Raw genomic sequence first — 130,705 nt, forward strand, 5'->3', positions numbered from 1 at the left:
ATTAGTAAAAGCAGATCCACTTATAGAAAATCCACCTTCATTATTTTTCCAGACTTCTGTGGTAACTGATCCACGTGTTATTGTGCTCCCTTGTTACCACACCTTTCTAATAACATTATGTAACAGTGAACATTGCACGTGACAGTTCACCATTATGATGATGGATTAGCATATTTAAAGAGGTGCATACTGACTTAACAGAGATGAGCACTTTAAATACAAAACACGGCATGAAATATATGTTTTATAAGGCTTTTCTTATTCTCTCCACGTACATTTCTATCTCACATCGTGAAATAATCTACAAGTATGACTGCAGAGCATGAAAACTAATACTTTCTCATCACTGAATTCACAATTTAAACTGGTTTTATGAATCTGTCTCTTGAAATTTATGCAATTTTAAATACTTGAAACATAAGGACAAGTGAGATGAGTCTGACTACTTTTTTGGGGGGGTCAGTTTTGTTGAGCTAGCTGGATACTTAAAGTATGCAGCCATGCACACAGTGTATTTAATGTATTGTGGTTGTTTTTATCTACCTGCCCAGGGACAACTAAATTAGCAAATGGCTAACTCTGGTGAACTTACTTTTAATTGTGTGCTCCTCCTGCAAAAATAAACGATTAAATAAATAAATGCAACTACTTTGGATTTTAGGGACAACAGCATTGTTATTCAAAGTCAGAAAAAAAAAATCCTGCTGCACTCAGCCCACATACTCATGTATAACAACACATAGAGATCTGCTAATTAGAGAACCTGCTGATTCTTAAATGGGCCACTGAATGAAAGGAGCTCAAGGAGCATTTCTATTCAAGCCAAGGCAATGACCTGGTGCATTAGGTGACCACTGAAAAGTCTCTGTGGCTAAAGGCCACAGTTTACCAGCTGTGAAGGAGTGAGCATAGTATATGCCCCTTTTCACTGAACCTCGTCTGTATAAGGGACATTAGTAGCATCACACTCAAAGGAATTAATTTCTACTTCTTGCTCTCTACTTTCTCACATATGCACATCACTGTTACATCAGTCTACAGCAGCCCTGTAAGCCATTCATGTATTGTATAGCAGTAGGGAAGCAAGGAAGCTGTAGTCCTTTAATAAGCAGCCTATGTAAGAGGAAGTCTTTCTGCAGGATTCTTTCTAACAACCTGCTGTTCACATCCAAATGACCAATTATAGTCCATCGGAACTGTTCTTACATTCTATGACACAAGGAGGGTCAGGCTGGTCATAATGCATGTCTTTTTTTAAAGAGAACTGCAGGCTGAAAAGTATATTGTAGAAGAGAACCTGTAGGAATTCTACTGTATACAAGAGCATTCATTCAAAAAGGTCACAAAGAGCTATACATGGCTCAGTAGTCCATATTGGGATATTATGTGAACCTGTTTTTCATTCCAAGAGGCCAGCATCAATCAATAAAATTCCCATCAACTCTGAGGGTGATGGGAGGAATTCTCCAAGGTGCTGAAAAGTGTCCCCGAGCGCATCCGGGAGAGGAAATAACAGGACACACCCGCCGGAGCCCATTGGTACAACGTCACGCGCAGAAACTACCCGAGCGAGTAAGGTAAATGAATTACAGATGAGAGGAGGAGGAAAAGGAGAGATAGAAAGCTGATGATGCAGGTTTGGTCTACAACACACAACCTCCCCACTCGCACCACACAGCAGCAGCGGCTACACCTCGGTCAAATAAATCCAACTTCCAGTGGTCTCATCAGCTGACGACGAGGAGATGCGTCCGCAAAAGCTTTGATTCGACCCCTTTATATCCTCCTCCTCTTCCTTCTCCTCCTCCTCCCATCTTTAGTGAGGAGCATCCCACACAGTGACTTCACTCCGACGGGCAGGCAGTCAGACGGATTGACACAAGCCAGACACGATGCGTGGAACTCCCCGACATGGGACAGCTGTGGGATTTATAGTGCTGCTGAACGCGCTGCTGCTTGCGACGCAGGCTGCTGAAGGAGTCTTAACGGACCATCTTCTGGTTCAGTTGCACGAGGACGCAAAGGATGAGGCGCACCAACTTGCAACACAACATGGGTTCCAGAGTGCCCGAAAGGTAGGGATGCTCGGCATTGCAGGCACTAAAGGTTTATTTCTTTCTCTCTCTCTCTTCAGGAAGAAACTTTAATAGACTAAATGTTTTTGTTTTATACCAATTCAAACAATCAGATTAACTGCTGCAATGAAATAACCTGTCTGGCAACGTTTCTATTCATTCTCACCATCAGAAATAGTCAAACACTGTATTTAGCAACACAAGCAGTCCAGCGGAGAAACTACCGAGAGGGTTTTATTTTGGTTTGACTTCATTACACTTTTGCTTAATTTGATGACGTCATTCCTACTCAAATGCAGGCACTGGTTTGTAGGTGGCCCAGTGGCCTATGGCCCTGAAGACTCAAAGCTGCCCAGTCCTAATTCATTTATATTTCCAAACACATCCAATGTCAGTGTCCTATAAAGAAAGATGCCCCTTTTTTTGTTACATTACATCTCTCAACATGAAGTTGAGGTTTGATCTAATCCTTAAAAATGTGATAGGCTACGTTCCAATCTTTGTACGTTAATGCATTCAATTCAGGATGAGAATCTTGTTCCTTTACATTGAATTACTTTGAGTACTTGGTATGTTAAATAGAGTTACCATTTTAACATGAAATTGTGCATCATTTATAAAAAGAAAATCTCACATACACAGGTCATATGTATTTATATTGCATATTGTGACATACATGGCCTTCCGTCCAGACATAGCATTTAACACACCTAAGAAATATGTCTTCTTAAATAGCTTGACAAATGCAGCTTGCATAACCAATGGAAATAATTCCCTGACTGTGTGTGGGGCTTGTCAGATGTCAAAATAAATGTGTGGGTGAAATTGGCCGGAGCCTTAGCCAGTGAGGCGTAGCAGTGAACAGAGTGATGTCTGCGTTGCTCTGAATGGGGATTTTCTTTTCTTTTCTTTTCTGTTTTTTTTTTTTTTTTTTACCTCCACAATAAAAAAACAACAACCTTGTTTCAATCTGATACCTGTGTGGTGGTTGTGCAGCATCACCAGTCCTGTTTGCTAGTTCCTTTCCTTGTACTAGATCACCTCCCCACACACACACACCATCTACTACCTCCCTGCCTCCCAGATTATGTAATCTGCAGCTATATTTGTCCTAATGGGACATGCATCATTAAACAATGTCTATGTCATTTGAATTATCTTCTATTGTTGCTTAATTAACCAGACAGGGACAAAGAACGAGACACATATGTGAGCACAAAGAGAGGAAAAAAGAGGAAGAGATCTGCCGTCAGCCAATATAAAAAAACTTAATTACTAAAAAGAGCATTCAATGGATGTGCAACGTTTGTAATTGCAGTTTGCTTAACATGCATGATCTTGAGGATCTATTTTGAAGGCAACAATAGCAGAATTAAAGAGTGGTGGAAGATAAGAATAATCCTTGTCCTTCCATGAGAATTTCATTTTCACGTTAGATCTGACAGGCGCATCTGAAAGCATTTATTTTGAGGATTGACCCGTACTCTGGCTGTTACAAAAGCATAAGGGGGTCTTTAATCTGTGCACAGTGCCGGAGGGAAAGCTCTGGATGATGCATCTCATTTCCCTGCCCTTGTGATTTATTATGGTTCATTCCTGCACTGTTCTCCAGTGTCTTAAAATAGACACTAGATGAAAGCCAGGGAGTCAGCGCTCTTGTTCCCACCTGGAAGATGACCTGCTTTCCTTCTCCTCCATTTATAATCTATTGTATACTTTGTATTTGCAATTCACACACTTTGTGATGGCTGCTTCTGTGTTGCCTCTCATCTCTGCTTCTGCTCCTTATCCATCTACCGCTCTTGTTTTTTTTTTACCCAGCTTCCCTTTGGAGAGGGGCTCTTTCACTTCTACCCTCAGGACACTACAAAGAGGCGGAGCAAACGCAGCGCCCGTAGCAGACAGCGTCTCCAAAAAGACCGCAGGGTAAGCATACACACACTCACACGCAGATGCACACTGAGGAAAGCACACTGTGTGTTTACTGTACGTATGTGCCTAGAAGAGCATAGCTCGCCATTCACTTTGCATGACAATGGTTATTTTGATGCTGTAGTGTCCATGTACGAAATTTGTGTTTCAACAGTACAGTACCGCTTCTGATATGCAGAAAACACCAAAGGTACACAGAGCAAACAGAGCTCCCCGGGGACAGACCATGTCATCAAAAGCCACTAGATAAATACAGCACTGACTGTAATGAGAAGCCAACATAATGAGGATAGACATATTATTCAATATAGCCAGTGAGATGAAATAAGAACATAGTATGCCCAGGGACTACAGGTGGAAATTAGCAATTGTTACTATAATCTGGCCCAAGACATATTCTCTTGTTTAACAAGTTTAATGTTTATTTGTGCATTGTCCCTGTTTCAAATAAATCAATTTCCAATTCCAATTCCAATTCCAAAAGTATGACGGTGATATAATTAAAATTCAAAAGCAGGGAGATTCTGTAATGAAGAGATTATTTACTTATCATGCTGATGTTGATGCACATTAATGACATTTCGTGTATAGAGTGTGAACTGTGTGAGTATTTTCTGTGTTTTGAAAATGTTGTGGTGTACAGATGATGATGATGTCAGGAGCACTTGTCCCCAGTCAGTGTCGTCCTGTCTTCAGAATGATCATAAAGGACTCTTTTCATTCACCAACCAAACAATTCAAAATAAATATTTGGAATTTGTGAATTTTAATAAATTGTGATTGATGTGTGGAAATCAAGGACAGAAGAACACAATTTGTCATTGTAGATAAACAGATACATACGGTCTGGTACCTATAACTACACTGTGGACATACTGTAATACTATCATAGCTGCAAGATCTTTGGTGCTTTCTGACTTTCTTTCTGTCTGGTCTCAAGAAAACAAAGTGACAGTGTTTTTGCCATCAGGGCAACTCAAAACTCTGTGGAATGGCCCTAATTCAATATCCAACTCTAAATCACTTACATCAACTCCCTTTGACGTGCCTTTTGGTGATAGTTTTGGATTTTCTTTTTGTATTGCTTTCAATGTGTTTTCTTGTTATGCTCCATTTTTGTATTTTACGATTTGTGTTAATATGCCGTCCTGTGAAGCCTTTTGAAAACTGTCTTAAATCAATTATCAAAATACTGTAGTTGTATTTTAACTTTCTGCCGATGGACTCATTAATAAATTGACAAATCTACATAATATAAAACACAGATACATGCCGTGTCTCTCTTAAAACAGTTCAGCTGCGTGCTGAGCTCGGTGTGTTTGCTCTGTCCACCGTTGGAGGCATGAAAGTGGAGGTCCTGCTGCAGACAATCAACTAACCTCTTTAATTGCGGTTATGAGAGGTGCTAATGAAAATAAATGTGAGCCACTCCAACAAGCTAATACAGTTAATAAAAGTGAGACAGCATGGACATGGGCAGGTCGACGTTCCAGATGCTGGGTTTTAATCAGATGCTTGACATGCCCATATGCATATAACAATGCAGTTATTGATTTCTGTACATCTCTGGAATGAATGAGGTCAGCTTGTTTGATTTAATGTTGCCTGTTTATCATTCTGAAGTGTCTTCCTCCCATGTTTCAAGGCAAACGTATCCCAGTTTACACCTGCAGTTTTGTCGAAAAGAAAAGACCTAGTTTGTTGCATCTGAACATTTATGCACATTTATGCATTACACACTCATTTACTATACTTGAAACATGTCTAATTGAGCAGCAGTCCTGAATGTATTGTAGAGTGTATTGGATCGATTTCATAGTGTCTAAAGAGCCCTGTTCTTTGTTGGACTCTGATAATGTAGCATGTTGACCCACTTCTGACTGACCCACTAGCTTGTCCTTGTATTCCTCTGCATGTGTCTCTATGCTTCCTTGTCCTCTCTTGTCCTTTTACATCTCATGTCCCACATGGATTTTAAATGATCATCCCCTCATCCGTACCTTCACCCTATACATCCATCCATCCATGGTTCCTTATTCTCATATTTCTTTTTACATGAGACAAATACATTCAGAATCTATTTAAGGCATACTGGGTAGTAGGTTTGTATTAAATAAAGGTGGGCATATAATACATCTTTATGAATGAGCAGAATCCAGTGACTCTAAAAGACACATTCCTGGGAAAGCCTGGAGGAAAATGAGGACAATGAGAAAGGGGAGCGGTGAAGCGTGATACTGGGGCATGGGCTTTATTTGATGTTGTGAGTGGGTAGTACGACATGCTGTCTCAAGGGAAATACCAGCTCTCCTGCCAAGTGATGGAATAAATTGATGATGGATGGAAAAAGAATGTGAATGATATTATGTGACGAAAAATGTAACATGAGGCCACTTTGAAAAGAAAAACACTGGTGAAATTATTTTCACCATTTAATCTTCCATGACAGAAAATAAATATGCAATTATAGTGATTTTATCTTTTCCCAGAACTTAGTTGTCATTTAAAAGACTTACGATTTACAGTGTGTATGCCTCCTGATTGCTTAGAGTATGCCATAAAAGAAGGATCTGGATAAATAGGCATAGGCCATTTTAAAAGGCCATCTTAAGTGCTGCTCTGCTCTCTTATCTGTGTCGGTAAATACACCAGACAATGCCTGTTTCTCTAAGTCACACTAGAGTGTATTTGCTAAGGGTACGCACAAGAGAAACGTTTAGCCACAGTTTTCAAAATGTAGCATTGACACTGTGGAAAATACGTTTAGTTTTTTTTATTGTTAGCATCACTATTTTAGGTATGAAAATAGGATTAAAGGATTTTTGTTACTGACATGTTTAAGATATATATTTATTTGTAGTGTTATTTTCTGAAAAGAAAGTCCAGTTTTTAGTCTTTCCAGTGGACATGCACACATAAAGAGACAAAAAGGACCTAAACCTTGAAATGAAATCATTGTCCGTGAGACCTTGGTGACAAACAGATGTTAGTAATGCATTTCAAATTGAGAGCTTCGCTTCATGCGTGGTTTAGGTATTGCCAGACTCTAATAGATTCCTTAACTTCTCCTTAACCTCTTCAGTTTTTCCAAATGTGTGAAGGTGCCTATTTGATGAAACCTCACAGGAAATGGGATGCAATTTCAAATGAGAACGTCTGAATTGATTGGCTATACCGTTGATTGCCGTCATCCTCACAACTACTGAAGGAGATGAAGACAGTGAAATACTGGGAATGTATTGTTGGCTTGATTTCTAGCAGAAATGAAAACACAACATCATCGTCAAAGAGACCCAATCATTTTGATGCCAGCTGCCAGCCAATCAAGCACCTACATTTCAAGACATTTATCCCCATCATGTATGTCCTCTGTTATTTTCTACTGCTTGATAAATGGCATTGTGGTTGCTTTCAGTGAGCATTTGTATTTCAAAACACAGCTGTTCATCTGCCTGGGTCTTTGATGATTTAGAGACACACAAGCGTATTTGTGTAATTACGGTGGCTTTTTGTTGAAAATGTACTTGGGGGAGGGGGGGGGGACTGCATCTCTTGTGTGGCAGATGAGTTTGGGAGCCTTGGCTACAGCTGCAGCCCCTCTGATTAGGAGGAAAAGAATAACCCCTTTGATTTACATGATGTTCTGCCTTCATGGTACAGTAGAGCACAGCTGGGTCTGCTGATTTCCTGTGAGGAGCACACGCTGACATCTCACCCATCACAACAAATCCTATTTCTAGTTTTACGTGTGTGTTCCAGGACAGGCACTGTTGTGCACCTGGATTTCATTTTGCTCTCTATATGATCCTTTTAGAAGATGGTTTTGTGAGATATTTTTACCCTGACCCTGACTTTGCATTTACTTTGCTTTCTTCCCCAGGTAAAGAATGTCTTTGAGCAAGAGGGTTTTAGTCGTCAGAAGCGAGGCTACAGAGATATCAACGATATTGAAGTCAACATGAGTGACCCTCTATTCACCAAACAGTGGTATCTGGTGAGTAATAAGTCAAGCAACTGTCTGCATGCCGCCTGACCTTCAGCACCAACCCACATTCTTGAACTTTAATTACTTAGAGGCCAGGCATATTCCCCACTACTTTCTGAATCAACGTTGTTATCCATTCATTAATTAGCCTTGCCAATTCTGTCCATACCATCTGATTGCTGCATTCATGCAACCCAGTTTCCTCCCCTCTTGTTTGGCAAGCGTGACTTTTAAGCTTGCCGTCACTCGCCTGGCGTGTTGTATCGCTGACATTTACTTCCCCTTCTTCTCACCTTCACTCTCCCGCCCTCAAGCAGTCCTTATCCATATCCTCCCCTTCCTACACACACACATCCTCCACATTGACAATTTTTCTAATGGCGGCACACCAGGGTGCCATGAGTCATAGATGTTCTCCATATTGTCTGAGTGATTAGATAAACACAGGCCAGGCAGACGGGACCCCTGGGCTGGATCTTAATGTGGCTGAAGCTTGGCAACTGGGCTACACAGGCAAAGGAGTTACCATCGCAATCATGGACGATGGTGAGTGTGTGCTGTTGTTTCTTATCCTTGAGCAGTGTCTGATAACAATCAATTATATTATATTCATCGCTCTGATTTAATTAATTACTTTGTTCACATCTGTTTAATTTACAATACAATGAATAGTAAGAAAAGGTCGCTCTGTGTGTGTTTTACACACCATTAGAGTCATATTAATGTTTGTTGTATTGTATTTGCATCATGTTGTATATGTTGTTTGCCCATGACAAATTTCCCACCTTGTGGGACAATAAAGTTAATCTTGATCTTGAGCTTTCCAGAATATGTATGGTTTTGAATTTGTTTTGAAGAATATGTAATTGTTAGGATTGACTTGTCATTCTCTGTTAAGGGTGATTCACTACTGTACATCAAATTGGTATGCAATATAAGACATAGGACCAAGTTTTCTGAAAGCTTCATGCCACTGTGCAATGAAAACCTTGTATCTACAGAATGCCAAAACCTTCCAACATTTCCGTATTTAAGCCTATATAATGGAGTGGAATTTTCTCAATGCCTAATGAAGCATTTGATCCTTTCTCACCTTATTGCCTACTTCCTGTATGCTCTCTTGAGGTCACACTATCCTCTGTAAAGCACTCCCTCTCATGCTTAATCCTATCACTAATTAATGTCGAAAATCACATTTACAGGCATCGACTATCTGCATCCAGACCTGGCATCAAATTATGTGAGTACCCCAATGTTATTGAAATTCATACTTTTCTTCATTACTTTGAAGTGTTATTAATAAGTGAAGCAGGGTTCAGGTGGTGGATTTCATGGGCTTTGTGTGGTGTGCCATTGGCAGTGACAGGTGATTTCCACGTTGCCTTCATGGCTGCCGAGTCTCCTTGTATTCCTGGAGGACGCAGAGACAGGCAGACGGCCAGCCAAGCTGTTTAATGTTAATGCACACTGCACTGTGGCAGGCACAATGGCAGGCCGATCTGTCACAAGCAGAGATAATGCCAGGGTAGTTGGCACTGCATAATGTGATGCTATATCTCCAGAATACTGATAAAACCTTAAAGGACAAGATGAATTGCTAAATGGAACAAGAAAATGCAGAAGGCTTAGTTTGATTTGACTATAACATTTGCAGATCCATCAGTGTGAGTGCATTGTGCTGTAGTCTTGAATCCAGGATGTTCAAATGCAAACCTTCCACAGAAACTACGATGTTGTGAAGGAGTGAGTGCTGTCATGGTGCTTCATTGGGCTCAAAACACCCCCTTTAGAAAATGATGTCCACATTTTCTTTATTAAGAAATGCCAAGAGTTTGCATACTTATCTCACCTATTGGTTAACATATTGAAGAGGTATTAACGATGACACCAGTGTACAGTGTGCCCTCTGTTTGGCTTTTCCACCACATGTGCACACTGTGTGATACTTTTAAATGTGGCTTGCATAAGTGTTTTTATCCGGTGTGCATGTGTTTGTACACTTAACCACTATGTTTGCCTGCCTGTTTCTTGCCTGTGAACACTGATGAGCCTTGGCCCAAAAATAACACTCAGCCTTAGCTGGGGTGATGCAGGAGCACGCTCTACTGGATTGATGGATCACGCTGTGCATAGATCTATAGTGTGTGTATGTGTGAGCGTGTGCAAGAGAGAGACAGACAATGTGTATGTAATACTGTTTTGTTAACCCACCCACAAAGACCTCCTACTATCAGCTGACTATAAACAAACAAAAACAGAATAAAATGTAATTTTAGTTATACCGTCTTTCGGACTGATTGATTGTGTGGTTGTGGATATCTGTGTGTGTATATGCGTATCTGCTTTGGACAGGCAAATGCTAGTTCAGACAAGGGCGTTTTTATTTTTCCAGATTTCCCATTTGGTGTGATGATCATACTCTAATAGCTCATTAGATTTATTTTGATATGGATAGTTAATTCTGCGATTGTGTGTGTCCTGAGATGAGACATTTTTTACGTGGTAGTTCAATTCCATGGCACATTTACCTGCAAATGCCAGTAGTTATAGTACTTTAAATGACTTTTGCATAAATACATACAGATTCTAGTATTATGCTGCTAAGTGATATAATAAATAAAAAAAGTGATGTTTATTTCCAACCTTTAACAGTATTTAATATTAGATAGGAGTAGTGGTGAACATCACTGATGTAGATAAAAAGGAGAGAAACAGTCTGTTTATAATACAAATATGATGTCGAGTTTGACCTAATTCCTGCAACGAAGCTTATGCAGTCACTCTTTTTACCTTTAAGATTGCCAGCACCTGATCAATGCTGGTATTGTGTTTGGCTTCGGCAGTATTTGGAGGAATTCTAGGTAACGGCAGCATCGATCAGTAGATGACAGGGTTTTTTTTGTCTCAAAGAGAATTGTGCTTAAAGAGCTGAGGTGTGCTATTGGGTTTTGTGTCCCTTCTGTGGAATATGTTGTTGCAAGTGTTTCTACACCCTGCTGGGAAGTTACCATGACAACATGTTATGATGTCACATTACCATGAAGTTGATCTCATATGTTGCCTTTGTTTGAATGTGTATGATAGATGGAGAGTAAAGAGAGAAAAAGCAAGAGTGTCTCTAAAATTACCTTGAGAAGATGAGTGACGCTGTGAAACGGCAATAAGTGATGTTCACGACTATTTTTTTCAAGAATAGATAGACGGAGGGTATCCGTCTTCCCTTTAAGCTTGGACCTCGTGAAATAGTTTATTTCGTCTTTGACTTTAAAGCATCTTGCTAAAGGACTTCCAAGAACGGTCCCATTATACAGCAATCCTGCACCCGCTCTCCTAGATTATAGATTAGGTTATCAGCACCAAATGGACTATTGAAATCAACCATGGTAACATGATAAATGGCCCTAAAAAAGATACATAAGGATGTTTTGTTTGTGCCTTGTCCTCTTCATTATATGCATTACATGTAGTAATAAATCAGGAATAAAACACATCCAAAACAAAATGATTTTGGATTAAAAACATTTGCCTTTTTACTGGTGGAAGAAGTACTCAGATCCTTTACTCAAGTAAAAGTATCAGTACAACAATGTAAACATACTCAATTTCACGTAAAAATCCTAAATTCAAAATCCTACTTAAAGGAATACGCCGACTTATTGGGACTTTAGCTTATTCACTGTAACCCCCAGAGTTAGATAAGTCCATACATACCCTTCTCATCTCTGTGCGTGTTGTAACTCTTTCCGACGGCCCCACCGGTAGCTTAGCCTAGCACAGATCCTGGAGGTAACAGGTTCCAACTAGCCTACTGCTCCGAATAAGTGACAAAATAACGCCAACATGTTCCCATTTACATGTTGTGATTTGTTTAGTCACAGGGTGTACAAATAACAAGGTCACATGAGACACAGCCATCTTCTAACCGTACATAAACTGGGAACTATATTCTCAGAAAGGCGAAGCACTGCTACTTCTGCTACTTGGGCGGAATGATTTGCTAGCAGCACCTGAGAAACTCAGAGCAGAGAGCAGCAATGTTTCACCAGTAAAATGCTACTTGCTTCAATACAATCTGTATACAGATTGTATTGAAGCAAGTAGCATTTTACTGTTGTAGCTGGAGCTAGTTTGAACTACTTTATATAGACAGACTCATAGACATCAAGTTACTTCTTTTACATAAGGGTCACAAGCCAAAAGGTTTTGGAACCACCAGTAAAATCTATACATTTTTATGTATGTTTTATGTAAAACCTAAATCTGAAAATGAACCAGTAACTCCAAAATTCAGTAAATGTAGTGGAGTAAAATGAAAAATAGTGTGGACAAAAAAAGTGGCAGAAACTGGAAATATTTAAGTAAAGTACAATCATTCAAAATTACAGTATACTTAAATAAGGCACTTAGTTAATTCCCATAGATTCCATTCCAAAACTTTTTCTATGTCTAGAAATACAGGGCATACTGGCTTCCACAACTGCAGCTTAGAGTCATTGCCTTCCGCTATCATTCGCTCCGAAGACGGTGAACAGACGTGGGTTGCCGGGGAAAGGTGAGGTGGCTGAGACTTGGTACAATCCATTATTCTGACCCTGGTTGCTCACAGGACACCAGAGGAAGACCAGAGTCTGATTGATAGCAGAAGATATGAGCTTGAGAAGCACAGAAAGTGATTCATGGACATGCCCCTGTGTTATTGATTACCAGGGCTCAGCACTTTTTCGCTCCATTTAATGAAAAAAAAATAACACTCCTGACATGAGTGAGCACAAAGCCTGTTTGGGAGCAACATGTTCTTCCTTCACAAATGTTCTCACTGTGAATAATAACATTGTCAAGCCAATTCTTAAACCTTACCCATTTCTAACCAGCTTCACCGCTGGTGTTGTGCCACCTGTTAAAAATATACTAGTTTTTTTATTGTACCTTTGACATCTACATATCTAACATAAAGAAAAAAGACAAAAGAAAAGAAGAAGTAATCACAAATGAGATACATTAAGATGACATTTACCCTTGTATTTATCATCACATCTCCTTAAACAATCACAAAGGTATGAATCTCTCTGGACCGTAAGTATTGCTACTTTCCTCTAGTCACCTGCTCCACATTGTGATAATTACGGCATTTCTCCATTGGGTCAGTAAGCTTTTGCCGTTTTGCTTCCTCTTTCTCGCTGACTGAGTCATCTCCTCTAAATGTCAGCCAGCAGAGCTGTCAGGCCAGAGTGTGGAAACAGCCCCAAAGATTGATCTGATCTGTTCAGTTCTATGGCTCATGAACACGACTGTGACTTCCCCATACTCATGACCACACAAAGCACCTGTTACTGGGTTACAGAGCAAAACAGATACCACTCCAAGTGACATGACATGCAATAGCTTGAATGAGCTTTGGAAGAGTGTTAAAATAAAGAGCAATATGTGTGAGACTTTCCCTCGGATCTTGAATCCAACTCTGTGTGTGTTTGTGTTTGATCTTCAGACATGGATAATCTGGTAATTATGTTGACTACATTAATGTCTCTCTGGCAGATGTGTCTCCTGCGTCTTGTTTCTCCTGCTTTTCCGATTCTGTTCGCTCTGATCCTATTACTTTTGGCCATGTGGAATTAAATGCTGGCAGTGATTGGGCGATTATTTTCTCAGTTTGAAATCCCCGCTGTGACCACACATTATTCTGGTATCGCCAGTCAACTTCTCTAACAGTTTGAACAAAACACTTAACATTGCAACCTTCATTTATTACAGGTCCGTTGTATAAAAGAAAAAATTTGACATTTTGTGAAATATGCTTAGTCACTTTCTATCTCAGAGTTATAGGAGGAGACTGATACCACTCTTATGTCTGTACGGTAAATTATGAAGCAACCATAGCAGCCAGTTAACTTAGCTTAGCATAAAAACTGGAAACAGGGGGACCACCACCTCTAAAACTCACTAATTCCTATGTTATATCTTATTTGTTTTTCTTGGAAGAAATAGTAACTGCAACATTTTTTCACTTTTCACACACAGTTTTTGTACAGCTCTGAGGTCTAAGGGCATTTTCACATATAACTGATCCCCATGTGTGTGTCAAAACATCAAAATGTTCAAAACAAACTCAGCTTTCCGTATAGTGAAACCCAAATCTGTCCCAAAGCCATGTGTAAAGAGATCATTTGGCGCTAAAGCTGAAACGTTGATGTTGGCTTTTTGAAATTCCTCAAATCTCTTTTGAAAACAATTTTATTGTAAAAATTATAAATTAAATTATAATTATAAAATTAATTTATGATGTGTTGTACGAATTGTTTCTGTGCTTGAAATGAGTTTACTGAAGTCTTTAGGATATATAAGATTCAAATAGTAAATACATGTCTGAAGTGAAATTTCGTAATATATCGCTTTTTGAGCGGGAGTTTTGTCAAACACCGTTTGGATGTGCCGGTGCGTCCCGGTGCGGGTTTTAAACAAACATGTTGGTAGGAGCCTTTGGCAGAGCCCGGCTAGCTGCTCCCCCTGTTTCCCGCCTTCATGCTAAGCTAAGCTAGGCTAAGCTAAGAAATGGGAAACAGGGCTCGCTATAGCTTCATATTTACTGTACATAAATGAGAGTATTATTGATCTTCCCATCTAACTCTTGGCAAGAAAGTGAATAGCCTAAGTGAATTTCACAAAATGTCAAACTATTCCATTAAATTGTGTTAGTTATTAGCCTGACTTTACCAAACCAAATTGCAAATGCAAATTTAGAAAACTATAAACAGACTAAAGCCTACAGAGATGTGTCTGTTTCCCAAGCAAATTTTTTATAGGTAGGTGCACTTAATAAAGTATAGATATCAGTATTTCACAATAGGAAGCCATGTTTTGGGAAAACCATCCAGATGACAAAGCAGGCAGTGATAAGGTCAGCACTTCACCATGAAATGCTTCTCTCTGCTTTCTCTCGATGTTGTTGTTTTTGTAAATGCATCCATTTGGTCCTTTCAGAATGCCGATGCCAGCTATGACTTCAGCAGCAATGACCCGTTCCCATTTCCACGCTACACAGACGACTGGTTCAACAGGTAAAGCTCATCCAGGCGACCACTGTTTATATACACATACTGAGTCATACTGTTTTGTGCATGTGTGTGCTCTCCCTGTAATCAGGCAGCCCTCCTCTATTGATTTTATCTTCACATAGTTCCATTAGGACATAATGGTGCAGTATAAACAGAGCTGTTGTTCAACACAACACAAAAGAAAACATAATACCTTTTTTTACCCATTCACTTGGAGGTGATAAGGTAGATAAAGGAGGACGAGCACAAGTCTAGTCTCCTCTCAGGGCTGTAGTGTTCACAGACCTTCTGTCTGATAGCCTTATCTGCCTCCCATCTCCCAATCACACCAGGTGATCCACTGCCACTGCAACACATGTCCAAGAGAGGAACAAAGAGGAATATATTCTTTCTCCGCCTCTACTCCTCCACCGTGCCTCTATCTGCTCAGATGTATCAGTTTCGGTTTGCCAGTGTAGCAGTTGCTGACTGTCGGGCACAACTCGCTGGCTAATCAGCTGGTTGTTATAAATAGCTGCCTGTCTGTAGCAAAGCATGCTGGGTGAGAGGGGTTGACTCTCTGCAGTGTCCCTTTGGGAAGCAGAGGGAGGGAGGGAGGGAGGGATGGATATATATACACACATCACGTGCAAAATCAGTCGGACTCAGATAAATGATGGCTAAATGGATGGATAAATCTCATTGCCTCTCCATGAGCTAATGATCTACAGGTCAGAGTGTTCATGCTAATTTAAAATAATAATTTATGGCAAAGGAAATGAAAATGCTAAACCTCTTTTATTAACAATTTCCTCCTTCTAGTCTGGCCCAAAGCCACCAAAGGAAGAAATGTTATATAATCTGGGAAATCTTATCTCAAACTTAACCCATAACATATCCTTAATAAATTCATCAAATTCATGCAAATCCACTTAAGTACATTCTCTGCTTTTTGCTATCACCAGTCACGGCACTCGATGTGCTGGAGAGGTGTCTGCGGCAGCCAACAACAACATCTGTGGTGTGGGAGTCGCCTACAACTCCAAAGTGGCAGGTGTGTGTCATATTTAAGATGCATTTTTGACAGCAAGACAATGAGCAGTCAGCAATGTTTGCAAATAACATTTCTGATAATGGTATGATAGAATGATCAAAAGATATTATGAGGGTGATTCACTCTGTATGCATGATGTATAAAATATAGGTTTTTGTGGAAAAACGTTGCATTGTTTTTTTATTGGAGCATGTATGAAGGGTATACCTCTACTTATTGAATTACTGCAAATGACCCACAGAGGTCAGTTAGAGTCCACATAGCAACAGAACACCATTATCCAGCTCCATGTTTCAATTTTATATAGATTTTTATGGAAATTTACTTACTTGAGTAAATATGAAAATTAATATTGACTGCTTAATTTGTGTGCTGCTATGAAGCTGACATTACTTTCTAGCTGTTGTTATGGTTTCAATGCTTTACTTGTATTGCTGTCTTGACATTCTAGATATTGTAAACTTAACCAGCTGAAAATGAATTCATAAATCACCCATTTATAGCTACTTACCTCCACTGTGTTCTAGCAGCAGTACGGTAAACCGTAAAATAAGCTGCCAGAATTTTAATGATAGAGTCATATGGAGATGCTGCTCTTTCAGGTATAAGGATGCTGGACCAGCCCTTTATGACTGACATCATTGAGGCATCATCCATCAGCCACATGCCCCAGGTTATTGACATCTACAGCGCCAGCTGGGGACCAACCGATGACGGAAAGACGGTAGATGGACCACGTGAGCTCACGCTGCAGGCTATGGCCGATGGTGTCAACAAGGTAGGGCAACGTTATACCTGCTGTGCAGAGGGTTTCAGATTAATATGCCAAAAAGTGCTGTAAAGTGTAATGATCTTTGCTACATGTATCAAGCCACCCTTTACAAAGTCTGTTTAATTTGCTTACGTAGATTCTTAGCCTTGTTTATTCTTTTTGTTTGACTGATTTCTGTAAACCAAATTGGCCCGTGGGGACAGTAGAGCTGTACTCGACTGTACACTACAAATATAAAGATGAAAAGGTTGGGGCGGCCTCTAGCTCACCCAGTAAGAGCATTCGCCCCATGTTGGCTGAGTCCTGCAGCGGTGCGGGTTTGAATCCGACCTGCTGCCCTTTGCTGCGTGTCATCCCCCATCTCTCTCCCCCTTTCCTGTCTATCCACTGTCACTGTACAATAAAGGGAAAAGCCCCAAAAAATAATCTAAAAAAGATGAAAAGGTTTTCACACCGAGGTTGCTCTGTGCTCTGTGTTGATACTGATCTTACAAACAGCCATCTTAAAGGCAAAGGATGCAATTGGGCAGTTATCATAGCATCCCTAATGTATGATACTACTTAAAGCTCCACAAGAATACTTTTCTTATTAATAACCCATTGCCACCAAAAACATTACATTACATTACATGTTAGCTGACGCTTTTATCCAAAGCTACTTACAATTAAGTGCGTTCAACCTTGAAGGTGCAAACTCCAGACAACAAGTAGTAAGTGCAAGTACTATTTAAAATAGGTAGTTTCAGGGCATATTGAGCTGATTAGGCATTCTGTTCTCGCTCAAGGACACAAATCTCACCAAGGCCTGCCAATGGGGGCTTAAACGTAGGCCTTCTGGTTAACGAGCAGTCTTCTTTCACACACACACACACACACACACACACACACACACACACACACACACACACACACACACACACACACACAGAGGTGCCATGCTAACAATGCCACTACCAATTACTTGCTTGATTAATCATCATGCACTGTGTGCAGGTGTGGGTTGCTCTGAAATGACCCGTCTCAGGCAGGGTAGCTGAGTAGGAGCAAAGCTGACTGTAATCTCTGATCATGTCAACACATCTAGTCTAGCAGAAACTCTGTGATCTCGATCTGCCTCTTAGATTCTAACGATCAACTATATAAGCTACTGTGTAGGCTGAACACGATGTTCTGAGTTCTAATGTACAGAAGGTATTATATATGCTCCATTGCAAAAAGGAGATACAGGAAGGACACAATATGCTTCAATCTTTTCATGCCTTGACTACTGTAACTAAAAATACATATAATAACTCTGATATGTTAAGAATGCTGCAGCAAGCAAGGCTTTTAGTAAAACTAAGAGATAGGACCATATATGCTTGTGTGTCTCTATTTGTTGACTGTTCTTGTAAATTCAATTTCAAGATTTCATTGACTATGTTTGGGGTATGCATAACTACAAACATGTCAATTATATTTCCCAATTCAGAATTTTTTCCAATGGGGTGATCCTGTATCCTGGTTAAAAATTAAAGATGGTCAGGTTTTTGCCATCAGCTGATCTGAGAAACTCTGGAAATAGGTTTACTTAAATACTCAGTATTTGAGTGTTCTGTATAATGCTTGAATTCTACGTTTTGTGTGAATACTTGATTGATTTTATTGTATGGAGCAGTTTTCCGTTCTTCTTCCTTTCTGGTCCACCAATTTTTCCCAGATCTTTCACTCTTCCACACGAATGAAACCACCCTCCAAAAAAACAATAAACCCTACAAACCACCCAACATACACATATAAACACAGTAGCTTCAACTCACTATATTGATCTTATGTACATCCACCACCTGATGACCTGAGAGGTCTGATTGGATTGTAGTCAGTGAGCATGTCAGAGATGTACTGGGAAACCCAATTATTAAGCGCTTTAAATATTATAAGTAATTGAAGCACAGGAATAATATGTTCAGCTTTGCATGTATGGGTAAGGATTTGATTGATTGATTGTTTTCGAAATTACATGTCTTTGAGACCTCAATCTATTTGCTACAAATTCCCCTCTGATCATTTTGACATGTTTTCAGTTGCTTTATCTGTAGCTATATCATTCTTATTTGTTCATATGGATTATGTACATAATTAGTAAACTGGCACACACTGACACATACTGCATAGTCAGGTAAAATACCTAAATTCCCAATTCTCATTTCACACCTGTAAGTCCCACTTTAAGTAAGCATACCTATAAGCATAACTGTGATGACAATATTGTTTAAGGGGCGCGGAGGAAAAGGCAGCATCTACGTGTGGGCATCAGGAGATGGTGGTAGCTATGACGACTGCAACTGCGACGGTTATGCCTCGAGCATGTGGACAATCTCCATCAACTCAGCCATCAATGATGGACGCACCGCCCTGTACGATGAGAGCTGCTCTTCCACCCTGGCATCCACGTTCAGCAATGGACGCAAGAGGAACCCAGAGGCTGGCGTTGTGAGTGTGTTTAAGGACATATATCTTTCATAGGAGTGAAAAAAGAAATCATCTTCAATGTTTGTTGTTAAGTTTATCAAATGTTTTTTTAACATTCCATGGTGCGTGCACTTTTAGCATTCAAAGATGACTCAATGCTTGTTCATTCCACTTATGCCTTATTCATAGACTGAACTGTGAATAGCTTTTTTTCAGGCAATGTATCCTAGGCCTGTCAGGAGATTGGATGAGACCAGGGGTAAAGCCTAAGAAGCTGTTGTGCTCTAATTGCTTGCTGGTTGTGAAAAATGGAGGTTGAGATGGAGGAATAGCTCTTATGTGATTACTCTCCTGTACATCCAGATCATCATTTTCCTGTAGATGCTCAGAGCAGTAAGCACGTGGATGTTGTATTAAAAGAAATAGGACAATGTTTTTATGGACTCCTCTTTTATTAGTTCTTATTGAGGGCAACCATCAGCAAAGAGTTCATTTCCACCAAGGTGCCTTAGTGCAATTGTTTTTCTTTGTCTCTAGAAGTAGAAAGAAAAATAACAAAGCAAACAAGTGAGACACCAAAGGGAATCCAGTGACAGACCTTAGCATCCACACAAATGGACTATAACTGGATCATTGCTGTTTGAGCATTTACGTAGAGAATTGTGTCACCTGTGGGTGATTGTTGAAATAATGAATGGATGAGTCACTAGAATCAGAGAAACACAGAGAGCATGCTATCTTTGAAAAGAGAGACAGCTGAAGCATGACAGGTGCTGCTTACTTCCTTTAATTGATGAGAATTTCCCGACCTTGACGGCTAGTGTTAGAAAAAGGTGTGCTCTTATATCTTAGCGTACAGCGAGAATATAGAGCGACACTCTATACCATGCATGTGTCTATAAAAATATTTCCCAGTGTACAAAGGCTGCTGCCTTTGTACATGCAAAGTATTTGTGTTTGTAATTATGCAAATCACCTTTGGCTGTTGACAGAGCCATGGATTTCCCCTAGGGTTTCCCCTCTAATTTCAGTCAATCTCGTATCATTTCTAATTAAGCACCAAATGAAATAATTTAATGCTTATTCAGTAAATATAAACACAACTTGTCTACTGATGTGTGTATGTAACAGCTCAGCCAATGTACACTCTGAACTCTTATTTATTATTTTCTATATTTGTTCTGTAACATACAGTATATATAAAGCAAATGATTTTATTGATTGTGCAAATGTCTTTAGACTCTACAAACATTTATATTTTTTTATTTTTTGTTGAATAAAGGGTAGTATAAATCTTTGGGGCGGGAAGGGAAGAGTCTTTAGTGACAGAACGATCCTGTGATTTGCTTATTTCAGGCCACGACAGACCTGTATGGGAACTGCACGCTGCGTCACTCCGGAACATCAGCAGCAGCTCCAGAGGCAGCTGGTGTCTTTGCTCTGGCGATTGAGGCGAAGTATGTACTCTACTTCACCTTTCACACACCTGCAATATATGTCAAGTTTATTTAACAACCAAAGTTGACCAAAGTACGTACAAATTTAAATGCACAGCACAACAATTAAAATCAAAACAAAAGGAGTCATAAAATAACACAAATACAAATAACAATAACAATAAAAGCAAGAAAATACAGTACAATATGTTGTTAAAATGCATAAACCTCTAAGAGCAACCAAAGGCCATTGAGAACAAATATGTTTTGAGATGTGTTTTAAAACTATCAATGGAGGGGGAACATCTGAGACAAATCGGGAGATTATTCCAAAGCTTTGGAGCTGCCACAGAAAAGGCACGATCTCCCTTAACCACTAACCTTGATCGAGGAACAGTTAAAAACAATTGATATTGAGGATCTAAGAGGCCTGGAATTGGAGTAGGGGCTGAGGAGTTCTGGAATATACTGGGGAGCCTGACCATGAATGGCTTTAAAAACAAATAAAATAATTTTAAAATCAGTCCTGTATTTAATAGGTAGCCAATGCAGGGATGCTAGAATCGTTGTGATGCTTTCTCTTTTCCTTGTGCCAGTCAGAAGTCTCGCTGCAGCATTTTGCACCAGCTGCAAGCGAGACAAAGAGGAATGGCCAACACCCAGGTACAGTGAGTTGCAATAATCAAGCCTGGAGGAGATTAATGCAATGGTGACAGTCTTCATATCATCAGAAGACAGGATGGTCTTCAGTTTAGCAATATTCCTGAGTTGAAAAACTCAAGAAGAATCACCTCTGTTTTGGAGTCATTCAGTTGTAGGTAGTTTTTTGCTATCCAGCATTTCACATCCTGGAGGCAGTTAAGAATGGATGTAACGGGGCGACCTCTAGCTCACCCAGTAAGAACGTGCGCCCCATGTAGGCAGAGTCATTTGCAGCGGCCCAGGTTCAAGTCCGACCTGCGGCCCTTTGCTGCGTGTCCCAAAAAAAAAATAAGAATGGATGTAACAGAGTTGGAATCCCACCGGATTTAATTTAATTAATAAAATGGGTCCTAAAATGGATCCTTGGGGTACTCCTCAAGAAATAGGGACTGTGGAGGAGTAAAGGCTGCCAATATTAACAGAGAAAGTCAGCTAAATAGGAGGCAAACCACTTGAGGGCAGTGCCCTGAATGCCAAATGTGATTAATGATTTAGATGGACTGTCTGTACACATTGTTAAGTCTGCTGGTCAGAAGGTATAATTTCACAATAACGAGCTTTCAGCCCTTTCAATTTGGATATGTCATTTGAAAGAACACTGTTTTTATGCTATTTAGTTATGAGCAGATCAATTTTTCCAAGTACAACCTTGAGCTTTTATGTTGCATTGATGTCTTTGACTTCTTCTGTCAATCTCCATTCTCAGATCCTTTATTCTAATTTTCCCTCTGTGTGTCTGAACTCCTTAAATGCACAAATCATGTCTCCACTTTTGATAGAGCTGCCTATTTAACACAACCGTGAGCTGAATGAAAAGCAAAACAGTACTTAGTGTGCCACCCACAAAGTTCAGACTCTGTAGGCCTGTGCCAAGGACATAAATGATATTTGGATCAGTGCTCTTTATATCTCAGGACAAGTTTTGAAAAACACAGTTTATATACCGTAAAGAGTGGCTCACCTCTATGTTTTAGTTATTATTTCCTATATGTATGTAGCAGAGAGCCTGGGATGTTAAAAAGCACTGCAGCACATGGTTATCTCAACCTGAATATTGTATGTAGGCTAATTGTGATAATAAAGCTTCTATTATTGATGTTTACAGGAAAGTGTTAATCATGTCATATTAACACTGTGGTATGAGTTGGAGTTTATTTTATAATCCTTTCAGAGCAGGTTGTTCCTTGTGGATCAGAAAATAATTAAAAACATATGCCACTTAAGTAAACCCACCCCCACATAATTAAACGAATATGACAAATCTAAAACCTGGAGAATTACTGCTTCTTAAATCCCAGAGGAGAGCCTTTTCCTTCTCTCAGACGCTTCATTTCTCACACTAAAGGCTGACAAGATTCTGATGCCATTAACTGACACCAGTTAGTGGAGTTGAGTAAAGAACACTGTTTGCTCTGTACACACAATAATGATGTTGCTGTTTGTAGGAGCGGATGCTCACCTTGTCCGGCAGCAAATAACCCACGAGGCTGTTGGCACAACTGCACAGCCATTTTACTGCCCAAACACACTTGAACCAACGGCAGGAGTCAGCCAGAACAAAGCTGTGACACACAGCCGAGATAATAAAGGGAGAGACAGACAAAGGCAACCATCTGCCTCACAGAACAGACACTATGATGTTTAGATAATTGAAAGCAAGTCATTAATGCAAAACCATGAATCTGAAATGTTTTAATATTTGATACTCAACATTATTTTATTTTGCTAGAATGCCTACTTTTAACTTACAATATTGTGTCTCCTCCATCACTCTGTTCTTCCTTTATCCCCCTCCCTCTGTCCTATGCACACTGGTGACTCTTTGTCCACCCCAGCCCTAACCTGACATGGAGAGACATGCAGCACCTGTCTGTCCTGACCTCCAAGAGGAACCAGCTCCATGATGAGGTCCACCAGTGGAGAAGGAATGGCGTGGGTCTCGAGTTCAACCACCTATTTGGTTACGGTGTTCTGGATGCTGGGGGCATGGTGAAAATGGCCAAGGAATGGAAAACTGTGCCTGAGCGTTTTCACTGTGTAGCCGGATCCATTCAGGAGGCCCAGTGAGTCACATTACTAATTTTAGTCTCTTTTATGCTATACATGCTGCATGCTTTTATGCCATACATGCCTCATGCTACATGTGCACACTACTGTACATGTTCAAACTGTGCTCACCAAGATTCAAGGAACACACTGCTGAGCACAAGAGACACACTCATCTAATTACTGAGTAATCCCAATAAGGCTTAATTCAATAAAACATCTGCAGTGGGAGTGTCCACTTCATAACCCTGTAATATTTAGATTAGCTGCTCAGTCTGTCTGATGGTCCTATAGATTTATAAGGACATATACTTATGTCCTGACAGTTAATTAATCTGAATTGGATTTCTGTATCGTAGATTATGGTAAGCATCCTTAACAAAATTGTTGAAAAGATGTTGAAAAGACATCTAGTGTTGTGTTGTTTCAGTTTGATAATAATGAATATAAAATCCCCCTTCACTCAAAAATTGTTTCACTTGGATGTTTCACCTTCACTGCAGAATGATGTATGTGCAAAGGTCTTACCTTAAAGAAAGCCAATGGAACTTTTCTATTACACATGCATGAAAACTTTACTTTAGAGCAATACAACACACTTGGTCTTGTGTGACCTGTAGCTTATGGTGGGTACTCTTAGCTAATGTTACCAAACTTTAGGTAGCTATTGCTGTTTGATGGACATTACTGAGTTAATGCGCTTACTGTGAAATTCCTCTTCAATACTGTTACAGTAGTTTAACATTTTAGCCAAATGTTAAACTGTAGGTTAGCATTCAGCTTTATATATATTGGATTCTTTTACAATTTACAATTACTAGATATTAAACATTTGATATTGATCACATGCTTTAATGTTTGCTCCTGCTGTCAGGCCTCTAGGTAGAGTGGTGTTTTGATAACGTTCCATCTGGCCTCTGCTTTGGAGAAGATCCTCAGGCTCTGCCCCCATCTTTCTTTCTTTTTTTCTTTCTTTCTTTCTTTCTTTCTTTCTTTCTTTCTTTCTTTCTTTCTTTCTTTCTTTCTTCCAGTCACATTAAGTATTATCTCCCCTTGGATCACCCATCTTCCTTCCTGCATTCCACTTTCTCCTCTGTGCCCTGTCATCCTTTTCTTTCCACTGTCACCTCCTATTCCTCTCTTTCCCTTGTCCCCTTCTGGTTGCTGCACAAGGGTTCTGCTATCCATCCATTTATCACATCCTGGGCTTTGAGCTCCTGCGTGTGATGCCTGGTGGTTTCCTGTGGCTAGCCCTGTTATTCACTCTAATTAGAGCACCACAAATGTCCCAGCATGGCATGTCCTGGAAACACTGTCAATTAGACTGACTGACAGCCAGGAAGGGATTCCAGGTGGAGGTGTTCATGTGTATAGATGTGTGACTGAACACTGAGCTTTCACATGCATTGTGAAAATGTCAATGTGTGGGTGAAGATAAAAAAGCAGACCCAGTATGGTACGTCTGTGTATTTTTTGCCTCCATCAACACCTCCAATTCCTTATTTTAGTCTCTAATCAGTGCTCTACAGACGATGCAGTCACGACAACATTGTATGAAAATGTGCCTGGGTGTGTGTGTGCCTCCCTTGAGTGCAGTGCCAGATAGAAAGGGAGCATCCCATAAGATTCATATTGGTTTTATTGCATCACTGAAGCAGAAAGTGGCATCAGCTCTTTGCTCAGACATGGACACACCTTAAATATCTGAAATAATAACTGTTTGTAAAGGCAGTATAGGGTAGGGAGAAATACTGTCTCCCTTTTTCAACAGTTTCCACAGCAGCACACAACGGGGCTTTTGTTGCCTCTATTGTGGTAGAGATGTAATTACAACATGGCCACCTCTGATGATAGTGTATCACCAGAGAAAAGCAATAAACACAAACATAGCCATGCTTGCAAACTGCTCAGCATTCAGCTGATAGCTGCTTTGGCGGGCTACGGCTACTTAGCTGGAGGAGAACTTCTCATTATCAGTGGAGCTGTACACAGTGCCACACTGTGGGGTGAGGTTGTTTTAAATCTACACTGGTCCTGCCCATTAGTGGCATCCCTCTCCCTGCTTTAAGGCCGACTGCTGTAATTACTCTCACACATTATCTGATGGGGACTGTGCACCTGCTGCGCACAAAATTGTTTTGGTGTCAAAAGTGAGATCTGAACATGTTTATGACCAGATTTGGTTATACGCACAGCCATACAATCTAATAAACTAATAATAGTAATTTAAAAAACAAACAGTAATGATTTTTTTTAATGATATTGAAGATGGAGAAACAATGAAAGTTGTGGTAAATTGTACCTCTTTTTATACTTTTTTTTTACAAAAAAAACCCCCACATATAGAGTCATATGGTTAGAACATCTGTTTGATATTTGGTTATTTCAAATTTTCTCATCATGCATTGTAGGGTGTAACTTATTGTGAAACACCCCACTGTGAATTGTTCTGTTTTTCTGGGAATAGTAATTTGCTTCATCAGCCCTTAGCAGATCACTGCTGCACTCACCTCTCTGTGCTCAGCATGGTGTTCTGTTAATCATTTTTCAAAGTGAAACTCCACACATCTCTCTCACTCAGTTTCTGTGTCTTGTCTCCATTGCCTTCTCTCCACCCCCATTTCCCACCGCCTGCGATGCGGCCCCGGCCTCTAATAATGTTATTAAGTCTTCTCGTAGCCTTGGGCCACCACCCCTGTCCTGCTGTGTTCTCACTCTTTATTTCCATCACCCAACAAGATGGGAACAGCAGTGTCCTCCCTACCACAAAGCAACAACAATACCAAAACCTGCCTGCTTTTACACTCTGCTCTGGACACATACATGGTGACAAAAAGAAAAGGATCTCTGCATGCACAGAAAAGGAGCTACAATTCAGAGGTGGTCCAGTACATGCCATACTACAAATATAGGGCCTCAGATTTACAGTTGGCTATATTATAAACACTATTCTTTTAATTGTATAAATCTACCTAATAGGCAGTGAGGTAATCGTGGACATTGTTCAAACTTTTACTTATGGTAAAAGATGGTTAAATTCTATTTGACAATATATGAAATAGAGGTGTCAAACATTTTCAGTTTCCAGCTACTCACGTGTCACAATATAATATTTGTTTTGAACTGATATTTTATAGTTTGACTATTTGATCCTTTATTGAAAATATTAATTACATATTTAGATAAATTAATCATACAAATATTCATCAGTTGATTGGCTAATGATGGACAAAATGTATAGTGATTTAATTAAATAAGAAAATATAAATATATAGATTTAAATATATAATATACATTTTGAATGAAACTAGAGTTTAAGACTTTTGGACAGCAAGCATTAAAAATCACTTTAACTGGAAGAAGCTAAAACATTATGTGACAAACATGTGGCACCAAGTATAAAAGATGGTTGTGTATTGCAGACCAAATAGTAGAGTATTTTATTCCCCCCACTAAGATAAATTATGTAAGCAGACATGACATCATCTCTGCGAGCAGGTTTAAAAAGAGGCTTGATTCTCCGTCATCGTCGGATGATTCTATAGGAAAACTTAAATCAAGTACATTCCAAGGCGAGCAGGATGGGGGTGTAAGTAGATAAAGTTAATTATTTCGCCTGCTCTCTCATTCTGAGCTACAGGGCTGCAAAGCCATCTAATCATGGTGATATTCTGCTCATGTTCTTATTTCATTTTATCCTTTTTACTTGACCTTTGCTCATTTTTAACACTGATATTTGACTTTTCTCTATCTCTTTGTCACGCAGTATTAACTTCCTCAACCTATTTTTCCTTCCCCAGTAAAATCCAGTCTGGCAACAAACTGGTGCTGGCCATCACCGCTGAAGCCTGTCAAGGGAAGGACAACTTTGTCCGCTACCTGGAGCATGTTCAGGCGGTGGTCACTGTCAATGCCAGCCGCCGCGGCGACCTCAACATCAACATGACCTCACCCATGGGCACAAAGTCAATCCTGCTGAGCAGAAGGCCCCGTGATGATGACTCCAAGGTGGGCTTTGACAAATGGCCCTTCATGACCACCCACACCTGGGGCGAGGACCCCCGCGGGACCTGGGTCCTGGAGGTGGGCTTTCAGGGCGAGGAGCCACAGCGTGGAGCCCTGAAGGAGTGGACCCTCATGCTGCATGGAACACAAAGTGCCCCTTATATAGACCAGATAGTACGTGATTATCAGTCCAAACTTGCTATGTCCAAAAAGGAGGAGCTGGAGGAGGAGCTGGATGAGGCTGTAGAGAGAAGTCTGAAGAGTTTGCTGAGTAAAAACCACTAAATTCCCATCTGCATGTTGCCAAATCTTTCACTTTCTCTTATCTTTCTCCCTCTCTGCAATCCTGCTCTATCCTTCTCTAAATCTCCTCAGTTCTTCTCACTCTCTTGTCATCCTCCCTTCTGTCTACCTCTCTTCCTCTCTTCACTCTGCTTTTTGTTATTAAATGTTTCAATTAGCACCCAACCTTAAATGAATGTTTCTTGTAATCCAATCATGATAAAAAAAACAGTGTAAACATTATTAATATGTTCGACATAGAGAAAGCAAACTATATGACTTTTTACACTCTACAGAATTGTACATAAATCAAATAGAATCCACTCTTTCATGCTCTTGCTTTAACTGGCCTGCTCCTCTCTTCTGCCAACTGTTGTACAGTTTGTGACTGTAAATGATTTTCTGTGTCATTCTACTTAAAGTTTAATATCTTGCAAACAGTGACACTTCTTTCTGTTCATATTTTTATGTGACATGCACTGTTTATATAAACAAGGAAAGAAATGTGTGATTCATTTTGCAGCCTGTGGTCCTCAGTTCCTATTTCATAATCTCTGACGTATGCTATAATAAATCTATTCAGCTGTTTATTAAAGCACTTGAGTGATTTGCAACACACTACTGGACCGGACATACTGAGTAAAAGTAGCATTCTCTGTCATTTCAATGGCCAAACTTTGATAAGGTAAAACAAACAATTTGATAGACTGGGAATGTGGAGTAAACTTTTTCCGTCTGAAAAATAGTCTAAAAGTGAAGCACAATTGGGTGCTACATTACCATACCGTACCTAGTTTAAATCTTTTCCAATGTTTATTTCATTCTGTCCTGTGCTTTCTAATAAAGGGAAAAAGCCTCCTGAAAAGTGAAACCTGAGCTACATATGCCAAGGTACTCTTCCCTTTATAGACACAAAAGTGTTACATGGAGCATCAATAAATCACTGCCATAACATTTTTCACTAATGTATGGATTATACATCTGTAAAACATGTAGAGGAGACTAAGTCTCACTGCATTTAAATAATGTCTGCTGCTGTCTGGCTGGATTTGTAATAGCAGAGAACGAAAAGAATTAATTGACAAAAAGTATTCTCTGTGAAACACAAGGCAACATGTTTTAAAAGAAATTTCACAAATGTTGTTGCAATATCATAGGCATGTGATTCTACTAATAATCCCAACCCTGATCTGATTTGTTTAAAGCGGCTATGATCAATAATGCTCAAAGATGGATCACATAATTACATGTAATGTGAACCGTGTTGCTTGGAGTGATGAACCCACAGAGAATTATCACCCAATTCTGCAGTTCCCCTCATCTCTTTGGGGTGTTTTAGTAGCTTCCAGCTCATTTCTTTGGTTTTACAGCCCGCAACTTTAGTGGTTTGATTCACTCACATCGGCATAATTTCCAGAGGCAGCAGGCAACTCTTTGCAGCAAAAAGCTAAAAAAATCCAATACAAAATTAGCAAATAGCTGCTAAAGAAAACATTTTTTATATTCAACATACATTCCTCATCCAAATGAATACTTATGTTGCTTTGATGTGAGTGGATGTGTAAATAAGCAACCATAGAAGTTCCATTTCTATTGACGGCCCTTTGTAGCCTGTGCCTCAAACTAATTATCTGCATAGCCTTACTAGAATTAACCAGAAATGAGGACAAAGCTCAGACAATTAAACAAAAATGATGGACAATAAATAAAAACAGCTATGGACACTGTGGTGAGAGCAAGCAATTTTAAGCCACGTGTATTAAATATAATAATCCTTCTTATAGAATGAAGAAGAATAAAACATCACTAAGGCAAACAGCACATAACAATATAAACCCCACAGCATATGCAGGCCACAATCACACATATCTAAGCAAAGGAGAAACTGCAGTTTATACACACTGCGTAGCACACACACACACACACACACACACACACACACACACACACACACACACAAAACGCTATGTTGCAAGACAACGCAGTGGTTGCTGACACCCTAATCTGTACAGGGAGTTATGTTAATGACAGTACTGACCTGTCTGAACATCAGTCTCACTCAAAGTCCATTTGCTCTAGATTCAACTAAGTTAATTCTTACTTAGAGCTGAAAGATGCTCTGCAGTCACATCAGGGATCAGTGTCACAGAGAGCAGAAAGGCCTCACACACCCCGCTGGATGTGAAACTTCCTCAGTGAAAGCAGAATCACCATGGAGGATCCACCATGAGCATTTAGCATGTTTGTTAGTTAGACCCAGAATGCACCTGTTGGTGACGCAATATCACAGATGTGTTTGATTTGGGTAACTTATAGTAACATGCTCACCATAGACTTTAAAATAGTGGACGTAGCATCCATGACATCACCCATTGGTTTGTGTACTGCCGTTTTGAAGCCTCGAGTTTTACACAGGGCCATGGAAAAGCATTGCCAAGCCTCAGTCATGATTTACAGGTTGGCGGGTAGCCACACCCTAAAGCATCCCCTGCTATATCATCAATTTAAAAATAAATGGGAACATTGTTTACAAAATGAACATCATGCTATATTGAAGAAGACTTGAAAGTAGCTTTTGAGGCCATAAACTCATTATGAAAATGTCCATCGGGGTAATAAATCAAGTGAGAAGTAGGGTCATTTTCCCACAGACTTCTTTTTGCAACCAGCAGAGTCGCCCTATACTGGAAATTAGATAGAATGCAGGTTTAAGGCACTTCCGCATTGGCTTCACTTTTCAGACCTGGATGCTTCGTCCATGGTGGGTGGTGCATTAATACAGTGATTCATTAAGGTATATCCAACCTTTTTAACTATGCTGAGGTAAAATAATGTTAACAATAACCATAACCCATTATGGCATAGCATAATACTTAATTTTATTGCAATGTTACACATTCTTGTTCTGTTCGCTAAGTGCAAGCCCGGATGCGACCTGTTCCACAATGTTTTTTCCAGCCAGTGAAAAAACACATTCAACATGCATCTTTTCCAGTGTGAGTGTCAGCTGAGTGCAGAATGTCACTTCTGCAATCCTGCGGCCTCAGACACACCAGCAGCTTCTGCTGATTTGGGTCTTTTTTTATCATGACTTTTTCATGTAACTTCATGTGACTTCAAATGTAGCGAAGGAAATGTAAACGTAAAATTACTGTGTGAGTACACAGAACTACTTAATTACAGTAAGGAGAGTAACCACCCCTTTTCTTTTCATTCGCCATTTCAATTCTCTGTGGACATTCAAACATATTTTGTTTTAAGTAGCTTAGCTTATTCAGGTGAAATATTTCTAATTTTTCTCACAAATCATCTCTGACGCCTTTTGCTCATTCCATCTTCAATATCTGAGCTCATCTTTGTGTTTTCTTCTTTCCTATTACTATTCTATCCTTTCTGGAGACGGATTGGGTCGTACTAAATGTTAAGGACATTGTGAACTACTCAAAGTCATATAAAAAATTTATGACTTTCCTGTGGATGCTGCAGCACTTAAAATAGGCCTTAACCCTTAAGGGAGGGCATGTAGGATGCTGTGACCACCATCTGTAAAGTGTTATGTACACCAAAGTATAGGGGCATTTTTAAAAGCCAAGGATTAATTATTATACTATGACATAACATGTCTTAGTATTTTTGTGCAGTGCTTGGTGCAAATAGTCTAAGAACAGGAGGATACTAATACTAAAAATACATTTAAGTATCTAAAAGCAGAACAAGGAATCAACTGATGTTTGAATCGTTTTTATTATTCAATATATCAAAGCAAATTAATACACAGCAAAATTGTGCTGAGGGCAGGCAGTGGTATCCAATTGAACAAATGAGCTCAAAGGGGAAAGTTGGATTCCTAAGACAGAATTCAGAAGGGTGGCGCAACTTTTCTCAGTTTTTTATTTCTTTTCTTATAAAATTTTTATTGGTGGCGTAGAGCTTCATTTTTTATTGTCCCAAGTTTTCAGACAGTAAAGGACTCATAGCATGAGCATGGGTGTTAAGTCGAACAACAACAGCAGTACTTATGGAACCAGCAAAACATATTCTGGACGCAAGACCAGAGACTGCAAGCAAATGGAAGAGCATTTAGTATCAGAGCAGGAATGTGTAGTTGGTCTTTTAAGCATGGTTGGTTTTCCTCAGAGACAAAAATATTGGTGTTATTACAGCAGTTTGAGGAACAGTGGTGTTTATCAGTATTGTCTTCTTGTCAGAGGACCTGAACCATGTAGGACCCTGGTGGAGTTGACTGACTCTTCATGTCAGGAGACGTGGTTTCAATTTTTCTTCTTGCTGGACTTCTCAATCATGGTTTCCACCACCATGGAAGTCTCCTCATAACCTTTAACCCTGCGGCCATCGGAGAACTTCTCCACAGACTCCACCACCTCCAACTTCTCGTAACTCATTGCGTCTGGGGTATAGCTGCCAGAGCTGGTGCTTGTGCTGGTGTTGGCGCTGGAACTGGAGCTGGAGCTGGTGCTGGCACCACGAGGTGCAGGCTTTGGAGTGGGCCCACTCTGCCTGTGGTCATCCCCGCTTTTCTTGTGTTGATCATCATCTGGGGTAGGGTCTTTGGGGTCAAAGGGGGGAGGGACTGGAGTCGGATTTTTAGAGTGAGGGTGAGGCTCTCTGCCCTTATGCTTACCTTTCCCTCCATTGTCCTTACCTTTTCCACCCTTATCGTCCTTTTCTCCTCCTCCATTAGAGGGCAGAGTGGGATCGAGAGGCCTGGGGTCTACTATGGGCGGAGGAGTTGGAGGAGAGGGTATGGCGGGTCTGTAAGGCTCATAGGGAGGCATCATATCATCTCTGATAGTGACGAAGATGTGGCCGGCTGATGGTGTGGAGGTGTAGAAGCATGGATCCGGGTAGCTGCCATCGCCGGTGACAAGGACATAACGACCCTTGGTGTAGAAGTCAGCGATTGGCTCAGGCTTCTTGTACTTCCTCATTCTGTCTCTGACAATGTTACAAAGAGTGTCAAAGGCCTTGCTGATCTGAGCTCCATCTGGGACATCCTGTGGAGACACTCCAGTGAGAACAGGCCTCTGCTCTTTTCTCTTCGCCTTCTTTTCCTGCACTTCCACAGATGGGATCCCCTTCGTTTCGTCATCTGGACCCTCTCCAGCTGCTCCCCCATTTCTTTCCTCCTGGCCACTCTCCATCGCATCTTTCGGTGTCAGTTCTTTCTTCTTCAGGACCTTCTTGGCCAGGATTTTCTGGCGGGGCTTGATGCTAGTGATATCTTGGATAGCCTGGGTGATATCTGGACACAAATGAGGTCATAAGTCAATTAGCTGGAATTGGTGTACTAAGAAAAGACCAAAATTGTGTATGCACCAACCCACCCATATGTTCTGGGATGCTAAAGATAATAAAGGCATTGCTTTGTACAACTGAATCTCTAATATAATGTATAGTTGTCTCTCCCAATGACAACTGATTGTGTGTGCATTGTGATTCTCAATGTAAACCAGCTGGGATGTGCTCATGTCGCCCTTACCTCTCCCCCTGCTTGATGCAGTGGGTGTGTGAGTGTAGCGGTAATTAGTAGTGAACAGGGTAATGGGAGTGCCAATTATCGCTGAATTCAACCTGCAGGGGAAAAGAAAGCAGTGAAATGTCAGCCATGCAACAGCCATGCACTCAACAGCTTTACTATGTAGGGGAACCTAGTAAGGAAAACTGTAATTTAAATAAAAAAGAGGAAACAACAGGTACCTTTAAATAACACCAATATAGCTAATCTGACACTAAAAAAAAACAATCTGCTTGTTGTGATAGTGCAGTAGAGGAAAACATAATGTTGTCACTCAGTGCCATCTGCTGGCTGATTCTGTACTTTACACTAGTTACAACATCATGTGAATAAACAAACCGAGGAGTTTAAATTCTACAATTACACTCATGTAACCCATGTTTTTTTTTTTCAACTCATGATATTCTTTAGAGTCTATAGCTTTAAACGATACTGTTTTTTCATAAATAAAGTGCTTGTCGAGAGGTACAAAATGATCCTCTTGTACCTCTTGGATGATTGGGAAGGTCATAGAACAGCATTTAGACCTTCATGTAGGGAGATTTACATACATTTCATTTCATTCACATTTACATAACTGTACTTGAAATGAATGTTTTTGGTGGCTAGTCAAACATTTGCACTTGGGTTGCGTTGTCAAACATAAAGTTTTGTCTATAGCCCTGTGTTCATTTAAACCCATGTACCTGGTCATTATTTGGCCATCTAAAAGCATTATGTATTGCCTTCACATTTACATTTAGACATTGGATTGACTTGGGGTCAAAATGCCTAGAAATATTTTCAGCGTTCAGTGAAGAGCTCCATTCCTCCAACTGCTTTTTATTTTTCTAACCTGACTGAAGTGACGTCTTCAGTCAGGCCTTGCATGCCTTTGTAAGTGCGTTTCTGTGCGTTTCAGCAAGATGGAGGCAGTCTACCTGTTATCTTCGTTCTCGATTATCCTCTTGTACCTCTCCAGCTCATTCTCAAGTGATGTCTGGTACATGGCCAGGTGGCGACATTCACTGGTGAACTTCTCAAGGGACCTCTCAGCTTCCTCAATCTCCTTCCGCAGTGATTCGATTTGCTCGTTGTACATCTGGATCTCATTGTCATAACTCTCCTGTGTGTTTTTAATGCTTTGCTCCAACACTGCAGTCTGAAAGAAGAGACAGAGGCAAGGATTAATTAAAGGTTCCATGACATGGTGTTCTTTGGATGCTTTTATATAGACTTTAGTGGTCTCTTAATACTGTATCTGACGTCTCTTTCCCGAAATTCAGCCTTGGTGCAGAATTACAGCCACTAGAGCCAGTCCTACAATGAGCTTTCCTTAGTATGTGCCATTTCTGTGTCTATAGCTATTGAGGAGGAGAGAGGGGGGGGGGGGAAAGGTGGAGGGGGGGGGGGGTGTGGCCTTGACCAACTGCCACTTTGCTCGAAAGCCATGATGTCTCTCTCTCATGGGTGGGCCAAATTCTTTGGGTGGGCAAAGCAGAGAAAGGGGAGGTAACTTTGCTCTTTATGACCTCATAAGGAGCAAGATTCCAGATTGGCCCATCTGAGCTTTCATTTTCTCAAAAGCAGAGCAGGATACCCAGGGCTCGGTTTATACATATCACCATTTCTAGCCACTGGGGGACCATAGGCAGGCTGGGGGAACGCATATTAATGTTAAAAAAACCTCATGAAGTGAAATATTCATGCCATGGGACCTTTAAGAAATTACGATTTAAAAACATTACAAAGCCCCTTGAAATGTAACGTTATTAATAGTAACACTAGTTTAGTATGTGTTGCTGATGAAAAGTGAGAAAAATTATGAACAAATAAAAGCAGAATTTAATTTGTGTCCAACACAGGGGTTAATTCTGCAGTATTTCATACAACATTGTGCAAAGGAAACCAGTTTTCAGACAAATAAAACAAAAATGTATTGATGTAAAACAATGTGACCACCCTATAGAGGCTTACAATGTGATCATTGAAGGCTTCTATAGGGTCCAAAGAGATATATGATGCATAATATAAGCAGAGTGAAGAGCATCATTTGTGCAGATAACAAAGGTACAGTATGTCGTTAGTCAAAACCTGTAGGAACATAGCAGCCAAGCAAAGAAACACTCAAGTTGAAGATCAATGCAGGCACTTAATTTGATTGTGTGATATTTCATTTTATTGCACTAAAGGAGTCCTGTGTTTTTAATTTCCTATAGGAAACACTGTCTTCACCTATAACTACACTGCAAAGTACAGTGATAAGATGGCTATGGCTGACATCTAGAGGTACTTCTGCAGCATTTATTAGCACGTGTTTTCATGTTTCAATCAATAAATCCCTAATAGTTATCTTCTTAACAGTTTTTCAATAATAAGGCACACCACAGCCTATGTGTTAGCCTCCAAAGTTTAGAGCTGCAATGATTAGTTGATTAATCTATTAGTCGATTGACAGAAAATTAATTTACAATTTTAATAATTGCTTAATTGTTTAAGTAATTTTGAAAGCAAAAATGTCAAAGATCCACCGGTTCCAGCTGCTCAAATTTAAATATATTCAGTTTTTTTCTGGTTAATTGGTGGTAAAGGTCAAAATATAAAGTGGAAAACATGTAATGTATTCAAGTGAAACCTCCTGTTGTCATGGTGAGTGTGTGACCCACCTCAGCCTGTAGACGTTGTTTCTGGCCCTGCAGCTGACAGAGGGCGCTCTTATATTCCTCCAGCTGACTTTGCAGCCCTGGCACTTTCCTTTGGGCCAGCAGCTTCTCCTGTTCCTTTACACATTGAGGAAAAATCAATGAAAACATGCAGACAAGCACAGTGTGTCTCCAAACTCTAAGCCTGCCATGTTAGGAAATAAATGATTAAACTAACCTTACGCCATTTATTTGATTAACAATTATAACAATTATAAATAATTAGTTTGTAACATTCTCTCAAAATGGGCAACCTGTTGATATCATACTAACCCGCTCATGAGAATGTGTTGAAATGGGCCAATATACCAAAATCTCTGTATAAATAAGTGACAAAATAAAGAAAAAGACCACATAAATTGACTTAGTTGGGTGTTGCCAGAACAGCTTCTTTGAAACGTTAAAGTTAACAACAATTTATCCAAAATAATACCATCATCAGGTGTTATAATTACGATATTGGAGGGCATTGCCTAACAACATCTCCGATATGTGTTTAAAGCGCCCATATTATGCTCATTTTCAGGTTCATAATTGTATTTTAAGGTTGTACCAGAATAGGTTTACATGGTTTTATTTTCAAAAAACACCATATTTTTGTTGTACTGCACAGCCCTCTCTCACTGCTGCAGCTCCTCTTTTCACCTTGTCTCTGTTTTAGCTACAGAGTGAAACCTCTTTTCTTCTTCTTCTTCTGTACTATCTTTGATTGCACTCACACATGCACAGTAGCTCAGATGTAGATCCAAGGGGGTAAGCTTCGCTTCAGAACTCGAACCTTCTATGGCACCATTTTGACGCTACAAAGAGATCACCTCCCGTTAGCATTTCACTGACTAGCATACATTTTGGCGCCACTTGGACAGCGAATAACTTTACATCTTAAGTGTTTAAAGACTCTATTTGTCCATTGTTTATTTCTAAAGAAACACGACAATGTATAAAAGGCTCCATTACCTTGTACCTCACGTTATGGCTCCGTAGCAGACGTTTTTGTAAAAATAGGCTAACGATTGTGTCATAACCAAGTGACTTACTGTCGCATAGTAGAGGAATTAACGTATAGTACAGGAGAAGCTCGCAGGCAGTTTCAACTTACATTAGCTGTTTAGGTTTAATTACTAATGTTAACTAGCATGTTAGTTAGCAATAATTAGCCTGTGCTTATGTTATCGCCTTACATATACCTACACTCTCTGTCTCTGTAAGATTGGGAATGATTGAGATTCCTCTTGGCACAGCTACCAGAACACTTACAACTTTCAGACATGTTGCTCACGTCACATTTACGTAGTCAGTTGGAGGCTGCGCAGTAAAGCAAGAGATCACCGGAAAAATGCTTCTAATAGCCTTCACTGGTCTCCGTCCAGAGCAACGGGATCTATTGGTCCATTATATATATGTCAATGTGTAGATCATGTCAGCTAGCTACATAGACAGTAAAAGAAAGCTTGTTTCTCCAACTTCGGTCAGTTACAAAGCAGGATTAGCTAGGAGACTTCTAAACGAGGGCGCACATGTAAGTAGTTCTTTTGTAGATTATGGTGAACTTGTGTGTGTTATAGCAGTGCTTTGCTATTGAGAACGAGGTAGCATAACGCTAGCACGCTAACGCTAGCACACTAACGCTAGCACGCTAACGCTAGCACGCTAACGCTAATCGTTTCGGCTTGTGACGTAGAAAGCCGTGCCAATTTTGACCAACTCACACGGAGACTGAAGGCAGGACACATTCAGAAACCGTATCTCACTCAAAACAGCATGGATGGATTTTTTTCAAAGTTTGTATGGGTGTGGAAGCACCAGAGACACAAAATAACACCCCAAATCCCAGAAAAAGTGATTTTTTTCATAATATGGGCACTTTAAATGTGTTGTTATCTGGTGACTAACAAGGCATTACTATAGGATTAAGATTATTTCCATACTCATTGTTATGTTTCTGTTATGTTTTCATCTCCACCCAGATTTAACTAATTTCTGCAGCCAGAGCAGCTCTACCTCTGAGAAATATTTGTATAAATAAATAAAACTTCAATCTGCTACACAAATGCCAGTCACTGTGGCATAGTTCCCTTAAAAAATTAGCATGCACAGTCGTTCTTCCTGGCATTTGCTTTCTTATGTGTCCTGACACAATCAAAGCGCTGGCCTGTCCATTTGTCAGGTGGACTGTTTGACTGTCTGTGCTTTTTGCACATGCACACACTCACGTATACACAGTAAAAAACAGGCACAGGCGACCAACTGGACTGAGAAGCCAGTAACCTCATCAACCCCAGACACGTAGCCAGAGCTGACACACATGCAAACACCATCTTCCACACCCCCCCACCTCCCCCGCCCCTCCCCTCGCCCCCCCAGGGACTGCAGCACACACAGTGACAAAATTAATGACCTCACCTCAGAGATGCCTGCTGACACATTGGGAGCAAGGGGAAGTGTCTGGTTGATTTGCTGTAAAATGTTTACATAGGTCTGGATCTCTGCAAGGTTCTAGAGAAAGGTAATATGAAAGGAAAACACAAGATATATAACTCAGCAAAAGGAAGAACATCCTAAGCTATACCATTTTGGAAACCAACCTTTTCTGCTCTGCTCACAAACCTCTTGCTTAGGGACTGTTCATTATTTATTTCAAGGGCCACCGGAGGAGTTTTGTGACCTTTAGTCAAAATAGACATGACCCTCCCCCCTCGCCAGTAATAATTTTTCTATGACCCCCCCAAAACAATTTCAAAAAAAGGAATGACCCTCCCCCAACAATTTATCGATACCTTCTGCACTGGTTTGCTATTGGCAAAAATATACAGATTAATCTTGTATGTCAAAAGCAATGACATACATGATTAAACCTCTGCATTCTCATCTGATGCATCACACTCCTCTGTTATGGTGTGGGGCCATTTTAGTAGATTTACTCACTAACGTTGTTGTTGAAACACAATAAGCATGGAAACTAAATGCACACTTCCTGCATTACTGCATTACTTCAAATGCTAAGTTACTCCTCTAACTAGTATTCACATGAAATAAAACAATACAACACTAAGACCATTCAGCAAAGCACTCTGGGTAACATTCAACACACAAACTGGTTGCTATGGACTCATCACTAGGCTTCCTCCACTTTGTCGTTTAAACAAAGTGGAATAAACGTAAGTCCAAATCTACACAAAACCTGCAATCAATTAGTAAGCTGACATTAAATGTGGCATTTAGGAAACCTTTATCGTAACCTTGGCACGGTAAGATGTCCAGACTAGCAACATTCATTCAGCAGTATATGAAATCAGATGTATTACCTACCACCATTTAGTTGTTTTGTGTTATTTAGCTAAGATATTTATAAAATATCTGGTCATGCCAGACGTACAGTGGGGGAAATAAGTATTTGACCCCTTGCTGATTTTGCAGGTTTGCCCACTTACAAAGAATGCAAAAATCTACAATTTTAATCATATGTACATTCTAACAGTGAAAGACAGAATCCCAAAGAAAATTCCAGAAAATCACATCATATGAATTTATTAAAATTGATAACCATCTGATGAGGAAAAACAAGTATTTGACCCCCTGGACAAACAGCAAGTATTCTGGCTCCTACAAGCCAGTTAGTCTTTCTTTAAGACACAGCCCCAATCCGAACCAATTATCTACATCAAATACACCTGCCTCACCTCGTTACCTGTATAAAAGACACCTGTCAACACCCAAACAACCAGCATCCAACATCACCACCATGGGCAAGACCAAAGAGCTTTCACGGACATCAGGGACAAGATTGTTGATCTGCACAAGGCTGGGATGGGCTACAAGAGAATCGGAAAGCAACTTTGAGAGAAAAGATCAACTGTCGGTGCAGTTATCAGGAAATGGAAGAAGCACCACACCACCGCCAACCTCCCTCGGTCTGGGCCTCTACACAAGATCTTGCCTCGTGGGGTGTCCCTGATCATGCGAATGGTGAGGAATCATCCCAAAACTACAAGGGGGAACTGATGAATCAACTGAAGGCAGCTGGGACCACAGTTACAAAAAAAGCGGTTGGTAACACACTACGCCGTCATGGATTGAAATCCTGCAGCGCACGCAAGGTCCCCTGCTCAAGAAGAAACATGTACAGGCCCGCATGAAGTTCGCCATTCACCACCTGGGACGACTCAGAAGAGGCCTGGAAGAAGGTGATGTGGTCAGATGAGACCAAAATAGAACTTTTTGGCCTCAACTCAACTCGTCGTGTTTGGAGGGCAAAGAACACAGACTACAACCCAAAGAACACCATCCCCACCGTCAAGCATGGTGGTGGCAACATCATGCTTTGGGGGTGCTTTTCAGCCAAGGGGATGGGACAACTCCATCGTATTGAGGGGAGGATGGACGGGGCCATGTATCGTGGAATTCTGGACCGACGTCTCCTTCCCTCAGTGAGAGAGCTGAAGATGGGTCGAGGATGGGTGTTTCAGCACGACAACGACCCTAAGCACACCGCCAAAGCAACAAAAGAGTGGCTGAAAAAGAAGCACATCAAGGTTCTGGAGTGGCCTAGCCAGTCTCCAGACCTGAATCCGATTGAAAATCTTTGGAGGGAGCTTAAAATTCGAGTTGCCAGGCGACAACCTCGGAACCTGAATGATTTGGAGGCTGTCTGCAGGGAGGAGTGGGCCAACATCCCTGCCGAAATGTGCACAAACCTTGTCACCAACTATAAAAACCGTTTGACATCTGTGCTGGCCAATAATGGCTTTTCTACAAAATATTAACATGCTGTTTGTCCAGGGGGTCAAATACTTGTTTTTCCTCATCAGATGGTTACCAATTTTAATAAATTCATATGATGTGATTTTCTGGAATTTTCTTTGGGATTCTGTCTTTCACTGTTAGAATGTACATATGATTAAAATTGTAGATTTTTGCATTCTTTGTAAGTGGGCAAACCTGCAAAATCAGCAAGGGGTCAAATACTTATTTCCCCCACTGTAATTATTACACTCATTTTTTAAACAAAGCAATTATTTGTTTCAGCCACCAGGGGGGCAGTGCTCGCCGTGCCCCATAGCCAAATCATGGGTCAGACCCATCTGGTAGCGAAGGAGGGCCGAGACTAAGAGCTACGTAGAAAAATATGCACCAAACAAGCCACTTTGAAATTTTGCTGTTTCTATGAATACAAAAGTTTGTATTCCCCTCTGGACTAAAAAATGTTGGATGACCCTCCCCTCAACAAAGAATAAAAAGACATGACCCTCCCCTATTTTCCTCCGGTGGTCCATTCCATAAATACCGAACGGTCCCTTATTTACTTTGCACTCGGGTTTAGTATCCAACAAAAGGCTTTCATTTAGCTGAAATATATTTATAAATGGTGCTTGCATTTTGTTATACAGCAAAGGGAGTTTCTTTTTAAAAAGTGTGAACTTCGACTCAGTAATAAAGAAGATATATATTTCCTCTTTTCATGGGGTTACTTCATATCTCAGGACCAAAAGTCCAATATTCATGAGAGACGGATCCCTATTCTTTCCCACATAATATACCAACAGTAGTGCCCTTTGATATCTCAATATTGCAGAGTCACGGATTAATTCATCACCAAAAGCAGTATTGGGTGAAAATAAAAGAAGGGAGAAATTGCTCAGGCAAGAACGTCTATGGAAAGTACGTCTGATGCATTATGTAACAGTTTTCTTTTGTCTCAGTATTTGTGGCTGCTGTGTTGCACCTTCAAGCCATTTCTGCTGCACAGTCTGTAATATTTCAGTTTTTGTCTATCCTCTGTGCTGTACTGCCATTATGTCAATGCCTGTCAAGAGCGGAGTTACATTTTCCTCTGTAATCGTTTCCTCACTCACATCACAGAAGGTAAATTGTTGCTAGAGCCCCAAGTACATCATAACACATCCTTTGGCGCCCATGCAAGGTTTTGTGCCTTGTCATTTGAGGAGTAGTGGCCTGAGGTCAGGAGTGTTCAAAAGCAACAAAAAGAAAAATGCACACTGACTCACATACTGTGGATTAGGTTTATCGGCTGACTGTGAGTTATCCATACAAAATGTACCACCCTGAGATCAAAGATGCTGTCAAAAAGAACAATACGGGCGCAATTTCAAAATGTGGTCATCCTTTGAACAATGTGTCAGAGATATAAACTGCTTTGAAGGAATTATTAAAGCTATTTCTCAGTAATTAGCTTTTACGGGCCAAGTCTCTGAAAGCCATCGATAAGGATAGCTATAATGTGATTTATATACACTTATAAAGCCCACAACACTCTCCCCTTGGCAGTACACTAAATGTGTTTCTGTAAACATTTGAGCAATACTGTAGCAGAATCTGGATTAGTTTGACAGTTGGATCTGAGTTTTTGTGAGCCTGGTGCGTTGCACTAGAAGGACTGACCTACAAGACGGTGAAGTTAATCTGTCAATCATCGTCTCAAACCCGCCACATATTAGATAAATACTTGTGATTGGTCCACTCAGGGACTGGTTGGCTGAAAATCTCTCTAAACGGGAGGGGAGCCAGACGTATCTGTCAGAGTAAATGAAACATGAGCTGGCAGATTCATCTGGTTTCCAGGCTACACAATATCCACTCTTGCAATAAAGTATCCGCTCAGAGTTAAACCTACGTTTTTTGGGCACTCTAAGCATTTGATTAAGGTTAGGGAAATACTGTGGTCTGGTTGGTCTAGCCTGTGGTCTGGTTGGTCTATTTCAAAACTCAAAAGTGACTTGAATCATGAGATAAGACATGTTTGCTTTACTAAAACTTAACTTAAACCTTAAACCAAAGTGCTTTTTGTAACCTAGTGGGACCCAGGAGGTGAAGGCCAATGTCCAGTGTCCAGTGTTATGCAACTGAACAAAACCCCCCTTTTTTTTTTAAATGTGTTTACCAAAACAATTAGTGATATATAAGCATACTTTCTAGGACGCAGGGTTTCTTTGTGGGCTTTTATATTATATTATAATATTTATTAAAATACATATACTTTACTGTGCAATAGAAATGCATAAGCACTTGTGAAAAAAACAAACAGAAAATACAAGCTACGTGCCATAAATCCTAAGGAAAGGCACACAACCATCCATAAACACATGTCTAATAACTCTTAAGGAACTAATTCTCCTTGGATGTATTGAACAGAGACTACTCTCTGTTTGAAGGAGGTTTTATTAAAAGACTTTTTTTTTAAATGTAGGGAGACATTTACAGGTGGTTAGTTTTGTTGATGCTACTGTATCAAACAATTCTTTTGAACTAGCAGTGAGATCTCATTGAGATCTTACGGTAATGGCTTCCTATCAAAAAATATGTATTGTATTTTAGAAGTTGTTTGAGACTATAGAGTTGCACAGTAATTCAGTTTCCATTTTTGGTTTCGCTAATCTTGATCATTTACCATTAGTGCCACTGACCTTCTTGTGTCTATCTCTGGTGGAGTTGATGTCATCCTGCAGGAACTGTGATTGGATCTGGTACTCCAGGTTTCTCAACAGAGAACTGTCAGCCTCCTGCAGGAAAAGAGAAGAACAAGCAACAATAGGGGACCCAAGGGGGAAAACTGGGGAAGGTTCAGTGTGAAGTGTACTGAGTTCATCAAGAGTCAAAGAACACTGAAGCGATGTACTGCAGTCATACAAAACTCTTCACCACTCTACTGTATGTTTAATCCTAATTAATTCTGTTAGGTTTTTTACATTAAGCGATCATAAACCCCTTTTCACAATTAAATTGCAAATTAAATCTCTGTATTTCTTCAATTAATGTCAAAAATATAACAAAACCAATATAGTAAAATCTCATTTGATTAAGTCATTACTTTTTTTAAAGTACCATGATTTGTACATCATTTTATGCAGTCTCTTGTTTTACATGCACACATTATTCCATGTTCAAATTTAAATATAATCCATACAGTACCTTGTTTAATTGTTCCAGTGTGCCCCGTAGCTGTTCTTGATAATCACATTCATTTCTATATCTGGAACATAAAACATCTTGATTATGTGTTAATATAAAGCAGGAGGAGATAAGTTACTTTATCATAATAAGCTGCAGAATTCTGTAGGAATACTTACCTTACATAACCTGTGTGTGTTACTTAAGTCTTGTTGCATGTTTGTGATGTGTGCTCACAGTGAGACAAGACAGATGAACAAACTCATCTCTTTCTCCATTATATTTAGTGGAGCCATGGATAGTGGTGAGTGAGAAAATGTTGGTTTTTTTATCAATGATTTTGGTGAACTAAACCTTTAATTTACCACAATTTAAATTTGATGTTTATTCACTGTCTTGTTGACCACTATTCAGAATAAAATGAGTTTTCAGCAATATTCAGTATGATTACCTGATTTTAAGACAGTTAACTGATGAATTTGACTTTGCATCCATTCTGACATGATGATTATCTATTAATGTCCAGTTTCCCTGCTGATTTGCCTAGTTGTATCAATTATCTGCTTTTTGGTTTTTGGGGAACCAGCAACTTCGATTTTTACGTTTACGATTAAGATTCTTTATCACACCCCCTTAATTATGAGAACATTTCTATACATTTCCAATCACTCCATCTCTAAAGAAGATAAGATCAATTCACCACTCTCTTACTTGCTGGTGAATTCATCCATCATGCGGCACGCATCCTTCAGCTCTCGCTGCAGCTTGGCATGGTCAGAAGACAGCTCCCGGATGCGCTGCCTGTTGACTTCAGTCTGCTCTGTGAAGGCCTCCTCTAGGCCGCTGGCCTCTTCCATCCGCTGCAGTGTCTCCAGTTGCTTGCGGAACACGGCGTTGCGCTGCTCCAGGACTCGTGCCCTGTTGATGTACCGGGCAAAGCGGCTGTTGAGCTCCTGAAGGCTCTCCCAGCCCTGGATGGCTGAGATGCCTGCAGAGGATTCAGAGTCCACAGGTTCCTCATCAAAGACATCTGAACGCTCATACTTTTCCTTGCGCACTTCGTGCACGTAGCTGGTCTTGTACATGGTGGTACAGTACGCTTCCCTCCCGTGGGTTGGTGGTATCCCAGGAGTGCTTGTCCCCTTCAGCACCTTTATTGTGTGAAAACTCGGGTGCTCACCCTTGGCTGTCTCATGCTATACTAAACGCTGCACAGCACTGGTTGGTGGCGAAATAGCCCCCGAAACCTCCCCCTAGCTGTGGCCGCGCATGCTACGAGCCTGGGGCCTTCCAGAGTTTTTTGTTTCCTTTGTGGCAGAGATTAGAAAAGCCATGCTGTTGATGACAAAGCAGAAGCAAAAAAACAAACAATTGGCTGGCCCGCGAAAGCACTGGGTTGTCACACACCATTATTTTGGTTCTTAGTCAGCTGCTTTCTAGATCCCTGTTTGATATGGCAGATTGGATGGTAGCCCACCACAGGACAGAGGCGAAATTTTGTGCAGTGCAATTTGTGTGGACTGTTAATAACTATTCCTGCCAGAAGTGTTGACACAACAAACAGTTATTTTTTTGTTTACAAGTGGCTACTTGTTTACATTGTGTTTGGGGTTCATGATCTCTCATTGTGGCTCATTGTAGTAGTTCTGTCTATAGCCAATAAACCCAGAAAAAAAAAACCACTAAAACAAGTAGAAATATAAAATTGAACTGAGGAACTAAGGGTGCAGTCCTGAATATGTAATGAAAGTTTCAATCTGTACTACTGTTCTGTTTTAGTGGAAACAATCAGATAGAAGAGCTCAAACTCAAATGCAAAGTATGGGTTGTAATATTTGGGTTTTGCCGGGAAGATGGCTCTGAAGCCGAAATATGTCAGCACTTTATTTTTTTAATAACAAGAAAGATTGTTGTTTTTCCTCATAGTGCTTTTAGCCAACATATCTATATTGCTTTATTTCCCATTTGTATTTCCATTCTGTCTTAGCCTATACTTACAATAACATTTAGCCAAGATGAGAGTAAGGGAGAGTGATACAAAAATGAGGAAGAGAAAGAAGAGCTTCTGCTTTAGCTCGATCTCTGCAGGCTGTGCTACAAGGTCAGTCAAAATGTCCCTCTCGACAGATCTGGTAAGCTGTCTGTAAAACAGCTGAATGAAACACATGTCAAATGGCGTTACATCAGCATTTTAGTGTATTTTGGCACCAGCAAAGCCCACGGCTCAAGAGCAGACTGTGATAGCTAAGCTGCAGTATGAAAAATAAGCTACTAAACAAAAATGTTATGGACATAATGGATTTAAACTATGCTAATGTCTAACTGAATACAAAATATGTATGCTTTCCTTTTCAGTTATTTGATCAAATACATATAACCAGAGATAATGTAACTTTTACCTGCTGTACTTTTACCTAGTACGCACAAAAAACTTGGTAAATGAGCTAATTTGTCAAGTGCACAAAGAAATGTAGAAGAATAAGTAGAATCTAATTCTGTGGGAAACGCTGATTATGGTAATGTTATAACGTTACAACAACGTTCAACGCGCTCATAAAGTTAGCTACAGTAGCTACTCGACTCAAATGCTTTAAGTTAGCAAGTGAAGGTTGCGTTAGCTAACATTGCTTGCGGCTATTTCATTCGAATGAAATTACATAACATGAACAAAAATGTTAATAAAAGTGACTTAATGTGAATAAAACTTCAATGCATTAACTCATCCGTGAACATTATTTCTGCCTGAGTCACGTCAGGCTGATTTCAATGGAAATGGTGGTTGTTTAACAAGGAAGACAACAAGTCCCATGAGGCTACTTCACAATGTCATCAAAGTTCATCTTTTGTATATATATATATATATATATATATATATATATATATATACAGTATATATATAATAGCCTGCTTTTATTATCAGAATTATTTAAAATATTGCAAAACAGTCAACTAAATTACAACCAGCAGGAGCACACTATTTTATTTTCAGACTACATATTCACACAAAGCACAATAATTCAGAAAAGATAGTTGAAAGGTGCACACAGACCACCCTGGCATGTGGCTCAGGTAGCTGGTAGGTTGGTTATTCAATCATGGATGATAGACTCTTGCTGTCCATTTGGTTGCCCTTTAGGTCACAAGCCTGACCCACACAAAAACAATGTTTTCATAGTACGTACTATATATACATGCCCATCTAAAAAAGAAATGGTAAAACACAATCTGCTTGTTTACATACAGTGTTTTGTTTACATACAATGGGAGTTGTGAAAATTTCCTGATTTCATATTCACAAAATTCAGAAATAGCAAATGTTAGCATTTGGAGTGTGCTACTGTTTTATGCCACAACATGCATATGCATACAGATACTGACTTTCTAATGCAGGAGAGAAATGGAGAACTGAGCAAAACCTAAGTTGTCAGGAGGCGGTGCAGCAATGCACTCTGGTCTGTCATAACATCACTGTACAAGCCCATCATTCCTCTCAGTTGTCATCAGCATAAAGGCTCTCACATGGTCCTGAGACACGGAGCTTAGCAAACTGAGACCTGATGTCTTTTGCCACTCTGTCCAGAATAAAACTTTGGACTTTTACCTCATACTCACAGAAATGGTCAGATGGACTCTCATCCAATGCCAATTCACCTGCTATAGCTTTCTTCTTTCTCACACTGTTTTCTGGCAGACCACCCTGGACCTCGGCCCCTAGTGTGGCTCTGCAGCTTCTCATGTGCCCACAATACCAAGTGGTCTGCTGCCTTCTGAACATATTTGAAGTCCCTGGCATACTTCTTTAGGCTTTCTTGAGTCCCCTTAACCAGCTGTTGAACTTTGGCCCACCATCACGTTTCCCCTATTGAAGATAGTCGCCCATAGCGTTGACCTTTACTTCTCTTTACTTTCTCTCAGGTGCTCATCCGATTCCTGTATGAACACTGTAATGTCATTCAACACAGAAAGAAGTGTTGCAGGTTGCGTGACAAACTGTGTAGAGTCTGCCAACACCAGATTAAGGATGTGTCTATAACATCAGTTCAGTCAGACAACTCACGTTTTAATTGTTTATTATAACAGCAGAACATAAGCCCTATCTTATAGGTACATGCTTAATATGTGTTTAACATATATTTTAAAATCTGTTATCTTTATTAATGTTTATATATTTATAATAAAAAAAATTATGTGCTTGGAAAAAAGTATTTCCGGTTCAGTGGAGATCAGGCTCGTATGTTAGCAGCAGCAATAGGCTAGCAGCTTTTTGATATGCTTTCATGGACAGCAACGTGCAAAAAAAAAAAGATAAATCAACAGGAAGAAAGAAAACAACAAAGATGTGTTTTATACAAGTAAGCAAGCAAGCCTCAATTACCAGCTGCAACTGCAAGACCCTCCAAGACAAAATTAAAACGTAAACACCAGTTAGAATGGTTGAATACTGGCAGAGTTTGGCCGACAGCTCCTCCAGCAGAACTGACATTTAGCCAAAACCGACTGCCTGTGTTCAGATTTAAACCCCATATAGGGTATATGTCAACATTGTCACCAATAAACTACGTCATATCTGTCCAACCTCAAGCAGAGACAATAGATTATAGGTCTTGTGCATATTCTCCATGGCTAAGGAGAGAACCTCAAGATCACACTGCCATCTTTTTTTCCATCTATATTCATTGGTTACGAGTGGCAGTAAATCCGAGGCCCGTTTGAGATTAGAGGCTGTCCAGAGTTGGAAATGAAAGCCTAGTGTTTATCCTGCTGGTCAGGCCTCTTGGGCTTCAGTGACAGACACTAGCAACGCCGAGCAAGTAGCCTATAATATTTAGAGGGTAATAAAAAATAATAGGAGCATGCAAAGGCAGTTCTCTCATCTCTTATGAGCTGAGGGTGGATATGTTAAAGTTCTAGAAAGGAAACAAGTGTTTGGATATTCCTGTGCCAATTGTAGATGACAGAAGGAGTTGTCTGCTGGTTCACTAGTGTCTCTTGTTATCCGTTATTATGTTTAAACTGCGCTGACTATATGTGCCAGCACGCTGCACTCAATCTGAGAGGACACAAAAAGCCATCCGCCACTACTGACAGATGATTTTCAGAGGAAATACAAAACCTAGCAGTGATAGCTTTCCAACACAATAAGGAATTGATCCTAAAAAGTCATCAGTGCTGGTGCCTGTGCCTTTTCATCTGCTGTTCAGGATGGTTAACCACAGAGATATGGTGGTGGCAGCTTTATAGCTCTGTTTATACATTGACCCCCAACCAGCAAGAAAAAAATGAAAACATACAAAAAAAGATCACATTAAATTCACAGTCTTGCCAATCATTCTCATTGATTCAAGGAATAGCATTTTTAAGGAATACTGCAATGCATTATCAACACACTCAACCTGATGAATGGCTGATTACAATTTTTTATTGAATTTCTAAAATAGAGCACTTTTTTCACAGCAGAAGATGGTTTCTTATGAGCAAAGATATTCCTGAACATCTCATACATTGATGACCTTCACCAAACAGTACTTTTTTTTTAATCTGAGTCCAGCAGAGAGGAGAGCACTTGCGACACAAAGAAACCCTTAGATGACATCCTGTTCACAAGTGATTGTGATTCACTGCCTGGCTCGAAAAATAATGATGAGCTTTAAAATTCTGTATGTACATTTTAATATCTGCATTAGGCAACTTGAGAACTAAAGACATTTAAATTGAAGGAAAATCTAACCACAGGTACTCATACACTGTGTCATCAATCATTTGAGATATTCAGCCTCTTAATGGAACATTAAGAAAAAGAAGAAAGAAAAAGGTATACTTTTTAAATACCGCAATTCACAGTAAGATACATTGAGCATGGCACAACGCAACGTTCGCCCCCATTCATTTTCAATGGGACACAAGCAAATCGCTTCGTTGTGGGATTCCGGAAGATGCTATGAAACTATGAAATTCGCCTGACAGCTAAACTTAAAGCAATGCAGTGGTGAGCCAGTGATTTTAGTCATTGTCTGCTGTGGATACATGTCTGTGAAGGGGATTGTACTTTCTGTAATCCCTCTATCCTATGTCTCTGGCTGCTAGGATCACAGATACAAACAAAAACAAAATGCTACTTTGCACAATATCATTGAAATTGTTGGAGAAAGCATTGACATGCACCCAGTGACAAAACCACTAGGTCTTTACCGTCATAATGGAATGCCCCTGAGTGCACGTCTTAGAGGTCAGCACATCTAGGGTCAAAATTCAATTTGGTTGAACTTTGAAAACCAGTAGCCGTCCAGGATAGCACATCTACTCTCTCCGTTAAAAATAATGACCATGCCCCCCAAAATGTTGCCCATCAGGCAGCTGTTTTCAGCCAAAAAGCTCTGATAAACCTACGGTACTGTAAGTTACCCAGCTCCAAACAAAAGAATATAGTGGAGCATTTATCAGCTAAAGAGCCAGATATTTCCTTAACAAGAGCTAAAAGAAGAGTTATTATACTTACATTCACCAGATAGCCATTTGAATGCTGTTGCTCCATACTGTATATCTGCTGGAAGTGTAAGTAGGCCACACCTGAAAGTTCCCCATATCAACTCAAAGGGCCCTATTTTAACGATCTGAAACGCAAGTATCAAACGCAAAACGCAAGTAGCTTTGTGGGCGGATCTCTGGCGCTATTGCTATTATACCGGCAGGACGCAAATCTAAAATGGGTTGGTCTGAAGTAGCTAGGTGTGGTTTGGGCTTAACGTGCAATAAACCAATCAGAGTGTCATCTCACATTCCCTTTAAGAGCAGGCGCGCTTGTTCCATAGCGGATTGCTATTATGACGGATTTGCCTGGCGCACGCCAACGGGAGTTGTCCGGGATGCGGCAAAGTAATAAATGCCCGTCTTGACTGGGTGGCGATGTTGCTGCGGCCTCTCGGGCACATCTCCACAGTCTGGAGAGGAATGCTGCAGCCATGGAGCGTGGGCCTCCAAATGCACCCCCTGCTTATGTTGTGTCCCTTCCTCCTCCCCCCACTCCATCTCCATCCACCCGCTCCACCAGGAGCACAACGCGTATTGCCACTCCTGGACTCTCAAGTGTCCAATCCTGCCATAGTTCAACATCACGTCTCCTTAAGTCCTCTAATATTTCCTAATTTTTGTCATCAACACATCCATGATTCATGGAAATGTTATGTAAAACACAACAAGCCACAAAGAATGCTGCGACTTTTTGAGGACTGTACTGTAAAGTGCCTCCTGACCTATCCAAACACCTGAAGCGCATTTTCAGTAATATTTTTCCTTATGTATGGTTTGCAAAAATGGGAACTGCTGCATCCGTGTAGATGAGAGAAGAAAAGTGTATGCGCGTTGTGCACACGCTACATAATGGCCAAGCATGTGCCCCTAAAATAGCATCTGAATAACGCATAACGCGCCACTGACTTTAGACTAGCGCCACTGACTTTAGATTAGGTTTTTCCTGGTGTGTGGCGGAATTGTTTTCTGAAACTGCAAAATAGCACCAGGGAATGTTTGTGCCTGAACACGCCTTCTCTTTTCGCTGAACCGCCCCCGGGAGCGCAAATTCATTCCTTAATTTACCGACGTGCGTCCGTGGAGGGAAAAGTCCGCTGTGCGTCGGGTGCAAAATAAGAATGACACATGCGTCGGTGTACAAAGGCAATTGCGCTGGGTGAAAGATTGGGCCCAAAAGGTGAAAATATGTTGTGTGATGTTTCTGCTGCCCCCAAGTGGCCAAAACAATCACTTATTGCAGGTTTAATGTAACTAGTGCAGTGCCCGTTTGGAACGGGCGATTGCTTGGCCTGTGGTATTGCTGCTTGTAGAATTCATCAAAACCAAATTGTTCCCCAAAATGACTTACAGAAGGACCCCAAACCACTTAATATGCAACTCCACTGTATAGCCTACTACTGACTTACAGTGTAGGCTACTTCTACATCAGAGGAAGACGTTGTACTACTGTATTTACCTGACAGAGAACACTGCAGATTCAGAATGTAATCAAAAAATATCAGACAGTAATCAGACATTAGCGTATTAGCAACGGTGTTGTCGTGTGTCGGATCGTTAACGAATTTAACATTTCAGCAGAGGTGTTCATTTTCATACAGGTTTAGTGGCTTGACGGTTAACGGGGAAGTAAAGGATTTAATTCGCAGAGTTATTTTGGCGACTTAATTAACCCGACCCAGGGTGAGTCTGATGAAAACTGATGTATCTGCCTGGTTCAACTCTGAGATTTTCTCGCTTTGCACCGCTATGTGAAGGAATAATCTCCAAGATTAGACTACGTTATGTTCTTTCAGCTCACAGCAATTTAATACAATAGCAAGAAAAGAGTCCTTCCGCTGTTCTAAAGCGTTCTGCATGTGGTGTCTGCTGATGTGCAGGTTACCTTCTCCCCAAACATGGACACATATATACAGATACGTCTCGCTTTATAAGATAAATAGCCTGCCTATAAGTGGGATCACGCTCTGTCTGCACTTGTTGCGTGGTTGTGCCTTGCATGTGTGGGATTCTGATACATCCATTCGGGAATTGCCGTTTCAAAGACAGTCCAAAGTGCAACTTTGGACATTTTTGTGGGTCTGAGGTGTATGCCACATTTTAGCTGCCAAAGCTCTGCTGCTCTCTGTCTCTGGTCCTCAGTGTGAGAGGGGGACTGGCCACCGGCTAGAGCGGCAAAAGCCAATGTGTGCTTCTTTTACCTATATATTTAACGATATCTTTTGCATTTCTAATCCATACAACGTCAATTGCAATTGGCACTGCACTTACTCGTGCCCTTAGCAAGACACCCATCGGACTAATGGTTCAAGAGATATGTGCTTAACAAGCACACACACAGACAGAAAGACGTTCCTGCAATTTATAGATATATGTAATGTTTTTTTAAAGCAACTGTTTAAAACTGTTTTGTTTTCTAAGCTCAGTTTTAACATATATACAGTACAATTAAAAGAGAGAATTAATCACCTATAAGAGGCATATGAGTTTGTTTGTCTGTGAATGTCCTATTATGTTTGAAATCTCTTCTTCCCTCATCCGTCACTCTTGTGAGAAAAGGTTAACGTAGCCTTTAATGTAAAGAACATAGACACTGTGGACGTCCATTTAACTGGTGAACTTACACCTACCCGTGCGCATCTCCTGAAACACTCCTCGGATTTCTCACTTGAGGCAGAAGCGAAACATATGCACCCCCCCCCCCTTCCTCATTTCTTCCAAGCTCCTTTCTTCCGAGCGGAGAGGACTGGCAGCAGAGAGAATCGCTGTGCGTGGAGGCTGATAGAGGGACCTTGTCTCCGCACTGGTGGGATTGTGCAATAATACAGCACTTTGGCTCGTTTCTCGCCTGACACAGCGCGGGCAATTAGATACTTTTTAATTATTCAGCTGAGATAAGTCGTGGGACAACGTTTGCTGGTAAGTGTATTTTAAAAAGACTTGTTTTAATCCACTGGGTTTTATCCCTGGTAAGTTATTAGAGATTTATATTTATTTTAACAAAGAAAGAGAAAGCGTCTCTCTAGTGTTTTTTTTTTTACTCTATTTAAATTCAAAGACTGTGATCCCCCTCCAGGATGTGATGATCTGGAACAGCTTAATACTCTATATTGAGACCCCCTGCAGCTTAATAGAGCCATCTTTTGTTTTATAAACTACTTCAGAGCCCTTTACAATGTACATTTTCCTTCTAGTTCTGTAGTTTTTTAATTTATTTTGCATGGCATTGCTTTAAAAATAGACCTTTACTGATATCCTTAAGCAATAACTTCTTTCATGTATTTTAATGAAGAAGAAGATCCCATTAAATCACCAAGCTATTTGAAAACATCATCATAATCGTTGTCTCTCTTACATTAAACTAGTGCTACTGTATCAATATGAATCCGGTAAAAAAAAAAATGTCTTCTTCTAAATGGTTTTATATTACACTTTTGCTTTACCTCATATGCTTGCAGGGGGATTTAAGTGACCACTTTTGCAGAAAATCAAATGCCACGCCATCCCATTGAGCTTAGTTGGCTTAGTTTGCTTGCTGTTAAGTCACACCGTTCTAATAAATTACATTAAGGCCTTTGCAAGATATAATTACTTCACCAACTAACAGTTTTCATTAGATTAATTGTAATTTGTTTTGATCATATTGATGCCATGAATCCTGACCCTGCATGAGTAATGCTGAGATGGGAACTTTCTTTTTCAGGTGAAGATGTGCTGTTTCCAAAGAAGATTAATCCTGTTCAAATTCACGCAAACAACTTAATAATTAAGCTGCTTTCAAGGCACTATTTACCAAAAAGCATAATCATTTTTCACCTAATTCGTTGGATCAAATTGTTCTCAAATAAAAAGTATTGTCTTTGCAAAGACATGGGGGACTCCAACATTAGCCATGTGGTAGCAGCTTATACAGAGATGCAGGAGAGTCTTCCAGCAGGCAAGTTGGATCATTACATGGACAGCTATGATTTGGACTACGGCATCCCTCCTGATGAGATCCCAGACACGACGCAGGGCCAGGCTTTCTTTGTGGCCACCATTGTTATTGGTGTGGTGCTTGTCTGCATCATGCTTGTCTGTGGGTTTGGAAACTTGATATTCATTGCCACGCTGACACGCTACAAAAAGCTCCGCAACCTCACCAACCTGCTAATTGCCAATCTGGCCATCTCAGATTTCATTGTGGCAGTGGTGTGCTGCCCGTTCCTGGTAGACTACTATGTGGTGAAACAGCTTTCGTGGAATCATGGATTAGTGTTGTGTGCCTCTGTCAACTATCTCCGTACAGTGTCCCTCTACGTGTCCACAAATGCATTGCTTGCCATTGCGGTTGACAGGTGAGTGTGTTATTTCTTTCATATTTCAGTGTGGGTGTATGTGTTCAATTTAATAAGCCACTGCTTCTTTCAAAAACCTTTCAGCATTGTCTACAGAGATTTGAATCAACAAAGCTTTCATGTTTTTTGGCAATATAATCTCCTCTGCTGAATTACATTCATTGCCTGCGAGAGATATAGGGACACTTATGTTGTTGTTTCCTGATTTTTATTGGCTGATTTTTAGATTTATCCAAGCAACAAATATAATCATTCTTGCTCTTTTGAACAAAAATGTCTGTATTGTAAAATAAATTTTAAACATGTTAACTTTATTGGAAAATGGCACTGTACTGCAACAATTGAGATTTGCCTTGATACAACTTATAAAAAAAATAAGATTTGTCTTTCTGCAATCTATCACTAGTGCTTCAAAGGGTGCGTACAACATACGTTGATTAATGCTTGATTAATCTGTAAGTCTAAAAACAGTTCCCTTGCTATTCTGTTCAGCATGCAACAGGTAGATATCCTCTTATGATAAATCTGTATAGCCTTTCTGCTACATTATCTATTTAGTCCCCTTCTAGCACAGGCTGAAATATACTTAAAACATGTGTCAACAACCGACAGGTTGAGCAGGAAACCATGCTGTTTACATACCAATAAATCCTGTATTCAGCAGTACTCAAGACATAAAAGACCTCATGACTAAAGGACAAAATATGAGGTTTTCAGATTCACAAACATATACATTATTACCTCCAATAGGCTTTTTATAACAGAAGACATGTTGACATGTAAGCGTAGAAAAAGCACAGCCAGTTGTATAGGAATAGAACAGAGCCATCATTAATGTTATTAGTAACACCTGTGCGTTTCCTACCGTACACGGACAGTCTGCTGTGAAAACACGTCCAAGGCTATATTCACATAAACTGAAAAGGCCCCTGGGAGTAACAAAACTCAATAACCAATGCTTAAGACAGTGATTGCTTCGGGTGAAGGACAGATCATTAGAACTATATTGCTGACTAAGTTAACCACATAGTGACAAAATATAGCATTTCCTCTCTCTAATTGATTGAACTGAGTGGTTCATTGCCTGCACCTGTGTCTTGGATACTTAAATCTCTACATTCAAGATTATGTAAGAATTGATTAACGTTTTAGTGACTCAAATGGTTGCTATTGATTTTTGCCTTCCTTGTGGCATACTTGAGTTACTTTTGCACAATGCAATAAAATGTATGGCTGTTTATCTACTGTTCTTCTGTTTTGTTGGTAAAAAGTTCAGTTTTCTAAACTTCACAAATGGAAACACTGACTTGACTAATGTGAAGGCTGGATAATGAGCATTTAGTGTGCCAAAGTAAAGGTATCAGTCAATAATCCACCTGTGACCTTATGTGTTAACAACAGTTTACTGAGCCGGCCTGTTATGCAGAATGCACAGGCCTTCTGCTCAGCTAATGGGTCATCATTTACTTCTTTGTGGGTGGTATAATACAATAATTTGATTAAATTGCTAATTTAGACAGATTAATTAAATTGAACAACTAACTGACACATTTTAACAACTTTTAATTGTCCACTGTCAATACTGTACTAGTATATATCAATGAGACTCTAATTAAGAGTATGCTGTGTAATGCTGTTGCTGATCAACTTAAGTGAAGAGTCTGTGAACAAGTGGTGGAGTAACACGATCAGTACACAGAAACATTGGACAGTGAGAACTGAATAGTTTTTACATTTAAGTGGTTTTGTAAACAAACCAGATACAGCGTGTAAATACAACAGTTTTACACGTAATTTTATACACATTTCCCAAAATTTTGCCTCGTGTTAAAAGACTTTGTAAATTTTGTTTTTGACTGTATGAAATACCTAAGATATGAAGTGTATATCCACATTGATAATGTTGACCCATTGATATGAAAATTGGGTATTTTTTTCTTTACTATATAAACATGCAGTGATTGAAAATATAGGACCATTTTAAAAATATAAATATACAGTATATAAAGATTGTGGCAAGCTCAGGGGTGTGGGTGTCCACGTCACCAGTTCAAGAAGATAAGCCGGCACCAGGAGTACAGTTGGAAAACAGTTGAAAAGTTTATTGCAGACAATGAGGGGAATTTCCACAACACTTCATCATAAACTGCTGCAATGTCCATAATCCATTCACGTTGTCTTTAATCCACAGGTCATCCACAAACAGGTCCTCGTCCAGAACAGTTTGGTACACAGGGGGGTAGTCAGCCAGTCCAGGTCACAGCTCTTAATCACACAGTTTTAGTTCAGTTCACTCCTCAGTAATTTCCACTCTGTCTCACTCAGCTCTCCTCCTTTCTTCTCTCTACTCCTTTTGTTCCCAGTTCAAACCTGCTTTCCTCTTTTCCCTCCAAAACCCCAATCACCTAATTAATCCCAGCCTCTCCTTGTTGGAAGAGGAAGTCCATAAAAGGCTCGGGGGTGGAGCCAACGGGCCGCAATATACCTCCCTTCGATTACCACTCCCCTCACCTCGACCTGCAATCTACCACAAGATATACATATTTATATAGTCAACATTTCTAACAGATTTGAATAACTCACATTTTTAGTCAGTTCATGCATTTGCCAAGACTTCAATAGCAAAATATATTTTTTAACTCCATAAAAGACCTACTGACCTATTACCAATATGAAAAATTCAGTTTGCTGAATAATGGAGCACTGTGTGTTAAACTTTAATCTTCCATGAGTGACAGAGTGCCTTTTGAATCTCTGGATTTCTCACAGCATTTAAACTACTAAAAAGGGCAGTTTGATTGCATTGTATTACATGCTTATTTTCCACCTCTTCACTGCAACAATATGTCTGTGTTCTTCCAGGTACATGGCTATAGTCCATCCTCTGAGGCCACGTATGAAGTTCCAAACTGCCTACTGCCTTATTACAGGAGTCTGGATTGTTCCCATTCTGATATCAATTCCCTCTGCCTACTTTGCCTCTGAGACCATGTACCCTCATGGCAGCACCACCCCAACCACACACAAAGTGTTCTGTGCCCAGATATGGCCTGTGGACCAGCAGGCCTACTACCGGTCCTACTTCCTGTTTGTTTTTGCTGTGGAGTTTGTTGGGCCCGTGATTGTCATGGCAATGTGTTACACCCAAATTTCCCGCGAGCTCTGGTTCAAGAATGTCCCAGGCTTTCAGACGGAGCAGATTAGGAAGAGGTTGCGTTGTCGGCGCAAGACAGTGATGGTCCTGATCGCGATTTTGACAGCGTACATAATGTGCTGGGCGCCGTACTATGGCTTCACCATCCTACGAGATTTCCACCCAACGCTCATCTCCCGCCAGAAGAACTCCTTGGTGGCCTTCTACATCATTGAGTGCATTGCCATGAGCAACAGCATGATTAATACCTTATGTTTTGTCAGCGTTAAGAACAACACAGTTAAGTACTTAAGGAAGATGGTACTGCTGCGCTGGAGGTCAACATATGCACCCAGTAAGACTGTGGATGAGATGGATATTAGGGACTCATCCATGCCTGGAACAGAGGAGATTGAATGCATTCACTTGAGGTGAAGAGAAGAAGCCTTTAATATAACAGTCATTTAGATTTAGGCTGTTGATATACAGAAACTACGTTGTTGAGACAAACATTTCTGTCATGTTTAAATCACATTTTGGAAAGATATTGAGCATAATGAAGCACAAGGAAAGCTCAAACCCTAACAGTACATTGATAAATGGGGCAATATATCTCTAACATTGTCAGTCAGCAGCAGTACATATGGAATGTAATTGTTGTGCACACTGTGACTATTCACTGTGTTATTGTGAAGTGTTGTATCATGTGAAGATGATATATTACATCTAAGACTTGTAAATTCAGCTGCTTCTGCCCTCAATGATCTATTATGTTGACTACAGGTTAATCTTTGTATCGCCTGTACCTGTTTTGTTTTAAATCATTTTAGTAAGGTCAATTAACTCTAGATACTAAAGAAATCCTTTCATTGACCATTGCTTTTCTATTTTAAATTTTGACTTTTCTGTTTTTCTTTTTTGTAAATATTCAGGATTAGTGGAGATGTCATTTTGTGGAATGTAAAGAATTGAGAAGTTTCATTTAAAGAAGTGATAAACCAACAAAGACATCTTGAATATTTGTCCTTGAAAATTAATCAATACATTGCATGCTTTCCTTGTAGATGAATGGACTTCATGTGTGCTTATTATAATAAAGAATGAAACACTGAAGAAAAGTTCCTTTTATGTATTGAGCTGTACTGTTATTTGCTTATTTCGTAAACTTCATTATGTATAGACATGCACATAGAAATGAGAGGCTAAAGAACAGTCCATTCATTGGCTTTTCTCAAACATGTTGCACATACTGTTTTTGTGCCATTTTTTGTTTTTAATAATTAAGAGAATCAGGAGTTGTGGGATCTGTTAGTCATGTTTGCAAAACATTGGATACTGTAACACAAGTACAGACTCAGTAAGATTCATGTACACATGTGCTGTTCCTGCACCATTGGGACATACCTGGGTCCTTAAATAAATAGTGTATATGAATGTTTATATCTTTCCTGTGGATACATTAGAAATGCACAGTGGATGATAAGAAGTTTTGAAAGGTTTCACCTTTTTAAACACCAAGAGAAAGCTTCAGGTTTTGGTGTAATTTTCACAGAATCAACATGCAAATGTTTCTTTATAGGTTTACTCTGTGCACTGAACCTTTACTCTTTTTTATTTGAAATCCTGAAACCCATTGTTGAACAGGTTAACGACCTACCAGCTCATGAATGTTACATTTCAGTATGCATCTGCTGCTGAATTATACTAGTAAATTCATGCCAGCTTACTTTTGTTATAGGACACTGGGAATATCTTATGAGTCACTGCCAAAATGCAATGAAAGTCCCAAATAGGTTGTATGTCAATGTCTTAAAGTATCACAAGCAATTATTTAGAATAACTTGTCACATCTGAAAACATGACCATATTTTACCTTCTGAATATATTCTAGAGTCAATTGGATTCCTACATTTAAAGGCAGGGTTGGTGATGTTAAAAAGCTAGCAAGATTTGAAAGTCTAACCCCTCCCCCTGCCCTCAGGGCTCCGACCCACACACAGACATGCAGGAGCAGCGCTGCTTTGCTGCTTCAGAGCAGATCGGAGAAAGGACCGCATTTTTACTTTATGTCTCATTCACCAGTAAGCAAACACCTAATATTATCATACCGAATGTTTAGAACAAATGTCACAAATTAGACATTTACAGTAGGTCCTTTAAATCCCCAGTTGTTGAACACAGGATTAAATATCGACAGCCAAGCAGCAGCTAGCACAGCTAATACAGTACACAGGCCCCAAGTATGATGTGGCCATGTTATATGAGGGCTCCCTTGGCCCAAAATCTGACAGTAAAAATGTAATGCAATATGTTGATTGGTAAAATAGGATGAAAGCCCTTCTCAGGTCTCTAAGATTTGCAGAAGAGAAAAAAATGATTTTCTATTTACTGTTATAGAGGGACAACAAAGAGATACTGCTGAGAAAATATTTGACTTTACTCATGGTTTATATGGAGGCCAGACCACAACTGTTGATGTCAGAGTGACATTTTTTAATCTTTAACAAGGTGTGGGGGACACACGAGAATAGCCTCTGGTAAAGAGAGGCCTTCCAGAAATGGGGGGTGCCTAATGGTTCAGCTCAACTGCAACACACACTAAAGGGCCAGATGATACTCGACCTGCAGGCTGGGGGAAGGAGCTCCAGAGGCAGGTGAGTAGAAACTCTAACTTGACATTTTCCAGGTTCCAGGGGCGGAGACTCAAAGAGGAAGTGGCAGAAATTTTGGGGCCCTGCACAACTAGGTCAGATCAATGTTGACCTGCCTCGTCAACAAGAGAGAATTTAAACCAGATTGTTACAGATAGTGAGATGGTTGTCGGGACGACATCCAAAGGTGAGAGGAGTGTCACAAAGTGTGGCCAGGCAGCTAGTGTTTTTGCATATGCTTATTGTAAATAATCTTGATTGTGGAGGTTTTCTTTGGGTTGTTGTGTTTTCTTTGCTTGCCGGGCACAGACACTGAGATCACTTCCAACCACACCTGAAGCGCATCTCCCAATCAGGGGAGAGAGGTAAGATGGGAGCTACTAATATGTGTTCTGCTGTATGAGAGGAGGAGAGATTCTGATGTGGAAGAGACCAGCGGTGGTGCAGGGCTAGACGGCGGTCAGGAACTGCTGAGACACCCTTTGGGTGTGCAAGACGACGTGCAGTGGGACTGGCGTGGACGGTGCAGCTAGACCCAGCTCTTCCGCATCTGAATCTGAACACACAGTTCAGTCACACAGTGACACATAGTATGACCAAATTATAGATAGATTGTAGAAGAAATATGAAGAATGCATATGCAAGGAGCAACTTCGGAAAGGACCTAAAGTCTCACGACCTTCTCTCCACCATGGAGACCTGGAAAGAGGACAGACTACACAGACTCACAAGAGACAAAGCTCAAGTGCCTACCATTCACACAAGTAGGAGAAAGAAACACAGAGAGAGAGAGAGAGAGAGAGAGAGAGAGAGAGAGAGAGAGAGAGAGAGAGAGAGAGAGAGAGAGAACAACATGCACACAAGGCAGAGAGAGAGAGACAGTAGGAGAGGCTGAAGGACCAGATCCAAAATATCTGGAATGAAGCACCGACAGCCAGGGGGGGGGAGAGAGAGAGGTCCCAGGACGGACAATGGTCCAGCACAGAGAAGCCTGAGTGAAAAGAAAGAACAAGGAGGAGCAACTGGGGGAAGAGAGAGAGATATGCACCCAGCTGTGCTTGTGGGACACAAACAAGGTTAGAGAGAGAGAGAGAGAGAGAGAGAGAGAGAGAGATAGATAGATAGATAGATAGAAAAAAAAAATCGGCATGTTTGCAAATATTGATTTGTGTTTTTGTACTCCACTATACAAGCTGTGAACATTGGATGTGAACCACATGTAATCAGGATTATTTGTTTTGAGATACTGTCAAGTGTATCTTCAACATTATGGCTTCCCACACTCGAAAAGGGAAGGAATTGACCAGACTCAGGATTTCACTCGTTCTTCAATTTATTTTGACCAGTAACGAGAAAGGTAAAAAACCTTTAAAGGTGCAATATGTAATATTGTATGTAATACTGGCAGCTAGTGGTTAAAATAGTTACTGCACTACCAATTCAAAATACTGGAGAGTCGTCTCCCCCGCCCCCTCCTGCCCAGACTCGAAGTTCACGGAGGTTGCCAGGCCGCAGCATTCACAACAATGTTGCTAGACGCTTTTCTCACATAGCCAGACATTACTTCACAGCACAGCGGAGTAGCTAACGGTAGATGCTAGTCTCACATAGCCAGACATTACTCCACAGCACAGCCGAGTAGCTAACGGTAGATGCTGGCTATACTGACAGTCATACAAGCCCGTGCTCACACGGAGCTCCAACTGACAGACACACTTTTTCGGCTTAAAATTTCAGTATGAACCGCTAAAAACACAACAACCTCACTGTCCTCTCCACACGCCAGTCAGGCACACTTCCTCGGCTTAGAATTACAATATAAAACATTAAAAATACCACTACCTTGCCGACGGAACACACTTCATTGGCTTAGAATTACGGCAACAATCGTTAAACACACTGCAAACTCACAGTCCTCTCTTTCCGATTTACAGCCCCCCTCTCGTGGTTTAAAATAACTCACTGTGAACTACACGTTGTAAACGGCCATGGGCTGCTTGCCTGGTCCTCCCGGTAACGTTAGCAGGGTTAGCATGGCGGCGTTAGCCAGGACCAGTCGGGATCACTTTACTGGCTATGTCTCAATTGTTTTTGCGAGTAACCAACTCGGGTACTCTAGCTATATAATTCAATGTGAGTACACAAATGTTGAAATGACAAAAAATGCCCATCCCTAGTAGCTGTGATAAATTAGCCTGAAGCTAATGCTTACCTGTTCAGGAGAAAATAAGCCAACTCTGCGTCCTTTTGGGATCTAAGCTGTCTCCATCTTTCAAATACATCTCCAATATTTACCAGGGGGTTGTTACGTCTCTGGTCACGCAACTGTTAGAAACATGCCGTTTTCTTTTTTTTATGTCATGTAGAATCTATCTCCGTTGATCCTGTTCGTTTGTTTGCTGCTTTCATGGCTGTACTACCGTTACAGCTGTAGCGCGCTGGGTTTACGTTTTTACAGGTATATCTGGCAACCCGGCCTGGCTGTCAAACTGGGCCGTTGATAACAACACACAGATCAAAACATAAACATAAATTCCGTCACGGAACGTAAATTTCAAAAAGAAAAAATACTGGCGTTAGCATTGTTGTCAGAAAAGATAGTATTTCAGTTTAACATGTTTCCTTAATATCTGTTGAGGCATTGGTGTCATTTTGGGATTTATTACAGTTTTTTTATTCTTGAATGTAAAGTAATTAAATGCGTCACAAATGTAGTGGAGTACTTTAAAGCGATAACATTTCCCTCTGTAAAGCACTGTACGTAAAAGTACAGTAACACAATTACTCTAAGCAGCTCTTAAAGCAAGAGGTGGAAAATGTACTTTAGTTACTTTCCACCTGCAGGTGTGGTTGTGAAAGGAGGGTGCATCATTAGATTACTGTTATGTAAGGCATGGTGACTCACTGACTGCCTATACCAGCTTTATGTTAACTCACAGCAGTGGTTTAAAAAGGTAATTCACATTGTAATTCGCATACACACTTTAACAAGCTCCTAATCATTCACCATCTGTAAAGTAGGAACAGTAGCGATTAGATAATTGTCTCTGGAAGACATTTGCTTTAAATTGCTTAAGCTGACTTTTAAACTTATCAACCTCATTGTACAGTGTGCATCACTCTTGTGCTTCTCCTGATTTGGCCATTAGGTTCTTGAATGTAATGTCACCGGCTTGTAAATATGGTTGCCACTTATGCTAATTTTCTTAAAAGGCTGATGTTTGAAGCCAGGAAATGTTTATTTTGCCATTATCAGGGTCCTTGCTTATTGTCTACATTAGTCTCTGTGCTCTGCCCCCTGTGGGTGAAGTGTCAATTAGTGCAGGTGTGTTTTTCTCTTTCCCTGTTCCTTATTTTTCTGGAGAACCTACAATAAAAGGTTGCACAAATAAACAACATTTTGAAAGAGGCAGCTCATATTTTCATTGTCTGGCTCCAATGGGCTCATTTCTCAGTAAGTGTTTACTCACCACCGTTACTCATCAAGAAGTCACATATTTTCTTATTCTTTACAGACATTTGCAATGACATTGAACATGTTGAGCATGAACATACACTTATTATATTTTTTGTCGTGTTGTTTAAACATTTTAAAAAGTGGACATCATTAGACTTTTCTAGTATTTCTCTTACCTGAAGAGGCTGCAGTAATAGCAAATTCTATTGATGTGTAAACTATGTAGTATAGAATAGAATATACAGTCCCTTCAAATAAAAGACCACTTATGTCACAGCTCAATGCAAACAAAATGTGGTTTCTGTAACAAAGTTTCTTCAACAATATTGAAATAGGTTTCTTAGCAAAACCCGAAAATAAAAAAAAAACAATGTCAGGATAGACTTTTTATCCACTGCATGATGCAAGCATGAACTCACAGGGTTCCCTCCATTCTACTGTATACTTTCCATCAGTGTAAACAGCAGGAATCTGGTCTGAATTCCACGGACCATAAAATGGTTTTATCGTCTGACAGTGTCCAGGATATTTCTTCCTGAGTCCAATGTAAAAGTGTCTCCATGTTTACCTCTTCCTTACAGAGCGATCAGGCTGTTTATTGTTATCCAAAGCAGATCCAGCAGGATGACTCTATCCAGGAAGCCATATTTGACATTAACAAGATATTGCATCTTTCTTTCTTTCTTTTTATCTTTCTTCTCATCCTTGCTGAATCCGCATGTATCGTACTGCATAGGACTTCATGTTGAGATCTTTCTTTTCCCTAAATGGCAATTAAATTTCACCTGTCATAAAAAATGGCAAAATTTAATTTGCATTTAGTATTGCTCTCAGCATTTATCTGTAGCTAGTTTCACATTGCCAGACCTATCTCCACAGCGCTGTGGAGAAAGGTCTGGCAAGTCTACACAACCCTGGACTCCTCCTGGATAGGAGAGAAACGTGCTCTGGTTTATTAGCATTTCTTTAAACCAATCACAATCGTCTAGGTGCTGGGTGCAGCAACGGTGCCTCTGAAAAATAGCCTCGGGAAGGAACGTGGTGGTGGAACGTGTACATACACTAGGGAGGCAAGCTCTGGAATTAAAATGGCTGTTGAGTATGTGATGAGAATTTTACTCAAAAAAGATAAATATAATTTGATTGTCCGTTCTAGCTCGGAGGATGTTTCCCAATACAACCCAGAGTTTAGAATGCCAACACAAAGAAAGCGGAAGGTGAGGGACATTCTGCCAAAAATGAGGGACATCTGGCGGAACCTCCTGTGGCAACGGAACTATCCCGTAAATGAACGTTGTTGATATAGACTAATCGGTACCCAAATCTTTATATGTATTTGGAAGAAAACTCACCTGTCAATGTGATTCAACCAAGATAGAGCCCAATGATAGCAATTACTGTGATATGGTAAACATTTCTACTGTAAACTATTCCAAAGAAAAAATCCAATTAAAATGTATCTTTTGAGTATCAAATACATACGGCTCTAGACTTGAAAGGTGGCTCTAGTGACAGGCTGCTTGTTCATTTGTGGATGACAACAGCTTGGATTTGCACCAATAGTGACCCAGATTCATGGCAACAGACCCTGTCAAAACATATATCAAAACATTCGTACGGACGTCTCAAACCACACCTGCAGCATAGTCCACTTAATCAAAGCTCAGTGAAACACATCCAAATGACAAACTTTTATTTCTATATTCTACTTTTGTCTAAATTTAGGATTAAATGGAGAATTTGACTCCTTAAACCTTTACAAATGCATTCACATGTGTGCATCATTCCTGCACCATTGCCTTAAAAAGTCTAGACAGAAAATGCTTATGTGTAGGTAGATTTTGTGCAATACATTCTTGAAGAAACAGAGGCAAGTATCTCCTCTTTAGATCAACAGGTGTGTAGGTCTTGCCAGGAGCTAGCATGTCCAGCAGACTAATGAATTTTAGTATCTCTCCAGGGCCGTTTAGCAGTTTAATGTGATGTTTGTGCACTTCCCTATCCTTACATGGCCCGCAGCTTTGCAGGAAAGAGACATCCTGTGACAGCAAATCATTGGCTGGTCATGAATAATGATGCACTAGAGAAGAATTTGATCAATATTGTTCATTTAACAGCTTAAATGTCTGTTTGTCTGCTGTTCTTTGTTATACAGTGTTGCAGGCGTCTCTAAACAGCAGTGTGTGAACTGAGAGGATGTTGAGTTTTTTCATGTTTTTATTAAAGAACAATCCTCATAAAATGAATTGACTGTAACCTCAATTGAACTTCAATGGATTCCTTTTTTTTAGTTTGAGTTTGTATTAGTATTTGTATATACACAAACTTGTATCTTTTTTTTAAATATTACATGTACATGCTTTAAAACTCAACTAATTAAGTAATGGCTGTTTTCTAAATGGCTGCTCAGCTTGGATACCTTGAACCTTTGACACAACTGGTGTAAAGCAATTGCAGTTGCAATTCAAAAACATTTATAATGAAATATAGGGAACCTTATGGCATGGCTCTACTTAACAAGCAGAGCAGTACACAAGCTGCTTTGCTATAAATGCTTCAGTAATATGGTTCTTTGGGTGCAATGCAACAAAGTAGCCTGTTATCTACATGGGGAATTTGAGCATGATAATATTACAGTATATACATAATAAAGTATAATGCATTTAAATATTTAAGGTTAAGGAAATATCTGAGAGAGGATAATCAATATTGCAAGAGGTTGCTTGTCAAAACCATTTATCTAAGTAGTGCAGTCTCCGTCTGCAGTAATCCACTTTTTTTGCTGTCATGTTTCATTGTATGACAAACCAGAAGGTGGACGAAAGGTCAGAAGATGTTTGAAATGATTCACACAATTTGTCATTTCGAAGGTCATGCTGGGAGGCATTTCAGTCTGGAGTATTTACTTTCCATACAGGATGAAATCACCCCATTTCATGTCAGTTTGAGTTTATTTCAACAAAACATGATACTGTGTAGCAGAAATTATAGTGTCTCTGATATACAATCTTTGATTCTGATTATAGTATTGACTAAGCATTTCATCCATACAGTAGTGACAAATCAAAATTGGACAATCAATATCAGACAACTGGATTAAGGCAACCATGTAGGATTTTGAATGGAAACAAAGACACAGTGCCTCGGTATAAATTTCATAGGAACATTGTGTCTGTAAACTGGTTTCTGTTCCTCAAAGAAAGTAAATGTACATCACTTGTTTTATATCTCAACAATATGGCTGCTGTGCCAAAGTCTAGATTCAGACACAGATTGATAACCTATTACTGTAAAATGTACCACTAACGCATGTGTATGTTTATGGCAATGTTTCTAACTAGTAGTACTGATTTAAGTTATATGGTTATTTAAACCGCTTTGGTGCCTTCTCACCAAAGCACAGAGTGTAACAAAAAACAGGTTAGGACCTTTCTCCTTATTTTCTTGTCATCCCTGGGGTGAAGGAGAAGCCATTTCTAAAGCCAGCAAACCAGAACACTTAATTGTCTTTACTCTCCTCTCCATGGCACTGGAGAGGCTCATTGGATTTGGACAGGTCACAATAAACGACCAGTGCAATACAACGTAAAGAAACAAGGTTTGCGAGAGAGACAGGCATGAGAGAGTACTAGTTAAATAATTTAAAATGTCATGAAATTACTATTTAATAGTTAATATGTCTTAAAGAAACCTATTGTTTTATATAATAATGAATGTGTTCCATTTGTATTTATATAGCTGTCTAAATGGTCAAAGGTAAGTTTGAAGTAGAATATCATTTTCATGCCATAATACCGAAGTAAAATGTTGTCTCTGTTGTACAGATAACTTTTTTTGTCAAATGAATGCCATACATTTGGTCTGTTGTTTGGGCTTTGATTACTCTCTCCCCCACACTGCCCAAAGTAATCCATCTCCTGTATCATCACAGGGCCTTCATGTTTGACATGAGCCTTCTGGCCCATGCAGACAGTAACTGAAAGATGTGATTGACAAAGGTCTCAAGCCTGCTGGTACTTGAGCTGGTGAGTGTGTTATTGATGGAAGGTCTTGGCGGGGAGTTGATAGATGATGGGAACTTGTACACATGACCAGCTTTGTTTACTTGTTCTCCTCCTCTAACTCTCTGATGTTCCAGAGTGAGTAAAATCTGGACCTTGACAGCCTGCTGTCATCACTACGCCATCCCCATGATGAGAGGGTTGAGCCACTCTAACAACTAATGACACAGTTGCATGGATTGTTTCCTGTTTGATTTCATGCCCGGTGGGGATGAAGTCAAAAAGAATATATGATATAGGATGTGATGCTGCCTTAACCCAGTAGTTTACCTAAACCTATAGAGCTGGCAGATCATAAAACACTGATGAATAATTTTAGATTTATTGTCTTGAAATGGTGAATAGTATTATTATTATTATTATATTAATTATTATATTAAAAGGCAAAGTCCATAAAGTAGATTCCAAATGATGATTATTTAGAAGAAGGCACAGAACATGCATTCAATTATCGGCTTATACTGCATAAGAAAGCGATAGAGTGAATTATGTAGAGTATCATACTTAGTATCAAACATGCAGTGAGCTTTGACAGCGCTGTCATGCTACTTACATTCCTATTTAATGGCTCCAGCCTTTAGGGAAATTCAGTAATCCGTTTTATGTGTAGAAGGGGGTCAGTCTTTGAAATAATCCATTCTTATCTGATTATTCTACTGTACAGCTATCACTACACAAAAGCATATATCCAATCTTGCAGACATAGTCTGTCTCTTTTGAACAGTTGATTGACTTTTAGTCTGAAGAGTTTTGAAGTACTCCACCTTGGCAAAGGCGGCAATCTGACAGCACGGCACAGATCCAATCGAAAAGTTTGACTGTTTTGAAAATTATGACAACTCTGCTTTGTGTCAGCAGGGTAAAACTCCATTCTGTCAGCTTCAACTGTGTTTCTTTATTTGATGTTTCCATAAAAGTGTTGTCTTTGACATATCTTTCTGCTTCTGTTTACAAACAACTACCTGAAAATGATACAGTGATATTATTGACAGGTATACAGTAAGTGATACCTGCAAAGCTCAGGATATAAGTCAATGCTGCATCGAGACAAATGTTAGACTTGTGCAATTGACTGAAAGCAGAAACAGGAAGATGTGTTAAAGACAACAACTGTGTTGTGTGGTCAGCTACATTAAGGTCACAGTTGGAGGCAACACAAATGGAAGTAGGCAACTTGGCCAACTTGAAAAGCTATTTATTACTACATTGCAACATCAAATTGGTTCCCTTTCCGATTTTAAAGTGATGGTTCGGAGTAATTTCACCCTAGGGTCCTTTGCACCATGACCTCAAGCCAAACACCCCCCCAGAAGCTTTTTTCACCTGGGTCTAACATTGGGAGAGTAGCGTTATCAGCTGAATAGCTTAGCGCAGGGGAAAATAAAAAGCGCCATTCAGAAGTATGACAGCTTGATGATAAGTAAAGGTGCGTCAAAGGGTCAAAATAGTAGCATGTTAGGCACGACGTGAAGCCGAGTGAAGTGAAAATAAATTAATAAATGGCGGCATGCGATTAATGCGATAAAAAGAAATTCAGGCGTTATGCTCTGCCATTAATGAGAAAAGCGTGCTTCCCCTGTTGATTTATTTCTCCAATTTTCTTTAGTTTCTGCTCTTTTTCCCTCTGTCTTTTTATACTCTGTCTCCTAGCAGAGATGGGCTATAAATTGGAATAAATACATTTTTGACAAACATCAACCTGCGCACACTCACACTTTATTAGGTTCATCTTTACTTTATTATGAGACATACTAAGTATCTTCATATAGTTTTTATCAACTTAGATTGCAGAAGTTCCTAATCAATGCCCATATCAGGGGGGACATTAAAATGAAGAGCACTGCATTCTTATTTAAATAAAAGAAATATAGTGAAAATATTTCAGAAATCAATGGTCACCTTTTTATTCATTATAGTATATGTTGTTGACTTTGTGGTGCCTGTATGTTAGAGTAGAAACTCCCCGTCCCCTTCATCTGTGCTCTCAGGATGTTGATTGAATGGGACATGTGGGATGTTTTTTTTTTCCTTCTGTGTTCCTTAAAGCCTGGCTCACACTACAGGAGTTTTAAAATCCTAACCGATTTTGAAATCTGGTTGCAGCACACACTTGAGGAGAATCTTTGCAGATTTTCTTCCCTCAAATCTCAACATGCTCACACTACAAGATTTGAAAATAGTGGGGCATCACACACTACAAGATATTTTTAAGATTATCTTGCCAGATTTAGCACCTTACGCAACTTGCTGTAGTAATACTTATTCTTTGTACCAATAAAAAACAAAAGAAAATAAAACAAGCGTGGGCAATAATATTATTCAAACAAACTATGTGCAATGCATCTTTTGTTAGACCTGAATGTAGCAGATGATCATTGACCTAAATCTAATGTTTACATTTGCTAGCTAGTGCGCTAGCAACTTTGTACACTCACCCGGTAGGTCCAAAACTGAAGCGATCTCTCCCCAGCTCTTCTCTTTATCATTCCGATTATGATACTCTTTTGATGATACATTAAACAGGCACTCGTGCTGTTGCCACATCTCCACCATCCTTTCTTCCATCTCAGTTGTCCACCGGACCCGTACTACAGCTGCTTTCGTGGACATTTTCAAAAGTTTCCGTCACTTCTGTCTCCTTGCCGACCTGTCTCTCATTGGCTACTGTGGAAGTACTGACGTAATCATAGTTGTTTCACGCCCGATTATAATCCTAGATATTATCGGTGAACACCTCACATTACCAGATAATCTGCGCCGAACATCGGAACCGATCGAGGTCCTCAACAAGATTTTTTCTCAGATTCTCGGGAGGGGTAAATCGGGCATAAATCGGCCTAAAACTCCTGTAGTGTGGGGAAGGCATAAGTGTTTTACACAACGATTGAAAGAGCTACTGTGTCTTGGTGCTCTGATTTGATCTGCCGCCTCTCTATTGTATTACTTGTTTGATGTCTTCCCAGTTTGGAGGGACTTCATCCCTGTTTGTGTCTATTTGACCATTAGGGGAGGTTTGGAACAGGGGGTTACAGTATGTCACATTTTGTTTTAGTTTTTCTGATCCCTTAACAGCTCTTCACTGAATCTAACTCATCGGATTTGTGTGGAGAGCGTTGCAACAAAGCTACAGATATGATATGATATTTTATATATGCGTCATACCACTAAGTGGCCCATCCCACACAGAATTACATGACAACCAATCCAAAAGACATTTCATCCACAGCTTCCAGTCCAATGTCAACACACGACATACAATACTTTGCACAAAGTAAAGAATAAAGAAAAACATTACAGCAGCCACAAGGTGGACATGTGTACACTACCCTCTGAGGTGATGTGGATGATTGACCACAGTAGATTGATATTTAACCTACTTTTCACCATGTTTTGCAAGTATAGTAAATTGACCATTAACCATTAAAAGCAACATCCCACTTTGCAATGACTCACAGGAAGGCTAGGTTTGTATATAGTGCCCTCCTGTGTTAGTAAAACACACACATGCAGGCAGCCACAATGATGTGTGCTTTTCGAATGCCAATGGCAATCATTTCTAAAACAATTGTTTGATCATTGTCACATTAATAGACTGACCTTCTTTTCGATATTTTTATAATTTACAATAAATTGAAAACAGAAATGTATCGAAGTGCTTAGCCAAACAATAATAAATCAGTGTGGAAAAACAATGTAATAGCAATGAATGAAAAGGCGGCAGCTTATTATCCTAACAGTGCAAAACATTTATTCATTTATAAAAAAGCTACACAGACCAGACAAGCTTGTTAGTGATGCTCATACACTCATATAGCCTTCAGATATCAACCAATATGCAATCATTATAGTTCCCATCAATTAAACATCAGTAGTGTTCATATCACTAATTATTTATTTTCTTTGAGCCATGGATAGCTGCTTCAGCCCTCAGGCTCACAATGTTACATGTTACACCTGGGCTGTGCTGAAGAGTGGGCAGAGATAAATTAAAACTGCTGTCTGAGCAAGCGAGTGGAGATTTGTGCCCATGGGTATGACCACAGAAAAAGGACAATGTTGCCAAAGTGATTCAATATGCTTTGTTGGAGGAAAACAGCTTTTTGGTAAAAGGTGACAAAATAAGGGATGATACATATCTAGGGGCTTATCCAAACATAATACATTTGACTAATTCCACAGGAAAACTGCACACAACTATAGCACAACTGCAGGTCAACGTTAAACATGGGGGTTGATCTGTAAACTGTGATCAGTTAGGAAATAATTGTGACATTTGGCACTGTTTTCTCTTCTAAACATGTTTGGCCTGGGGGTTTGTTTAAAACCTGACTGTGCGAGTGCACGTGTTTCTCATCACAAAAGGAAAGGAGCTTGGAACGCAAGACAGAGGTACAAGATTAACTGGCACTGAACAAAGGGAAAAGGAGTGTATATATATATATATATATATATATATATATTTGAGGGAGGGGAGACAATTAGACATTAGGTGCAGGACATTAGGGGGCGGGGCAGGTAATCCCACAAGGTGGGAAGGCAGAAAAAGACCGGAAGATAAGTGACGTGCAACACAGACGGTGAGTTTAAAAATAAAACATGTTACAATGAAAGACTGAATGTGAAAAGAAGAAAAACATGAATGGCACAGGAACTGATGGATTTTTTGCCCTTTCTGACTTATTATTCATGTTCTCAGATCTCAGCAAATCTTTTGGTAAGTATAATATTATAACTACTGACAGAATTGATGGGCAAAGGGCCCAAGTTGTAAACTAGACATTTTCCTTTAATTATCTTCAATTCAATTGTACTCATTTGAAACAACTACTTAACACAATTTTTTTTTTTATGTAGTCATACTGCAGCTTCAGCGTGTCATGTTTGCCACTGATAAATTCTCTCACAGATGGAACAGGCCTGTAAACCACAAAGTGACACTGAAGTGTGAAGGCGGAATATGATTCAGACTTAGTTCACACGCAGGAACTAAGTGTGCTTGTATAATGGCTCAACCATCTCAAACTTTTGACAAACAAGTGAACAAAAAGGGAATCTGAAAAACCACACTGGACAGAATAGTAAGCCTAAACCAAAAACACATACTATTTCCTTGTAACTACTCTTTCTTGTCCTATTGCCTTTTACATTCAAACTGTGTTTAAATATCTGATGTTTTGGAACTTGCAACAGCTGCATAATTCTGCACAACTTTAAGATGATCAAAGGTAAGCCCTCTCGTAGCAGCTATAATGTCTTCTATGAAAAATATAGTACCATGAGCCTACTTATCTGGTTAGGTAGCAAATAGACCTCAGAATACAGCTTATACCATGCATTTACAGATGCAAGGGTTATACAATGTTAGATACCATAACAAGTTGTTTTAGGGCCATCAAAAGATATAACAGTAACATATATACAGTAATATAGGGTAATAGTTTGAGTACAACTGGGCAGTACTGGGGTAACAACATGGTAATTACACAGGCAACAGCTTGTGGCAATGACAATGAGATTACATTTCTATAGGAGAATTGTAGATAAACGTATTGCAAGGTAATAATAGGACAAACCATTATTATTATTATTATTATTATTATTATTATTATTATTATTATTATTATTATTATACTTATTCTTATAATAATGAGAATTATTATTATTTTTATTAGTAGTAGTAGTAGTAATAGTAGTAATAGTAGTATTAAATATTTAGTGTTAATGTCATAAGTAGTATTATTAACTTTATTATCATTATACATTACCACATCTCTAATATGATTTTACATACAGTGATGTTAACCTATTTGTATTGATAAAATAAATGATTATTGTGAGCATATTAGGCTATTGTTAACCTGGTATTACCATATTATTACTAATATTTCAATAATCTGTTAAATTTCAGTTTTTAAGATTTTCATCCCAAAATTACTTGATACGCTATTGACTTATTATAGATAATCAGTGGTTGAATGTAAATAAGTTCTGCACTTTGAGGTACTTGTACTTGAGTCTTTTCTTTACATGCCACTTTCTACTTCTACTCCACTACATCTCAGAGAGAAATATTGTACTTTTTACTCCACTACATTAATCTGACAGCTTTAGTTACTAGTTATTTTACAAATTAAGATTTTTGCACACAAAACACAGGTAGTTTATAAAATACGAAGTTTTATCATTAATTAAACCAACAATATTCTAAAAGTACAGCTGAAATGTCTAGTCAATTAAACACATTTTTGATTGACAGAACTAATTTCATTGTTTCCAGTTTCTAAAATGTGAGGATTTTTCTGCATTAAGTACTTTTACTTTCATTACTTTAAGTACCTTTTTGCTTTTTGATACTTTACTTAAGTAACATTTTCAATGTAGGACTTTTCCAAACAGAGCATTTATACAGTGTGGTATTGGTACTTTTAGTAAAGGATCTGAATACTTCTTCCACCACTGTAGATAATAAACTCTAGCACTACCAACATATTCTCATTATTACCCAATATATTACACCTTTTCACCTTGTTATTACTGAGCTGGAATGTAAAGTACTAGCAATTTGACAATATATTGACACACATCACAATATTGTGACATCATCTACATACAAAATGTAATCAGGCATTGGCAATAAAGGAAAATAATACTGTAAGATTTAGACATTATAACCTTTATTTTTCTTCAATTAGTTACATACTGCACAAAAACATCGTAACATTAGTTTGATAGTGTATGAAGGAGTTAAACTTCCCAGTTACTCTAGAATGACACTACAATAATAATAATTCAGCTATACTTTGCTGACACACTCTTACGTGTAATTAAAGACATTGCAAACATGTGATTTTACAATCAACATGTGGCTGTCCCAATGTTATTTTCCACTTTTTGACACTGCCTGTATTGCTTTGATCCACTCCTTTCGTTCTTCTGCTGAAGCAGCTTGGAGGAAGTAGTGAGTTTCATCTGAGGTGATGATCTCAAAGAGGTTGCCGTCAATGTCATATTTTTTGGCTGAAACCCGGAGAAGATGAGAGAAAGGAGTTTAAAAGTGATGAGTTGATTAGAAACTACTGACAGTACGGCAACTATATTTCCTGGAAACAGTGAGGAAGCGTGTGTATCCTCACTGTGAATGTCTATCCTGTGACAGTGGCCCCACTCACCATCAGGCACATACTCCACAGCCGTAATCACAGACCCACGGAGATGGATTGAGCCCAGGGAGTCATCACCCTGGCACAAAAAAAGAGACAAAAGTAGGCACAAAGTAGGAGAAAGAAAGAATATGTCAGTAAAATAAACTTGTATTCTTCATTCTTTCTTATTACATCTTGCACAAGTCAGTATATTTACCTTTGTAGGATCATAATAATGCATATAAGCAGGGTCATCTCTCAGAACGAACTTTCGCACTTTCCAGTTTTTTCTCTTATGTCCCTGTGATAAAATAACACAACAGGCTTTATCTGATTTAATGAACATTAATAAACAGCAAACGTGGCAAGCCAATGTGAAGTAGACTTCCCCTTTCTGTGAATGTGACTTATGATTTGCCCAATTGTGATTATAAAAAATGTTTTCACTTTCGACAACAGAGTATTTTTATCTTCCCAACATGCATGAGTGAAAGTGAGAGCTAATTTACAAAGTGTGATCTTTTGTGGCTTCTTATCAAGATATCCTTCTTCTTATCAACACAGTGTAAATTATCATTGGAAATGCATGCAATGGAACAAAAACAACTTTTCCTGCTTTCTGATTCACCTGTTTCAGTAAACAGCCCTGTTTTATGATGTTTCCTCTGAATTCTTCCTTTAAAAGCACATCTTCATCACTGGAGTAGCCTTCACAGAAGAACCCACTGTCCGCCTGCAACAAAGCACAACCATACACACACATCATACACATAAATCATGTTTTATCACCCCAACCTTATTAATGTTAAATGTTTAATAGTAACTTTTCAAACTTACAAAGTAATAAAGAGCAATTGTCTGATCTAAGAAGGCCGTTTGCTCTCCACTTTCTGCTCTCTCTTTGGACAGGTCACTCGCAGGCTGGAGAAAACCCTCATTCAGGAGCCCTGTTGCTAACATGAGAGCCTCAGGCCTATTTCTCGCTTTCTCCTTTGAAATCAGCCACTCTACCACTGTCACACCTGCTCAAAAATAAGGAAATGGCAAAAACATGGCGAGACCATTAGAAAGTAAAAAAAAAAAAAAATATATATATATATAGGGCTGCAACTAACGATTAATCTGTCGATTATTTTTTCGATTAATCGATGAATCGGATAAAAAAAACAAAAGCATTGATTTACATCAACTCAATACATATGCTACATATGACTGACAGACAGACAGACAGACAGACATACAGACACACACTTATTCATTAAATTATTAACATCATTGTAGTAAGTGCAAGTTAAGTTCATTTATACACCACACACTAATATATTTGTCAACAATAACTGATATGGGACAAAGCACATAATATATACATGACAACAGATTGAAAAATAAAGGGGCCAAAAAAGGCGAGTGAATAAAACCATGTCTTTAGTCTTGCAAACTGTACCACCCCTGCTTTATTACTGTTATTACCGAGCTAACGCTAGCTTGTCATGCTAGTCAGCTGGATAACGAGTAAACGGCAGCACCAGAAGAGCTACTGGAGGGACGTTACGTTCCTCATTTCAGAACGGAACAGAAGTAGGATAGTGTAGTGACTTTACCCTGCTGTTGAACTCCCTTCCTCCTCATCAAGGACTCCAACATGTTTACGTTTTAGGTGCTGACTCATCACCGTGGTGCGCCCGTGCCATGCCGTGTCGCTTTTGCTTATCTTGCAATTAACACGTTTTTGATTTATTTAGTGTGAAAAGCTCCCACACCTTGGATGACTTGGGTCGTACTGATTTCTCTGCCTCCGCCGTGTGTTTCAGAACAACGTTACGGGTCTCTCCGGTCTCTCTCCGTATTTCCTCTACCCCCGCTCTGCTCTTTTTTTCGTTTCTTTCGCTCCGCGCTGCTCCGCTCTGCGCTCAACTCAATTTATTTATTTTTTATCTCCGCGACTAGGTGGCGTAATAGTTGCGCGACACAACGAATCGATAATTAAATTCGTTGCCAACTTTTTTAGTAATCGAATTTTATCAATTCGTTGTTGCAGCCCTATATACTTCTTCCACACCTGTAACATAAATAAAAACCAAGACAACAGTACCGGTGAAGCAGTGGTTGAAGACTCGATTATCCTGTTCCAGTTTGAACTCTTTTACTCCATCATCTTGGTCTTTCATTAGTGTGTACAGTTCTCTGAGAAAACACAATGTAGACATTGTCAACATGTCTTGCCATTCTATCATGCTATCACCTAGCACAAGCAGTTGACTAAACCCTTGCCCCGAACAGTGATTGTCCAATAGCCATAGCTTAGCAACCATATCTGAGCACGGAAGTCCCGTCAAGTTTCACATTTTCTCAACATGCTGAACCAGTTTCCCCTGGGCTCTACTAGTAAGAATGTCCATGAATTAAGTTTTTGTCTTCATCTAGTGTTTCCAAAAGCCTTAAACCTGCATTCTATTTAATTTCCAGCAGGGGGCGACTCCACTGGCTCCAAAAAGAAGTCAATTTCTATTGAAGTCTATGGGGAAGTGACCCTACTTCTGCCTTAAGTTATTAATCCGTCTTCAATACAGCATATTTATTCTGCCTTAATTTATTAAGCCGTCTTCAATACAGCATGTTTATTTTGTAAACTTTGGTCCTATTTATTTTAAAATAGACAAAAAAGCAGGGAAGCTTTAGGGTGTAGCTACACACCGACTTGTCAATCATGACAGAGACTTAGCAATGCTAACCGTGGTACTGTGTACATTGCTATTAACTTGTTTTTTTGGTGTTGTCCATGTGTTCATCTTAAATTTTGACCGTCTCACTGTGTGTTTTTACTTCATCAAAGTTAATTGGAACACTTTGGCCACCTAGAAATGTCTTGTTCAGCGTTGTGCCAACCAAGCTAGCTAGCTAGTGCTAACATCAGCTGGTAACATAAGAGAAAGTCTGTCAGTTTCCAACCAGCTCTGTTTACTGCTGTACATGCTGATGAACAGCAGCAGTACCTGGTGGTCTGCGTTTACCCGCCAGTAAAAGTCTGCTAGATGACTTGCATCAGAAGGGTTGAAATTAGGCAACTTTCCCTCTTTTGCATTAAGCTTTTGCAGCGCCATGAAACCATACATTACACAACACTGGCTTAGTCATCCTCCCAAGATCCGCTCTTTTGTACAAATATGGTCACTTCTGGCTGCAAAATAAGAGGATGCCGACAGCCAAAATGCAAACTCCTGACTTCAAATCGGAAGTCCAGTATTGTTACCAATGGGTAACATCACCGAGGCTACGTCCATTATTATTACAGTCTATGGTGTGCACTGGTCTTGGATGCTATTTTTTCATAGCATTGTAGCTCTGCCCGCTTTAATTCCATTTCCATTCATTACTTGCTGATCCCATAGTCCTCACTCTTAAAGCCTTTTCTCTTATAACTTTCTAAGTGAATATTATTTGAAACGCCAGCAACAGTGAAGCATAAATCTAACCTCTGTGTTTCTTGTCCCTGTATTGAAGAGAGTTTTCAACCAATTTACAGAGTTAACGTTAGCTTAATTAGCTACCTTACTACAGCTGGTAAAATCTGCCAGCAACAGTCCTAATTTCAACCAACCAAAATCGATAGTCGATTGCTAAAAGCCTGCTTTTGTCTGCCTCCATCTTAAATCAAGGACCCATTGTTTCAAAAAGTAAGCCCATAAACATTTTTCAGTGATCTGCAACCACTTTCACTGTATACTACACTTGTGCAGAGTGAGACTGGAAAGCTTGACAGCTAACAATAGCGTGAATGACATGTATACATTTATTGGTCTTTTAACTTGATTGTTTTCACCACCAAGAAGATTTTACAGAACATACGTCAGGTTGATTGTGTCAGGTAGGCGAATGGAGCGTCTCGTGGACTTCCTGGCAAACTTTTTTCCCCCCTCAAGGCAGGTAATGGCTCTCTTGATGTCCTTGACCCAAAACTCTCTCTCCTCCATATGTGAGGCTTGGAAGAAGTGATCCTGCTTCTTGTCTGTGGTAATCTTGAAAACCATCTAAATGGAGCAATAGACTCATGCTGTTATATTTTCTCTTGCCATTTTGCTTCAGATATTAGGATAACCAACAACAAATATAGCTGCTAATTTGGGAATATATATATATATATATATATATATATATATATATATATATATATATATATATATAATCTTCATCATCATCTCTAATCCTTCAATGCTAGTTCCGATTTTTCAACAGCTGTACTTGTCCTTTTCCTACCATCCTTTTGCCAAAATCCTGACAAGGACTCATGAGCGTGGCTCCCTTAAGTGGGATCATTCCTTTCGGAGAGTGGTCTGTTTTCTTTTTATAGAATTCCAGCCCATCTTCTGACAGCACTACCCACACTGCCTTCCAGGAGTTTAGCAATGTACCCTGAGGATCAAAAAGACAGTTGACAATAGGCAGCTTTGAGCAAAAGTGTAAAAGTATTGTGTCGAGGATGTAGTTGTTAGAAAGCATATTGTACATTAACTAAAAAGAGATGTTAAAATAGGTATAAATCAAAATAAAACATTTTTTATCATCACTAAAGGTACTCTGTTAGTGTCATATCCTTGGGAGAGTTAACTTTTTTTCAGATTATGTAACATAAAAAATTGTAAATTGTAAAAATAATAAATAATTTTTTAGTTTGACAGGTATTTCCTTCTGTAAATATTGATGTTGCTTTGTGTTTCATTTCACACATGAGTCTGATAGCATAAAGTGCAAGGTTTAGCTAAAAAAATGAAAGCAGACAGTTATACTTATCTGACCAAGCACCAATGACATGAAAATGCAGAAATGAATCTATAGTTAGGTGTTCTGGTAAGTACGGGGAAATGAATTACTGGCTTCAGCAACCTTGAAAACTTTGGGTTTTTACAAACTCTCGTGCCATGTTGAGCTTGCAGTATCCTCTGCTCCTTTCACTCCCTTCAGGGAACCAAAGTAAGTTGTGTAACTAATGTGACTTTTTTCAGCAAGGCATGCTTTTGAGAAATGTTTAAAGTAAGAAACAAAATCTTCCCAAAAATATATCTGCTGTGAAACACATGCCTTCAAAAATCACAAGAAAGCTGTGTGCAGAACTGTGGCTGTGTGCAGAACTGTGGCTGTGCTCCTCAAATTCAACCATGCAGGGGATAAATAAGACAAAAGAAACATGTAACAAAATACAGCCTTTGCCTTCTGAATAGTTGTAGTCCTCAATCTTCTCATTCCTGTCCTACACTGTGTAGCAGAATACTACACCATACATACTGTGCTTTATTTTATACCTATATATATATATATATATATATATATATATATATATATATATATACAGTACAGGCCAAAAGTTTGGACACACCTTCTCATTCAATGTGTTTCTTTATTTTCATGACTATTTACATTGTAGATTCTCACTGAAGGCATCAAAACTATGAATGAGCACATGTGGAATTATGTACTTAACAAAAAAGTGTGAAATAACTGAAAACATGTCTTATATTTTAGATTATTCAAAGTAGCCACCCTTTGCTTTTTTTGATAACTCTGCAAACCCTTGGTGTTCTCTCAATGAGCTTCATGAGGTAGTCACCTGAAATGGTTTTCACTTCACAGGTTGCCTTGTCAGGGTTAATTAGTGGATTTTTATTATTAATAAAAAAAGCAAAGGGTGGCTACTTTGAAGAATCTAAAATATAAGACATGTTTTCAGTTATTTCACACTTTTTTGTTAAGTACATAATTCCATATGTGTTCATTCATAGTTTTGATGCCTTCAGTGAGAATCTACAATGTAAATAGTCATGAAAATAAAAAGGAAACGCATTTAATGAGAAAGTGTGTCCAAACTTTTGCCCTGTACTGTATATATATATATATATGTATACTATATATATTTTTTTTTTATGTTGAGGAGTAAACCTCTAAATATGGATGCCTTCTCTACCAGGCGCCCTACACTGTGTATAGTTTTAATACTAACATTCACTGACACTGTTCATACAAAACACATATTTATAAAGCCATGTGTATGTTATTAAATTACGCACACATGCATAAACCTAAATTTTACTTCCACTTTTATCGTGTCTTTGGCACACAAAACCCCAAGCCGATTTGTTCCCTTGGCAAAAGTCCAACTTTAAAGACCTGTCACAAATATATAGTCTTATTTTGAAAAAATTATTAAGAAATTGTTTAAATTAGCTGGGCACTGTAGTTTGAGCAAACAATGCTTGAACAGGAGTAAAAAGTGCATTTGTTAGGGAATATTTTCACTCGTGGATTATTATACATTTGGTGCTCTAGCAAGGATTTATGGCAGCAGGAGTAGTTGGTCATGAATGGACATACATTAGACGGCACATTGTGTGACATTACCACTGTCCATAAAGAAGGTTTTCTGACTACGTCTTAGCCATCTGACCATTATGCAAAGCTGTGGCTATTTATAGCACCCATAGTGTCATCACATTATTCATAAAATAAAAACACTTCAGTCATGATATCTCAATCATCATCAAACAAGAAAGATAAACAATAATGACTTTGTTACTGTCATGCACATCAAACAAGAGTTCACAAAGCACACAGGATGATAAAGTTATGTCTGATTGATAAAACCAAATAAAAGCTGAACACACAAAAGCAATTCATTAAAATATATTTCATTGGAATCTTAGGTGTGTAGAAAGCAAAAAGTCACACTTGGCTCGATAAAGCATGTGAGTGTGGTTTTCAGTACTGGATGTGTGACAGAAACACATTTTCACTGCACTTTCTTTTTTTCAATAAATACCAGTTTTTGTGTTGGAAATGGCTGATGTATTATTTTATGCAGACACATTGTTTATACAGTATGTCTGGTCACTGTTTTTAATGAAATCAGTAGTAATTCGTTGTGTGTTGTATTTAGGGATTTCATAGTATCTTAATGGCATATTGCAAAAAGTGTTTATTTCAGGTCATGGCAATCTCTCCAAGTGTAATTTTTTTTCATGTCAGATTAATGCTAAAACACAACCTAGAAAACACATTTGATGTTACTCTGGGTTCTGGATAGAAGCAGGAACTAGACTTGTTGCAACTGTAGAACAGAAGTGAGTGCGTAGTTGTGTATTGTGCTGCAACTTTTAAGTGACATGCAAACATTTTTCCATACAGTAGGCGTGGTTTGACTTAGAAACTTTTTCCTCTTTACCAGAGCTGTGTTCATTTTTGTGACAGTTTGGGTAACGGATATATCTGGGCTAACCTTAAACTTGTATTAACTGTGACAGTGTTCCTTGCCACTACAGTAGTCTCCTCCTGGTTCAAAAACTCAAAAGTGGTACTCGTCAAACCTCTCTTAAATCTTGTACGTTCTGCAATTTGTCATCCTTTAACATACTCTTGTATTGCAATTTCATTATTTTAAGTTAGTCTTTTATAATGTAGATGTCAATTTGCACACTTGTTTAACTATAATATTGACTACCAACAGGTATAGAGTGTGTTGCTACAAAGCTAAACCTAGAAATGCAATGTGAGATAGTATTTTTTGTAGTTATTCTTACCTTCTTTACCAAGTATCCTTCTTTGATCTGTTGTGGCTCCATGACCCTGCTCTTTGCTGCTGTCAGCTGCAACTTGTGTCTTAACTATGTTTTAGTGACAGTTAAACACATTTCCTACCCATCTCTCTCTCTCTCGCTCTCTCTCTCTCTGCCTCTTTGTCAAAACCACAAAGACACACACCAGCAGGAAGTTGTGCTTCTGGGTGTGCTATGATGATTGGTCAACCAGCTTCCTCTTCTATGTGGTATTATTAGTTACAGCTACTTCTCGGCTGATGTCTCACATCTATGAACTTTATAGTAAAAATATTTAAAGAGGTAGCTTCACAGTTCAGTTTCGTTCTTGGATGTCTCTACAGTTACAGTAAAACTAATTTGTTTTGTCCCAAATGTATCCACTTTTAAATTAAACTTTTTATCCTGTTGTTTCCTTTGTTAAATCTAGGGCTTTTTCCTGCTATATATATATATATATATATATATAAATAAAACTCTTTAATATTGTCTCAAGCTGCTATACTAATCAACTTTCCTTGCCCATACTCTCAAGTCTGTGATCTGTGTGTTTTTTGTTTTCTGTGGTTGTCTTTCATATCTCACATTTGTGCAGTTTTTTTTTACATTTTGTCTTATGCTTTCTAATGGTACACTTTTTAGCTTTCTGTAGAAGATGACTAACCCTGAGTGTTTTTTAAAGGCACCAGAAATAAACTGTACTTCTGTCATCATAAGTACACAAAAACCCATTGCCCCGTTGTATACATCCTGACTCTATATTTAGCTAGAGTATGAATAATTATGATCACTTGATTCAGCTATGGGTACATCACATCGGTTGACATGAGTCAGAATACAGGAGGGCCTATTTCTGGAAGCTTCCTCTTTTCCTGATTGCTAAATGTACCTAAAGGGTGTTGTACTTGTAGAGTATAGTGGACAGGCTGGATGAACTGTAGGCTACAGTCTTATTCATTCATTAACCCATTAACCCAAATCAATACAGTCTTATTAATGTATTAACTCATCTATGCCTGCAACAGAAAGTTTGAATTTCCTTTAGGTGGAAGTGTTCTCTGGGCTTGCCTTAGCACAAGTCTCATGGAATTTTCAGAATCTGTCAAACCGTTTGGCTGAAAAGTGAGTTGTTCTTATCATACTATATATACATACATACATACATAAATACTTACTGTATTTCATCATATTTAAGGAACAATCACTTGTCCCATGTGCCCAATTACTAAATATAGTATGATAATACAATGTATCTCAGAAACTACAAGGAGCACAATCAATTATAAGGTATCTATGAACTCACAAGTTGAATATCAATATGCACACATATGCAGTGTGACATTTAAAGGGACTGTACTCAATATTCTGAAAAGAAGTCATTTGGGATTGCCTCCACAGTCCGTTCCCCAATTCATCAAATACCGCTCTGATCTGATCTGATCTCTGATTACAACACACACAGTGGGAGTCTGACTCCATTCTCTGCTCAGGATGCCATTACTCCACTATATATTTATATAGTTAGCTGTTTACTGCCATATTAATGTTCTGAATACCAGCTACTGCCTTAATGTTAGCAACATTAGCAAAAATAAACAACAATAGCATTTTCCTATTTTTAAAATAAATCCTTACTCTGACTATTGATAAAAGTGTGGTTTTTCATGTGATCTAAACAGTTCTCCTGTTAGATACTTGCCCAAAGTATGTCTGACCAGATCTCAAGACTGTAGACCACTCACACAAATACATACAACATACACTACATAATACAGTATTTATTAATTAATCATAACGATGGAGATCCTTTCTGAATTGTGCAGTTGTAGTCCTAACTCTAAAAAGCCATCAGACTTGCTGGACTGTCACTCAGCTTCAGTTGCAACATAATTCACTCACTCCTTATCAGAATGTGTCACAGCATGTTGTTTCACAAACTGTAGTCATTTCATGACAAGAAAGGAAGTCTTCATATCTGAGGTGTCAGCTTTCATCAACATGGTGGCCTAGCCGTTTGCGTCAGTGGAAAAATTTGAGATCCAACAAAGAAATGAGTGGGGTGGATGAAACACTGGTCATGTAGGGGACGGAATGAAAGGGTGCATGTTTGACTTATTTCGATTAAGATTGGGACTAAATCAATACATATATTACAGATTTGTATGTATACTTTTTACTTTATTACTCCTACTGAAAATTATGTAATACAACAAACTACATAATATAATAAAACACCTTTTACTGTTTTAACTGTACAGTTTATTTTGATTCTCCTAATTCACCAATAAGAAGCAACTTACAGGTGGTGGACACATTAACATGAGCACCTATGCAGTATAATGCTCTCCAATACAATAGCTGAGCAGCATAATTTGTTAATATTGTGAAGATAATGATGTTTACTTTCTGTTCCATTTGTATCAGAGGCCTTAATTCAGCTCAGTGCTGGTTCTGAAAGATGCAGTTTGTGGTAATGTAATTTACAGGAATGACACATACTAATAACAGTTATTCTTGTGATGTTGTTACTGTTCCTCTAGAGCAGGGGTCACCAACGCAGTGCCCGCGGGCACCAGGTAGCCCCCAAGGACCACATGAGTAGCCCTCCGGCCTGTTCTAAAAATGAAAATTGATATTATCGGTTACCCACCTTGTTAAGTCATTGTTGATAATTATTGTGAGAAATCATTAACATGACCAGTGTCTTCACATAAATGAGTATCCTTAATCATTAATAATCATATATAACTAAAGGCGAACTGAGCAAATTTGTTATTTCATAAGAGTGTATCAAACTGGTAGCCCTTCGTATGACTCAATACCCATAAAGTAGCTCTCAGTTTCAAAAAGGTTGGTGACCCCTGCTCTAGAGGGTGTCATAAACACATTAAAAGCTAAATAAGCTTGCTGTACTGCATTGAGGCGTTACACTAGCACTCTAAAGAGGATGAGAAAGAAAACACAAGGCAACAGAGGGCAATGATTGGTCAAAAAGTGATTGGTAAAAGTGGTGATAAAAATAGATGAATACCTCGTAAGAGTTAACACAAAAAGAAAGTTAATGTGCATCTTTGTTGGTGAAACTATTGCAACATACAGGCAACTGGAGCACAGAAACAAGCTGATCCTAATAATGGGAAGAGGTTTTAACTATAGCTTCCTCATTTTAATCAACCTGTTATTTTATGATAAGACCATACTGTAAAAAGTGTCCTGATGATGATCTCATTTCTATAAACATGGATCTCAAGGACATTCTCTATGGTCGTGGCATTTATCAAAAGGGACACTGACCATACTGTCCGTGCGTCTACATTGAATCATGCTTTCCTCTTTCCCATGCTATGAGTAAACATCAAAGGGGGTGGGGCGGGGGGCTAGTGTTTATGAGTTTGTTGAAGGAATCTTGGGGCATAAGAGTCATCGCTCTGCGGTGGTGATTGAAAAGGGGCTTGAGGTATGGAATGTTAATATCACTGAAAAAACAAAGAGGACACATCTTGTATTCTAATCAAGACCAGTCATCAAAGACATATTCTGAAAAAAAAAAAAAATACTTAACCTTTCTTTGCACAAGAAGACATAAAGGTGCAATAATAACATATCTCAGAGAAAGGGAATCATAATCAAAACATCTTTTGGGTTTATTTTACTGAAATAATGTCTCTGTCTCTCCTCTTCATCCTGCTGTGCTGCCTTTATATCTACATGTGGTGCATAAAGCGGTATGAGAGAAGAAACATATCTGTTAGCACTGAGCTTGAAGAGGAGAAGAGTAAGGTACTGTAAGCATGATGAAACTGAAGAAACAGGACATCTTCACAAAAACCCACCCACTCTCTTTCAATCTTACAATCCATTTTCACAGCTGAAATGACCTATGAACAGCACCTACAAGGAGTACTTATGATGTAACAGGACCATTATTAGAAGGTACCGTAAGTTTCCAGCTTCCTGGGGAGTCAGTAGAGTTTGTATCGAAGACCATTTGTTGCATGTCACCCCCCACATTTCACTCTTTTCTGTAAAATTGCACCGCTTTGATGTAAAAGGTGAAAGTTCTCTTCAAAGACGACTGAAAACCACAAAGTCAGACCTCATTTTCCATTTGCAAGAAACAGTTTACTTTATACTAAATACTTTCAGTGTTTTGCAAACAATTCGAAATCTTGTCTTTTTCATTGAAATATTCCTTGTGACTGATTGACTTGTTTCTGATTTCTCAATTCTTAAGCGTGGTATTACTAAAACAAAGGGGGAGGGGGTCAGGGTAGTGACGCCAATTAATCGAGTACTGTCAACATGCAATTATCAATATTTCCATATTAACAATGGATCACCCAACTTTGCAGTTCCCCTCATCTCTACTGAGTTTTTTTAACGACTTACAGTGCATTTTCGTTTTGTTTTACAGCCTGCAACGTTAGTGTTTTAGGGGGGTCTTGGCCCTCTCATCAACATCATTTTCAGAAACAGCTGCAGCTGTTTACAGCGAAAAATCTTTGACAAACCCACTGAACGCTACCAGACAAAGTTAGCGACTAGCGATTAAGAGCCAGATATTTCCAACAGGAGTTGGTGTAGAACAAAACAGAGCTAAAATGAGAGGTGGTGGGGGTGATAATGTTGTGTTTACAGCTTTTATCCACTGCTCCCAAACGGCCACATTTCTTCCACCACTCCTAATACATTAACAGCAGTATAGTATATGAGTTCTATGTTGTTCCACTTTTAAGATCACTTCCATTTGTCTTCCTCCCTTTCCTTATATTGAACACAGCAATAAATACTGCATGTGTTGTTCCTCCTGCTGTCCCGCCCTTGCCATAGCTCTTGTTTTGCAGCCCAGGCATTGAGACAACTTCATCCCAGTTCTCCGTACCTCACAAGTACCATCAATAATTCTGCTAAAGAGTGCACTGAGCTGAAAATGGGAGGGGAGGCACTTGATGGCTTTTCCATGGCACACTCAATCTCTCTACCTCCTTCTATTCACATTGTGCTCCTACACTTCCTAACAATGGTTTATCATTTTGTGCTGTATGGATGACAGCCACACACAGCAGGAACATGGCCTTGAGCCTTGAGCCTTGAGCCTTGGAATTTAGAGCACTTTACATCATAACAGAACAAGAACAGCTAACACACTTTGTGTGTTTGTTCACACATAGCTCTGGAAGAACAGCACTGTGTTGATAAGATGCAATCTGAAACGTTTTCATGAATCAAACAGAAATTAGCTCTGGAATTAAAACAGCTTTTGATTGTGTGATGAGAATTTTACTCCAACAAAGATAAATATAATTTGATTGTCAGTTCTAGCTCAGAGGATGTTTCCCAAATCAAGTGGAGCTTAGAATGCCAACACAAAGAAAGTGGAAGGTGAGGGACATCCGGCTGAAAATGAGGGACAGCTGGCAGAACCTCCGGCGGCACCGGAACTATCCTGTAAATGAAATGTCATCAATATGGACTAATTTATAATGTTGTATTATCAGTTTCCCCTGTGTATCAACACCTGGTCTGATCAACCAGTATGCATATGTTCCCTGTGTTTTCTTACAGGTCAGAATGTTGAGTTTGTTGTGTTAAAGTGTAACTCTCGCCAAAATGCAACCTAGGGTCTTTTTGTGACTGTACCCGAGTCAAACTTTCGTTTAAAAGCATATTAAGGACGGAAGCACCACTTTTAAGATTTACCGTATTTTCGTTTTTCGGTCAAATGGCCTTTTGAATGGGAGTGATAGGGGCCAGGGGCGTAGCACAAGACCCTGGGCCCTATGTATAGTCAGTCCTGATGGGCCCCCATGTTCCTCAACACTCCTGGATCCTCTGGCAAAAACTGGTCTGCCCTGCTCTGCCTACTCCAGTTCCTCATCTCTCATTTCCACACTGTGCTCAGAGCAACACTCATGCTCCCTGCTGTCTTCACTCCCATCATCCTCAATCAGATGTTCTCTGTCATCTTTCTCTATGAAGGATACATTTGATATTAACCTCTTATCCTAATTGTAACCTAATATAATAAAACACACTAAGATGTTAGTGTTACTTAACACCTTTCAGTCAAAATGGCTAAACATAGTTTGCTTTAATTTTGATATAAGCTTCCCTTGTCTCAAATCCAAAGAGGAGGATGAGGGGTCTGTTGCTCCCTGTTGTGACAGTCATTTACGAGATACAAACGTGGGTCCATTAGCCCCTGCGCTAAGCTATTCAGCTGATAACGCTGCTACGCTAACTCTCCCAATGCTATACCCAGCTGAAAAAAGCTTCTGGGGGGGTGTTTGGCTCGAGGTCATGGTGCAAAGGACTCTAGGGTGAAATTACTCCTAACCATCACTTTAACATCTGCTTCTACTGAATCTGACATAACTATAATGTTGACATGATATGTCTCTACCGATGAGCTACCAAGCTACCTATGACACTGATTAGCCTATTATTGCTAATTATAGACATTATAGCCTATTAATTTAAAATAAAACATGTTTTAAATTAGGCTATTACAATGGTGTGTTGTATGCAAACAGCATTGCTAGTGTAGTTTATTTATTTAGCCTTTACCTCAGATTACATGTATAACCAAATTATCATTTGAAAGTGTATGTTCTGCTCTTTCAACGGTCGCGGAGATATTCAAGCAGTTTAGCACCATGGATTTCGTTTTTTAGTTTAGTTTCTTTGAAAAGAGGTCAGTTACCAATTGTTTCCCCTCATTTTGTTTTCTCTCCTTCTCCTGTCTTTCCTTTCTTTTTGGTAGCCTGATTTGGCTTTCTTTGAGAAAGACATTTCTACAGCAGAAGTTTGCGCTCCACCAGATGAACTAACTTAAACAAAATGCATGCAGATGGACTAAACCATTTGGCGCATTAGCAAAGGGTGGGTGAGACCTTCGATAGTCTTTTTTTGTATACAAAATGTAGTCAGTCAATCAACCAAGTTATTCAGCCAATACACTAACTTTACATTTCATCTGACATGCATTATGAAATTTAATTAGGAAATGAAAATATCCAGGTGAAATAAAATATTTTCCAGACTTTTCAAGGGCCCTCTCTCCCCTTGGGCCCTGGTAATCAGTATTGGTTTTACCCCCAGTCCGACGCCCCCTAGCTATTTTTAAAACACTAAGAAGGCACAACATGAAACTATGCTCCAAGTATCACCATGGGCTCTACACCTTAACGAAAGCATTGACAACATTGTTTGTGTACCCAGAGTTTACTAAAAAGAGAGGTGGTAGCTCTTGTTGTTTCCGTCTGAAGCCATTTTATCAGTCAAAAACAATCAATTACCGAATGCAATATAACAGGGAGGAGAGTAAAGACGGAAAGCTCCTAAAGCTTAGTTCCATATAAATGCACGGATAAGTCGCTGTTTTGTCGTTATTGAAAAACAATATTGACCATGTAGTTAAAAAAGGAGCCTCATATGGAGTCTGTTCATTTGCATTCGGATATCGACTCTTTTTGACTGCCGAGGTGGTAGTGGCCAGAAACAACAACAGCTGCGGTGAGTTGCTCAAAAACTTTCTTTTTAGTAAACTCTGGGTACACAAACAATGTTGTCAATGCTTGCGTTAAGGTGTAGAGCTCATGGTGATACTTGAAGCAAAGTTTCATGTTGTGTCGAGCCTTCTTAGTATTTTGAAAATAGCTATTTTGAGACTAGCATGAGAGTGCCCCTAGCTCTCCCATTCAAAAGGCCATTTGACCCAAAAACGAGAATACGGTGAATGTTAAAAGTGGCGATTCGGTCCTAAATATGCTTTTAAACTAAAGTTTGACTCACGTACATTCACAAAAATACCCTAGGATGCATTTTGGCGAGAGTTGCGCTTTAAGAGCTTATTTCTGTGTAGTTGACCTCTTTCATGGGCCCAACACGTTTGCAAAAAGTTTAATTTGCAATTTCTTTGGTGAGATAAAACCCTTCCCTTATCAGGTCAAATTGCTAATTTCCTAAACTAATGACATCCTCATTAGACCCAGCTGTACTTGTTGAACTTGTGTTTATTGCTAATTGGCGAATGTCATCATGCTAACGCACTAAACTAAGATGGTCAACATGGTGAATGTTACACCTGGTAAACTCAGCATAAACTCAGCATTGGCACTGGCATTTGAGCAGGTTAGCATTTAGCTAAGGACAGCGTCACAGCACTATTCGCATTGCTGTGGACTCTTATCATAATGAACTCCCTTTTGTTCTTGATGAGCAGATGTACCTATGTATCTACAGAAATCACTATATCTTCTTCCTCCCAGTGGTGAATCTCTAGGGGTGTTTTACTGACTAAACATTTTTTTAATTTGATTTCATTCTATAAGTAATTACACAAACAAATAGGAAAAACTAAATACTGTAAAATAGGTGATTACTTCCAACCAAATAACACAACAGACTTTGCATCTTACAATGTAGCCTTAATTTGGTGTCAAAAGTTATATCAGCAAAAATTTATAATATACTGTACTAACACCAGATTATTATTATATTGGAATGTATTCTTGACAGGACAGCTTAGACATGAAAGGGGAGAGAGAGAGGGAATGACATGCAGCAAAGGGCTGCAGCCCAGAACTGAACCTGTGGCCGCTGTGTTGAGGACTGAGCCTCTGTATGTAAAGGTAAAGGTACTTTATTGTCACATACACATACATGTAGCAAAATTCATTCTCTGCATTTAACCCATCCCTCAAGGGAGTAGTGGGCAGCCAATCACAGCGCGCGGGGACCAACTCCAGATCTGAACCAGTGCATTGATCGAGGGCACTGACTGGAGAACCTAGTACATGTTTTTGATGGTGCGGGAAACTGGAGCACCCGGAGGAAAAGAACCTTCTTGCCGTGAGGCCACAGTGCTAACCATTGGGCCACCAGGTTATGGGCATGCACCCTACCAGGTGAGCTACCCAGGCGCCCCTAACCTTGTACATATTCATACAACATTTTTATTGTTCCTTACTAAAGTAGAGACATGTTCCATAGCCAATCCCTCCTCACGTGATTTTTTTTTCTAATTACCCCTTGATTCAATCATCTGGTAGGGTGTAAAATAAAATGAGCGATAAAGGGCAAAGACATCAAGTTCACAGCCGGAATTGACAACAAAGTGAAATAAATGAGATGCTGAAGAAGATGGCCCACTGTGGTGGGACTAATAAACCTGCAGGCTTGTTCGCAAGGATGAGTAGGAGGCTCCTCCATCTGCCAATTAAATGAAGAGGAAATTAATGGATATACAGTTTCATTGGGGATCAGAAAAGACGGATGGTGCTGTGAGCCCTTCCAGGGACTCCTCTACATCACAGCAACAACCACCACTACCCTCGTGTTGTTAACAGCCGCGAGGAGAAAGCACACTTATTTATTCTCATAATTTTGTATTTTTAATCTCTTGGTGCCTTTCCAGAAACTCCCTTTAAGAGTTTAGTTCTAAGAAAAAACTATGCTAATGTAATTTCTTTTAGTATATATGCTCTCATGCTGATAAGTCTTATCCCTTGCCTCACACATGCTTAGCTCCTGGCTATTTCTACCGATTATTTTGGATTGGATGATTGAGTGCACACACCAGGTTATGGCTTTAGAAACTTGATATGGATAACTGTCACTAGTGAGACAGCCACATAGTAGCAACACCAAATGCAGAGGCTCAATGCTTTTGAGTGACTTCATGTGCCTTGTCTAAACCTTTTAAAAGGTATTGATTTGAGTAACAGCCCAAAGCCACTGAGGTGATTTCTTCTCATCATTGGACCAAAGCCCTGGTGAGACCCATCCATATGTTTAATCTCAGTGCCCTAAAGATTGTTTTTATTTCTCCAGCTTTTACATGAATTTAATTTGATCTGTAGCACTTTGACAACACCTGTGGAGGATGTTGCCATGTTATACCCCTTTAGCTGCTTAAAATTGATGCTGACATTCATTCTTGTGGCTCCAGGCTCGGCCATTGTGCCTACATCATTATAGTACAAATGTCAAATTGTCTTGTTTTTCTCTTTCTCAAAGCCGGGATGGATCATTGTTCCAGCTGTGCATTCATTTGCCTCAGGCCTTGGTATTACTTTGTTTGAGAAATAGAAACAGATCACAGTCAGCATCTGCACCCAGTGAGATATGACTTTGACAACATACTAGTAATTGTTCCTTCCTCCACCCCCAAAAATAGATTCTGTTGACTATTTACTTGTTCTCTACAGATATGGACTACTCTGATATGTTATATATAACACAAATTTAATCTGTATTAAAAGGCTTTAAAACATCTCTACTGTTGTTGATGATCTAGTTTTCATCAAAAGTGGGTATATGTGGCTGCGTGAGAACGCTGGCATGGAAATAATGTGTTTTGATGGGAAGGGCTGGCTCGCTCCTGCTTTTGGGGACAGAGGATAGCAGGGAGTGAGAAGATGCCAAACAACAGACTGAGGCAGGATATAAATCAAATCTCTCTGGAGACAATAGGGCTCATGACACACACACACACACACACACACACACACACACACACACATACTGTTTTCTTTGGTCTGCTGGTGCTTCAGAATGTACCTAAGCCACCGGGTTAATGACTTCAAAGAAGCATGCAAAAGTGATTACAACAGTAGAATAGTAATTGGGATGGAAAGCATTAGAGATATGATTTGAAAGACATTTTCAGGAATAATAAGGTATTATCAGTCAGGTTTGCCCTAGCTTATGGGGTTAGATGATAGTGTGTATTATAATTTATCTTTACTGCAAAACAAAACTAAAAGAATAAAACAAAACTCAAATTTAAAATTGTAATTACATGTGAAGGCAAATGTCTCCACAGATTAAAGCCTCATCCAAATTCAGGGATTGGATCCTGTGACGTCTCTCCCTCTGTGCCTGTGTGTGCAATTTCGTTCAGAAGCCAAGAGGCAGAGTAGGAAAAGACAGGAAATAATCTACATCTGAATGGCCCTCAGTCTATTTAAATGGCTTAATTTTTTTTTTTATCTCTGTCTCAAGTATTTACAGTATACTGGTCTTCCATTAGATTTAGTTTGAGGTTGGTTTTGTCTTTTTTTACTCTCTCATGTGTTTAGTCTCTTACTTTTGTCCAGGATGGATGCGGCCACCGAACAGCCTGAACCATGCTCCCTTCCTCCCCTAATGAGAGTGTTGCTTCACAGAGACTAAACTTAATGGTGCATTTGGGTGTCCCTCATCAACTAAACTGTAAAACATGCCAAGTTTATCACCAGAAAGATGCCAACATGTAAATACCACTGGGACAAAATGACATGACTTTCAACTTTACAGTGGGAGACTTGACATTTCACATCAACACTTGTTAGATGACTGGCAAATATATTGTACCATGACTGTAAAATATATTCTTACAGTATGAAGTATTTACACCTTGCTGTGGCTTTTTGATTGGCCAAAATCACATCATACTTGCCTTTGATTAATGACCAACTGCGTGTAAATATGACAAGGTTACAGATAGGGCTGCAACTAACGATTATTTTAATAATCGATTAATCTGTCAATTATTTTTTAGATTAATCGATGAATCGGATAAAAAAAACAAAAGCATTGATTTATATCAACTCAATACATACATACTTGTTTTTTAGTTAATAGTTGTGTAAAGGTAAGAAACCCAAATAGCAGATACAGACAAGACAGACAGACAGACAGACAGACAGACAGACAGACAGACACACACTTATTCATTAAATTATTACCATCATTGTAGTAAGTGCAAGTTAAGTTCATTTATACACCACACACTAATATATTTGTCAACAATAACTGATATGGGAAGAGCTACTGGAGGGACGTTACGTTCCTCACTTCAGAACGGAAGTAGGATAGTGTAGTGACTTTACCCTGCTGTTGAACTCCCTTCCTCCTCATCAAGGACTCCAACATGTTTACGTTTTAGGTGCTGACTCATCACCGTGGTGCGCCCGTGCCATGCCCTGTCGCTTTTGCTTATCTTGCAATTAACACGTTTTTGATTTATTTAGTGTGAAATGCTCCCACACCTTGGATGACTTACGGTACAGATCCACTTTTGCGACACGACTGTCGCGTGGTGTTGCGATGCCTCCGTTGATGGGGGTTCCTCAATTTCCAGCTATGGGCGGGTCCAGCGGGGAATGTTGTGTCAGGGAGAAGTGATGTTCTCCCCGTGTCCTCTGTGCTCTACTTCTATTGGATAGTCGCCTCGCGTTCAACGGATTAATTTGCATAAAGATGGGCATCGGCGAGCTTCTTGACGTGCTACATTTTCTAAAATGTAGCGCCGCCTTCCCAGAATGCTTTGCGTGCGCGTTGAAGTCGCTTGACGTCACCCATAGGAATAGAGCGGGGAGCGACACGACAGAAGCGTCGCACGGCCAGGTGGATCTGCACCGTTAGGTCGTACTGATTTCTCTGCCTCCGCCGTGTGTTTCAGAACAACGTTACGGGTCTCTCCGATCTCTCTCCGTATTTCCTCTACCCCCACTCTGCTCTTTTTTCTTTTCTTTCGCTCTGCGCTGCTCCGCTCTGCGCTGCTCCGCTCCGCGCTGCTCCGCTCCGCGCTCAACTCAATTTTTTTTTTTTATCTCCGCGACTAGCGTAATAGTTGCGCGATAATAATAATTAAATTCGTTGCCAAGTTTTTTAGTAATCGAATTTTATCGATTTTATCGATTCGTTGTTGCAGCCCTAGTTACATAATGGTTTTATTTATCTTCTTTTAAGTAGACAAGGATCACCTAAGACCATTAGACAGTTGCACACAGGATTGTAGGATTGTGACGGATTTAATGATGTATTTGATCTCATGCAGTCTTAAAAGGGGACAGCCCTTGGATTGAAACACATCATAAATGTTTTGATTTCCATGCATTTATCAAATTTTAGCAGATTATCAAGGTCTGCCTCTCCCCCCAGCATATACCTTTGATCATCTAGGCTCTAAAGCCTAGATGATCAATCACAGGCCTCTATATTTTTGCTCCATAGAGGTTTCACAGATAAATAAAAAAATAAACTCTAATAAACGGAAAGGAACCAGCATCATTTTGGTACTCTGACTTTACAAACACAAAAAATTTTCCTTGGAAAACTGGAAATTGCATTGCTTTCAACACAGAATAATCAGAGTGTTGTGGTATTGTACCATGTACTATGATGTGAGAAGTTGTAACCTTCAAATGATTACCCTTCAGGGATGTTTTTTTAAACAAACTGAAATCACATAGCAAATGGCATTTACAACCCAACATGTGTCGGCTTCAGACATGCTGTCCAATAATAATACATTTCTTGGATGCCAATTACATTTGCATTTCATTCATTATTAATAATAGTTGAATTATTGATTACATGTATCTGACACATCATGCACTGCATTTATTTATTCATGTTTAACAACAATTACAAATTCTCCAATACAGCATTCATGGCTGTTGTATAAATAGGTAATAGATGCTTCATAACACAGTATAACATAATTGTAGTAGTATATAATCGTATATCTTTAGACATATGTTCTCACAGTTAATTCATACTTTTTACCCACACAGTAAAGTTTATAGAAGCAAATATAATAATATTTACATAATAAAAAATGACAGGACATGATAAACAATTCTAAGGCCTACTAACCTAGAAATTATTGTACATGTGCATAATAACCTAATACATTTTAATACACTATGACATAGAAGCAAGCAGTTATAATTGTATTATTTGAACACTAATGATATAATATGGGTTTTACATTTTTATACCTTTATTATTAACCAGATATAAGATTAGTTACATATTGACTGAAAACATTTTACATTATGTAATAACAGCTTTATTAACTGTTGTCACATTTACAAATCAGTTAAAACTTTTTGTAAATGTTGATTAATAAAACTACTGAAGATATATGATTATGAAGTGTTATCATTCATTATCGGTTCATAGATCAGTTATGATTGCTTCAAGGAGTTAGTTATAGTTGTTAACAAATACATTAATAAAAACACTTTAGTCATTTTTTTCTGTTTACCACTCTATTATGTGTGTATTATAAAACATATTAATTGTTCATGGACTGCTTATTAAGCTAAGTGGGGGAGTGTTAACAACTATAGATTCTTTATTTAATATTTAATGGCTGACTAGCTTCATGCAAGAAATGTTCTTCAGCAGGGGGTCTGGGTCTTTAGGGGGTCCCCATAGTTCAGGGGGGCAGCCAAATTAATAGTTTTTTTTGAAAAATGTTTTTTTTTGGGTTTTTTTTAGAATTGTTTTTATTATGCAAGTACAACAAAAAACAGATATGCAAACAACCTGGTCAACCTGGTTCCCAGTCCAAGTCCATTCAAGTGTTAACCAGTGTTAAACATTATCCTCTTTACAAAAATGTTAATATGTCTGAAAATATACATTAACATGAATCCATATCCAACATATTATTAGCACAAATAAATCGGCCTATTCGTGAAAATAAACATTGACTTTTTACAACATTCATGATAGGCCAATTTGATTCCATTCTCATATTGTTATTCTACATGGAGCATCAAATGAATTAAATATCAGTGAGGTGGAACTAATCCAAATCTCTCTGGAGCCTCACTGAACGCCCTCAATATACAGCTAGATGATAAATAATAAAACATGTGTTATGGCTACAACCAGTTCTTAATAATGCTTAGAATCAGTTTCCCTGTCGTCATTACAAGACTTTCTTCCCTCCAAATGCGGCTGTTGTAAAAAAATTAAATAAAAAAAAACGTTTGTATTTTTTGTCCTGCCTTTAGCCGTCACGTGACGTGTAATGCACACCTGTGCACAGTGCACACAATTCCCTAATCAGCTCTGCAGCATTTAGGCTACGCACTTTCCCTCATTTCCCAGCTGGGTCACTGTTTCTCCCACCCTGTTGTGACCATTTATCTGCCTTTTTGTCTGTCTCATCAACACTCTTGTAGGATAGCATGTTGTCCATTTATTTGCCCAGTTTGTGTCAAAGGGAAGGGTAACCACTTTAATACTTTTCTACATGGTTTTAATAAGGCCAGAAGAAAAGGCTAACATTTTTTTTTAAATTTGCAGTTATTATCGTCTTTATGCATATAGCATTAAGGTCTTTAGAAAGTGAAGCCATGTGAACAAAACACAGGGGTTAAATATAATACCTGCCAGGCAAATTAGACATTTCCAGTTCTTCTGTTGTTTTTTTGGATACACACAAAGTATTATTTATGTAATTAGCTTTAGGTAATTAAAATTAGCTGCTGTTGCTTTTTTTTTTTATAGGTTGTCGACAATAATGGTAGAGAAAGTTTGAATCAGACCCTACACTCCTATAACAGAGCAATTTATAACTGCCGAAGAACATTATGACATTACAATTCATGTGTAAGAGTAAGAATGAACTGTGAGGACCTTGGGTGCTGTGTTTGCAGTTTGCATCTGCAAAACAATCTGCAATCTGCATACCATCTATTCATCAGGCAGGATGTCTATTTGTATCTGTAAATCTCGCTAAGCAGAGTAAAACCACCCTCAGTGTCAAGTGCATTAGAAACAAATGCTGAATCTGCACATGAGATTGTATAGTCTTACCTGAGCTTATCCCACACTGATACAGTAAGCTCTGATTTGCAAATTCCAAACTTCCAACCAGGTATATGCAAATATATCAACATTTTTAACTTTCTTTTCTCAACTCTTCCGCTTCTTACTGTGAAAGAAAAGATTAGACCTAAAACTATGGAGTTATATTCCTATCTTTATTCAAGAGCGCATTCTTTCAATTTGAGAGCATTTTTCACTGATATTATGTTCAGACACTCAAATAGTCACTGCTCGCACTTGGATTTGCTCTGCTTGTGCTCAAACTTTCTGTTTGGACTCAGATATGTTGTTGTTTGGACAAATTTCCTGCTCTCAGCTTTGGCCCTTTCTTACAAAAGGAAAAAAACTTTAGTATCAGAAGAAGGAAAAACACTGGTAAATTCAAAATAAAAGCAAATAATTTATGTTTAATGCAATTTTAAGATTATGTTCTTCCTATTCAAAACTCTTGATTTACGCTATTCTGATTTTATGGTTTTATGCTAAACTCATGATGTTATACAAGACTGATCTAATTATTCTACAGCCATAACTGACCCTGTTGATAATAGTCATCTACACCAATAACATCACAAGTGTTGAGAGGGCAACAGTCAAGTGGCCTCTCCACATTTGTTCAAACCAATCAGACCTGTCTTGTTATAAATATGTATAAAGGCTGCATAATTAATAATGTTAGCAAGCTTGACATTATATGAGGAGGCTTATATAGCAAGTTTGAGCCTTCAATTACATTTTTTTTAATAATGTAATGTTAACTCTTTTTAACAACTGGTGTCAAAAACCAGTTTCAGTTTGGTCATGCACTCTACAGGAATCATGCTGCTGTGTTCTTCCAGCTTATTCTACAGTGCCATAAACAGCCTAGATGTTGCCATTTATTAGTCTGCAGTGGAATGAAAAATGAGAGGTAACTATGTTACCTGGTTGGTTACCATGGTTGCTGTGCACATATAAACTACATTTTTATTCCTAAGCATTGTCTTACTCTGATATCAGGGACATTTATAAGCATTGCTGTCATTCTTTACTGATGTTCTTACGAGACTTGGAGTGCGAAAATCAATTTGCTTCTAATTAGGGCTCAATTCCCCTCATGTATTTCGGACCATGTCACAGGCCAGGACTTTAAGTAATTTCTCAATACTTATTATCAAATAACAATGGTTAATGAAAAGCAATTTCACAAATTATTTGTTAAATTTGTTGAAGAAATGTCTCTTGATTTGAAAAAGCTATAATATAAATCCTAATTTATAATCAAGTAAACCACAAAATACAAATTAAGCAATTTATTGCCTGGACAATATCCTGCATGCCAAATTTGAATCATGTAAGACCTTCACTATAACTCTTGTAAAATACAATTATTAATTAAAACTAAAAAGGCTTTTTTTTTCTTTAAATGCAAACCTCGAATGCAGTTAGTTGAAGAACACAACATATGCAACATCTAATACTTACAATAAACATTAAATAAAGTCATTATAAAACATCAAACATTGCAATTCATTCAAGGTGCATAAAGACACCACGTCAGCATGGGGCATGAATGAGAGTGTCTGTCTGATAGAATGGCAGAATAAGGAAATGCTAAATGATCCGTTATCAGTATTATGGGACCAACATTTTTTTAATTGTCATATTATATTATAATATTATAGTTGTCATGATCACACAACAGGCTACAAGAGGGTCAACCATGGTTTGAGTTTCTTTTGTTTTTTTTTGCAAAAACAGATCATGTAACAACAGTTAAATTACTCTGCTTTTGCAGTAAGTATTGAAAAATAAGATGAGTTGTGAGGTCAAAAGAAAATGCAGGAAAAACATACACACTTCCAACAAACATGAGTTTCAATTGCTATAAACCAAAGCCTCTGATGGAATTGTTGTATAAAAATACATGAAATAGATCAGCACTGTCATATGGAAAGGTGAATGATAAACTTCTATCTGAAAAATGTGCTGTGTGAGGTTATTCCCATCTGTGAACCCTCGGGTGCCAAGAGATTCTTGCTTAATTTAGCACAAGGTGGAAGCTGAGGAACCCGCAGCAATGGACACTATATGGAGCTCAGCGTAAATTCTTGCAGGAAGACTTCTAAACTTAATCACATTTCTCTCTCTTCTAAAACTGAACAGCTGGTAGAGGCGTTCACTACAGAAACGGCCTTGAATTTCACGAGCCAATCACAGCATGACTTCCCTGTTTTAAACCTGTCTCTCTTTGCTGCTCAATTGTCCTTTCAGGCTTAGAGCACAACCCTCCTAGCCTAGAAATCTAGACACACCCTAGCGGCAACACATTTATTTTGCAGCCAGGGGGGTCTAGGCACTCTCTGTTGGCTTGCGAGCTGGAAAAACCAAACTGTGGTCAGGCCAATTACATTGTGTATAGAGTCAATGGGCGGGCTTATGGCTGCTGCTGCTGGGAGCATTGGGAACTTGGAGTAAGCTTTTCTTTGAGAAAAGAACAAAGAACGGCACAGAAATCATTCTTAAAAAAGGAAGATGTGTTCGGAGTTTTGCTGACCGGATATGGCAAAAGTTTAATCTATCAACTAGCTACCTTCTTCGTTGCTCTGCCTGGTTGTAGCACTATCCTATTGGGTGCAGAGGGAATATGAAAGACAACCGTTTATCCCGCCCCTCAGATTGAGCCCTGTCAATGGTGAGTTCCCAGACCCAACATCTCGATGTGGGTCTGGCTTGTCAGGCTACAACCCTCCTCCTTGGTTCGGTCTTCGGGGTTCCTCACACCACCATCAGCGTCTAGACTCCATCGGGGGATCAGCTTCTGGCTTTCTAACCCCCTAAATATATATCATTTCATAATGATGGAGTCTAATCTCCAAAGACTGTACATGTCCTATCATGCATTCGTACAATAAATCTTTGCATATCTGCAACAAAGTTTCTCCTGATTGAAATACTGCAAAGATGTGCTTGATGTAAAACTACGTCTAAAAGATTTTTACTAGGGATTAAAAGCAATACTTGAACCTAAGACAGGCATTAAAGCAGCTCATGCTTCTCTACACAAACTAAATGACTAAACTCAACACCAGTATTGAAGCTCATTAATCACTGGGTAGAAGCTGGAGAAACATTATTATGCAACGCATGCTACTTCTCGTGAAAATGGTCCTTGAGGTGTCCCTTATCGATTTCCAGGTAGGTTGGAATCATTCTTCCATAAACACTGAGCTTAATCATAATAACTTAGGTGTTTGGCCAATGACTGCGGAGAGATGTTTAATCTAATTAAAATCCATTTGTGGTTGTCTGACATATCCTTTAGCCAACAGATTTAAGGGATATGGAATAGTTGTTTAAGCACAAACAATATTCAAAGATTTCAGGTGGAATTAGTGCTAAATGGCTCAACACGCAGCACTTGGCCAAACCACAAATCTCCCAGTAAGCTCTCGATGAATAAAACGTAGATTATATCAAAGAAATGTCGAGGTTTTTGTCTGTGAGAAAATCACGGCCTTCCTTGTTATGCAGATAAAGATGTCAGATCTGGGTCTCCTTTACTATGCAGTAACATTTCTTGACAGCTTGAATGATTCATAAGACTCCACCAGACACGTACATCCATCTGACATATATCTTTGAATCCAGAGTGAACACTGCTCTGATTTACATGAAGGATATTACTTTCTCTGATCATTTTTCTATCAATTTGAAACATATTCACAGTTTTCACAGTCCCACCTCATCTTTTTTAGCATGTGTCCTGTTGGTACTGTCCTTGTTAAAGTAGCGTATACAACCACTGTTTCATGTTTAATTTCAAACCAGCTTTGATATCTGGTTACCTACAGTAAAAAAGTATTGGCTCCAAGTTTTATAAGTGTCGAAAAATGAATGTCACCACAGTTAAGTAGTTCAATGGTCATGACAGCGCATCATTTTTCATGTGTGTGGTCTTCCATTTGTTGATATCAGAAAATGAATGTAGATTCTAAAAAAGTTGTGATTTATTCAAATGTAATTAAATATTATATAATATCAAATCTATATGATATGCTTTTGAGATATTGCTACAAACACAACCATAGTTATGCTAATTGGTTCAGTTTAAGAATAACCATCCCCCAATTAGTTTTCAAAACACAAAACAAATCAGTAGCAAGTTGTCATGGACTGCTTGTAATTTTTCATAATTAATCAACATCTTGGACCCTGTGAACATGACACAAATATTGCAGCACAGAACACATTTTTTGACACATTTTAGTCCCAAAAGTGAGTGCTCACTGTGTTATGCCTGTGATAATAATATGCAGTATGCTTTGCCAAATCTGACTCTTTTCCACTAAAAATCTTATATCATTATTGCTAGTGATTCCACAATTTGTCTTCTACAATCAGATAATGAAAATTGTAACCTCCCAGGCAGCCCTCTGATTGGTATGCATGAGGCAGCACACATGTTAGGATGGATTTTGTAATGAGGAATAAATCAAACAAGAGCCCAGCCAATGACAGGTGTTTGCCAATCACTGTGTGTCAATGGCAGGTGGTAGTCAGTCACAAATGTGCCAACTGATTTGGCTCCCCATTGCACATTATTTACAAGGCAACTGTCAAGACCAGAGAGTGAGGGGTGACAGCCAAAGCATGGGAGAAGTCATGTAGACAGCCATTATTCTCATACATCATTATTTATATCACATAACCAGCAAAAACTACATCACTGTAAAACAAATGTGTTAATCAAGAGCAAATGAAAGTAGATGTAATAGAAGCAAAATGGATGTGATAGTTAGTGAACAACAACTAGAATTGATCCGTATGCTGACACTGGAGGCAAGAAATGTCCTCTTAACCCTTGTATGGTGTTCGGGTCTGTGGGACCCGTTTTCAATGTTTGCTAAAAGAAAAATTATGCTATTTATTATTTCTTCTAACCCCAACTCATTGGCCTTGGCTCATTTTCTGTGAAGAACATAAAAAATAACGTATTTTCAATGACTGCACACGGTACACCCCCCCCTACACATAACTATTACATATGAGGAGTGTAATAACTGTGTAATAATTCTAGGTGCTATGAAACTTAACTGTGTCCTCCTCCTAACTGGGCCTGCTGTGTGTGTGTGTGTCTATGTGTCTGTGCGTCTCTGTGTGTGTCTGTGCGTATGTATGTGTGCATGTCTGAGTGTAGCTGTCTGTGTGTGTGAATGTTGTTCTGCACCTGCTATTCCCACACAAAGTTACAAAATTGTTACATTTCAAGCACTTTCACCTGTTCTGATTAAGTTCTAAGAAATAAGCACCCATAATGATCAAAAATCTTGTTTCTTTTCTTTTTTAAATCTTTTTTATAATTGAATTTCCTTGTTTTCTTTCAAAAAACAAAAATTATCATATGATCATAAATGTGATCTTACAGGGGTAAATGGCAAATATGAACCATAAATGATGTATATATCACCAGTAATTGAGCTAAAGTAAACATCTGTTAAGTATTTTTACATAAATGAATAGTTATGGCTGTATTGATTTAAAAGCCTAATAATGTGGTGGGTTCACCAGACCCGGGGACATTGGCTGTGTAACAAAAATATGAACACCACACAAGGGTAGAAGTAAATTAAAACACGGAATATTTTACTTGGAAAGCATACAAGTAATCTCTGAAGTAATAGCTGAAATTACATATTTCCCAGATAGTGCTGCTCTCCTGACACACCTAAGCAGCAGACTTAAGGGTCAAGGTGCCTGTACAGTACCACTTATCCTGTTAATGAAATACTCCAGTGTTCTGCAAGCAGAGCAAACAGTGGAGAACATACTTGATTTGTTGCTGATTTACAGCAGGGGTCTTCAATGTTTTTAGGCCAAGGACCCCTTAGCTGAAAGAGACAGAGCAGGACCCCCCTATCACATGTATTTTATATAATGTAGTTGCATATTAAACTAGGCCAGATGGAGGAAAATGGATTGCTGGATGGATATTTTTATATTATTTATACATCATGTGTCAAACACAGGGACAGTGAATCCTTAAGATTAACTCTATCTTTGGATGGCTACTATAGTGGCTACTTTACTTTATAGTAAGCCTATCATCAAATCCTGCACCAAATGATATAACTCAACAAAAGTAATCTCGGAAGATGTGTCTAAATCAAAATATTATCAATTGGCCTAAATGTGGTTACAGACCGCTGCACATGAAGACATTTGGGAATCCCTGCGTGTGGATAAAACTCTCCAGGACAACTTTGGGTGGCGCCAGAGCGCAAGAAAAGAGGAAGTATGGGGGGAAATCAACACAACGTATCATGGGTTAACCTGCCCGGAGAATCGCTTTATAGTTCGGCCGTCTCCACATCCCGCTAGATGATGTGTGAATCTTTTCAGCGGGTGGTTGGACTTGCCACCTGTCAGGAATGGTAAACGGGCTTTATTCTCACTGAAGACCGAGCCAACCTATAGCATTTTTCATTGAAAAACGTAAAAATTTCTGTGCAGGGTCGCCTGCATCAATGATGTAAAAGCGGACAACTTTGTCTAACCGGCTGCGCAAGAGAGAGTGAGCCACACGCATAAATTGACAGTGGTGAGATTATAAAAAGTCTCTGAGCGCCCGGGAGGCTCCGACCCCTTTCGCTTTAAAGATTAGAGGGTTGACGACGTCTGAAGGACACTTAGAACTGGATTAGGTGTTGTGCAGCCTAACCTACTTCTCATCACTCCTACATCTTGTCCTCTGAATATTTGCGCAATGACCTTTGGTGCACTTGGAATACATCGGGTGCGTCCCTGAGGTAAGAACATTTTTAAATATTGAGTTTTTTTTTTTTTTTGCTGTTGGGATTACATTATATTGCATTATGTGAAGTTATGTCAGACAGATGCATCCGCTTCCAACATATAGCAGTTGGTATTTGGAAAATGCCATCCTTTATCGGAGCCTGTTACGCGCAGGTGCCATCGCAATCATTGTGAATAATATAATCGAAATCTACATATATTTGACAGGCACAGCTCTATCCTTCACGTTGCACGTTCTATGGCTTTATCCAGGCACCATGCACGGTAGCTTATTTCAAGCGCTTAACACGTCAGTTTACTCAAGCGCTCTAAAGAAACAACACTCCATACGCATGAAAGCAAGGCAATGTGCATGATGTGCACCACGATCAATAGTTAACGTGTATTAGTCTGCGTTCCTGCATGTGTGGTAGCCTTGTCAAAGCTGTTATAAAATGCCTCGACTCTGATCGGGAAATGGATAATAATTTAGGTGTGAGCTTGCTTCTTAGAGTGCCACTATTTAGAGACACATGTGATTTGGATTGTCTAGGACAGTGCTATCATTTTGAGCTCTCCCCACGCCAGAAGCAAAAGGAGACATCTTTCTTGTCATAAGATGTTTCACATGGAGTTGCTTCAGAAAGGACAGACTCCGCTAACAGACAACACTAATTAAACACTGAAGAGTATGACATTTATTCTGTAATGAAAATGATAATTTCATCATGCTCATTTATAGAGCAGACTGTCTCTGCATCAGCTTTAAAGAATTTATGATTTGTACTTCACTAAAAATGCAGTAAATCCTGAGAAAATACTTTAAAATAGACTTGAGTTGATGATATAGAATGCACATGATCCGGACCAAACTGAGGGCACAGACAACTCATTTTATTGTACCATATAGTAATACATTGTCTTATGCCTTGAACTTCAGTCTATCGATCTATACTGTACAATATTACACAACAGAAGGCCAAATGTATAGCCCAAAAGCCATTGTAATTAGTTTATTATTGAGCTGCATGAATAATAAAAAACCACGTGCAACATCAAACATCAGTTCAGTGCAGTCTGACTTTGACTTCCACATTTATTCAAGTTAAAGTTTTTAGATCTCCCTGAGGACTATAGAACACAATGCTCAAACCTGGCACACATCTTGATTTGATGGTATTTCTGTGATTGTAGGTTGTTGCAGACTGATTGGTATTCATCTAGCTGGTTTCAATCAGTGAGATGGAATTTATTGATATTATGTGATTAGTGCTGATTATAATGACCACCAAGAATCTAGGAGTGTGTTTTTAAAAATACTCGTCTTTCTCTTGTCTTCTATGATGTTATTTTATTCAATGTGTACTACAGTTCCCATCAGCTACAGGTTTGGGTAAAAGTGTGCAGGGAATACTTAAAAAGCACTGCTACAGGATGTCTTCATCAGTCTAGGTTTAGGCCAGTTCTTTCCAGAGGCTCACATTTGGGAAATGAGAGATGAAGAGTAGCGTGGCTCAGGCCAGCCAGACTCCATTGATATTCTGCCTGTGTCCTGCTCCATAGGCAGCCCATTGTCATGGCTCGCTCAGTAGGATAGCATCTGATGATTGAGGGGTATGGAAGAGGGTTGAACGCCAGCATGGAAAGAAACTAAAGGTTCATTTGTTGAAGGTTAAAGATATGGCCTCACAGTAAAGGCTGATAGTGTGTATGTGTGGGAGAGTAAATCCCAAAAATGCAAAAATATAACATCTAATGATATTTTAATGATTGTTTAGTCTGTATTCTATGACATGCACCTCATTACAAGTCCAAACTAATGTAGTCCGTTCAATTTTGTTTACTTTCTTTTTTTATTCACAATTATATCAACAAAGTAACACTTTTTCAAAACCCAGATGGCCCTTTTAATTTTCTCTAATTGTACCCTTGGTGGCATACAAATTAAAACGGATTTCCAAGCAATGCAGGTGCATCCCAAGATTCAAAGGGTGCAGCTTCTCTAACATCAGGTGCAACAGTGCCACACTGTGTGGCCACTCAGCCCTAGAAGATTCATGGCCAGCCAAGCAGAAAGATTTATCTGTCGTGAGTGCGTGAAATTGCAATGCTCTGCAGTATTCTGTCCAGGGCTGGTGAGAGAGACAGATCATCCATTGCTTTGGGAAATAAAGAAGTAACACAGAGAAGTCACACCCAAAAAAAAGTAGCAAGCACTAATGGCTGCCTGTGGTCTTTGTCAGGTAGAAGTGATCAAGCCCATAGTGTCTTTTTTGGGGGGGTTTTGGGGAGGGAAAGAAAAAAAGGAAAATAGCAACCACAAGGAAGAAACAAAGGAATTTGTCAAACAAATAAGAGTAACTTCTTGAGGGTGCCATGGAAGTTGACAAAAGTTGTGGAAAAGTTTGCAAGTGGCGGCTGTAGTTGGATTGCACTCTCAGCTCAGCACTGAATATTTTTCCTCATTTAGGTATTACATCTTCCAAATTTGCCAAAGACTTGACTAACCGTCGTGGCTGGCAGGTGTAGCAGAAATCTGTATCAAAGTCCCCACTGAAGCACGAAGGGAGAAGATGATTTCATAGAAGTTATTTCAATGTGGCAACACCAATAGTCTCACAATTAATGGACAATGGAACTTGATTTGAATAGGAAAAACTAAGCATATGGGCGCACTACAGATCTATTCTGGGCTTTCCTTCTCTTGTTCTTTCCCGCTGCTTCATCTTTCTCTCCTTGTCACTCTCAAACACAATGAATAGTTCTGTCCACGCTGCAGCCCTTATCTTAAAGAACTTTTTTGTTCTTCTTCAGGTTAATGAAATATTTTATTACTGTGTTAATATGTTGGATCCTGTTCTTTAAGATTTAGTTAACACACGGACCTCATTGTTGTAGGATAATCTACAGTAGAACGTTACAGAATCCTAAAGGGCAATTTGTTCCTCAACTCCTGTGCTTTCACCCTTTTGTTAAGCCTCTGAATGTGCACTATAACTAATGCTGACTGGGCAGCTGTGTCTTGTAGAGAGTAGGAAACTTTAAGTGTTAGACAAGTATGTTTGAGAATGCTGGGCTGATTGGAATCAAAGGTCATTCTGAGAAAATATGAGTCTTAAAATGAACTTCCTTGCTTCAAAAATGATTACCTAAGTGTCTTTGAGAAGGGCAGTGGTCAACAGTGTGCTGGTTAGCTCAACGATGTGCATGTATTAGCTTTGTGTGCATACTGTAAGCCATGTGTAACCTTTCCTCCGAATGAAACTCTCAGCAGATATGTCTGTAAGTAATGAAGAGCCTGCATAATAGTGTTTCCCCTTTATTGAATTGCCCATTTTAATAAGAGTGGCAAACTACAATAGCAACTTGTCAATTACATCAGCTGCAAAAGCTATAATTGAGCAGTTATCATGCTGTTGATATTTGGGCCTTTTGCCTTTTTGGGTAAGGGGAATAGGTCGAATTGATCGATTGATGGGGAGTGGTTATTGTTTGTTCTTGCCCTTCAGTTAAAGTTCATCTGATGAGCAGGATCAAACCACTGCATCAGTAAGTTAACATTAAGTGTCATCTCCATTTAACAGCTGCCCTTGGAAGGAATTTTTCATTTTTGCTCAAGGAACCACTGACAGCTCAAGCTTTGAAGGGGAAACTGTTAGAGAGAAGTAGATGCAGACCATTTTTTCTATCACTTGTAAGGAAGTTTGCAGGTGTCCATGTGTTTGCTGATTGAAATTCGATTTGCATGAATTAATATTTGCCTCAGCTCCAAATAAATACTGCTGTACAGAACGCAAATAGAGAGGAAGGATGTGAATTATCATACTATGATAATAGCTTGACTACACGTTGGCTGCACCATTTGTAGGTGTGGACCGATAAACAGTGTGACCACGTTTTAATTTCACACTTCAGCAAGAGCATGTATTTGTGGAAGGATATGGTATATGTTCTGTATCTTTACCATGCAAGACGATTGCATGGTCCCTCTGTAACCTTGCTTCTATATGCACTTCATGATTATTGAATTATTGAAATATTGTGAAATGTGTTACGCAAACAATTTAATTAGATTCAACAGTGAGCCCTGTGAAAATATAGGGTAGTTTGGAGGGGCTGTTTAGTGCTGTCACAAAATCAGTCTGTTTGGAATATCTCTGGGTATTGCTCGTTACAGAAAGGTTTTGAAGTTTCAAAATTTAAATCTTACTAAGATTGCTCAAAACTAAAGCAAAACACATTTTGTCATTTTGGAAATGTAACTGTAAAAGGCACATCATAATATATATATATATATATATATATATATATATATATATATATATATATAAGCTGGCACATCAGCCTTTATTGGACATTAATATATATATTTTTATTAGTTTTTTTATAACAGCCATGGTTTACTGTCATGCTCAGCAGTTGTGCTCTAAATAATGTGTGTTAATGAGACCAGACTGATGTGTTCAGTCTTTGTCTCTATTGAGACTTTCCTCAAAATGTGTCTTATGCCAAACAGCAAGTCAATTATAATATTAATATTGCTAATTAGTGTCCACATGAGCAGTGCTCATAAAACATTGAAGACTTTTGGAAAATGTAATTATTTATTGAAAAATAGCTTTATCTTGGTAGCATGTTCTTTGCAAAAAAATGTTTCCTACATTTTATGACAATATAAAACAATCCTGCACTCTTACAATAGACATTCTTTAATCATTGGAAATTAATGCAATGGGTCTCAGACCTTGTGTGACCTAATATTACAGTTGATTAGGGAACACAATACTGAGTGTATTTTAAGAGGAAAGATGAAAAAAGCATAGTTTACAGTCTTTACTGAGGTTTTGTGGTAGTCTTGCTTGCCAGACCTATCTCCACAGCGCTGCGGAGTAATGTCTGGCCCCTACACACATACACTCCTGGATAGGAGAAAAAAACACTCTGGGTTGTTTGCATTACTTTAAACCAATCACAACTGTCTTGGGCGGCGCTAAGCTCCAGATGCAGCGACGGTGGATCTGTGTAAAGGGAAATGCACATTATGTCACATTTTCTTTGTTTATTTAGCAAGACTTGGCTATAAAACAACATTTTCAGAGTGTGTTTTAGTGATAGTAGCATTTAATCTAAAATGGAGTGAATATTCATACAGTAGCTGAAGTACATGAACTTGGCCAAAGCTTATCAGATGTAATTATACGCTGTCAGAACTTTCTTGGCAAAAAGAAAGCTTAATCTTTACTTTTTTGGCTCTGAATGTAAATATTGGTTCAAGCTGTTTGAATAAATGACCAGTGCTGCTGTTTTTTGTCCAGAGACACAGACTCTTTAAAGATCTTGTAGCTGGAGGGGCTCAGTCTATTTCTCTGCATGAAAACAATATCCAACTGTTAGCTGCACGCAGAGAAGGACTTATCTTTTATTAAGCATTTGAAGTGAAACATCACATATTTTTATCACTTTGATTGTAGGAAGACAAAAAATAAACACCCTTTGTACATAGATTATATTTGTGAAAATGGTGCCTAATCTTTTTCTCCACATGCGTTATACCCATAGACTGTTAATATTAAAGGGAGATTTCACCGCTGGAAAGATGAATATGTATTTAAATTGGGTCATTTATGTAGTAGAAATGTGACATTCTTTTTTAGAAGTTGGTGCCTTGTAGACCGAGAAAATCCAGAAACTGTATTTTTGGCTCATGTGGATGAACGACAACAACTCCCAGAATGCACTTGCTTCGCTTCCCTACGAGGCCACTCCCAAGCCACGCCTACCGGTTACAGAGTGCAGTCAAGTCAATTGGGTTTTATTGTCATTTCAACCATATACACTGCATATGTGAAACAACGTTTCACCATGGCTATTTAAAATATATAAAAATGACATTTTATAAAAACAGCAATATATAAAAACGACATACGAGGCAGGCTACATTTAGTTTACACACACATTATAGACTATACATAAAGTGCAATTACTATTCACCTTGAGGTGAAGGTAGAATATAAGAACTTTCTTGAGATTTGCGTGGTTGAAATCACCAGCAACAATGAATAGTCCATCTGGATGTGCGCTTAAAGTTCCCTTGGTCTTTGGAATTAAAATAGCCCCACATCATCACATGCCCTTCACCATACCTAGAGATTGGCATGGGGTACTTTCCATAAGATCATCTCTCAATGCAAATCAAACCAGCTATTAGGCTAACTGACATAAAACCATGCCAATCGTATGGTGAAGGGTATGTGATGATGTGGGGCTGTTTTAATTCCAAAGGCCAAGGGAACTTTATCAGGATGCATAGTATCCTGAATCCATGAAATAACTGGCCTTTAAAAATAAAAATCTACCTGCTTCTATGGGAATTTAACATAGGGGTGTACTCACTTTTGTTGCCAGTGGTTTAGACCTTAATGACTGCGTGTTGAGTTATTTTGAGGGGACAGCACATTTACACTGTTATACAAGCTGTACACTTAATACTTTTACTACATGTAGCAAAGTGTAATTTCTTCAGTGTTGTCCCATTAAAAGATATAATGAAATATTTATTAAAATGTGAGGGGTGTACTCACTTTTGTGAGATACTGTGTGTGTGTGTGTATATATATATATATATATATATATATATATATATATATATATATATATATATATATACTATGTATATGTTCAAAATAAACTACTATTACTACTGGCTGTAGTCCATAGCCTCTGGCAAAAAATGTTATGATTCAAAACGGCGATTTTTGCGTTATCAGACTTTTTTTTTCTAGACACACAATACAGAGCTCTATTGTCTCAGGGGGACATAAGGCAGGGAAGCACGGTCATTCGAAAATACTACCGGGTTTCTACTGATACAAAGCTTAATGCTAATTGGTGAAGTATCCCTTTAACGGACATGCGGAAGTGCCTTAAACCTGCATTCTATCTATAGCAAAAGGAGGTCGGTTTCTGTAGAAGTCTATGAGAAAGGGACCCACTTCTCACTTGATTTATTACCTCAGTAAACATTTTCATAATGAATTCATGGTCTCAATCGCTAGTGTAAAGTCTTCTGCAATACAGAATGATGTTAATTTTTTTAATTATGGTCTAGTTGATTTTAAAATCGGCGATAAAGCAGGGGGTGTTTTAGGGCATGGCTATGATGTGAATGCCAGTGAAAGTGTGTAACGTAACGTAGAGTGTAATCAGCAGTCTATGGCTCCTCCTCACTCTTCCCTCTCGTCTAAAATCACCACATCCGCACCCAGGATGGCTGCGCCCATAACGGCAAACTCGACGACTCATAGCAGATCTCCACAAACCAATGGGTGACGTCACACATGCTCTGTCCATTAATATTAACAGGCTATGGTTATACATTGGCTTCCAAGACACTGAACATCACTCCTTTGTCCACCTGAGTATTACCTGGCAGTTTAGCTGCAGGTGTAAAAGTGAGACAGGGAGAAGAAACAGATTTATCACAGCAGTCAGTTTCTGTTGTGTTCTGTCCTCTAAAAAGAGCAAAATATTCAAAATGTACAAGATGGAGATTTAATGCATAAAATGAATGAAGCATTGTTGCTTACAGCTAAACTTAAATTCACTCTCAGGTGGGAATAAATAGAGCCTCCTGATTTCAGACCACAGAGTCTATTCACTGTCATCCCGTAGTTTACTTCGGATAAGGACTATTGATTCAAGAGCAATTTTGCTTTGTGAGGTTTGTTTTGGCTCTCGCATGAGTTTTCTGTCACATTGTTTTATGGAATGCCATAACTTTGTGTCCTTTTGTACTGTAGCATTTTTTTCAACAAAGTCTTCTCACAGTTCTTAGATTGAATATTAATAAAAGCATACTTGTGACTGTTACCTACAAAAATAAACCCATTCACCATAAGAAGGGGACATCATTATTTTGACGACTGCTGATTATTAGGTCAGATGAAGTAGAGCTTGACTTGATCAAAACCAATCTAGAGCCTCATCTGTAACACGTGTTATCCATTAGTCGCCCAACAATGAGCAGACCCTACAGCTTACTGCTGTCATTTTGAGAAACATTCCAGTCTTGTAAATGCACGTTTGCCATTGTATTTTTTCGACTTCAAGAAACCTGTCAGGTTAAAAACTGTCAGTTTTTAAACTACTTGCTTAGAATAAACCTAGATCTATTAAATTATTTCTGACAAAAGTGTGTGCGTCTAGCAATGTGCATGTGTCGGTGTGAGTATGTCAGGTTGGGTGACATTCTTACATTAGTAATGGTGGTTAAGAAATAATTAGAATGTGTGTATCCAGTTATTTTTTGTTAAGTGAAGCCAGAATATTTGGAAATGGCACCTACTTCACCTTGCTCTTTACCTGCCCTTCATAGACTTCAACCGTACGACTCTTTTGTTTTGTTTGAGTTCTGCTTGATGTTTCTATCCAGATATAAATAACAGAATTTCTTTTTTAATGAAAATAGTACAAGAAATTCTGGACCTGAGATTATAGCTTGTGTCTGGGAAGCTGTAATATCGAGTCTAGATTCTTTTGTATTACTTCTCAGAGAGTGGAGTGTTGAAACTGAGAATCATGAGTGGTCCAGCCAATCAATCAATTTGGGGCACCTTCACCTAATTAACCTCTCTCTCTCTATAACTGTAGATGTTTGCTGAAGAGCTTGTAGACTGAAATACCACAGTGCATGTCTTTGCAGTGAATAATAAGTGTCCATTATAGGCCTTTTAGCTTGAAAAGGTTCATCACTTCTGCTGAAAGGGGACCATATAATGAGATACATATTTCTAGGAGAGGAAGACTGAAATAAGGCATAGGAAAAAACACACATCTGACTGTTACCATGCATTGCTATGAGAAACTTGGTCAACACGTTGCTGTTTTCTGACATTTATACTTTTCAAGATAACAATTGAGATTAAAATCTATGGCCACTGAGGCATTTCTTGAAATCCATTTGGCTATCTTTAAAGACGCAATGAAAATGATGAAGCAAGAAGAATCTGAGGACACCAGGGCATTTTAAGGCAAGCTACAAGGATTCCTCTTGGTAAAATCGATTTAAACTTTTTAAGCACCACGGTACAGCATAGGTTGTACTTAAGGAAAAAAACATTTCTTACCTCATTATACCTAGCGATAATCACCGTGGTCCCTAGTTCACATGGCTTTTCCCTTATTTTGACATTTAATATCAAATATTTTATTAATCCAGCCTAGCAAGAAGATGAGAACACTGTTTGAACATGACAGGCTCAAGGGGATGAGGAGGGATGGGCTTTTAATGAAGAGGACAAGGTTTTAGCTTGGGAAAATGAACTCCAGCAAAGAGTGGGAATTACTGTCTGTTGCTTTGAAGTTAATGTGAGAGCCTTAATTAAATAGAAAAAAATGTCCCATTTTTTTCTGCACTTTGCTCTGCTTAGCAGAAATCTGTAAACTTTGGCAAAAAATAGCCTTCTCACGTGCTTTGGATGTCAGTGCTTCTGCAGTAGATGAGGAATATGGTGTTTTTGCTGCATGTGGGATATGACACTTGTGGCTGACAGCAGCGTGTAAATGCACATGGTCAAGGCCCATTACCTAACCAGTGAGTGGTAGTACAATCAATTGAGGAAATGACTTTTTGGTTCAGTGAAATCTGTGAGTTTTCCCCCATATGTAAGGATAAACACTTTTCTTACTACAAGGATTGGAAATGCGGCTTGCCAGAACAGTTTCAGTTTCACAAAAGCCCAAAACATGATAAAAAACACAAAACATGATATTATTTGCATAAGACAGGTAACCTACCGTAATCAAATTTGTGCTGTTGCTTTGATGAACGTTAACAACACATGATATGCACACCTTGTCAGGGAACACATTATTCGCATAGAGCTGACATTGTAGATGACATTGGGAATAAGATATGCATGTAAAACTAACAATGTGTGCTCCCACTCAGCAATTCAGCAGATTCCACAGAATAACTGAGATTTGCTGATATACTGTATGTCAAGTCTTGGCACAGAATTAAATGCACATTACAATAAGAATGGATTTAGTTAAACATTAGCTCTCTTTCCATTAAAATTACCCTCAAACTGCATCTTGTGTATTTCAAATGTGATCCTACCTCAGGCAGTAGACTGAGATGCTCATGCTGAGTATGAAACAGACTCACTCTGAACTACTAGGGTAACATTTTGGATGTCTGTGTAGATTCAAGGCCACACTAGGTTCTGAAAAATGAAAATGTGGTTTGACCTGAGACATATATATACTTCAAATGTATTTTATAAAATTGAATTAAATGGAATTAGACATTGTGCAGTAAAATGTACTGTGGACAGTGTACTGAGGTGTTGTTTTCACATTAGGAGAAAAACACATCTACAATAATATATAGCAGATAAACAATTATTTTCTAGAGGGATTTGTTTTGATAAAATGTGTCGCAGTGTTCCACATTAAAAAAAACGTATGATTCTTTAGTCAGTGCCTTTCATTAAAATCACCAGCAGAGCAACAGCACAAAAAAGTATTTTTGTTTTATTATAACAGAAGGCAGCAAGACATCTGTCACGTTGTGTTACGGTTTTGTTTCTTGCAGTTATGCATCAGTGAATGAGTCATTTTAAACATTAATAACCTCCTGGCAGTGGACTACAATGAATAGAATATTTTGTATCTCCTTTCATTAAAGTAGTCAGTTGACGCCTTATTTATGTAGTTCAAGTTGAAAACTTCTAAAAGTCACATTTCCACTTTCCATTGGCCATCTTCTTATCCTAGTCTTTTCTTACTTTCTGCTCTGAAGAGGACAGCCATTATAAGGGGGGTGTACTGTTAAGTGTACTGTATAATGTATTATTATTATTATTATTATTATTATTATTATCATTATTTCCTGGCGATGGCAGAATCAGGGAACATGCCTGCCACACTCACAGTGAAGTCGTCACAAAAAGCAAAAGGAACATTTTTCTGTGCTGCCAACATTGCCATCTTGAGCTCAGCTTGCATCACGTTTTCTGCCTCTGTCTGTCCTTTCATGATGAAGGATGAAATCGCCTGTGTGCCCTTATGTGCCTCTTCTGTGCGATGGTGCCGCTGTGTCTTAATGTGCTGGGTAATGTCATTTTTCCCGCTGTGCGCTACATTAAAATCAATGCGACACACCTTACAAAATGCGTGGAGGTTGTCGATATGAATAGGTGAGATGCATGTAAATTGTTGCGCCCAACACTGTTGAAATTTACAGCTATATTTAGATTTCTTTGCAGGAACACTGCCTTCACGTGCCATTTTTATTGGCACGCTTTCGGATCTGAACTTTCCGCGAAGCTTGCGCAACTGGGTTTTAGGTTGCCAGGTTGAGGTGACAAACGGGTTGAAAATTATATGGTGTGTGGATTGTGTGAATATGATGCGTTTCATACCAGATCTGGCAACTGGTCAACATTAGACAAACATATTGGTCTGATTATTTTTATTAAAGAGTTTGGGCAATGCAAATTCTGTGAGTTTCCCGGGAGAAATAACAAACCGGGAGGGGTCTGGGAGATAGGGCTGAAAAACGGGAGAAACCCGGAAAAGACGGGAGTGTTGGCAGGTATGATGTATTCTCCTGACAATTCTGATAACACCAGACACCGGAGGGCTATTTATACAAAATTTCCATCTAAAAGCCAGTTGGCGAGCACAATCACATCATTCTCCTAACACCCACGACAGGGGCCTCTTACAAATATTTCTTCAAATTTGACAGTGCATTTATTTAGCGGGCAAGCTGAGGGAGCAAATGGCAGAGTAACCTTGCACCCCATCATGAAGGTTATCACTTTCCCGATCAGTGTTGCAGGTGTGATGACAATTTCACGACCAATTACGTTCTCTCTCACTTATCACCGCTTGACAATGTTGCCCTAAGAAGAAGTTGAGGATTTTTACTCCTATTTGAGCTGAACTTTCCTGCCCCCATCTTTCTTACTATTGACTCAGACAAATAGAGCTGTACCTACTGTTTAATAAACTTTTATTGAAAAAAATTGTATTACTGGATGCTTTTGAAACAAATAAGAGTTAGAAATAAGGCATCTTGTTTGTCCTGTACTATATATTGCGACTGAAGGTGCTGGACAGGGCTCATGCTGACGGATGAGCAACTCCAGGTGAAAAAAGGGATTCTGGAGCCAGTGGAGTCCTCATGCTCACAGGCTGTCAACCTGCCAGCACTCAGCCGAATCCTCAAGTGATTGCATACAGACTTCAGCACAGTCACACAAGGACCACACAGGCCTTATGATAGTGTACATATAGTGTACTGCAGATGGAATCCATGACAATTTAATGCTGGTAGAAAGACTGCAGAAGTCTGTGTGCAGTTTAAAGTCAGTGTGATTTTATTAATGTATATTAGCTTGAAGTCTTTATTAATTAATCCCACAATTTGTTGAGTCGAGCAGGACATCTCACACAAATGTATTCCATTTGGCTTCGGAAAAGTATTTTGCTTTGACTAACAGAGCATTCAACTTGCCACTTTGTCTTTAAACTTTTTTGCCAGATCGAGGGGTCTGAGAGGAGATAACACACTGTTATGTTCCCAAGTGGGGATGACATTTACCCCCACATGCAGATACGGTATACGTAGCCTTTATCAAAGCAACATATGAGACTGTGACATTTAAGAAAGTGCCACGTTGCACTTGTAAGACTTGAAAAATAGGCTTCCTCTCAGTTAGAGGCTTCATTAATGGTTTTCTTAATGTTAAAAAAAGGCCAGAGTTTTTATTGGCACTCCGTGGGATTGTGCAGTAGCCATACACACCTTGTGATCTAAGTAAATTAGCTGTGAAATGTGGAGTTCTGCTGATGTCAGGTTTTAATTGAAGCCCTTTTTCAACTTAGAGGTGGGCTACATAATTTTTTTTCTTTTTTTACATAACCAAATAGAGCATGACAAACCCCTGGATGTAAAAAGTAAATCATAGATCATTGTAGTCATTGTTTGTGTGAAAATTACAACACATATGTCTGCTCGTGTCAGCCTTTTTCAGAGTTGCTGTAGGCTTCTAGCTTCAGACCCTGGCCCTCTGAACATATTTCCAGTCCACTACATTACAATTGTACAATATAAATTATTTGTATCCGACACACAGTCCATTCTCTGGGCTCCTGTGCCCCTAAATGTGTTCCCGTTTAGCTGATTTTGTTCCTTACGTTATTGTACAGTATGATATGTTATCCAGCAAAATTGGACATGTCACTCTAGCTTATAGATGTTGCTTTGTGACCTGAAGTTCATATAGTGGAACTCAGTCCAGTGCAAGAGAAATCGCCATGGTCTCTTTATGTTAGTTTTATAGTTTCCCGTAATTGATTTTCATTTGCAGAACCCAGAGAAAAATCTAGGCCACCTTTGGAAAGGCCACCAATGCCTCAAAGAGCAATCAATGGCCAGTATTCTTCTTTTCCTAGAAATGTTTTATTGGGAAATGCTCTACCCCAGACATTTTTACATGGGACTCGTGTATGTATGTTATGTATGTCTTGTATGTTATATGTTACTCAATTCAGTGTTCAAGCACATGTTTTATTCTAGTGTTTATCAGAGTAGGGCACAGCACCACATGAACACCTGTGTCTGTTTTATTTAGTAGCAGGTGAGACCACGGTCCTGTTTTGGCATGAACCAACAGGGTGCAGTCAGAAAATAGGGGCACCAACATATGGACACTTCTTGCAGTTCTGTTGGCTTTTATGGTATATAATGCCTTTTGCACAATTTTACTGTTGTGGTCTTTCATTTCCTGCAAAATAAGGTCAACGATAATTACTACTAACATAATCACTCTCCAGTGAATGATAATCTTGGTCCTCATTATACATTTCAGATGAGCCCATGTGCCATTTAAATTACCATTTATCTGCCAATAAAAGGGACATTCACTGCACTCAAAGAATTAAATTATACCCACGTAAGGCAATGCTTATACTGATTATTACAGCTTCACCAGATGATCTTATTTGAATTAAGGACATAGTGGGAGTAAGCACAACCTAATTCACAGAGGTGTTTACGATTTGTTTTTTTTACAACCTCAAAAGGGCTCATTTTGATTAAGTCAGAAAGTAAGTAAACTTTTTAATTCATTTTTGTGTAGTTGGTATTTAAGATGGTAACTATTTTAAAGCTACTAGCAATTCATTTTTATTTAGGTTATTTTTTGGGCTTTTTATGGCCTTTAATTGACAATATAGCTTGAAGACTGGAAAGGGGAGAGAGAGGGGACGACATGCAGTGAAGGGCTGCGGGTCAGAATCCAACCCGGGCCGCTGCCAAGTACTCAGCCTACATGGGGCGCACACTCTACTGGGTGAGCTAGAGGTCGCCCCCCACACTAGCAACATGCTGATGTTTAGCATATATTATGTTAAATATGCTCACCATTTAAGAGTGCTAACATTTGCTAATTAGCATTAAATACAAAGTACAGGCGTGGCTGATGGAAATGTTAGTTTTGCAGTTATTTGGTCATAAACCAAAGTATTAGAATAAGTGCAATGTTGACCTGATAATGGTGCTAGATGTAAAGTTAAAGGATCACCAAAGTTATTACAAATTTCATGGCGATCCATCCAATAGTTGTTGAGATTTTTCACTCTGAATCACAAATGTCAACCTCATGGTGATGCTAAAGACAAGGTCAGGAGATCACCAAAGTCAGTAGACTTCATCCTCTGGGGACTATGAATGTCTGCTTAATATTACATGGCAATCCATCCAATAGTTGCTAAGCAATTTCAATTTGGACAAAGTAGTGGACTGACCAACATTGCCATTGTTGTTAGCGTGGCTAAAAAGAAGAGGCGTCCCAGGCCAATCAATCATTGGTCTATGGAGTACTAAAAGATAAGGGAAACTAAATAGAAAAGAAACAAAGCCACATAAACAAGACTACCTGTACCATCTTCCCAAAACAAAGTATCAGAGTAAACAAAGGGTGTTGCTGGGGCAGGGACGGAGACAGACGAGAGCCCTTAGTTTTCCCAGCCTCTTTAACAATCAGAACAGACTATGTACACCAGAGGGTGAAGGACACAAGTGTTAAAATAAACACCACAAAGGACCAACAGAGGGACCGCATAGCAATCATTAATCTTTCAAATCACTCTTTTCTCCCAGTGTTTTGTTTCTGCACACGCACCTCAAAGGTCATCTGTGTTCTGGATGCAGGAAAGCAAAAGAGTAAGAGTTCAAGTAAAAGAGCCAAGCTTCCTCATGAAAAACAATAAATACCATGGTTGAACATCTGGTGGCGCCATGAGCTGCTGGCAGGGGCGCTTTTCTTTTAAATTAAATTATTATTTATTTATTTAGTTCGTTTTTTCGCTCTTCTTCCCTATTATTATCTCCACCACATTTGTCAACATGCTCAAGATCTTTAAATGCATACATCTCTGCCTTCCTTACATACAAATCGTAGACACTCGTAGACATACACATGGCATATACACACATACACACACATACCATGAAATGTATCTGTACTCTCTGCCTCTTACCACATCATCATAACTGTTGTATGCTGTATGTTATTGTCTTTATTGTCTGTCACTGTCTGTCTGTTGTATGTGTCATTTACCATGTATGTCACTGTTGTTACACTACCTTCACGAATCCCTCTTCCTACTCTTCTTTTTCCTTCTGCTTCGGACAACAGCACATCCCTCTAGATGTACAGTATGTGAATTATCAAACAAACAATATAAACTTTTCTAGTTTGTAGGCAATTCACAGTCGTTACAGGTCTATAGATAGAAAGCTCAGCGTGCAATGTGCTTGAGATGTTAAGCTCAAACCAGAGCCCTCAAAATATATTTTCGCGACTCTGTAAAACATCCGTCATTGATCATTGCTCTGCTATGGAAGAAGTGGCTGTTTTAATCTGGCTGTTTTCTCACTAGAGAGTGTCTCAATGGCCTTTACTGTCCATTAAAGCACATCAGCAGAGACACGTGTTAATAATAAGGAATATCTCAGCTTAATGGCTACCACCACAGGTCCAGGGCTGTCAGACTGAGTGTCACACGCTGAATCAATTAATAAAAGGGAGCTGCTTTTAGCACCCTTTGCTGATGTTGCTGATGAGTGATACCATTAAGTCAGGTGTCACACTACTGTACAGGTGTTAGAGGATTATTATTTTTAAATATTTCATGTGAAAACTGCTATCATACAGTAAGCAGCCCATTATTGACTATTTAAACCAACATTTGGCTGACATATGATTCTTCATCAGTTTCTGACTAAACTTGACCTATAAATGTGTTTTGAAGTTGTGTTGAATTTACACCTTTGACATAAGTTACATTGTTATGTTATTATATTTTGTAACAGAACTGCATAAAAACAAGCTGTACTAATTTCAGTATACATTATAAGTAAAAAAACAACTTCTGCAGTCCTCTTCATTCTGTGCTATGCGTGCAAAGTTTCTCGTTATTCACTGGCTTCCCACTCTAGAACATTGTGGCAGTAATGTTTGTTGGCCAATTATTTCATAGAATGTCCCTTTACTGTTTAGTTTTTTTGTTGTAGGCTTTGGCCTTTGTAGCACTGAGTTATTATAGGTGAAGAAGACAACACATAGATGTTCAGTTATACTGTAATTACAGTTTTGCCAGCGAGAGGTGTGGTGTAGTCCCTGAAGACATAAACTGAAATTCAAAGCCTGACCGTTAGATGTTCCTACTGATCACCAACAGATCCTCCTTATCCTTGCGTCGACCCTTTCATTGTTGTGCACTGCTTCTTTTATCTCTCCCTCTCGAGTCTGCGTACAGACAAGCTCTTCAACTGAGTACAGACATGGAAAGAGTAATGCAACAATTAATATGCATACTTAATAAGCATTGTATAGGGATTTCATTTTCTCTTCTGATTCTGTGTAAACATGGGCAAAGCTACAAGACACACACACTCAGCAAAGATGAGTCACATAACCATTCCTCATGTGTCCGTTTTATAAATATTGCTAAATTTGTGCAACTCATAATACTTCATTATCTCCACAAAGTAAATATTTTTCCTGAATTAATGTCCTTTAAGTACTTAAGCAGTTTTATTTATCCTCAAAACTAAAGTTCAACTTGCACACAAACACATAACTTTAGTGTTATGCCAGAACCTCTAAGACTTTCCCCTCTAGATAGATTAACTACCTCACACATTTGGAGGTTGGCCTGGTGGATTAATGCAGTGTTTGTTTCCTTGTTCACGTTACAGTGATCTTTCCATAACCGTTATCATGGCAACAGTATTTCAATAACCAAGTGTTGGAGTTACCTAACCATACAGTATCTTAAATGAATAGTTTGTCATTTTGGGAACTATGCATATGGTATAGATCTGTATAATTTTCATATCATACAAAGCAACAACCAGGAGAGAGTTAGCTTAGCTTCGCAGAAAGACTGGAAGCTAAGGGGAAACAGCAAGCATCTGTCAGGTAAAGTAAAAAAGGACTCCTACCACCCCACCCTTAACCTCACAAAGTAATAAAGTTGTATCTTGTTAGTATTATATCCAAAAATGTAAGTGTGAAAACAACAAGTTATGTTTTAGCAGGAATTTGCCGTCTGTAGTCTTTTTGTCATTGTGTGAATCGTTGAGATTTCCCCCTACGTTCAATCTTTATGTTAAGCTAAGCTAACTGTCTCCTGGCAACAGTTTCATATTGAATGGACCTATATAAGAGTGACAGATATATCAATCTTCTCATTTAACTCTAGGCATTTCAGCGAACAAGCATTTTTCCCACAATGTCAAACTATTCCTTTATCAACAACAACCATTTTTGCCATACTCAGTCTTTCCTTAACCTTAAGGAAGTAGTTTTTAGTTGCCGAAAACAAACTGTACCGTAACTAGGGGTGGGAATCACCAGAGGCCTCACAATACGATATCATCAATAAATCTTAGCTGCAGTATACTGTAACTAGGGCTGTCTAAATTAACGCAATAATACTGAGGTAACGCAAATTCCTTTTAAAACGGCACTATTTTTTTTACACGCGATTAACGCACGCACATTTCTGTGATTTGGACCTCGGGCCGCTCCGTAGTTTCGGATATCAGGAAGGGATGCAGCGGTAATGTTGGGGCTAGCAGAAACAAACTTAACCTTAAGTAGAAATGGATAAAGACAAGAATGGCAAGTTCAGTTTCAAAGCCCTTCCAGATGGTTCTCTCGACAAGACTGAAGTTATTGGCATGTACTGTTGATGTGAATTGAATTACGACCAGAATACATTAATTCTCAAATACAACTTGCTGGCCAAGCATACAGCTGATGCAGAGAAGCCTCCTCCCAGAGAACCCTAATAATAAACGTTTGCATAAAGCAAGCGTATTTGTCCGCTCCCATGTTGATAAGAGCATTAAAAACTTGAAAAATATACCTTTTAAAACAGATAAAAATATTGTAATTGATTGACAGCCCTAACTCTAACCTAAAAAAACCTGCACTGTGTCCTTTCTTTTTAGACAGACAGTATCTCCATTTCTTCACTTCTTATTTCTCTCATATTTTCCCTCTCCCCTACTCTGTTCTTTTGCTGCTTTCCCTCTGCCTTTTCCTTTTTCATGTTCCCTTTCTCACCCTGTGTCTGTCATTTCCTTTTCTCTCACTCTTGCATCCCTCTCTTTTCTCTTGTTTCCTTTGAAGTGCTAAACAATGAGATACACTCCCTGTTAAGCTCGTAGGGAAATCCAGGCTTAAACTGTATGGCACAGTACAGCGAAGCAGAATCTTCTCCTCAGGACCACAAGGGGATGGGAAGGGGTGGAGGCAGCATCAGGAGTACAGTCAGCATGCAGTGACAGTGACAATTGCTGCACAGAGCCTTGATCCTCCAAGCCGTCACAAGACGACATCAGCACAGCATTGCGGATGAATGCTATGACTCATTTGCAGAGAACATGCCTATCAGTGCCTGTCGCTCTAAATGTTGAACCTTGACAACTGTCCAGTTCTTGAAAGGATGTGTACGAGACTATCAGGGTGTAATTATAGGGACCAGAAGATTTGCATGTCAGGGCCCTATTGACTATAATTATTGAGTTCCATTAATGCATCATGTCAGTGTAGAGGAGAAAGACAATCACTCGTCCTTTCATTGTCTCTGTCTCCCGTCTTTTTTCCTTGTATACAGCCACAGACACGTCCATGCAGTGATGAATGCTATTCATTACTAAAGGATGGAACGGGAAATGAAGCAAAATGAGTGCTTTGGGAAGCAATCCGTGACTGGGGCATATACATAGTCTGCTGAAGCATCTGAGACATTTGTTTATCCACTCCCAAGTTTCCTTGAAGCTATATTTCACACTAGCTCACATTTTGCTGTATGCACCTCCCTTAAAAAATCTGATACGGCCTCTCCTCAATTTTCTTTTATATCTGTGTCCGTCTCTTTCTCTTATATTCATACACGCTAATGCCAACACTGCATGATGTTTTTTTTTTATATGGCCCTTGATGAATTTCTTGAGACAATCTGTCTCATAGAGCAAGCTCTGTAATTCACCCTCCATCAACCACACTTAATGCAAGCAATGCCTTCCTCCTCTTCATGGCATTCTGATTCCACATAGAGATTTGCATTGACAACTTGACATTTCATATTAATTTAATTGAATGAATAATTGTGAGTTCATATGTGTGTAAAATGCAAGTAGCACATTTTCTTTTTCTCTGCCTATAAATACCTGCAGTGGTGTTTGTAAAGCATGTGGGTAGAAGATTGCATCATTCTCAGTGGGGCTCTGTAGTTTCATCTAATAGCTGTTTGATTGCTCTGATAAGGTGAACGAGTCTTAAGGTCTTTCCATGTTGATAGAATTGCCTGAATTCTTAAGTTCTCTCCAAGTCATTTCAATCCATTCAAAATTGCACTAAAACTTATCTGTAGAGGGTTTGAGAGACATTGTGTCACAGTGCAAGTCATTGATAATTGCACAAATGCATTACCTTGATAATTGATTACTTAATAAGATAATAATCTCATGTCAACATAATTATCATGACATTACATCAGTGATATTAATGTGAACGTTGTAAAGTATGAGAGACATTTTAAACTTATCTAGGACGGCAGTGTGACATTTAATACTCACACACTCTAACATATCATTTGACAAACTCTTTAGATGCAAGGCTATCTTCTTTGTTACTACGCAAACAATGTCTGGCAGGTGTGAAGAAACAAACAAAGAGTCATAGCCATACAAGCAGCTTTGTAAGGCTGTTCTTATGCACCGTGGTGTTTTAAGCTTAATGCTAACTCATTTCAATTCAGCAACAATTATGAAGGTACATAGCTCAGTTTAATTTTACACAGCGGTGTGTTTCTCTCACAATGTCTAAAAGGCTTAAGCTTTGGTCCATAAAAAATTATTTTCATCAACGACAAATCAACCAGACTGATTATGCCCATTTTCCTGCCAAGCTGATATCAGGAAAATATATCACCCAGGATCCACTACATTACAGTACAGTAGGCTACAAGGCTGCTCTCCATCTTTGCACTAGAAAAACTCACGTGTTTGTAATGCTGTATGCATCACTGAACAGTATAATGGAGACTGACAAGAAATGTGGGAGACTAAATTCAAGGGATACTGTCTGTGAATGAGATCATGAATTACCCTCAAATTCACAAATAAGTGAGAAGATTATTGGGATACAGTTAACTGAGACATGGCATGCCTCTGCATTTGTTATGTAGATGCTATGAATTGTCTTGTTATGTGATCTAACACTTTCCTTCTTTTTTCTGCATAGGTGTGAGTGTGAATTTGACTAAAGGGCGTGATGTGGTATGATCACAGGAACTCAAATCAGGTATTTCTTTCTCAGATTTAAATATTTTGGTACTTTTTGTAACCTGTAAAATATTCAATTTGTGTTTCCGTTACATGTATGTGTGCATCAGTGGACTTAAAATGGGACATCCCAGATACATACTGAATCAGACAGGATGGACCATGGTAGTTTTTAAAGCATTGCTTTGCTATGTTTTATTGATGTCCATAAGATGATTTGCCCTGACATTTGCTGATGCTCTCTCAAGCAAACCTCTTGCCATCATAAAACAGCGTGTACAGGGTCCACTTGGTAAATATTTAAGGGGTCCCCCCATCAGTGTTGACCAGCATTCGAGGCCCAGGTTGTGTTGGCTTTAGAGTAAGAATGTTACTGTTATTAGGGATTACAAAGGTCTACCCTTGCCTTTTAAAGCTAGGACAGGAAGTAGATTCCAAAACAAACAGCAGACATTTGAGCCATTGTGACTCAATCACACAGCCTGGCACCAAAAATTCTGAAAGTGTGTAAGTTCTGCATAGAGCTGCAGCCTGTGTTTGTGACGTGACACACCAGAAATCAATTGATTTGGGGGCCTTTTGCTCCATAACATCAGCTCAGTAAAGCATACATCTCTCGTCTGTGCTGAGATTGATATAATTGTTCATAGAATTATTATAAAGATGGCTTTTCACACCAGGTTATAAAGAGTTTTAGCTGATATTTGTGTCATGTAAAATATTAGTACTACTGTTAATTAATGCAGGTGTTCTAATTTTCTCCCAGAAAAAATCTTTTCATAGCTGCCAGATGCACTCATATTTTTTGCAGATGCAAATTAGGACTGATATGTTTATGTTAATTTGACTCTCTGTGTGTCTCTGTTTAACTGTCTCAATCACTTTTGTAGTATATTAACACCCTATTTTATCTGACCATTCTATATAACTTGTATTCATGCTTTATCTGAACATTTATGACTTGTACTTAAGATTCGGCATGAGGACTCAAATGAACTCTACCACACTTCTATAGGAAAAGGGCCACAGGAAACATCTGTAATGTGTTATCAGTGGGGCCCCCAAGATAGAGATGTCTTTGTTGAACAGAAGGCCAGTTGGCTTGTAGCCATTGGTCAATTATTGATCCCACCCCAATTTATGAAGTATAGATATACAGATTTCAAAATACACCACACTTTCTTTCACTTTTTTTTACCATTTGTTGTAAATAGGGAGATTGTGTTGTTGACCTTAGCTTTATGTCCACCACTTCTGAAGGAAACACCCAGTAACTTACACACACACACACACACACACACAGTGACAGGTTCAGAGTTTGTGTGTGAAGGTGAAGAACAAGGAGGAGGGAGAAGAGAGTTGGGATAAATAGCAAGGCAGTGGTGCAGGAAGTAGAGCATGTACCACAGCATAAGGGATATACGCTCAGCAAGTGGTTGGAGCGTGAGGGGAGATGATGGGGTTCAGATGGTTATACTCATAGATAGCATGTTCAGTCAAGTGCAGACATCAGGCTCACATGGTACTAAGATGGGGATCAGGATCAGAGATTGGACATACAAGTCAACCTTATATGTGTAACGAGTGAAATCACAGCTGAGTTTGCATTAGTGGCGTCGGCTCAATGGTCTTAATTGAATGACTATTGTATGCCTGCACTATATTATAGTATATAGAGGATGAATGAAGGTTTGTTTTGGGGTTATAACCAAACCAGAGACTCATCTCATTAATCATATTTGTCATTGTTGTCTTTCAAGACAGTCCATGCGTCTTCATGGGGTTTCTTTCAGAATAGAGGAGTGAGAGAAAAGCAGGCCTTTGAGGCAATCCAATTCAGCGCTCTTCTATAGCTTTACTGTAACACTAATACTGTATAATCTCCCTCCTCACTTGAGCCCCGAATGCATCTCCCTGACAAAACAGTATTCAGTTTCCTCTGCCTTAATGGGATGTTAAAATCTGCAGAATGTTTATGACTGTTTTTACACTCATCTCCATTTTCATTTGGATGTTTCCACTAGGCAGAACACAAACTGCAAGGGGGAGGCTGTCCTGTCTGACAACTTGGCCTTTGTTCTTGTGTGTTTGTGTGTTACGGCATCCTGTAAAATTTTCTATATTGACCTGCGGTGTACCTGGAAGTGGATTTTAAAGGATTTCAGGAAACTTACAACACACGTGTTGTGTGGGTGCAGTGCACACAGCAGGATGAAATAGATGGAAAAATGCCAGTGTTTGCTGTTTTGCAGTGAGGATCGCCTAGACATTCCTGTGTATTCTGAAAATATCTGGGCTTAGAGAATTAGGTTTATGGTGTTGTGAAGCTATGGCGGCACGTGGAAGGGAATTGAGAATCTATGAATATTGAAAGTGGTCAGTAACACTCAGTTATCATGTATTGATCGAATGGTTTGTGAGTTTTTATATGAACAGAAATATAGTGCACATAGTTTCTTCTTTATTTAAGAGTCATTGTATCCATCTGTGTGATGGATTATGGCAAAGCAGGTGTATTTACTGAGCTCGATGCTCGATAGGATGTGTTCAGTGTGCAAATTATTATTCTTTTGAGTCATCATGACAGACTGAGGTCACCCGTAACAACAAAAGCTGTCAGACAGGGTTGGAATGACAGGAAAATGAAAGGGATTTAATGTGCCTTTAAACAAAACAAACATTTGGTAAAACTCACCATTCTCTTGTGGCCTTGCCAATATAGATTTCCTCAATGCTTTATTTTTTTTTTGCAAAGAAGCATAATAAGCACTTAATCATCACTGCTAGAGCTTGAACCTGAGGAAACACATCAAATGGAACACAAAGAAGACTACAATTTAATTGGTGTCTATTGTTCATGTGGAGCATTATGTTTGTATATAATAGAGTTAGGCCGGTTACACACTGCACGCGTCTCGCGAGCGTGGTGTTTCTGTTGCGTCTCAGCTGCATGTCAGCTGCGTGGATTTTTCTGTGTCCTACACACCAGAAGCGTGTCTGACGCGGCACTGCTCCTGCTGCTAGGTACAGGGAGGGCTGATCTCGGGACATAGTGCCGACAGATTCAAACTCTGAAAAATGTGTAAGTGGGCTGTCTGTGTAGCTGAGCCTATACAGCCTATCTGATGTTGGACCGTCACTCACGTTGTCATGGTAGCCTATCCTCCTACCCTTTATATAGCCTATAGCCTACTGATTTTATTAAAGCAAGACAACGTTGGCAGTATTGACTGCAAAATATGTTACAGAATATTTTGTTCTGTATGACCAGTGCAACATTTGAAAATATTTTCTCTGAAATTTTGTATTACATTTATATCTACATAGATGTCAAAACCTAGATTTTCAAACATCAAGATGTCATTTATTAATATGCATTCGTGTCTAAATGACATATAAACGTATTTTCCTATTCTATTTTGCCTGGAAACGCTTCCAACACCCTTGCGTCTCGCGTGAAAAATAGGCGTCGGTTCTATTTCTACCAGGCACGCGTCTCAGGCTCGGCTCAAGACGTCTCACGCCGGCAGTGTGTAAGCTCTAACCTGTTAACATGGGAGCCGAAATATAAACAGACACGCCACGCGGCTGATACGCTTGTGCGACGAGTGCAGTGTGTAACCGGCCTTAGAGTATGATCAACACGTTAGGAGTTTTTTTTTTACCATTATCACAGCTATATCAGTATATACATGTATGTTTGAAGATATGCAGAAGAAAAAATAATTTCTGTTATATTTAAATTGTTTTAAATTCAAGTTTTGTTTTATGTGATTTTTCTCATTTTTGGTATATTTAAATTGTCTGTTAAATTAAGAACTCTTAAACATTTTCACATGTTAACTGTTTAGTCAGTGCCTTTTACTGCATACCAACAAAGAAGAAGGTGAAACAACCTCACAACACTTTCTGTTTTGTCATATTTGTAGTTTGAATTTGCACTCAAGGACTTTTGGTTTTCATTTTAAGTTTGTTAGTTACTGTAGTTAACCATCATACGCACGCACAAAATATTTGAACACAGTTGCATTCACAGGTGTTTTTAAATGAAAGGAAATATATTTTCAAGTAATGCTGAAAAGAATGTAGCGTGCTTTTACGTGCCTACTCGTCAATAAGATGGTGTGTCTTTGGTGAAAGGGTATATTCAGGAGACACCATATCTGACGAGTAATAAAATGGAGTCTCTGCTTCTAAGCCGAAAGTTATGATTAGGACCAAATTCTAATTCACTTCATTTTCTGTTCGCATGACAGCTGTCTGTCTCTGGCCCTGTTCTGCCTCCAGTGTATTCTAGATATTACGGCTATGGAGTTCTTAAGAAACCAGCCCACTCCACCACTTTCAAATCCAATCTATGTCACGTCACCTCTGTCTGATCGCCTTTGTGAAAGGTGTTTATAAATGTCTGACACACGCACACACACATGCACGCACACACACACACACACACACACACACACACACACACACACACACACACACACACACACACTCAGGAAACACGAAAGAAGTGAGCACAGAAATGAAGTTGCAGCTGCCACTCTGGGTGTTCGTAAGTGGAAATAATGGCTGATTTTATATGATGAGGTGTGTGCCTGTGAGACACAAAGCTATTACTCTGGTGGAAATAAAATGGCCTGAATAAAGTCTACA

The 130,705-nt window shown here is 39.1% G+C and overlaps 4 protein-coding genes across 6 annotated transcripts; 2 read left to right on the plus strand and 2 right to left on the minus strand.

Moving 5' to 3' along the window:
* The first annotated feature begins 1,597 nt into the window (after window positions 1-1,597).
* Window positions 1,598-28,282, plus strand: pcsk2 (proprotein convertase subtilisin/kexin type 2). The gene is made up of 12 exons (XM_028603631.1): window positions 1,598-2,075; window positions 3,897-4,001; window positions 7,888-8,001; window positions 8,430-8,538; window positions 9,195-9,232; window positions 14,971-15,047; window positions 15,989-16,077; window positions 16,680-16,855; window positions 19,106-19,321; window positions 20,657-20,757; window positions 23,274-23,501; window positions 27,285-28,282. Exons 1-12 carry the CDS (start codon window positions 1,893-1,895, stop codon window positions 27,772-27,774), a joined length of 1,926 nt encoding a protein of 641 aa, XP_028459432.1. The 5' UTR covers window positions 1,598-1,892; the 3' UTR covers window positions 27,775-28,282.
* Window positions 28,283-31,604: 3,322 nt separating this feature from the next.
* On the minus strand, window positions 31,605-55,740 carry bfsp1 (beaded filament structural protein 1). Of its 3 annotated transcripts, none has more exons than XM_028603628.1 (9): window positions 55,621-55,740; window positions 44,605-45,228; window positions 43,915-43,975; window positions 43,410-43,505; window positions 38,392-38,484; window positions 35,953-36,066; window positions 34,228-34,448; window positions 33,272-33,363; window positions 31,605-33,034 (listed from the first exon to the last, which is right to left on the minus strand). In XM_028603628.1, exons 2-9 carry the CDS (start codon window positions 44,976-44,978, stop codon window positions 32,043-32,045), a joined length of 2,043 nt encoding a protein of 680 aa, XP_028459429.1. In that variant the 5' UTR covers window positions 44,979-45,228; window positions 55,621-55,740; the 3' UTR covers window positions 31,605-32,042. The 3 variants fall into 3 exon arrangements, with proteins under 3 accessions (XP_028459429.1, XP_028459430.1, XP_028459428.1); XM_028603629.1 differs by having other exon boundaries at window positions 55,606-55,740; XM_028603627.1 differs by lacking the exon at window positions 55,621-55,740 and adding an exon at window positions 53,049-53,132.
* On the plus strand, window positions 53,039-58,952 carry prokr1b (prokineticin receptor 1b). Its single transcript, XM_028603632.1, has 3 exons — window positions 53,039-53,337; window positions 54,122-54,755; window positions 57,618-58,952. The coding sequence occupies exons 2-3, from the start codon at window positions 54,289-54,291 to the stop codon at window positions 58,321-58,323; spliced, it is 1,173 nt and encodes a 390-aa protein (XP_028459433.1). The 5' UTR covers window positions 53,039-53,337; window positions 54,122-54,288; the 3' UTR covers window positions 58,324-58,952.
* A 15,757-nt stretch (window positions 58,953-74,709) lies between these two features.
* On the minus strand, window positions 74,710-82,923 carry plek (pleckstrin). The gene is made up of 9 exons (XM_028603497.1): window positions 82,765-82,923; window positions 79,454-79,609; window positions 79,046-79,227; window positions 77,292-77,383; window positions 76,037-76,221; window positions 75,828-75,932; window positions 75,417-75,500; window positions 75,227-75,296; window positions 74,710-75,074 (listed from the first exon to the last, which is right to left on the minus strand). The coding sequence occupies exons 1-9, from the start codon at window positions 82,804-82,806 to the stop codon at window positions 74,935-74,937; spliced, it is 1,056 nt and encodes a 351-aa protein (XP_028459298.1). The 5' UTR covers window positions 82,807-82,923; the 3' UTR covers window positions 74,710-74,934.
* Between the last annotated feature and the right edge of the window lie 47,782 nt (window positions 82,924-130,705).

Source organism: Perca flavescens, chromosome 17 (assembly GCF_004354835.1).
Source record: "Perca flavescens isolate YP-PL-M2 chromosome 17, PFLA_1.0, whole genome shotgun sequence".
NCBI lineage: Eukaryota > Metazoa > Chordata > Actinopteri > Perciformes > Percidae > Perca > Perca flavescens.

Coding starts and splice junctions, on each gene's coding strand:
- pcsk2 (XM_028603631.1), top strand. CDS start 1,893: ATGCGTGGAACTCCCCGACATGGGACAGCTGTGGGATTTATAGTGCTG. Junction 8,002..8,429: donor TCACCAAACAGTGGTATCTG/GTGAGTAATAAG, acceptor CTGAGTGATTAG/ATAAACACAGGCCAGGCAGA. Junction 9,233..14,970: donor CAGACCTGGCATCAAATTAT/GTGAGTACCCCA, acceptor TGGTCCTTTCAG/AATGCCGATGCCAGCTATGA.
- bfsp1 (XM_028603628.1), bottom strand. CDS start 44,978: ATGTACAAGACCAGCTACGTGCACGAAGTGCGCAAGGAAAAGTATGAG. Junction 36,067..38,391: donor TGTCAGCAGGCATCTCTGAG/GTGAGGTCATTA, acceptor CAATGTGTAAAG/GAACAGGAGAAGCTGCTGGC. Junction 34,449..35,952: donor AACAACGTCTACAGGCTGAG/GTGGGTCACACA, acceptor CTCTTCTTTCAG/ACTGCAGTGTTGGAGCAAAG.
- prokr1b (XM_028603632.1), top strand. CDS start 54,289: ATGGGGGACTCCAACATTAGCCATGTGGTAGCAGCTTATACAGAGATG. Junction 54,756..57,617: donor CTTGCCATTGCGGTTGACAG/GTGAGTGTGTTA, acceptor GTGTTCTTCCAG/GTACATGGCTATAGTCCATC.
- plek (XM_028603497.1), bottom strand. CDS start 82,806: ATGGAGCCACAACAGATCAAAGAAGGATACTTGGTAAAGAAG. Junction 79,610..82,764: donor AAGGATACTTGGTAAAGAAG/GTAAGAATAACT, acceptor TTTGATCCTCAG/GGTACATTGCTAAACTCCTG. Junction 75,933..76,036: donor CAATTGCTCTTTATTACTTT/GTAAGTTTGAAA, acceptor GCTTTGTTGCAG/GCGGACAGTGGGTTCTTCTG.